Below are 139,473 nucleotides of genomic sequence, written 5' to 3' on the forward strand. Positions count from 1 at the left end.
CACGGTTCTTGCAGGGCTTGAACACGGACCGATTCCCTGCCACCTCGCTGGCGCTCAGTCCCAGTTCTCTCGAGATATTTTAAGCAGTTGCCGGTGTAATGACAGGCTACAAACGAGATGATTTCCACTATAATACAGAGAAGCGGCATCGAATGGTTAAGCATGTGAAGTTTATACCGACTTTACACTATAAACACTTGTGCGGGGGTGGGGGTGGGGGGGTAAGTTTCAGTGCTCGAAGATGAACGTGTATTCAAACAGCACCCGGGCTCAGTGACACGAGGCGGGGGCTGCAGAAGCCCCCCCCGAGCAGGACCTCCTGCTCAGCGTGACGCCCACAGCCAGTGGCATCGGGTGGGAAACACCTGCAGCATTGCCTAAATCACCTGGAAACGGCACCAAGGGCACCGGGCGAGGCGAAGGGCACAAATGAGCGGAGGAAGGCGGGCGCCTCCCTCGAGGAGCGCTGATCTCCCCCCCCCCCCGAGCCCCCCGCCGGCCCCCCGCGCCACCCCACCGCCTCGCCGGGACAGGAACGGCCCCGCAGGCAGGCGCCCGCCCCGGTTACCCCGGTAGGGTTGACACGAAGGGGTTTGAAAACCCCTGAGGGGGGCACGGCCACAGGGCTCGGTGCTTCTCAGCGCCGTGCCCAAGCCTCCCTCCCTCAGGGGGTGTTTCTGTCCAGGCTGCAGGGCTGTGCTCCCCCAAAACCTCACAGGGCATCCCATCATTTTAAGACCACGATGAGCGCTCATATCTAAAGCAGTTTAAAAATATTACAAATCTAAAAAAATAAAGACTGGGAAGGTAACATGGCTCTAAAACATCACTGCGTGGAATCAGCAGAAACCTACGCCCTACCAGACGCCACCGAGGTTCACACAAACAAACGTATTTACAGATAAATATCGAAGAATTTCCAACAAACGTCACTAACAAAACGAAACTGGCGTTGAACGGGTGCGATGCCCCTTCACTCACGTCAAGTGAAGCGTACAACGGGTTGTACTACAGTGCGTTGGGGATCTCCCCACCCCCGGGGCGGACGGGGCACCGGGTCCAGCACCACCTCCTCCTCCTCGTCCTCCTCCTCCAGCAGCTCTGCGGCGGCAGGAGGGCCAGGAGGGACCTGAGCGCGCTCTGCAGCGAGGCAGCAGCTTTCCCGAAGCCACGAGGGCTCTCCACGCAACCCAGCTCGGGAATAAAGCCAGTGGTCCCCAACGCCAGCCAGCAAAGCTCTCCAGATCGGGTTCTCCCCAATATTCCTCCTCCTCCTCCTCAGGAGGAGCGACAAGCGCTAAGGAAATCAGCGCTGAAGAGGTTCACGAGCTGGATGGAGGTGGACGAACGACTGAAACAGAGGGCTCAGGCGACATGTAAAAAAAAATCGTAACAAGACTTTTAAACAACAAAACAACAACAAAACAAAGATCAAAGCTCGAGTTCTCGCTCTGGCAGCACGCTGACCAGCGCTCCACAGCGCTCGGGTTTAACGCTGGAAGGAAACATTCCGCACGTGAGCCGGGGAAGGGGCTGCAGCGCCTGCGACGCGGCGCTACGGCGGCTCTGGCGGGGACGCTGCAGCTCCCCCCACCCGAGCTCAGAGCGACCTTCTGCACCAGATTTTTAACCGTTCTTTCCAACAGGACTTTTGCCTTTCCTAGGATTCAGCTGGGGTGTGTTGAAGCGCAACTCCTGTTAGAGCCCGGGGCGCTCTTGCACCTTCCCTCCCAGGGCAGAAGAAAGGCGGGCACTAACCGACTTCTCTCCCGATGACACAAGGTTTGTTTTACAGAAGCAATGTTTAAACGGCTTTTTACACAGTTCAACGACACTGACACACAATACTCTTAAATTCAGAGATTAGAGAGCAACATGGGCAAACTTAAAACAGTTTCAAAACCCATGAATATTCATTTTGAAATCACATTTTCCTGTCATTCCCTGCAACTGGAGTCTCCGAGTAGTTTCCCTTGGAGCATCCACCACCACCCAGCAGTCTCGCTCACTCACTCCTCGCACACCACCCAGCCCCAGCTGCACGGAAAGCAGCCCCCTCCGGCTCAGGCCTTGCTACGCCGAGAGCTAAACCAGCAAATTCACCCTGGACGTCACCTCATCCCGCGCGGAGCCCGGGTAACGCCATCGCCCCCAAGCCTCGCTCGCTGCCCGCGTCTGGGTCCCGATGTCGGGGCCAGAACACGCCTCCCCGGCGCCACAACCCCCTGCCAGCCCAGAGGCGTTCAGAATTATCCCAAATGAACACCGACGACCAGCCCCCAGCATCGGGGGCCGCAGCTGCTCCGCAGGGGAGACCGGAACCACCGGGTTTGTGTCACCCAGGGAGGTGCACACGGGGTCACAGCACGTACCCAGGTACAGCACCCAGGGAAACAGCCTCTTCCTCACCGCGCCGAGTCGCTCTGATCAACCACGCTCATTTACAAAGCCAAAACCCCCCCCTAACGCTTTCAAGAAGGTAATTTGCACAGAGAAGGGCAATTTCAACCAGTGAGTTTTCCGGCAGAAAGCCTGCAGACATTCAAGCGTATTCCAGCGTGCAATTCAGCATCCAGGACAGGCTTCAGGCAAGATCTACACGGACAGCCAATGCGATGTTATTTTTTTTTTTAAGCCTAAAAACCAGCTTTTCATTCCAAGGGGTCAAACAAAGACTTTAATTAAAGAAGGACCTCAAGCCAAATCATGCACGACTGTCCTTCAGGCCACCCAAGAGCGTTTTCCAGACAGAAAAAGCTCACAGGCTCTTCCAGTAAACCACCGAGTCTCAGGTCCACAAGGACTATGACAAGGGAGAAGCCGGTCAGTCACAACCCCTGCTGGATTTCTGGGACCTGCTGTTGCACCACAAAGCACGCGGGTTTGCACCAAGCTCACGTGCAGGTACCAACAGCTACAGGAAACTCCAATTTTGCAAACACCCCTCACTCGGCACCGGGACCGCGTGAAGCACCGTTTCTTCTACCCAGCACCTTTAACACGGTTCCACGGCAGATTTTACGTGCCCCGTTGCTTTCGGCTCGCGCAAAGACAGCGGGAGGACATCCCCAGCACGATTCTCTGGCAGGACAGTCCCCTTCCTCCTCCTCGGGTTTCTTACAGACCAAGGGCTTTACCCCGGCCTGGAGCGGGTGACGGAGCAGCAAAGGCCGGGCGCAAGGCTGTGAACAGCCCCTCACCAGAAAGGGGTGAGAAATGAAAAGGGGAGCCGGGGGGGGGGGTGCAGAGGGCACCAGAGGCATTGTGATACAAAGCCGTAAAGATCAAAATTAAAGAGGCCGTAATCAACGGCTAAAGGGGCCAAGTGTAGGTTCTCTGGTAGGTCCTGACTCTGTATCATCTGCAGCAGGATTATCAACAACAAAATACATCAGCGATTCAGCAGCTGCCTAAAATGCTTCTTTAACGGTTAAATCTCAATAAACCGTGGTTTCTAGAGCAGTATTCAAACATGATTTGGTTTCAAAACAGTACAGGAAACCTTTCAAGAAAAACACTGGTGTAAACGAATCTAAATGCAAGACACTGTGCAAAGCATACAACATAAACACAAAGAAAAGCGTTTTGTTCTTAAAAATCCATTGAAGTATTCCACAAAGACGCTCATGAGAAAATTAAAGGGCTTAATGCATTATAAAAGCTTTAACAAAAAGACACGTAATACCCCATTGCTCTATTAAAATCTCAAATTCTTAGAACAGATTTTAAAACCCAATTTTTAAAAAGCATTAACGCTGTTGCCTACCGCCTGCCTCTCCCTCCCTCGCTCAGCGAAAACCGACTGACCGTTTCACTTTAAGATTCCCACCTGCCCCACAAAAAGCTGCGCTATTTGGTCTTTAGCATTTCAGGAAAACGACAGAACTCAAACCAAAACAGAATTGTGCTTGAAGTTAAAATCCCGCCGCCACCAGCCGAGCCCGTTCACAGTCGGGGTTTGCGGCAAACTACCGTCTGCGGTTGCACTGTCACCGAAGATCGCCTGACACGTCAAGAGCTGCTCACCAATTTACTGTTCAAGGATCGGAAACTCTCCCTTTTTATTCTTCAAGGTAGATTTATTGGAGCTGAAAACCAGCATTAAAGAGAACTCCAGCTCTGCAGGACTGGCATTTTTTGGTTCTTGGCTTTGTAAACTTGCTTAGGTAACAACGCGGGAGGAGAAGGAGCAGTAAAAGAGTCGCTTTGTTGCACTCAAATGGAACTCATGAACTTCTAAAGGTCTTCGACAGCTCAGCTGTACGGAAGAATGGTGGCTTCTGTGAAACTTTTTAAACCTCAAGTTTGGGCCAGTACCACTGCTTAAAATGCAGAATGTCTCCATCACACTTATATCGTGACAACTCAATACATCACACCACGGACATTTAACGTAACTCCACACATGCTATAAAAAAAAAAATAAAACAGGGGGGAAAAAAAAAGAAAGGAAACAAATAAGACCGTAGCTAAACTGCTTTAAATACTGCATGCTACAGCACTTCACGTATCGTCAAGATACGACACTGAAAGGTGACGGAAGGCTGAAGGGATTACAAAATCTTTTCGGCAGGTTGGAAAGCTGCCTTCTTACTGTGGCAGAATTATTCCCCCTCCCCATTCTCTACTTCTAATGTTCATGATTCTAGTGTTGAGTTGGCCATGTATTTTTTTTTTTTTTTTATCCATTCTAATTACAGTGTTTCCTTAACTTAATTAAATCCGTCAGTGTGGTAGCTGGGGTGAGAGTCAGCTGTGAGCTGGGTCGTCTCTGTGGCTGATGCTGGCTGTATCACAATAGGTGCGTCTGAGGCCTCTGAAAAGCAAAGACAGAAGGTTTATTAGCACAGCAAGGGAAAACCAGCACCGTATGTTCTGGCAAGAGCCAGTTCCACCTCCCTACAACGCTGATAACAGGGGTTTACGCTCCTCTCAGAGCACCACGATACCTCACTGGTATTCAGCCTGCACCCAACGCCCTTCCACTCAAGCCCACAGGCCGAGCAGTTGATGTATTCCCTCCTTCACCTAACAGCAGCTGAGCCTCGCCCACCATTCCGCCCCTCCCCTTAGAACCACGACCAACAAGGCTCTACAGTTTCTTAAAGGACCGGTTTAACCCCCCAGCAACCGCATTCCACCGTCACAGGCAGCCTCAGGCAGGGCTCGCAGGGCAGCGGGCCCACCTCCGTTACGCCTGCTGCAGTTACAGCTGCCTTGACACCCCCCAGCCCCTTTCTTACACCCATACGCGTCTGGCTGGTACGTTCCTCCAGTGACGCAGTCAGTGACGGTCACCGCTCGCTGCTCTGAAGCCGACCCCACCGAGGGCAGTGAAAACCTTCTGGGAGTTCCCAGCAGCTATGACCTGCGTCACCCACGTGGCTCTTGTGCCACAAGTGTCCCCTCGGCACCACCCACAGCCCGAGACCCGGGCCGATCTCTACCAAGCCAGCGCTGCTCCTCAGCCGGCACGGGAAGCGCTCGCTCAGAGGCTGCCGGTCGGGCTCGCAATCCCCCGGCGTTTTCACCTACCCCTTTCATCTGACTGCAACTGTGCCTCCAAGTCCTCTGGAGAGACGTAGTATTCCTGCTCTTCACCTTCAGGAGGTTTGGGTTTACACTTCCCACAGCAACAGTTACAGCAGCAGCACAGACAGCAACAGCAATAGCAGCCTGTGATGAGCCCGCAGAACACAAACAAGGCCTGCAGAGGACAGAAGACAAAGATTCACGGCCTGTGCCTACCACAGCGTGACCACCGAGTCTGCGAGACTGGAAACCAGAGACCAAAACCACAGCAACGCAGAGACAGAACTCACTAGTTCAGTTTTACACTTCATCACCGAGATACGTTTGAGAGTATGTGCAAAACCGGCTACGGCGCTCAGTATTTTACACCGAGGTGAACGCTCCCACCCTGGTTCACTTGGAGAATTCCTACAGTTGAGGTTTAAGTGGACTGTTCCCCACATCTGGGAGAACACACACAGGTCTGAGAAGCGTATCTGTATTAAACCCCAGAGGTACAACAGTTTAGCGCAGGTTGTAGCTCGCACAAACAACCCTGATGCCAGCGAGGTGACGCTCGGGTGGTGACATCCCGACAGCAGGGACCTCGGGCTCCCCACGGCTGCCGAGCTCACCCCACCGACGCCTCGGGGCGCTGAGGTGAGACGCTACCAGCGCACGAGCAAGGCAGCTCCAAGCCAGCCAAGCCTGCCGGCGCTCCCCACTGCGAGAAGGGGCAAAACTGAAACCGTCGTGTCGGTCACTGTGCAATTGTTCGACAAAATAACTCTAAAGGTGGCAAACCAGCACGGGGATATTCCTGTTCCCTCCCTGCAGGGGAATCAAGAGATGGAAACGAAGCCGTGAAATGAAATGCCAAGTCTAGGAAAAGGTTTCCATCGGCCATAAAGCACCGTGAACGATGCCGGGTCACGCTGGTGCAGCCGTGGTTTCATCCTGCAGCCGCGCTGTCTTTTACTTACCGGTCCCTGGGCGAGCAGCCTGCAATCGTGCCACTCCCAAAATGCAAAAGCCTGGACAGTTTCACTATGAGAAATGGGCAACGTGCAACCTACAGGTTGGTTTTTGCACTTTTGAGTAAACGTCGTGAGTTTAAAACGCCTTACTTAAAAAAGACAGCAGCCTATTGCACTCCAAAATAACTCCGAGCAGTGAAACACAGTAATTCCTTGGTTCTGGCAGAAGACTCCTAGAAGGTGCCTACACAGCAATCGGAACACCCGCTGCTTCCAGAGAGCTTCTGCAGGCACGGGGGAGGAGACGGGAGCTCGCAGTGTCATCTCTGCACACTGCTGACACGCTCCTGCTGCAGGAGGAACGAGGGTGGGCGAGGGAACGAATAACCTGGTGGCCCTCGAGTCAGAGAAGAGCTGAAGGAGGGACACCCGTTCAGGGCAGCCTCCAGGCGAGTGTGAAAGCATCCTTCTGAACAGGGTCTCCTGTGCGAGCTCAGGGTCGCAGTCAGGGCTCGTTTTGCAAAGTCACCCAGCAGGTAAGACCGAGAGCACCCCCCGAACCCGCATCCCTTTTAAATCCACTGGAAGGGTCCAGGCTCCTCCCAGTAACATAAGCCTTGCTTATTAGGCCTGTACCACTGACAGACAATAGAAAAAAAACCTCCTGAACTAGAGACTGCGACACAGTAAGAGAAGGTTAATGACCAGGTCTCAGAAACCCAGCAATTTCCCAAAAGTAAACCCAAAACACAACTATCCGATGGAGCTCTTTCAGAGTTTTAAATGCCAATCCGGAACAACTTCTCTTTGCACTTCCATTTACCTTTGCCCACCAGCTGGATAGCACGAAGTACGTGTTCACATTTTCCTCACCAAACTGCTCCGCTACGTACAGACCCAGCGAGCCGTACTTGTCATAAATGTTTCGCTTTGTGGCGTCGGTCAATATTGCGTGTGCATTATTGATCTCTTTAAATTTTTCTGCTGCCTCTGGATTATCAGGGTTTTTATCAGGATGATATTTCAATGCCAGTTTCCTGCAGAAAGGAAAAAAAAGAGATTGTTATAGATTAAAACCCTGGGATCTGGGTTCCTGGTTTTTGACTTTTTTTTTAATTTTATTTTTTTTTATTCCATAGCCTGTCACGTAAGGGAGACTTTCAAGTTCCAAGTGGTTTCCTTCATCTGTGATTCAACTTCCCTGATGATTCTTTCTTAGATGATAACAAAAGGCTACAGCAGTGTTTAGCTCAGTTCACAAGACTGACTTCAGACCGTTGCATTTGGCCCCCAGAAATCCAATGGAGAAAAAAAGAGACATTGAAGAAAAATAGTACTCTTTATTTTTTTTACCCCTCAGCTCCAGCAATTTCCACCAGGAAGTTTTGCTCCTGCTAAAGCAAAGACCAAGCTAACAGAAAAAAAGACACACACCACCAGCCTAAGATATAGCACCAAAGAATAAAGAAAAGGAAGCTGCCACAGCTACTCTGCAGCGTCCGAACTCAAAAATAGAATAGACAATCACTCGTGGTTAATTCACCAATTCCTGTGCGGGAACAAAGCCCTTCTCAGTTCAAGGCTTGCTCGAATAGAAAAAGCTTCAGAGTTTCGAGATATCAGGAAATTGTAACGTACCTCCTTCCCTAACCATGCCAGAGCTCTCGCAGCTGAACGACAGCAGCGTACAGGTCTCGAACACAGCACCAAAAAAATCAGATTAAGCATTGACAAATTTGCTAGTGCTGACACAGCTCAGGCTATTTATGGAAATCAGTAGAAATAACTGGCCAAATTCCTCCTCATAGACAGAAAAAACGCTGTTTTGCCATTTGTGCTCCCAAGTAGAAAAATGATAAGAGTTGTCTGCCAACAACATACAACAGTTCTCCTCCACCTATAAAGGTACTTGTCCTCCTACAGAAAATTACCACAGAGTCCCACATTTGAGAAATACGCCAGAAGCCTGCAGATGTTTGCACAGAAACTTTGCAGTGAGAAATATTTGAACAAACATAAAATAAAGATTCGTGCAAGCACGCATTTGGGCATGCAAATATATCACAGCGTTCAAGGAGTAAGTTGAGTGTGCACTTGAAACACTCGGACTGTAAATGATGCTGCTCGGGTAAACACCGCCCAGCGCTGCCACTAGCGCCGTAGCCTCAGTGAGGACTGAAATAATCTCAGTTTTTGTAGTTAGAGGGAACTTATACGAAGTTATAGAAACCTGGAAAGGACTTAGCTACCATCAGGCTGCAACAGGTAAGTGGTTTTCATTTCCCATTTCCTACACTTTTTATACAAACCCCACAGGCCAGCAACGGATGCTCAGATGGAATGAAAACAAGGGGTGTCTGTCCTCCTTTTGTAAAGGGGTGGCAGAGGAAACGAGGTTAGATGCAGGTTGGGGTAAGCATGAAGCAGCTACATGTCACCCCAAGGCCTAGTCGGGTCGTTCCTCCACAAGAAAAAACATTCCATTTTTTTTCCCCAAGAAGGTAAAACTATTTTCCAGTTGCTAAGGCTCAAAGATTACCGATTCAAACTTCCACTTAGAGGAAGACACAGCTAATTTTTGAGAATCTGTGGACCCGCTTTACTCATAGACTTCACCGTGTAGACGCCATCAGTGTTAAAATGCACCTCTGAAAGGGAAAAAGTTTTGGTAAATGTTAAAAGACTAAAAGAAAAGAACTTTGAAGAAGAGTATCCTCATGTAAGGATGACTGCTGACCCCTAGTGTGATGTTAAACACACTGCCACTTGTCAAACAGCCTGCGAGACCGCAGCTCATGCTGAAGGTGAGGAGGAAGCAATTGCATTTAAGCAGATTTGGGGGGAATGTGGAAAGCAAGGATGTTACAGGACTTTTTTTGTTGGTGGTGGTTTTATTCGGTCAAGATGAAGCCATTTCATGTGTCTAACTCTTTAAGAAATGAAGAAAACCCCCCTCCTTTAAAACAGGAACCCCACATAGAACAAGAAATTTTGTATGCAATTTTAGAAAATAAATAAAATAATTAAAAAAAAAAAATCACTGCTGATACTCAGTTTTCATCCTTATTTGCATCTTCAATCTACACCTCACCGTGCCAGAGTTGGAAGGGATGGACAAGAGGGCTGTACTGTGATCCCTGCAAGCCAGACGCTGACATGAAGAATTTAACTCCCACCACGCTGCCCCAAAACTCTGCTCAACTCTCACTAAAGACCTCTCAGAATGATACCACGTATTTGAGAACCGAACCGACTCGAGAGAAGATGCAAAGAGTTAACAGCATCCATAGACAAAGCCGAGGCAAGTTTTCACACCAATTTTTGCAAGAAACCACCATGTTTTCACCTGGTTTTCTTACGTGTTTTTCCTGCAAAAGGTTTAAATAAACCAACTCGAGCTGTATTTATATATATACTTATACAGGATATAAACAGGCCACCTGTTGAACACTTAATTAAAGCTCTTTGTGCTACTGGGCAACGGGCGTAAAACTTGAACCTTCACCTGTATGACTTTTTGATATCATCTGAAGTGGCGTTCTTGTCCAAGCCCAGCACGTGGTACAACGACTCTCCAGAGGTAGAGAGCGAACGTTGCCTCTGGTCTGCCATCTCGAACTAACCTGAAGAGAGAACTGGTCCCTGCCAAAAAAAAAAAAAAAAATATTAGGAAATGCTTCAACAAATAAGAACGCAGACCTCATTAATCAAATCGTCCTGAAAACCAGAGTTTGTGCATGAAAATTTATCTTTTATAAGGTTTAACGTGCTTTGGAAAAAAAAGAGGCTCTTAACATACGTGGAAGTTAAAAAGTTACAAAACTCAGTGAATTACCAATGAAAACAACTATTGCATTTTCAGCACAACACCAGGCACCCCAGAATCACAACTGGATATACTCAACTCTTCTGTCCAAAACCCCAAACCAACAGCTGAGGGATAGCTACAGAGACGTACCACGTAACACATCCCTAAAGCTACATCATCTTCTTAGCCTTTTAATATTAAGCTAATTTGTGATAACAGCTCTGAAACCCACTTAGGTTGCTATCACGCCGAGGCAGGCTGCCTTTTTGCACCACACTTGCATAAGTGATTTCATTTCCATTTTCAACTGCAGACACTCTGTTAGATTAAAAAATCCAACCAACCAACACACCAAATCTCCACGCCCCTACCAAAACCCCAGCCTCCCATCGCAGCACGGACACCAGGCTGAGCAGAATCCTTTGGACAAACCCAGTCTGACCAGGCCTGCGCATCCCACTGGGAAGAGGGAACGCTGCCCGCTCAGAGAGGAGGAGATCTCCTCTCTTGTAATCTGAGGTCACGGATCAAACATTCAACAAGTACTCTAGCTGAAATCACACCACTTGAACGTGGATTAACCTCCTGCTCCAAATTCAAAGGGGGAAGACCCCCGAGGCCTCCCCTGTGCCACGCCGCGCACGGACTGGGTTGTGCCCGCCAACACCCTGAGGGGATTAGCGTTTGCCATTCTTCAGCTGCAGAACCGCAGCACGGATGAGCATCGACGAGAAGACTATTGGCTATTTTTGGATTATGTCATTACAGTTAGCCTACACCAGATTATGTAGCCTTTGAAAAAGATATTTAAAGCACCAGACTTTTCTAATTTAACCCTTTATCTTATATAACAAAGTTAATAACTTCAGCTTTTAAAAGGCTACCTGGAAGAAATACTCTCAGACATCACCCCTTGCCCTGCCTGGTTCTTGGTCTGACCTCACGGTGCTGACATCTCCACAAACCCCACGGTTCTGTCGGTACCACACAGGGGTATCGTCACGCCGGTAGAAGCGTGACGAGGCGGCAAGGACGTGGCTACGGACACAACTTCCCTGTTGACCTCAGAGCCCACTGTTAACTACTCTTCCGCCTGTGGCCTCTCCAACTTTACATCAGCTGAGCCCTGGGCACTGTGTCCGGTTTCTTTGACTGGAAGACAGCAGCTGCACTAGGAAACTCTCATTTGATTTCCTTCAAGTTGTCACGGGCAGCTCTGGTAAGTTTAATTAAAGGCTACCTAATAAGGAAGCTATAAATTAACAGCAACAATAATAAAAATCTAAACCCTAACAGTCTGGCTAAGAATTCAAAACACACTCCAAATCTGGAAGGCGAGTACGTGGGTAGGGAGAGAAAAACTTTGCTTTTAAAGGGTGCTGTTCAGCTACCAAAAGGTTTCTGCGTGAGAGGAAAAAAATTAGAGCGCTGCAAGACACAATACAACCGCCTCATTTATTTGGGCACAACGTGATGCAGCGAAAAGAAAAAAAAAAAACCACATTAGAATTCAGGAAAGAAACCCCACCCGCAGGAATACACCAGGCACAACCCCACGGGACAGCCCTTTCCCAGCCGCAGCCTCCCAGCCCCCTCCGCCCGGGCGGTCAAAGACCACGGATCCTGACGTCCGCCCGGTAATCTAGCTAATCGCCCGGGCCTGCTCCGACCGCTGCCCCGCTCCCCCGCCCAGCTCCTCCCGCTCTCCCACCACCGCCGCTCCCTCGCAGCCCTCCCGGGACGCTCTCCGTCCCGCAGCTCCCACCCCTCCGCAGCAGCCGGCCGAGGGGAGCGGGTCCGTCGCCGTTGCTCTGCGGCAGGGACCCGGGGGATCGCTCGGCAGCCGGGGGTAGGAAGCGCCCTGGCGGAGCTTGCGCACCTTCGCTCGGCTCTTCCAAAGGGATCGCTTCAAACTTGACGTGCCCAAACTCGAGGGCGTTACGGCCACGGGTGTTCTTTGAAGCCTGTAGCTCTATTTCAGCACAACGAGCTTCCTTTCACACCAACCCAACAGGCCCTCGGTGCGCCGATGCTGCAGATCACAGGTACACACTATGTTCTGCTGAATCAAATCCCCACTGTTAAATCAGGACCAATTTGTTTAATAAAAATTAATTCAATCCGATGCAGGCGATGCCTATCGGTCTGCCTGCCAAGAATAAAGACAGGCAAAGGAATAAAATTCCACGCTGCCGTGAACTTTAATCGCTTCCATCTGAACAGCTCAGGGTAGCTGGAGCTGGGTCTAATAGGGTGTCTGGTTTTCAAAACCGGTAAGAAATGGCAGAACAGCGGAGGACAAGGTGGTAATGGGAATTCATCTGGGAAGCTTGTTATTTAAGGGAACAGAAGAGTATTATTGCTAGGAACGCAACCCTTGACTTTCTGAATAGGAAACAGACAATCAAGGTGCCAGTTGTTTAAGTTCAGAGCTCTTCATAAACCAGGATATTCTCTATCCTACTGTTTTTACAAGTGGCTCTAATTCACAGTAGTGAAAGCTGCTCTGTATTTTTAAAAAGTGTGGTGTTCAGCAGCAACAAGCCATCTGCTACGCAGGATGCCCCGAAGAGGTTTCTCTCAGAAGGCTCTGAAGAAAGGTAATCCCCTGGATTAAACAGCACAGTTTTTAACCATCTGTGTACCACAATATCCGGTGTTAGTCAGCTTTACCAGAAAACGCAACCGTTTTCAGCAGGACCAGGTAAGTATAACAGGTACCAACTTGCTGAAAAGACTTGGATTAAACCCGACAGGCTGTATAGGGAAGCCAGCCTTAACATTTTAAATACATCAATAGTGAACTGAACTAATTTTCTTCTTAGCTTCCCAAAAGAGCCCTACCAAGTTTCGTGAAACTGGTGATTCCTTAGTTTCTGCCAGGTCTGCTGACCCTTTTAGAAGTTGCATTCCACTCATTAAAATAGCAAACTATTCTTACAGCCAAGAAAGATGAATAGTTCTCTGCCAGCTGAGGGGATGAAATACTCACAGAACATCTCGAGGATGCCAGCACCAAGAAGGGTGACAGCAGATCCAGCGGCCAGAAGCAGAGAGGGGAGGACCAAAACTTGACCTGACCCCGCCGCAAGATGCTGCAAGGAATTTAACTGGAACGGAGCTGCGAGGGGGGAACCAACTTTCCCAACAAAACCGCGCTGAGCCGTGCGGCAGGCCGGAGGGCGGAGGTTACCACACTGCCCAGGGCCCTGAGCACAGACCCCTGCCAGAAAGAACCACCGTGCAGCAACAAAGGGGCGTGGGCTAATTCGATGGACAGCATCAGCCACATTTCAGCGTCCAAAAGCAGGCAACAACGCGTTTTTCACTTCAAGGCTGAAGCATTAAGTATTTATTCATCAACAAAACCTGTGGCAACTGTCAAGTACTAAGTGGCCTAAAATACCACTTTTCACGTATCCAATTCATTTTGTGTATTTTTCCACGTAAATCACAGAGGCACAGCCACCCACTTGAACTTCTGCACGGGAGGAAAGACTGCTTCTGAAAGGAGTTACGGCTGTTCAGCTCCACCAAAAAAAATCCGAAGGGCCAGAGGAAACCAAACAATGTTAAGTTTAACAATGCTACTACAGCAGGACATTGGGGTACAACCTTCACCAGAATTTTTATTTTCTTAATATCTGCATAGTCATAAGTTTAAGTTACTACAAAAGAAAAAAAAAAAAGTTCTAAAATCACATCACCAACGCCCAGGCCCATGCACAGCCCTTTAAACACGTGCTGTTCACAACAATTTTAGTGAAGAGTCTTCAACGTAGGGAATCTGGCTGACAACAGCCATTCCCAAAAGTGAAATCCTGCTGTAATGGAGGAAATCCACCACCTCCTGACAGGGTAAATGATACTCACCCACTGGACACAGGACAACGGAGGGTCATTAACCTTAAACAATACTCTCCATCCAAATTGCAACGAGTTTGGTCAAAGCCAGAAGAACAAACCAGCTTCACCAGTAACGCAGAGAACAGAGAAACCCCTCGAAGGGGCAGATGAGAACCAGAAGGGATGAGCAAGCCCAAAGCCGTGCTGGGCAGGGGAAGCGGGAGGCTGCTGTCCCAACCCGACGCCACCGAGGCGCCGACCCTGCGAGCGCCTTTAACACAAGCCAGCCGCGCCGCTGCCAAGCCCTCTGCAAGGACAGTTGTAAGAGCGTATTAGCAGGGGGTTAAAGAGCCGAGCTTGGAAATGATGTTTCTCCAGCTCTTAGAAAAATTATGTCTAGTTGATCCTTTATTATACTCCCTCAGGAAGCTCTAGAGTATTTTAGGAAATACTTGTATTCTGCAAATCACTTCTGGTTACCGACTATGTGGTAAGATACGCTGCCAGTCAAGTTTAAGACTACCAGTTTTTCAAAGATAGCTACAGGTGTTAATCTTAAAAATTAAATTGTTCTATCTCAACCATTATTTACCAGTAGAAGTCTAAATAAAAACAGCAAGCCAGAAAACACTTTAGTAAATATTGATTCGTCACAAAAATGAAATAGCACCAGTGGCCTCTGCATCCTGCCCATCTGTCTCAGATTCCTCTAGAGATGTTCTCACGAGCTGGTATTTTTTGAGGGTGAAAAAAAATTGGTTTTAAAAGGGGAGAGGAGAAAAAATACACACAAGACTATTACCAAGAAAAATGAGAGGTGTTTTAAGCTCGGCTTCAGGAGGTATTAGAGATTTCTATAAGAAACTTTGAACTCTGTTTCCTCAGCATTATTTTGCATTTAAATGAGTTGGGGTTTTTAGCTACCAAGAAAAATAATCAAAAAATACAGTACTTACCTGGAATCTAGCTGGAATATTCTAAGGTAAGTGGTGACAGACTCCGCACAGCTCTAAAACCGAATCTCCTGGTGACAAAACAAAAGGAAATGGATTGTTCACCAACTCCTATGTTGAGGGCTCATTGCAAAGCTATCATCACATCATTTTGTTATAACAACTTAGAGCAGGGAAGGATTGAAGCCACCGGGACCATGGAGGCACACTGCAGCCTGGTGTGTTTAACAGGCACACGGTCAGCTGGCATCAGAGAAGACACCCTAAAGGCCGCATTTAAGTATTTCCATGATGCTTGCACTCAAACGCTGCCTTGATGTGAAAGTCCAGAAAAAAAACCACAAGTGTTTGTACCGACCAAAACGTTTTATGCTACAGTAGGTCTCTGCAACGTAAATAATTACCTTTAGAATTTATTAGCTGTCAAAGTAAGTTACAAATATTTGAAAGTACAGATTGAAGGGTGCTGGGCTTTCATCTGTAGCTTCAGCCTTTTTTCCCAAACCCTTCCCCACACGAAAGACACTTATCTAAAATAAAGACACCAGTCGCGCAGCGGCTCTAATGACCGTTATCTGTTTAAGACTTTGGACTTTTTCAACCTGGGCATTTGTGAAGTATCTGTACTTGGAACAAGACAAGAGTGTTTTTCAAGTCTTGGTAATCTGTAATGTTGTTAGAGAGAGACTGCTAAAGCAGCTTAGCTACAGCAGCGGGCTGCCGGCTCCGGCACCCAGCCTGCTCAGGCACCCTGCGCGAGAGCAGCCGGGCACGGCGAGCCACGGCGCAGCCCGGCAAGCTTTAGCGGGGCTCAGGTGCCAGATGGCTTCGGGACAAATCAACGTCATTTGTTACAAATATCCACAGAAAACCAGCGTTGTCTGTACAGCACCTCTCTCCCCCCGTGAACGGCAGCACTGCCGCCAAGATGAGGGGGAGGCGCAAGCGCGCGGAGCAGCTGAACGCCGCTGTGCCTGCCTTCGAAATCGGCTCGTATGCTTACACTGCGGAGCAACACCAGCTCGTTTTGCCAGGACAAATTTCCGTCAAGAAAACCACAGTTTTATCCTACTCACGTTCCCTCACCCTGAAGCAGATGACCCAAAGGAGAAATAAGTCCCACTTCAGCATACAAGGCAGAAGAGAACCTGAGATGACCCAGCAGCACAAACCCCCTTCTTTCAGCGGTGAAGGCAAAGTCAGAGCGATTGCCCCAGATCATCAATCACATGAAAACAAGAGAACGAAGGGACAAGAGGAGCCTAGGGAATGCTAGATGATGCTACGGAAAAATTTGGGGGGAAAAAAAAAAAAAAAAATCACTGCAACAGATCAAAATCTCTTTCCGACTAAGCAGGTACAGGAGGCATCTAATCCATGCCATTAATCACAGCGTCACTTACACGTTAGATTATCGAACAGTAAACTTCATGAGTGGGACTTCAGAGCAGCTTTTACCCAGCAAGTCATTGCTTAATCACCACCCAAACCCTTTCAACAACAAGCTCTGATTGCACTTGAGAAATAAACCCCCCATTTAATTAAAACCCACACCTCTCACGAACTGGAAGGTTTTGGTGATTCCCAACAGAGATGTTGTAATACAGCAGTAAGCCGTTGACGTTACTGACTACAGAGTTTGTTTTATGCTGTTTGTAAAAAGCTGCTTGATCTCAGCAGCATATCCATAAATGAGTTAGAATGAACCGACCGACGAGTGAATAATCAGCTTACGGCTGATGGATCTGTTTAGCTCATTTGATAGGTGCCGTCAAAGGACTTTTCCTGAAAAAACGAAAGGCAGGCAGCGCGCAAGCTACAGGCAGAATTTAAACCTTCCTGCTCAGACACACCGTGTGACACATTAAAGGGTTGGACTACCTCTCAGACGAAAACCACCCGATTTTGTGAGCCTATAAAAGCTGCCAGGTTCCCTGCCCGCCCCCCCTTCATTACAAAGTAATCACCAACAGAACATTTTTTAAGGCGATCTTCAGAAAGCTGCGGATGGTTGACGGAGTTAGCGACCAGAACCATGGCCCAGGCTCTTAGGACACAGACCCACTCAGATGGATGAGTGCACCAGTTTTGCCCGTGGTCGCTGTAAATCTTCTCTTTCAATCTCTAGCTAGCAGATGCACAGTAATTTATTTTTTTTCCTAAATAAGCTCTGCCTTCATACCTAGAAGACGACCATCTTTAAATTTACCACTAATCCTGTTTCAGACAGCAACCTAAGCTTCAGAAATGTTGACAGTCAAACTGAAGAACAGCAACAGTATGCTCGATTTATGGGTGTACACAGCTGGAAATCTGCAGAACAGGAGAAGAAAGCAAAGACCAAATGTACTTTGGAGATTTGATTACACTTGCTTGCCTTTGGCAAAACGAGCTATCCTGCTAAAGCAGCATTTGGCACATAATGAGGTAAACGAAAATACAATGATGTGTGGACAGAAGCTTCAAATAGTTCAAATACAAGATTCTGGCCCAGGCCTTGTCAAAGCTCCATCAGAAGAAAAGTCTTTAATTTTTACAGCATACACACGTAATACCCAGCCACGTACAGAACTCAGAATATAGAAAAGTATTTTTATCTCAATACGGATGCAAGCAGCAATGTATTCTTCAGTCTCTCTCGGCTGTGCCAATACAAAGCTCCATTAACAGCAGAAAGCCTGTCTTACAGCTGGAAATAACCAAACAAGACCAAAATAAATTCCAAAGGAACTACTTCTTACAAAAGTGAAAGTACACGGGAAACCCCGGCCAGCGCTTCCACATCCCCCCTGCGCTCCCTGCCAGCACGGCGGCCGCCCCCAGCACACCTTTCTGGGGTTTTGCTCGCTTGGTTTCTGTTGCAACTGGCAATTCCAATTTAGTGACTCAGGAATGTTTTGATCTACCCATCCAATCTCATTATTCAGCAGGCCAGATCCACTGACCCAGAGCTCTACATAATACCCTGCTTATAATTACTTGTAAATATCCCCGCTCCTTATTACATGATGTTCGCAATACGAACAGAAGGAGAGAAAACGAAAGGACAGATGTCAGAAAAGAAAGGGCAGCGTTTAAAAATGAAGATTAAAGGATGTTACCTGGTTTCAAAAAACCACAAAAACACAAAGAAATTAAGTCTGGGGAAGGGAATCAGCAATTGCTTAGGAGGCAGAGAATATGGATATAAGTAGAAAATGAAAAGAAAAGATTAAAGAATGATGAAGATAAGGTAACAAAAGCAAAGCTACGTGAATGACAACTAAATCCAGCAACACACTGAAGTTTTGTTAACAGAAATGAAGAAACACGCTTGTCTGTTCTTTCAACCATTTTGCTCAGCCCCAAACCAGCTCTTCTTGCCTCATCTGTCCTGCAAATTTGAATCTGATTTAGTTTTTCCCCCTATACTGCAACCATAGCGCTCAGCACCTTTTTTTTTTCTAACCAAGAGATACATACTGCCTTTTTCTTACAGAAATCAGACATGTTCTGTCCTTTTTGATACAGAGCATACCTGTTTCTTCTGTCTATCCTAATCTCCTCTGACAGATGCAGGAGAGCCATTTTTATTTAACAGTTCTCTTGACAGAATTGTCATCACCCTGCTCTGGATGCTGCTAACAAAGAGAGATAAGTGTCTTTAGGCAATTAAGGCAACTAAACTAATTATTAAAAAAAAAAAAAACCTCAATAGGCAAAACAGAAACTCCCAAGTCTTTACTTTCACATCCCTACTTGCTCACATCACTTGCAGAATGAATCAGTATGAAAAAATGATGTGAAAAGGCTGAAGGTAAAGCAAACCGGCTCGTAAGCGCACTCGGAAGACTACCACTATTCTAAAGCACTCCTCATGAACGCTCCCCTAGCTGTCCTGAAATCGTAATTTTTAACCTATTAATTGAAGCACCAACATTTACTATCTCATTAGAGCATCCAAGAGTGAGCGTTTTGGTGTTACTTACATTTTTTTATATCACGGCACAAAAGCCTTTTAGCTCAATTTTGCTATTCAGTTTGAGGCTTTTTGCTAAAGGTCACGTGAGGAATTTTATATCCAGAAAAACATTCTGTTGTACCAAATAAACCTGATGTAAAGCCAACCTAGTATCCAGGGAATTATTTCAAATGCGTTATGTCTTTCACCCAGAACAAAAGAACCCTACTACGGCCAAATTCACTTGTCTTGGGAACAGAAGACAGGTCTCTAACAGCGAAAGCCTGCGATGCCAAAATCTTCATCAAATTCTCCTACATATGAAAAACACGGAGCTTGTAAATAAATGAAATCTGGGACAACACGACTTCTCTGCTAAATTCAAGCCTAAATTGACGTAATATCCATCACTAAGGACCAAAACAGAGGTTACGCTGAAACTTGTGACAAACTTAACTACAGTGATACAAGTGTTGTTGCTCTAATAAGCTTAGCAGATTAAAATTTAGCCATTTAAGTCTGATTGACCAACCTGTTATAAAGACTTGTGACCTTGTACCCTGTACAAGAGTAAGATTCAAACCTACTGAAGACAGTTTTCCGTATCAGGGGGAAAAAAAAAAAAAAGGAAAGTATTAGATTCACATTTTCTATCCTCTCTCCTCAACTAAAATAATTACTCTTTAAAATCCTGCGGTTTTTAAGTGGATTCCCTACTTGGGATTTTATTGCTCCTGTTTAATCCCTCAGCAAAATTAAATTATTGTTTCTGGCATTACAGGAGTTTGCATGGCAGAGCGCAAGTGTCACAAACTGCATATGGCTATAGAAAAACCTTGCATCTACTTACTCAGCTATGAAAAAAAAATGTATGAAGAACCAGTAGTTCTGTGTGCTTGCCTCTTTATTACTCTTAATTCTTTATATAACTCCATGCAGTGATCAAAGCGCTGTAACTGCTCACAGCATGCAGGTTCACTGGAACAAATCAGAAGACCCACAACATTCACTGCTGCGGGTGCAGTGACACTGATGCCACTTATTTCTTCTGGAGAAGAAATGTCTTAAACTTCTTCAAAAAGCACCGATGCAGAGGTGCAGCTCCATTTGTGCTCGGTGGCTTGAACAAACTATATCAATAAAGAAAAGTCATATTGCTAATGACTATACCAACACAGTCAAAGCATTAAACCTTTAAAATGTAGAAAAAGCCTTGGGACAACCAGATAGGTTTACTCACATGAAAATGGGATTTATACCGTTATGTCACACCTGTAGGAAAGCCAACTAAAGGCTTTTAAACAGCAATAAAAGAAAAAAAAAAAGAATAAGTCCATTGTCTCGTACGACAAAAGGTTCAGCAAATTGGATCGATTGTCAAATGTGATCAGTGGCCTCTCAACAGCCGGCGCCAAACGCCCGGCCGCCCTCGGCAGCCAGGGTGTCTCCTGCTGCACGAAGCAGTGACTGTACAACAGCCAAACGGGAACGACAACAGGTTCAGCAACAGGTTAAGGGCACAACGCTGCTCTAGGCAGCACCTTTTTACAGCACAGGCAGCTTTTGCCTGTCGTAAAGAAGGAACAAAGTGAGGTTACAGAGTACGTCGAAAAAAGCCGCGTAAGTAGCCCGAGGGGCAAAAGAAACGACGCAGAGATCTTCCCAGGCATGAACACGGCTTTCAAGTTACAAGTTGGTCGGCAAAGGGAAAGAAAGAGAGATTTATCAGAAATTAATCTGGAAGGGCAGGGCAGGTGAAGGTTACCCTCTGTGCTCAGCTACGGCAGCAGGAGATGGAGAAGAAAGAAAAGAAAGTTCCTGTCTTCTTTTGCTACCAATGGCGGAGGCAGATGAAAAGGTAAATAAGGTTTCCCCTCCCCCTCAAAATTTAAATAATGTAAAAGTATGGGTTTACAAATTGCAAAACGTAGACCAAAATTACTTCATAACTAATTTACTATCGGAATTGCTTTGTTGTCAAATAAACACTCTTGGCAGTTTCAGTCATGAACAGTTTCTGTTAACGACTTTGAAATGAATAGTTTATTTTAATGGGTAAACATGCAAAAATGAAGACCAGTTGTACCAAGAGCAGAAGGCAATTCACGTATCTTCAACCTGATCTAAAATTATCAGGTCTGTTTTCAGGTTATTCATCTCTTCCATTCGGTTCTTCAATAGTTATCTCTTTCCCCCCCCAACACACAAATCTTCCTCTTAAAAAGATATGAGTAAAAAAGCAGAACAAGCACAATTGAACAGCAGAATTTATAAAGCCAAGTTTCCAGAAACAACCACCCACGAAGCCACCGAGTTCAGGAAAAGAAAAGCTAAAATACCTTTATACGACCATCAGGAATCCCATGTAACCACCTCTGTAACGTCAGAGCCGTTCTTTCCATTTCACAGGGTAATTAGTTTTAAAATCTACAAGACTTAACTCTAAAAATTCAGCCCATTTATTTAATAAAACAGGCAGAAAATAAACTTTTTCCCCCTGATTTACTGTTACCTCACGTACTGCGCCAGGTCCTCCCAGCCTAAGTTGACGCATAATTATTCCAAGTAACGTTTGTATCCACTCAGTTAAGTCGTGGAGGCTTCAGTTCCAAAGATTTTTGTCTTTTGCAGAGTTCAAAAGTTAAGCATAGCTAAAAATGCTTTCCTCTCGTAATTGCTCAACTGTATTTCTCCAGTTTTTGTGGAGTGGGGAGGAGATTTCACTATTTTGCTATTTCACTTCCTCACAGAAACTGTCAGAGAAAAGAACGTTTCAATTCCCTCCCATAAACCCCAGAAAACACGAGCTTCTAACATACATTCGATGGATGACTCGTTGTTAGGTCATAAAGAAACAAAAGCAAAACCAGCACAACAGATTTGTCTTTTCACGTAAGACCAAACACTAGCAAGAAATGTCAAAAAACACAACGCAAAACCACACCAAACCACCGCTCGTTTTCCTTTCCTAACCACAAGGCTGCACTCAACACCGCCAGCTTCAGCCAGAAAAGCCCTCAGAGCAGTCCAAGACGAGAAGAGCCGTCCTGGTGATCCACCGCCGTGCCGAGTCAGGACATCCATACGCCAACAAACACGAGCTCGAGTAACAACCTGTTCCACTCGAGGTACGCGCCGACGTAACGTTCCGACGCAGACCTGGCCATCGAGCGAGGTGCCGGTGCAGCTCTCCCAGCCACGACAGCAGCTCAGGAATCCAGGGCAGCAGAGCTACAGCAACTTCGGGTGACAGGTCCTCGGCGTAAAGGCACCGATTGTCACCGCTCCCTGGCAGCCAAACACCACACGCACAACAGGCCGTCGCTCCTGCAGCCGAGGGAAACATGCCGGGACAGAGCAACCGGTGCTGTAAAGGGTGTTTCAGGTTGAAAATCACATTTTTTGCAACCTTCAAAAACACCCTCAAAACCACTGCTTCCAAGAAACTACCGACTAAAACTGTAATCACACCAACAACACGTTTTAACTCGCATCCTCCCTTCCCCCCTAGGATCACCAGGCTCTTTGCACGAACTGAAACGCTTGGAGCGAGCCGCCCTAGTGACCCAAGCACGGCCTCCGCCACACTGCCCCGTCCAGCCAAGCCCCGAAAAATCCCAGAGCAAGGCATGAGCAGGACTAGGCAGTCCCCTGATTACAAAGAGGGCAGGGGCTGTAGGATAAGAACCCTTCGAACTCAAACACTGGGCTATAGGGAGGGGGTGAGCACAAACCCAAGCAGAGCAAGCCTCCCCCCGCCCCAGGCAGACCCTCTCCGGCCCCCAGGTCAACCTCTGCCCCCAACACAACTTGCCAACTGACAGCGAAACCACAAATTGCTTTTTCCACAGCCAGTCTCATAAGGACGACGCTCCCGCAGTGATCACACGACCCCAAAGCACTTAACCCCCAATTCTGCAAACCAGAAGCAGCCCCGCACAAACATGGAGAGGTAGAACAGACCCGGAGAAACTGCAAGTGAAATGGCAAGTCATAATAATTGACAGAAACAAACAAAAATATATATTTATTTTTGGACACGCAAGACATTCTTCAGCCATCTCCATGCAGCAGATTTCTCCTCCCTGGATAGCGTCAGGTGTCACAGATGGTTTAAAAGGCACAACGAGAGGAGTTTCGTACCTGCCCCATTCAGCTCCCTACACATGGACATTTAGAAGCATAAAAGAAGTCAAGACTTCAGATCTTCACGATAAAGTCTGAACTGACCAGTACAGCTCTTATCACTCAAACTTTTACTTGCCTTTTTTTAGCACAAAAATACAACAACATTCCTTTTCTTTCGAAGGTTGGCCAACGCTGGAGGGACATGCCTTCATCGCAAATATTCTTGTTTCTTCTTTAGTCAACTAAAACTGAGCCCATGGCCAGAGGTAAACACACAGTAAAACGCAGCAGAAAGCACCTTGGGACAGACGACCCATTTACTCCTCAGCCATCCAGAAGTTTTCACAGCCCTGAAGAAAGTCACTGCGAACGCCCTGCTGCTGTAACTGCGTTCTTGTAACACCCAGAAGGAATCAACCAGCGTCGGACTCACACGTTCGAGTCCGTCTGGATCACAAGGTGCTCAGGACCCAAGACCTTGTACATTGTCTCCACCCAGCTCATTTGGCTAGAAATAGCCAAACTAACCATAGGGTTGGATTAAAAGCAGTTTTCATTTAAACTGCCCTTTTCTTTCTGGAGATAAACTCTTTGGTATTTTCTAACTACACAGTGTGGTTTCACCAACAAAACGATTTATTTCATGCTACTCCTACAGAAACCATACTGATGTTTACTTCCACTGTTCTCTCACTCTGCATACACTGAATCCGCAACCTGCGCGATGAAGTCTGTCCTCAGTTCTGCCATTCAGTCTGGCAGCAGTGTTTCGTGGCTGCTTGGAAAAAAAAAAAAAAGAAAAGCCAGCCCGTAATTTAGAAATAATAAGGCAACTGAGCATGGTATTTGTCCTACTGGTTTTCCCACTAACTCACTAGTGATTAACAAGAAAAGACACAGCTTGAATTTCAGACCGTAGACTTAGTTTGCAAACCTGGCACTTCAGGAAAAACCACGTTCTAGACTGTAATTGCAACTGAGTTTTCTAACATTATAATTGGGATAAGAAATAGAACATCTAAACGCACGTAGATTTTATAAACTAAGTTTTCAGACTGGAATCACACTTCAGAGGACTTAGAACAAAAAGGCCACTATTGCTCTGATGTATAATTTAATCACTGCCATCCCCAGTGCACGTGCCTTTTGGTTTCAGTGTGAAGTACGGAAATCACATTTAGTCTTTCTTCCACCTAAAGTAATAACCGAGAACAAAGCCAGAAAACCCTAGAGTTTTTGTGACTGTGATGCTTTTATTCCTCCCTCTGATCTTAACTGACACCGGAGCATGACAGACGTCTCCTCAGCCTGCCTGCAGACACGACGTGATGCTGTCAACGCGACGTTAAACCACTGTTGTTCTTACACATATTCCCCAAACCAAGAGTATGTCTTCCTGAAGATCCTTAACAGGAACAGTATTAGTTGCAAAATACCACCTTTTCTCATTTAGGAATTTTTAAAATAATATTTTTAAATAATATTTTATAATAATAAAAGAAATAATATTTTTAAAATAATATTTTATACATCTACACATTTAAACAACCTCAAAACAGCAAGGAAGAAAGAGCGAAAGTCATCCCAGAAAGGCAATTTTTAACGTGCAAGAGGGACTAACTGGGCTCTGTAGGGAAGATGTCAACAGAACAAGTCACTGGCAGAAACGTGGTTTTAAGATAAGATGCAGGAAACTGGGGTAAAGGAATTGCGTGTCACAGGGCGACTACAGAAGATGGTGGGTTTTCATCATCCAACGGATCTTCCATTTCAGGGCCAGCAATATAAAATAAAGTCGTGTTGACTGTTGTCCCTGTTATCCCAGCCACTCAGCGCAACGGCGAGGTATGCTTGGGAAATTACAGCCAGGGACCTTCCAAACACCTTTTGGTAACTCCGTTTGCCTGGTGTTCCCAAGTTAGTTGTGAACAGCGAGTGTTGCACCAAAGCACCTTTTACAAGTGCAACAAGAATTAAGTCCTTTTCCTTTGTAGGAAAAGAAAGAAAGAGACAGTTATTAAGGAAGACAAATATTTTCACTAATTACCATCCAGAAAAAATATTTCTGTTCAATATGCATTTATTTTCCTCTGTGATAAAAATGGTCTACCCAAAGCAAGAACATTATTTCCCAACATTAACGTCTTCAAAAGAACAACTGACTGACTAGTGATTTGCCAAACCAGACCTCAATGATGATGAAAGAAATTTCCTAAAGAAAAGACATACCCTATTTTTCTTTCACCCCTCAGACCAGAGTGGCTCCTCGAGACACACATTGGAATCATACACGTGCGGAGAAGCAGTGTCCCTGTGCGACAGCGCTCATTAGTTATCGGATGGAAAATATCCCTAAAGCTCACAAAGAACAGCAACTCAGAATGAACCTGGAACTTAAACCAACTCATTGCTCTGGATAGTAACTGAATCCGTTGGTTTAGCTCCATTTAGAACAGGAAATTCGCCTGGTTACAGCTTCTGAGAAACAGCTCACCTCCGATTTCAGCGGAGGCACCAGACAATTTCGTGGCCCCTTCCCTCCTCCTCAAGCAGCAGCAGATGCCCAGGGGTGCCGGGAAGAGCGGCAGATCGAGGAGCGGCAGAAGCCAAACCACGCGGGCAAGAAGGAAGAGACGCAGGCGCCTGCTCCGGCCGAGGTCCCACCAACGCCACCAAAGCCCTCGCCCTCTCCTGGAGCTCGCACCGCCCAGCGAGGTTCCCTGCCCGAAACATCACGTCGATTGAGTCAGCCGAGGAGTACGGGATCAGTCCAGCTGTTCTGGATCAAAGCAGTTTCCAGCCTGACCTGGAACCGTGTTGGGATAACTCCAGTCCCTGATGGACCTCAACTAGAGCAGAACTTAAAAAAGAAGGCAGTGCTTCAATTCCCAGTGCAGACACTGGGTGATTTCACAGGGATCTCCTCTGCAAAGGCACACGAAGACTCATTAATTTCACTGCCCTTCTCCCCGCTGTTATCACAGCGCCATGTATCTCCCAAAGACACGCTGCCACGCTCCAGTGTCTGAACAAGATCTTAACACATCCCATTTTGTCCGCTGACCCCTCCTTCTCCCACTGCTAAATATCAGGAGCAGCACTGCCAACTTGCATGCTGACATCATGACTACAGAGAAGAAAAATGAAGACACATTTTAAAAAAACCTTCCCTTAATTGCATACCGTCCAGTAACGCTAGGTGCAACCTGAAATTATAAATATCTCCCTTGATGCAACCTAGTCTTGGTAGCAGGAATTTCCTGCCCCTGGCACAGTCAAGGTTACTGCAGACATTGTACTAGTAACCGCCCACAAAAACCTTTGGAGTTCGGCTCCCAAGCCCCCCTCCTCTCCACAAGCAGCTTTAAACCTCCTTGTTTTTCCAGTAAACATCTCTAAATCCTCCTGCCATGAGAAGCAGATTCATAAGGAAAAGCCTTCACTGACTGACCCAGTCCAAGCAAAGGCCTGCGTTGCGCGCCACACGCTGGAACTGCGACACAACATCACAAATTATCTCTGAGCACAAATAAAATTGCCAAGATATTACCATCATGGCAACAGAAAATCCTGTTAAGACATAAAATATGTAATGACAGATGGAAGGGAAAAAGAATACTTTCATTTGAAATACAGCCAAAAATTGAAAGACATAAAAGAGGAAAAGCAAACAGAAAACTTGTGCAAGTTTCTACGCTTTGTAACTGCCCATGTGGCTACTGTAATGCCACCAGTAAACTTTGGACTCTCCCTACCTGCACCACCACGTATTATCAACCCACAGGTCCTATATAGTCACTTTTTCTAGAGATTGTCCTGTAAAAACCACCAACATTCCAGAATCCCCACCGTGCCACCTTCACGGAGACACGGATGAAGCCAAGTAGGGCCAGTGAAGCCCCATGTGACAAAAGCAAAGGCAGGATGGGCTACGTCAGTGTCCCCGTGGGCAAGCGGCTGAAGAACAGTGCCTGACAGATACAGAAATATAGATATATTCTCAGGAGGAAGAGGAGGCCCAGAGGGCAGGCGGGGGGAAGCGCGGCGTGCTGGCTGCATCTCCAGTTTGCGCTCTTCTTCCCACAGGTATTAGAAGCTGCCTGCCGTTGCAATCAGATCTACAGAACTAATTACTTGCATCACTCATCTGTCAGAAGCCATCAGACCATCACAAAACCACCAGGTAATGAAAGCATACTTATACTGTGTCAGGAAAAAACACAATAAGAAAAGGTTCATTAGCAGCGCTTCGATAGCAGGTACCCAAACGCCCCTGGGTTTTGTTTGCTCAACCACTCACCCAACAAAGATCATGGTACTGAAGTACATTGGAAAAAAAAAGTTAAAAAACCAATCTTCACCAGAAAAACTCTATTCTTCTTCCAAAAAAAAAGAAGGTCATGAAAGAGGCGAGAGCAGCTGCTAATTTAAGGTGACTTGGGCCTGGAAGACTCGCTCTGTTCGCAGGGGAGCCACCGTGCCGCCGCGCACCTCACGCCGCCAGCGTCCTTCCCCCAGCGCCCGCACGAGGGGGCGAAAACCTCACACCCGCAAGAAAAACGTTCTGAAATGCTACAGTTGGCCCTACAGCGGGCTGGCACCGAGAGCCCTCAGCACTGCTGAAGGAAAAGGACGTTAAAAAGGCACATTTTAGTGCAATGCAGATACAAGGTAAGTGCCACTGTAAGTTCCCAGGGCATAAGAAATTCGAACGTGTGCTGAAGCGACCTTATTCACGTTCTCCCAAGAAAAACCTACACACCAAGAATGCACTAAAACTCCCACAATCTAACACTAATAATTATTATTATTATTTAGCTATTCTACGCGTACACACACACACACAAATGTTACTTTTTCGGGAGCTACTATCACTTCATTAAAAATATTTAAGCCATCTTCTGAGGCCCTTTTGTTCTAGAATGCAGTTCTTTTCTATCAGTTTACACTGCTGAAACAGGAAACAAAGTACCTCCGATGCTAAACCATGTACTTTCTAACAACTGTGCTTTGTACGTTTTTATTGATTAAGAAAATACTTGAACTGAACTTCCAAGTAAATCTTAAGATATATACGGCGCCATTCAAACTCCTGCCACTCAAGACTAAAAGCAGCTACTGGGTAACCAACACGTAGTAGTTGACATAACAACAAAACCACAAGAATAAAAAAATACATTAAAACAACAGTCAGAATTCACAAACAGCTCTCGAGAGATTATAAGCGTTGGCAACCTGCTGACAGCGTCTGCTGGCCAGGTGTGCCAGGATCACTCCTCAGCTGCCTTCAGGTCCTCCAGGTCTCCTCTTCTGCAAATGTCCAGCCAGTCACCAAACCATCCTGAATGTGTGGAAGAGCTTTGATGGCCAGGACAGGCAGCTGGAGAGTTAAATATGCAAAAAAAATATTTACATGGGCGCTTCTAAACCAATATCGCTGAATTCAAATTACTTCAGCCACTGGAGCACAAGGAAAACAACTTCGTGTTCAAAAACTACACTTGGCTTTGGTGCTCAGCGTTAGCCACGTTCCTTGTCCCCCTGCGCCGTGCCACGACCCACCTGCCTCACGGCACGGGTGGCCACACGACTCCTTCCTGAGTGCGCGGACCGGCCCACCGCGGCCCCCCGTGCCACCACCTGCTCCCAAGCTGGGGGTCGCCCCGCGGAAACGCAGCGACTCGCCAAACCGCACACACCCACCCCTTGAAAACGCCTTTTCCTCAGAGCAGTGGAGAGCGACAGAAGCGCCACGTCTTCCCGGGCAGAGGGGAGCCCTCTCCGCTTCGCCTCCACCCAGGCAGGGAAGCCTGGAGAGGAGAGGCGGCGAGCGGAGCGGTGGCACAGCCCCGAGCCAGAGCTGCCAGCGGCAACGCCGAACAAAGGTGACTCGTGCAGCTCTAGATCAAACTGCAAAGGAAATCAGGCAGTGTATTAAAATTACCTTAACTTAATCCCCACGCTCGTGTGCTCGATGGCAGAGGGGTGAAAACGCTGGCAGGTGCCCTTTGGCACGCTCCGGGGAGGATGCTGGAGTGCTCAGTCCTACGTATGAGCTTTGCAGGAGAGTTCTGCCAACGCCTTTCCTCCCCAAACACACCGAAAAAAATATTTTGATCTGGTTATGAACATTAATGATACTTAAAAAAGAGAAAACACTGGCAAACCAAGCCAAAGAGGGAAATACAGCAGTTATCATAGGGCAGTTACAGCGTCGTTATCGCAAGTCAAGCCATTCAATGGATAGATGGGATTTGCAGAACCACCTTCCCAGAGAGGATATCCTGGGAATTGAATTCATAAATTAAAAAAAAAGTCATATCAGCAACTTTTACATTTAACCTAAAACACAATTTAAGTAATCCAGTTAGGCTGCCATTAGTATTCACTACCAAAATGCTCAGACACAGACAAAAACCCTTCCTGAAGCTCACAAAGAGGAGAAACACGACGAACAACAGCAGCATTGCTGACAACCATCACCTCCCTCACAGCGTAACCTGACAATGAGGCTAAAAGTCTCAAAACCAACATTCATACTGTCAGGTCCCCAAGTCATAGTCTGGCACCGCTCCATTTTTTCCCAAGTATGACGATCCCAACGCCACCGCTGGCTTGACGGATGCCTTCATGTGGCATGGTAAGAAAAACTCATCCGGATCTCCGCTGTGTTTCGACCCCTGCTCTGATCCTCCACTGCAAAACAAGGCTCTGGGCGGCTCCAACCACCTTGGGCAACTTCATCACCGAAGTGAGGTCGGTGACAGTGCCACCTCAGCCCACAAGCCACACCAACTGGCTGCAACCCAGCCGTAGGAGGTGGCACACCACCAACCCACCGGGAGCAGTTAGGGAAGACTGAGAGAGTGTTTATACTTCTTGGGAATCATCAAGGTGGATATAAGGTCTACGAGACAAAACATACCACTAAGACGTTCCTTTTTCCAGACGCTCACTGATAAAAGGTGGTTAAACACAGCACACAGCCACCCTGCGAAGCTGGGAAACCTCTGCTTTGGTTCCACCAGCACGTGGAACCTACAGCCTGCCATCTATCAACACACCAAAACTTCAGGAGCAAAAGGACCACGTTGGCAGCATCTCCCCCTTCAGTTAAATGCCGTGGACAATCACCAAGATGAAATACAGGAGGGAGGGAAATAAACATTTATTTGTGCTGATAAAAAGCCATTTTGACTTAAAAGCTCATCTCCAAACTCGGCGCTATCCACAAAGCAGATTCTGCTGGGCCAACCTCATGACAAGTTTCTCCAAACTCCTTGGAGCACTGTGAGAAAACCACAGGAAGCTGCTGGACAAAAATAAACTTCTTTTTATCCTACACTCTCTATATTAAAAGTCAATTTCTCTTCGGCTCCAGCTTTTGCTTCCCCTCTTTTCTCCCTCCCAGAGCACAGTGTACTTGAATTATCAGAGCTAATTCATTAATGCAAATGAATCTGGCACCTATTTCTCGGGATCTCTTAGATTAGGACTCTCTCATTTTCTATCAAAAGCAACCAAAAATGCAAATGCTGCTCCTGAAACGAACAGATGCCTCAGAACTGGAAAACGCCTCTACCAAAACTGCGGTCAAAAGAATAAATTCCACTTCAAGGTGGCTGCTACTCTTCAAGAATTTAAATAGCTACAATCCTGACGCGTTTCAAAAGGAAATCCTTTCAGATTTGCATACTTTTGATGGCTTAATTTACCCAATGAAATGGGTGAAACACCACCGGTCAGCCACTGGGTGAATGCGGCCTACAAGTTTTTGCTTCAATAGCAGCCAACTCAGACGGTATTTAGACACACATCTAACATTTCCGCTTCCCTGAGACAAGCCAGCGTGAGGACATGAGGCAGACAGCAGCGAGGAGAACTGTATTATCTCACACCGGTGGAAAACGATGTCCCAAATTTATGCCATTTTTTTAAGCTTTCCCGCAGGAGAGAGGCTATTCGGCACACGCAGCTCTACAGCAACGTCTCACAGCACGCGAAAATTAACACCCCCATAAAACAAACTGAAAAATAAAAAAGACAAAACCTCTTGGCTTTGCTTTCCGTCTCGTACGGATGGCTCGCCAAGGGATGAGCAGCTCCAGCAGCGTCATACGCTCCGGTAATAAAGTCAACGGCTTTGTGTCACTACGTGTATAACAGCAAGATAACTGATAACGCCCAGGAGCGAGGCGTTATCAGAGAATCCGCTGCCTCAGTTTCGTCCAGTTGCATTCCCCATCCCCGGGATTACCTGACCGGAATTCTTAATTCGAGAAGCAGAAGACGCTGCACAAACAAACAGAATTATGCTGCCTTTGCAAGTTTCTCATTATAAAGGCTGGATTTACTTCCCGTTACTAACACGTCATTCATTAAGCACATAATAACCTGAGCAGTTGCAAATTATTTTTTTTTTTCATTTTTTTTTTAAATTAAGCAGAACCACGTTAAGGAAGGGGAAGCAAAAATCATCCCAGATCCCTCCAGCGAAAACCCAGTCGCGGTGAATCACGCCTAACACAAACGACTTTCATTTCCAATTCACCTTTCCAGGCCTTTCCTCTGGGGGCTTTTCCCCCCTCGATCCTCAGCCCCGAGGCAGAGGGCGCAGGGCCCTACACCGAGGAACGCGCTGGAAGGAGGGGAGCGGGGATTTACACACATATCCCCCCCCCCTCCACGGGCAGGAGGTTCCCGGGGAGGGGGGACCCCAGCGCCGCGATGCTCCGCAGAGCCGCCCCCAGCCCCCCGGGGCAAGGCAGGGCAGGGCAGCCGGCAGGAGCCCCACCCCCCCCCCCTTCCCCGGGGCACCCTGCCCCGCCGCTCCCCTCTTCCCCCGCCTCCCCCCCGACCCCAAAACGCCCCGTTCCCCTCACAGCCCCCCCCTCCCCGCCTCCAGCACCACCTCCATCTTGGCCTCCACCCGCGGGCCGGGCCCGGCGAGGCCCAGCCCCGCCACCGCGCTCACCTGCGCCCCGCGGGCGGGCGGGGGCCGGGCAGCCCCGGGCGGGGGAGGCCCCTCCACGATGCGGGTGGGCTCCTCCCGGCGCGGAGCGAGGGAACGAGCGGCCCCCGGTCGCGGCGGCGTTAAGCTCAGCCGCTGCCGCCGCCGCCGCCAGACACCGAGCGGGACCCGGCGACGCCGACGGCGGGCGGAGGAGGGGCCAGCGCACCGCGCCTGCGCAACCGCCCGCACGCACCGGCGCACCGCCCGCCTGCGGGGGGCGCGGGCACGCGGCCGCAGCGCGGGGCGCGCGGAGCGCGTCAGCGGCGCGGGGAAGGATTGGAGGGGAGGGGGGGGGGGGGTGTTAAGTAGTGCGCGGCAAAAATGGGAACTTCCCTGACCGGGAATCGAACCCGGGCCGCGGCGGTGAGAGCGCCGAATCCTAACCACTAGACCACCAGGGAGCGATGGCAGAGCTTCCTGCCGCCCGTAGTTCGCGCAGCGCCGGTGGGGCTGGGCTGGGGGAGTGACGGGGCTGGGGGCTGCTGGGGGGCTGCAGGGAGCTGCTGCGGGCTGCAGGGGGCTGGGGGCTGCAGGGGGACTGCTGGGGGCTGCAGAGGGGCTGCAGGGGGACTGCGACGGGACTAGGGGCTGCAGAGGGGCTGCTGGGGACTGGGGAGCTGCAGGAGGACTGCAGGGGGGCTAGGGGCTGCAGAGGAACTGGGGGCTGCTGGGGGCTGCAGAAGAGGCTGCTGGGGACTGGCGCGCTGCAGGGGGGCTGCAGAGGGACTGCTTGGGGCTGGGGAGCTGTAGGGGTCTGCTGGGGGGCAGCTAGGGGCTGCAGGGGGGCTGGGGAGCTGCAGGAGGACTGCAGGGGGGCTGGCGGGCTGCAGGGGGGCTGCGGCGGGGCTGGGGGCCGCAGGGGTCTGCTGGGGGGCTGGGGGCTGCAAGGGGGTGCAGGGGGACTGCTGGGTGGCTGGGGAGCTGCAGGGGTCTGCTGGGGGGCTGGCGGGCTGCAGGGGGGCTGCGGCGGGGCTGGGGGCCGCAGGGGTCTGCTGGGGGGCTGGGGGCTGCAAGGGGGTGCAGGGGGACTGCTGGGTGGCTGGGGAGCTGCAGGGGTCTGCTGGGGGGCTGGGGGCTGTAGAGGGGCTGCAGGGGCCTGGGGAGCTGCAGGAGGACTGCAGGGGGGCTGGGGGGCTGCTGGGGGGCAGCTAGGGGCTGGGGGCTGCAGAAGGGCTGGGGGGCTGCGGCGGGGCTGGAGTCTACAGGGGGACTGGGAGCTACTGGGGGCTGCTGGGGGGGGGGCTGCATGGGGACTGGGGGGCTGCAGCGAGGCTGGGGCTGCGGGAGGGCAGGGGACAGGTCCATCCCATCCCCTTTGGGCCACAGACTTGCTGCCTTTCCTGGCGGTGCCCAGGGCGCTCAGCCCCCAGCGCTCGCACACACCGACCCTCGGTTTATAAAGCAGGTCTGCGCAGCATCTCCATCACCCCCACTTCTTCTGGGGGTGCTGCGCCCAGGCTGCCACCCGCACAGCCCCGCAGAGGCTGCCGGCTCCGGCGAGCCCCAGGAGCAGGGTGCTGAGCCAGTCCCTTTTAACCAACAAATGAGCACTGACAATTAGAGGAAAACAGGGTTTTTTAAGCACAAGGGTGATCATTTTTTCCCAGTTGCTCAAGTTTCCTGGCCGCTCCCTGGGGAACGTTGCTGTTTCCAACCGGCGGGTGAAAGCCCAATGTCCCCCCACCCAGCGTGTCCCGGGGTGGGTGATGCCAGGGCCGGGGTGGGAACGCTGCCGGGGCCCCGCAGCTCGCCCCGACCGTCCCCGCTGGCGTGTGGCCTCCCCATGTGCTCGAACGGCCTTTCCCGTCTGCTGCCTCTGACTCACGTTTTAAAGAAATGAACGATGACGAATCCCCTTTGCCAACGGAGTCATTGCTGCTCATCCCGCGCCCTCTCCTCGCTCCAGCCCCGGCTTCCTTTGGCAGCTGCTGAGTCCCCCTCCCCAGCCCAGCGCCACCTCCGATGCTCCAGAGGATCCCCGGTCCCTCTCCCCCCTCCAAAACCTGACCTTGGACCTTGCGTAGAGCCTGCACCCCAGAAGAGAGGCTGAAGCCACCCCAGCACCCACGCAGGGCCAGCCCAGGCTGCTCTCACCCACCGGGGCGCAGGGAGCGGGCCCAGGCTGGGGGCCCTGGCCAGCACTTGGCTGGGGCATGAGCGCAGGCTCCCGGCCGCTGGAGCGGTTGTGCAACCCCTCTCGCGAGTGTAAATGTCAGATTCCTTTAAAAACACTCGTCACGGCTTCGGCTGAGGGTCGGGACATGGTGCCAGCAGGGAAAAGTGGCTCCTTCTAGCTTTTTGCAATCAGCTCCTTTTCCATGATGCTGTTTATCTGCTTGTTCCCGCCTTGTGGGATGGGGCCATCCAGCTTCCCCCCCACCCTCGACGCTCCCGATGAAGCCCCTGCACCTCACGCTCCTCGTGCTGCCTTCAGGCGTGGGTGCTCCCCGTCTCCTTTGGGGTGACACAGCTTTCCTTTCGATGGCTCAGCTATTCCAGTGCCCTGCGCTGGGCTTTCCCAACCTCTCCTTTCCAAGCCAGGCGATGACGGTGCACCAACCGAGAGCCAGGGCACGGGACGCCGCGTTGCCCAGCCACCACGTCACCTTGCACTTTGGGGTGGGGGAAACTCCCAGTGATGCAGGAGAGAGGGGTCGGTGCTTTGCTGGGATGAGGGCTCCCATCCTCTTCCTCGCAGGCAGGAGAAAAACATCCTGAATCCCCCGAGAAGTTTTCATATCAAGCCAAGAGGGTGAGCCTGTCCCTGGGTGCTTGCTGGCGGGGGACAATGACGACTGCCAAGTCTCTCACACATGTCACCACACCCCAAAAATGCAGCTTTGGGCTTTCTCAGGAGCACCTGCTGCTCTCCCTTCCCCGCTGGATCCCAGCTCCCTCCTGTTTGCTGGCTGCTCGCCCAGTTGTGGATCTAAATTGTCCCTCCACAACCCATCCAGCCCTGCCCGCTGCCGTGGCGGTGGGACCCAGCCGTGCAGGGAGGCTGCTGCCTGAGCACCCGGCTTGGAAACACATCAGGAACAGGCCGCCCGCATCACCCGGCCCCGTGCTTCGCACCACGGGGCTGGCAGAGACGAGCCGTGGCGAGAGATGAGGATCCTCCCAGGGAGGCGGCAGCACCGAGGGAAAAGCCTCTTGTCAGCCACCGCGTTCCCAGACGATAACATCTGCTCAGCACAGACCCCCCCCTTCCCAAAATGTGGGAGCAGCCAGAGGAGACCCAGCAAGTCCCTGGCAATAAGAAAAGGAAAATCATGCGGTAAAACCAGAGGAGCAGGAAAAAGGAGACGCTGGTTTGGTCGCTGCCTGCGAAGATCCCGACTCTGATGGGTCTCACGTGCTGGCGTTAGCGTAGATTTAATATCGGGATGTTTCATTTCATGGAAGCAAGAGGAAAAAAGATGGAGGAGAGAGAATTGACTCTGAAAAAGCCTCTCCAGGCTCCGAGGCAGCCAAGAGCCACCTAGGGTGACCGGGCTGCCCCCGAGCCCCCCCTGAGCAGCTCTGGCCCACAGAGGCTGTTGGCAGGGGAGGGACAGAAGAGGAGTGTCGCTGTCAAAGCCTTCTCTCCCCGGTGACAACAGAGCAGGCGGGTGCTCACGAGGCTGCCCGGGCTTCGTATCCTCCTGGTCCCGGGCTTTTGCAGGGAAGGAAGCCACGTCCTCACTGTCCTTTACACGGGATGCTGCAGTCCACAGCCCAGCCCTGAGGAAACTGGGGGTTTGCATCCACGAGAGCTGCCAGGAGGAGGCTTAGAAACTGGGAAGTGACAAAAACACCATCGAGCACTTAATCAGGAAGGGAAGGCTTCATTAACCTTCCTTCAAAACACCCGAGATCCTGCTGGAAGGGACAGGGGAGGTGGAAAAGCAGCCCCTCCTCCTCTGGGGCTCTCGCAGGGGAGCTCGAAGCCCCAGCTCCGCAGCCTGGGCGCTCCCTGCAGCATCTCTCCTCCGGGCTCAGGTGTCGTACCAACCCCTCTGCTCTTAGACCCAGTTGCAGAGATGCAGTTTCACCTACAGAAGCCGAGTAGCAAAAAAAACCCGACACCCAACCTTCAAAACAAACAAACAAAACCCCAAACCCCACAAAACCCAAACCCAGACCCTCACCACTGAGAAGATGCTTCAAACCCAGCCGGGCATCCTTCCTCTGAAAGCACAACACGCCAAGCAGCTCCAGAGCTCCACTGCCCTTTTAAATTTAAGAGCAGCATCAATCCCAGCCAGCACCACACCTGCTGCTTTTCCACCTTAGAAGTTCCTCCAGCCTCAGCCCCCGCTGCCAAGGTTACTGCTGCGACCCCCATCCCACACCCCGAGCTGAGGACGATGGCGCGAGGGAGCCCCATGCACGACCGGTCCACCCGCGGCACCGGTGAAGGGAGCAACGCGGCGGCACTCGGAGAATAAACGTGGCCTTGCAGCTCCCCAGCCCTCGGCTGAGCACGGGTCTCAGGAACCAGCGGGTGTTTGGCGTCGGGAAAAGGAAATACCAGGCTGTAAATATGATTTAGCACATCCCTTCGTGAGAAAGCATCCGGAGAGGCGACGGACAAACGAGCCAGGAGGACAGGAGAGAGTATTTCGGCGGCTTCTCGCCTCAAGCCGCTGCAGGCAGTTGGGTGTTTGCCTGGCGAGTTCGTAACACGCACCCAAGAGCAGACTTCAGTACTGTTAGACAGAAGAAGACAAGAACATCACCCCATTTTCTCCCAAAAGGAATGCTTTATTGACACGTTTCCTCACTCTATCTGTACGGAGGAACAGTTCAGGACCCACACTCCAGTAGCCCCCATCGCACTGGCTCTGTTCCTCGCAGGGAGGCCAGTTTCGGTCAAACCAGGAACACCAGAAAACAACACTCTACACTCCACCTACTGCCTAGTACATCTGCCTTCTAATGCCTCATCCTGTGTCCCCAGGTCTGCAGAGGGAGGGGAGCAGGGGTGGGGGGGAAAATTGAGATTAATCAGCAGGTTAAGTGTCAAAACTTGCTTCTCTAAAGAAGGGTCAGAGACAGCTCAGTCCCTCCAGGGTGATAAACTACTACAACTACTCAGATATGTACATAAGCATGTCTAAAGACCTGAGTAAGTCCCACGTCGCCTCTAAGGCACAGAATTGCTCGCTCTAGGTATTTCTACGTGGAGGCACCTCGCCTAGAATAAGATCAGGCCTCTAGAAGAAAACTCAGAAATGGTTTCAGCTCCTGAGCAAGGAAGTTGGACATCCAAAGAGCAAAACATCCAGCCCCTGGGGGAACCGGTCGAGCTCCGTGACTCTCTGCCCGTTTTGTAAACCAAGATTAGAGCTGGGACTTTCAACTGAAAAACCCGTCCAGCCGCAGTCAGATGTACCAGCTGGAGGAGCCCCCCCGAGAGCAGAGTCCCTCCAACGCGCTGTCCGTATTGCTAGAGGCAGCTTTGGCCTTTTTAACCCGGCCCTGGGGCCAGCAGCCTTCACAACTTCTTCCTCTTAAGAACGAAGGCATAAACCGTGAAGGGAGAAGCAAGTTTCACACACTCAGGAAACGGAGTGCACCACTGAATTTAACACAAGAACTGGCTCATAAGCATGCTGCTGCTACTGTAGGATGCAACACTCCAGTGCTCGACATCCAGCTTTATAACCCTTACAGCCTTCTCTAGAGAAAAAAAAACAAAACAAACCAGAAACAAGTAAAGCATAAGGCGATGTAAGGCTTGCAATCCAGTTTCAGAGTCCAAAAGAGCATTTCCCTAATATGATGCCAAAGCTTCTTTTTTTTTTTTTTTTTTAAGCTTTATTTCTTTACAGTTCATTGCATTTAAAAATAAAGATTTTTAGTTTTGTTAAAGCTAGAGCATTAGTGTAACAACGAGGCAGCTGCTAAGTGAAGTTTCTCTTTTGGGAGCCCAGAGGAAAAAAAAAAAAGCCAACTGTTTACCTCATTTACCAGCCTGCTCCAACGAGAGCCAGAGAAAACAGTAACAGGAGAAGCCTGGGAGCTCACCGGGGAGCGGCGTGGCGGGCCCTGAAGGGAGAACGCAGCCAGAAGCTGAAGCTCAGATGCCCAAGCGCTCAGCTTCTCCAGGAACTGCCTCCTCACGGCGACGGATCCCTTCCAGGCTACGCCAGACAAGGGAAAACTGTTTTTAAATCTACACCAGCGGCATTTCTGAGCTCCTTCAAGGAAACTCCACCTTACGTGCTCTCCCAAAAGGACAGCAGTGATACGTTTCATCTACAAACTTTAGTGTAAAATATTATTTGTGTACAAAACTTTGCATTCTCTTTATTTGACTTGGATCCAGCAGCAGTGTCTATGAATGAACGATGGATCTCTCCAGCCTGGCTCGCAGCCCCTTCTTGGGTTCGCATGTTGTTGCCGTCGTGAGGGTTGGGGAGGGAGGGGGCTCGCTCTTCCAGCCGTGCACAGCCGGGCAGAGCCACGCCGCAGGTCTAGAAAGGAGCGTTGTCTTGTGGAGGCTTCTCTCCAGCGCCCGACGGGGAGGGGAGGCCATCAGTGCTATTTTCCCTGCTGCCCACCACTCTGGACTGCAAGGAGAGGTGAGAGAGTCAGGATAACCAGAAACCAGCACTGAGAATACCAAGTCAATTCCCCCTTGTCACGGGCACCTACGGCGGGCAAAGACCTCACCTATCTGAGAGGCCGTTTGCCCGAGCACTACTCTACGAGACGACCACTGCAGAAACTTCAATTTCTGCCATAAGGCCTCACACCACGTGTTTAGAAGACAAAACAGACTGTTACCTTTATGGTCCCAACTCTATCTTCAAAGGACTTGAAGGTTGCAGAATTCCTTGGAGAAAGGAAAGGGGAAAAAAAAACAACACAAAGACGAAATCAAGACCAGTTAGTTCTGAACCGGATCAAATCACGCAGCGTGACTGGGCGCTCTGGCCGTTCCCATACAGCGGCAGCAGCACCCAGAACGCTTCCAGCTCCCCGCGGCCTTCGGCACACATCTCTCAGGCGTGCCAGACAAGAACACCACATACACACTCTGAAGGAAAACATTTATACCACGTGCAATCCACTCAACTGCTCAAGCTCAAATGTTGAGGGAAACAAGCCCGAGTTCATGAAGGAATCCACGCACAGTGAGAGGAAAATAGGTTCTAGTTTTACAAGGCTTCCAAGTAAAAGCCTGCCATCTTAAATAATGGAAAGGGAAAGCTGAAAAGGGTTTAAAACAAAGGCTTCGGGTTCCCATGTTACACCCGCAGGCAGGAAGGGGAAGGCCCATGTGCCTGTACCTATGGGCAGCTCGATCACTACAGGAGCAATCCTTTCTATCGGGAAACGCTCGTGAAAACCACAGTGTAATAAATTAATCAGAGGATTTCATATTTCTGGCAAGAAAACCAGGTCAATTGTTTGGTAACCTGACAAAGCTGCTTTGCTGGCGAACAATTCCAGGGGCGTGCTCTGCACCGAGCAGGCAGCTACACACAGAGCTGCTCTCCCCGGGCCAGGCTGCGGGAGCGCTGGGAGGTGTCGAGCCTCGGCTCGGCTACTTTTATGCCACAGAATCGCTCCCTATTTGCGCCCATAAAATAACCTCTGTCGATCTGGAATGGGGATGGACAGAGAGAGGGCTTCCCTGGGCCTCCCCCAGCCCCGGCAGTCGTTTCTCCTGCGAGGAGATCACCACCTAACGCCCAAGGGCAGGCCGAGAAGGGCGCTGAGCTGCCAGGCTGGAGACTGAGGGTTCAAGTTGGGATTCCTCTCGGAATTGGCAATGGCCCTGCCACATGCTAGGAGGAGGGGACTGTAATCCCTGCCCTCCAGGGCCCTCTGAAAACGGCGAATTTCAATTAGACTTTGGTACACTTGCAACACTTGGTCCAAGGTGCTAATAACCATAAAAAGAGACTGGGTTAAAAAAAAACCCACCCTGAATTACTCAAAAAGGACACGGTCGCCCCAAACTCCGAGTGGGCTCTGCTCACGAAGGGAACCCGTGGTGCAAATCAGAGTTAAAAAAACCCAACAAGGACGGAGTCAGCTGTGCTCTCCCACCAACCCCACGGAGGAGACACGGGCATTGGCTACGTTACCTCATCGCTGGCATACTTATCGAGTGGCGAATGGAGTAGCTGCTACTCGGAAGCATTCAGAATAAGGAGGAAAAGGTTAAATGACAATTTTATACCGACACCACGCAAAAGCAGCGCGCCCCTGGTTCTTAAGCGCTTGCTGTCCACGCACAGGCTGCTGCGGACCCCCGAAGCACCAAGAGCCACCCCCCTTTTCCCCTTGTTGGACAGCCGCAGCCCAGAACTCGGTTTTCCAGACGCAGGACGGTAAGCAGGAGTATTTAGCTGCAAACTGCAGCTGCGGCACAGAAGTCGGCCGCAGGGCAACTGGTTTGCAGCAGGTTTCTCAATCCGTGTCGAAAGGGTAGGCAAGGCTTAAATCATCAGCCTCCCCTCCAGCGCCCGCAAGGGCCTGGCCGAGAAACAAACGCTCTTTTAGCGGCCCCGAAGGGTGTCTTACCTAAAGGAATGCGAGAAGGGGTGAGCCCTGGGAGAAGCCACAGGCAGCAGAGAGAAAAGGGAAGCAACGGTCAGACACTTGTGCAGTTCTCAGCCCCAAAGGCAGGGCAGCGAAGCGGCAACACGGGCACAGGATCGCGGGGCAGCCAAGTCAGCGACCCAGGAGGAAGCCTCCCAAAATAAATTACAGAAGCGAGCAAAAACCAGCTACTTTTCATTAACTCAAGTCAAGCTAAGACTTTTTCAGAGAACAGCAACAGCGCTTAGAGCAACTTAGAGCCAGGGTGCTGGGGAGGGAAAGGAGCGGGCGTGCAACAGCAACTGACCAAAACATTTTACCTACCCCCATCCGCTGCTTTCACATCTTTTTTTTTTTCTTTTTAAGGTTACATTTTCCTAAACTGAGGGTTTTACCAAACGCTAATTCAGTAAAGATCCCTCCTCCCCCCATTTCCCCCCCCAGGCTCTCATACAAAGACAGCATTGCTGGGGCTTCTGGTCGAGAACTTGTGTAACAGGAACCTGCAACGGATACCTGCACATTATCCTGCCAAGCCTGCAGACCTCAAAGCTCAGAGAACAAACACACCCCGACGTAATAAAGATAAGAGTATCTGGATAAAAGGTATCATGTTTACCCCATAACCTGGTTGCCCATTTTTAGGTTTCAAGGGAAACTATCCCCGCCCCCTGCCCAGGTTACCAGATTTCCACATGTGATTTTGCAAGGCAGTGGTCTGAAATAACAGACCAAGGTTTCCCACTTCCACGAGGGAGATCGCCAGGACGCTCTAAAGGAGCATCTCCTACCAGCAGCAGCGTTCCGTTCCACTAAACCATCATTTTTGTCTCTGCAGCAGGAAGCAGCCACGGCAAGTTGGATCTGAAGTACTTGGCAAGGAGCACAAGGGCTTTTCCTTACAGCCAGAGCAAAGACGTTGGGCTTTGTGGTTTCATTTCCCCATGCGTCCAAGTCAGCTCTTTGGCAGGGCAGGCTCCCTGAAATGCTGCCTTTGCATGTGAAATAAATTAACTTTCTACTTACTCTGGCTTAAAGGAGAAGCACACAGACAACACGTGTCCATGCACCACGCTGCTCTGTATGCAATACCACAAGCACTCGTTCGTTTGTTCAGGGTTGTGCCCTGCACCCAGCACTAACCCTTTTCCTCCTTTCAGAAGGATTTGAAGTTTACACAAATTCAGGAATTTGCAGGCGCCTTTGGGGCTTGGGCTAACATTTCATAATGAATTTGCTTGTAGTATTATGTACAGCAGCAAACTTCAGACAGCGGGAAGTGTACTGGGGGGCACAAACCCCCAAAGCGAGCTGCTATCACCCAAAAGAAAAAAAAAACCCACACACTTTCCATTTTGCAGTTTACTGGCGCCAGTAAAATGCAGGAACAGAACGTCTAAAAGCCAATTTACTTTTTAACTGTAAGTGGAGATAACAGAAAAAGCTGAATTGGATAAGGTTTGAAAATCTCCCACCCACTAATTAAGCCACATTTTCTCCCCTCGAGGCAAGCTAATAGAGCACCAGCATGAATACAGCTGCCGCATTGACTCCACAACATCTCCTTAAAATCCACACCTATAACATTTAAAGTTATTTTCACTGGAATACAGCAACCCTGAAGATTTAATCCAGGGACACACTACTTGTGCTTCACAGCATCTTGGCCCAAGCATTTTTAATGGAATTACGACTACACCCTCTGCGTCTCGGAGGCGTCTGTCCCATTCATCAGCCCTTCCTTGCATTTACCAGCCGGTGAAGGCTGACTAAACAAGGAAATCCCTTCTGTTATCTCAACACTTCCAGTGATAGAAAATAAACCTGCTTTACAAGTGAATTTGTAGTGTAAGAGGAAAAAAGAAAGTACAGTAACAGAGGCTGCAGTGTAGGCTACAAGGCCCGTGACAGATTCTCTGGGAACAGAGATCATCGGCACTCGTTCAGAGGAGCGGTCACAACACCACAGACTTCGCTCCTTGTCAGCTCTGATGGCGTATCAGATCACCAGTTTCACCTGGCAAGGGCAGAAAGTGGGACAGTTCCTGCAGGAACTCATGCTCAGAGTGAAACCTTATTCAGAATCAGGAATATCAAGACTCGAACGCAGCACAGGAGACAGAAGTCTGTTTGTGTACACACAGAAAAACTGAAAGTCTTAAAAAAAAAACCAACCCAAACCATTACTGTGTTCCTCCACATATACAAAGCAAATCCTGCTGAAATAGCTTTGGCAGGGATTCCCAAGTGACGAGACAGAAGCTGCCTCTATTTCATCCTACCTCCCCCAAGGTATCAGCTATAAAAAGCAATGCAGATGTTGAAATCGGTGATTAACGCTGAGCAACGCCACGGCTGCAAAGGTCCGACTTGTCTCTAGGCCATCTGACTGCTCAGCTGGTTTCCACCACGACTGGGCCAGGCCAGCTCTGTCACCAGGAGTGACAGGCGCGCTCTTCACTCGGCCCTGTGCCCCCTCCCTCCGCCAGCTGCTCCTGGGATGGCACAAACATTGCTGCAGCGGCAACGCGAACCGGATTCTCCCAGCCTGACAAAATGGCTTCTCCTGGTGGCCACACTGGTTCAGGAGTTCCCCGTTGGCTCCAAAAAAAAAAGCACAGCCCCCCTCCCTCTGCCGCCACAGCCTGACCAGGCTGCAGAAGTCAGGCACCAAATTTACTTCACTTATCAGTTTAGCAAAACGTGTTACCGCCGCATCTGGCGCCAGGAGCTGCCATCTGCTGTGAGGACGTGTGAATCTCTTCTTCCAGCAGACTAGGTAGTTTCCAGGAAAGCAAAGTTAAAGCTTGAATACTGGAAAGGCTCGGAATCTAGCTAGTCCTCTGCCAAATTCAGAGACGTGAGCTACTGAAAACATCGAAAATTACCCTCCAGGAACACAGTAAATAACTCACTCAGGACAGAACTAGAATAAATCAGCATCGTGTGATCAGAGGCCAACAAGTTCTTACCACTTGGATAGTCCCAGCCACAGTGGAAGAGGAAATTCCCTACAAAGAACAACAGCTCCCCATTCAATCCAAGGTCTGATACACCACGTTAAACGCAAGCTCTAAGATTACTCCCTCAGCAACCCAGACGGGTTGTATGGTCAGAATTAGCTCTCAGTTCCAAGAAAAGCACGGTCAAGGTATTCTGCATGAAAAGCTTTGACGTTGCCATTAATGGGGAAGCAATCTTTAGCTTAAATTTCTGAAGACCAGGTAAATCACCAATTCTAAGCCTGAACTTTGTACAGCTGAGAAACTCAGAGCAAGAACCTCAGCCAGGGAACCAGCCCTCCAGAGGGGTTTACATTCGCAGTGGCTTAAGGAATCTACGTGACCACCAACCACAAGAAGAAGTTTTTAACGTTGTCCTGATCTTCTGAATCAATTCTTATCTTCCAATCCACACGCTGTAGCTGCCCCTGGAAGGCACACTGCCCTTCTCCACAGGAAGTCCACCCACAGGGCTTGAAACTGCATGAAATGCAGCACCCAGACTTCGCCCCACTTTAAAGCGCAGGGGCGATGCCCCTTTCTAATCCTAAGCAGTAACATGAGAAAACACACCTCCATAATCCAGTGATGAATGGAAAAGGTAAACTTTAATACTGGTTTCTTCCAGATGATGTAAAAGCTGCAGCGAAACCATAAAAAGGGGAAAGGCTGCTGAAAACGTTCTCTCAGTTATCCTAAGCCAAATCAGGCTTAAGTGCCTTGGGCGAGGTTTTTGTCCCATCAATAACTCTTTAGTAAGGGTTTAATCTGTCCTAAACTGCAGTGTACAGGCCCACAGAGAAGAAGGTGGTCCATCAACAGCGAGGTGCTGCCAACTAAGCAGCAAAATGGAAGAAAGCCTCGTTATTGTCTCAAGTCTCATCGCTGTTTGAAACCAGGATCAAAGCACCGGAGCGCACAACAGAAATCTTACCTCATGTCACCGAGTTTCCTGCTGATAACAGAACCGACATTGGAAAGGGCTGCTGAAGTCTTCTGTCCTGCCTGGGAAAGGGTTTCCTGGGTCTTCTTATAACTAAACAGGAAAAAAAACAACCCAACATCATAAATTGCACTAACAGGTAGGATCTGAAAGTAAGAGCATCCCCCCCATTTGGAAAAAAGGAGCCCGTATTAAGAAGCTAGGTTAGTGAGCTGCACTGGCTGCACTGGAGGAGCCCCTTCACTCCTGCATATACTCAGAAACTTGAGGTTTTAAAAAAAGCAGCAAGTGTAGGATTAATCTTTCCATACACTCACTTCACCATTTTGTTCTCAAATCTGACAAAGATTTGGAAAAAAACCAAAACAACCAACCAACCCCAATTTTCCATGTGGGAACTCTTAGCATCGTATCCTACTTGCTCTACAGCTATCTTTTGGTCTCCTAGAGCAGACAAGTCTAGGAACCTATTCCACAACACCCTTGCAGCCTTGAAGTTACAGCGTTTGCTGTAGCGTTAGGCTATGGAGGAAAGAGGCAAGACTCACATCGCTGTATAGAAAAGAAATGGAGGAACCAGCATTATCTCTACAACTTGTAGTTTAGAAATAAATTGGTAGAGAAGTTTCCTATCAGTTACCATTAACCACAATACGTAAGAAGTCTGGGAGCCTGTACTTGTCAGCTGGTCACTTTGACTTTATACCAGAGCTGCAGAAGACAGGCACTTGAGAACCTTTGTTTCCTTCAGACGAGACTAATCTCAGGAACAAAGATTCTTTGAGCCACTTCCATTGACTCATCCCCTCTATGCTATTCCACGGGTGATTAACATCTAGATTTATGGCATTCTTCAAGTTATAAAAAGACTCAGGCTGGAAAACAAGCTCAACAATTTAAGCCAAGTTTTCTTATTCCAAGTATTTCAGCTTGAGATTCACTTTTTTTGCCCGACCAGGATATTTAGGAGAAGGGCACTACAAACAGCTCAATGTCCTCTCATGCCCAAGGTCCCAAGGCTGGAAGCACCATGATGACAGCTGACTCATTTACATCTCATTCTCTCCAGAACTGCAGGAGACAGCACAGCACCTGAATTACAACCTGTCGGTTTGTTGGGGGGTTTGTTTAAGACCACAGCCAAGTATTTCTGAACCAAGAACATCCACGAGACTTACGCAGAAGAGGGCAAAGCCATATCAGCTTCGCCTTCCCTCTCCCTGCTCCTGAAAGAGGCTTCCTATAACCTACACATTCCTCAGACCAATTCCTCTTGAATTCAGGGGCTCCAGAAGAACCTGAGCGTGCCCCAACAGCAAGGCCTCGATAGCTTTTCTCCACAGCACAAGCTTTCACGAGCAGCAGTCACCTCAGGACAGCTCAGGAGTGAACTGGCCAGCATCAACGGCGCTTGCTCTCCCAGGGGCCTTCCTAGGGAACCCCAGGGCCCAAGGTGCTTTGGAAGAGGAGGATCTCAACCCCTGCCTCCAGCAGCCAGGCTCTGCCCTGGTGTGGGACTTGATTTACAGCTGCCCAACAGAAATATCGAAGACCTCGTGCTCACCGAAGCACGTTGCACTGACCAGGTCTGCCTGGCACCACTCTGAGGCCAGCCCTGAGCACCAGAGCAGCCACGAGAGGGACAGTTCAGAGACTCCAAGGACGCCATCACGCCACGCACGCACTGCAGACGTTATGTCTGGCTCCAGCAGATTAAGGCCAGCGATTTTCCAACTGCATTCCCTTGACAGCAGCATTCTGAAGGTAACTGAAGATCCAGCGCTCAAGTGCCGCTCCTTCTGCCCGAGTGTGCTCGTCCACGATGCCAGCGCAACCGTGCTGACACAGCAACCTCCAGCAAGGGAAACAAACTGGGAAGAGCAAAAGGCAGGCAGCAGCAGCCAGTCTAGTCCCGCAGCCACAGCTCCCGCACACGCACGCGCCGCCGCAGCTCAGGAGGCAGAGGCAGGGAAGCGCCGCTGAGAGGAGCGGCTCTTTAACCCAGAACTGCCACCAGGCCCACATGTGGCACTGCATCTGTGACAACCAGGGATCAGGTTATACAAGACTTTAATGCAACTTAACTACACCCAGCCCTGACCTAGAAGTCCCAGCGACTCTCCTGCAAGTGACACGGGCCAGGTTTACCACGGCTTTAAATCCACAACCACTCGCTTTCTTGCCTTAGCACCAGGACAAAGCACAATAGAATAATCCAAATCTGGGAGGACTAAATGCGAGCTCTGATTAATACCTTGCTCCACCAGCAGGCAACCGGCTGCAGCAGAAGCTGCACAAACGATCTCTGCCCTGGGGTGTTCATCCTGGGGTATTCGAACACTTCCCTGTACCCCTCTCCTACAAATCCGGACAGGGAGGAGCAGGCCTGCGCCCTCAAAGCCTCCTCTAGCCATTACTACCAGCTTCCTCTCCCCAGCTCTTTTCCAGCCACCACCTCCTGCGCTGTCTGGCCGATCACACAAACCATCCAAGCCACCTCGTGTCCTGGTTACAAGGGAACTGGAGCTGGGGACAGAGCGGGCCGATTTCTGGGCAGAGCGTGCAGAGGGCGAGCCGGCGGCCGGGAAAGGCAACTCCCAGGAAACCCAGCAGCACGTAAAAGCACCGTAAGGTGACGAGTCGGGCCCGTCCCCGGTTCAGTCAGGATGCTGCTTCGTTACAAGGCAGAGAAGCTCTGAACAGGAAAGAGGATGCATTTGCATCAAAAACCCAACACACACGAATAAAAACCTCGTCCTGGATTTCTTGAACTCGGTTCTTCGCATTTACTGAGCTTTAGACAAAGGAAGTAGAAATTCTGATGGGTTTCTGAAACATTACTGGGATCTTTCCTTCCAATCCCCCTCGGCTCTCCATTTAAATCAGTCTCTACCTGGCTAGCGTGAATTGTCCCTCTGTCTGGTGCCAAAGCAAGCAGGAAAACTGGCGTGCCACAGCTATTCAGGCCTCGAGTGCTCCACAAAAGCACGCTTCCGCCACACTGCTGGCGCTTATCAAGCACAAGGAAACAGCTATAATGAGAAGTTTTCTATTCTGGCAGGCACACCCAGGGAGGAACGCTGATTAAACACTGCTGGAGTCGGTCGTGCTGCCAGCAAGCATAAAAACCAAGGTCATATTTTGCAAGTGAAATAGTGACAATTTACATCATCTGAATCCAGAAAAGACAGGTGGGACACTGAAAGTAGACCTGCACACCTGGCAGTTTTTTCTGACACTCCTACTTTTTATCTTCACTCATCTTTCACCCGTCTTCTGATGAAAACCTTCTATTCATGCTCACTGCCAATAACAAGCCAGCTCAAAGGGCCGAATTTCATACCCGCTCCAGAGAACAGGAAAAGCTGGCTTACCTAAGACCTACCTTACCGTGGTTTAACTCAGTTCAGAAAGCAGGGACACGACCTGCTCCCGCTGCAGCTGCAAAGGATTGCCCCACATTATCATACTGTGGGAACGATGCAGGGAGGAGGACAAAGGCCGACTTCCATAATATGCTGCTGTAATTTGGTCCAGATGAGAACTTAATTTCAGGCATTTAATAAAAACACAGCTACGAGGCCTTCACAGCCAACAACTGGAGGAGAACAGCTGTGAGGTTTAAGCTGTTCAAGCCCCGTTGGGGCCTCAACGTCACGGAACAGCTGCCTTGGACACTGCAGCTCGATCAGGTACCACAGGAAAAAGAAAAGCTCTGCGCCCTGCAGAGCACGTGGAGGGTAACAAGAGGAGGTCCGGCTGGGTATCCCACAGCTTGTCCGCTGAGGAGACAACGTGCAGCGCTCAGGTCTCAGCTACCCACTGGCTTCAGGCAGTTCTCCGAGAGCAGGCAGGCATTGGAAGTGCACCACTCGGACCAGAATGAAACCATTGAAATACCGACCCGAGGAAAAGCCTCCTCTCCCAAAAGAGGCATTTATTGGGTTAAAAAAGTGAAAGCTAGAAAAGCGGAATGTTTAAACAGATCTAGCCAAAGCAGAGGGACTCTGAGCAGGGACACAGAAGGTTAGTGGCAGCAGACTGTCACACGAAAGCATTCGTTAACGCTGAAGGTTAAGACACTCACGCTTCTGATTGAGTTAATTTTTCATTCCAGTCCTCCAGTGTGCTGCTGGCTGAAAGATATCTACAAACACAAGGGAGGTTAGACACGGCGTGGAGATTCACGGCAGATGCTTCTTTTGACCCTGTCCACACTATTAGTGTCTCTTTACACTTACAGTATCACAGGCTTCATTTCTCTGACAATCGCTTCCCCCCTTTTCTGTTACAGCCAGAAGGAAAAGAGCTGCTGTTTGAGAGGCAGAGAGACACCCAAGCCGCAGTTTCTCTTATTTAAGCACGCTCAAACGCTGAGCGCAAAGAAAACAACACCTGCAGTTTAGAAGGTGTCAGGAGCTGAAAGACTTTGCCTCTTCTGCTCGTGGCAGCTACCTATTAAAAGCACAGAGCAGTGAACTGAGCTCAAGTCCAAAAAACCCCAGACTGCCACACCCAAAGCTGTGTTTTACCGATATAGCGTGACCTCAGAAAACTGTTAAACTCGGTTTCATTTTCCAACCACATTTCCCTACACAGAAACCAGCACTTTGGGGGTTGTGCGAATGAACACTGGAGGCACAGAACGAACACGAGTACCGCAGAGAGCGTCTGCTGCCAGCGCAGCCAACACGCAGAAGTGCTCAGAGGAGGGGACATCCTGCAGGCAGCTCACGTCACCCCGAAGCGTAACACCCCCCAGTTCGATCAGTGCCATCGTGCCTCACGGCGGGACGCTCCCAACCCACATTTTCCTCTTAGATAAGTAATCACCTCCAACACAAGGCACAGAAGGGAGGGAACCTGCAGAAAACATTCAAGGTCTCCCTTATGTTCAGCTACGCAGCAGGAATCAAAATGATTCACGTCCAATACGAATGGAGGTCTAATGTAATTACAGAATATATTCTAAAGACAAAGGTAGCCAGATGCTCTTTGTCTGCATTTATCACCTGCTTGTATATACAGCAAAGGTTAAAATTCGTGGCTTTCTAGTGTTGCCATCAGCAGAAAGGTTCACACACACAGCAGTGCAGAAGAGCCACTGTGTGGCAGCTTTCAAAAGCGGATCGACGGATCTGCATCTGCACAGCGCCTGTTTCCAGCTCCAGGTAAATGCCTCCAGGCACCTGTCCAGAAAGGCAATAACCAAACTGATTCCTACCACATCCCAGGAGGGCAAGAGAAGCAGCTCCACAGCAAAGATAGAGGTTCACTGATAAGACATCTGATAACAACAGACTAACCCACCAACGACCAGCTAAAGGGAAACTGTGGCTGATGCTTTGCAATTATTTTTTCTTTTTATGAAATGTGGTCTGGTAACTGATTGGAATTTTTCACTGCAATAGCAAGATGATGAGAGAGATGACAGCCATAACGTTTAGTCATCTCCTCTGCAGCTGAGGAATGCTTATAGCTGGAAGCCAAGCGTGCTGCCAGGGACAGTCCCGCTTCACCCGTGCCTCCAGTCCCCGATCAGCGCCTGACGCCTGCGAGAACAAGCAGCAGCACAAATCGGGGAACGCAGCAAGGAGCAAGGAGGTGTTGCTGAGGAGCCCCAGGCACTCACAAGTCAGACTGTGTCACTTTGTCATTCCACTCTCCAAGTTTCTCAGATGTTTTCACATAACTAGAAACAGAAAGTGTTAATGAATATAACTATAATATTCATTTTTTAGAAGACAACGACACAGATTTCAGTTACAGAGGAATAACGGAAATCGGGCAGGGATGTAGGAGGGAAGAGGAGGAGAAGGGAAATAAACAGCAAGGACAGCTCAAAGATCTGCTCAGCAGCACTGTCAGTACCTCCAAACTCCAGTTAAGTTACACAAGATGTTTTAGACTGAACAGCATCTCTGTGGGCACCGAGAGCCCTTCACACCTGGGCACAACTGCAGGGGTAAACTCACCTCTTGGGCTCTCTGCTTGGCACTGTCAAGCGCCACCGGACCGTACCCTTCATGCCTGCTCAGGAACAGCCAGCCTAATTTCAGACCTCCCTCAGGCAGGGAGGACTACAGAATTTTTGCCTAGGAAGTGCAGGTTGGTTAATTCAAGCTCTACGACTCAGGAAATAGCTTCCGAACCAGCACTACACGGTAGAGCTTTGAAATTTCTTGCACTTCTCTTTGAGCCCAAGTTCAGAAGAAGGTAGCAGGAGCCTACGTCTCAAAGAACGGGCAGAAACGGGCAAACTGGACAGTTCAGTGGTGATCGAGATCTCTAATGTTACGGGAAAGAGCATCCAGCAACAATTCATCATCCAGATCACAGACATGAAAGTTCTCTTTACGCTGACATAAAGATGTTGACATGGAAAAGCAATGAATTTATTTTTTTTTAAGTACCTTTTACTCTCTATCCCCATCAGAGTAAAAGCCTCCAGCCACTCAGAAGAGCCCCGCAATACACTGCTAGGAAATAATTACTACAGAGTCACATAAACGCGCATCGTGAGCAACACTTACGCATTGGAGACTTGGACATCGTGCCAACTTTTAGACAGGTTCTGCTTTAACCCATCCAAGGGAGTCAAACCCAGCTTCCTCTTCAGCTCTCCACAGTGCCTCTCTTTAGCAGCCAGAACTTGCCTGAGGGTACCGATTTCTTCTTCAACCTTAGAGAGAGGTAGAGGTTTGTCCTAAATCACAGTTCAGTAAAACTCTGAAAACCAAGCCAACTTCCTACCTCCCTCAAAACCAGCAAGATTTCGTTAACAGGAATTTAAAGACTTGGCAGGAACACGGGGTACGTGCTGAACAATTCAACCGAACAGGCACGTCGCTGGAATGGAGCCCCACATATCTGGGAAAACCCCCACACCAGTCACTGCGCTGGCGACCAACGGCACCGAGATGAACAGAGAAAGAGCTGCAATTCCCTCCAGCTACACTCCAGACAGAAATTATAAACTGACCTTTCAAGTGCAGAAGGTGCCCAAAATTTATGATATTACATTACAAACTCTCAGCTCTTCAAAAGCATACAGGCACCGAAAATGGTTGCCTATGAAGCGTAATAAATATTTAAAAGGTAGAAAAAGAAAGCACGGTAAGTGCTCCATTGTCTCAGCTTCCCAAGGAAAAATGAGTTTCTTTTGCACACCACTCGCCCAAAGTGTTTTCTTGCTTCAAACGCGGCTAAAAGCCTACGTACGCTGAGCTCGCAGCATCAAAAGCCACTTATTTCCTCAGAGCTCTAAATTAAGTCGTTCTGGGAAAGAGCACGCATCGTACCGCAGCGTTTGAAGTATCTGCCAGCTTTGTGCACCTTAACAATTAGCTGAGAGAGCCAAAGGTAACACCACTGCAAAATTAAAAAAAACCAAAACAAAACAACAAAACACAACAAAAAAACACCCCAAGTCCTGCTCCTGTGGCTCCTGCGTTCTGCTGCGGAGGAACAAACACCTGCAGCCGCACACGGCCCCTCGCTGACGAACACCCCGTTACCTTGGCAAGCTCCGATCTCAACTCCTCCTCCTCGGCAAGAGTCAGCCCTTCGGGCACGGAGGTCCTGGCCGAAGCCGCGCTATCCACGGGAACGTCTGTCATGGAATCCGACAGCAGACCTTTGTTGGGAGAGTTAAGGTTGATATCTGTCGCAGACAAGGAGCAGAGGGCAGACAGGATAAGCAGCCAGCAAGCCGAGAGCGTCACGCAAACCTGGGCAGCCCGAGGGGAAAGGTGATGGCGGGGGCTTCACAGAAAGGGGAAGAGAAACCCCCAGCGGAGTTTCCTCCAGCAGCATCTCTCTGAGGCGACGCGCTCGGCTCGTCCAAAATAGCTCTTCGGCCCAGCACCACCTGCCAAACACCCGCAGGGCCCACGCGAGCCCGAGGCGGGGGGAAAAAACGGGCCCCGCGGAGGGGGGGGAAGGGGGACGGGACGAGCCGCCAGCGACCTCCACGGGGCCTTGGAACCGGGGCCCACCCGCAGGGCAGCCCCCCGGGCCGCCTCTCCACCCCTCCCGGGGGCCATCTCCTCCCTCGTGGCAGCAGCCCCCACCCCCCCCCGGGCCCCCTCATCCCCAGCAAGGGCCGTCCCGGTCCCGGCCCCCCCAAGCCACAAGTCGACCGGAGGCGAAGGCCCGTCCCCGGAGGGGGGGACCGGAGAGCAGGACCCTCCCCCGAGCCGCCGCCGCCGCCGCCGCCCCTACCCTGGCTCGCACTCTCCATGGCGGCGCCCCAGGCCCGTCCAGCCGCCGCCGAAGAAGCCACCGCGGCCGCCGCCACCACCGCCACCGCCCCCCCCGTGACGCAATCAACGCCGCGCCCGCTTCCGGGGAGGGTCGCCGACAAAGCGCGTCACCCGTCGCGTCTCCACGGGCGACGCCGCCACGTTCCCTCCCTCCCCCCCCCCCCCCCCTCCCTTTTCACTCCGCCCGCCCGCCCCCGGATACGGCGGCACGGCGGGGGTGGAGGTGTGACGTCATGGGGGCGGGGTCTCCGCCGTCGCGGGGGTCGGCGGGGCCGGGCGGGGCCGGTGGTGCCGTTCGCCCGGGCGGAGGGAAGGGGGCAGCACCAGCACGGGCCTCCCGGGCCCGGCCACCACCGCCCCCCGGCCTGGCGCGGCCCAGCCCCGGTCTGCGCCACCGGGCAGGCCTCAGGGCCCGGCCGACCCCCCGGGGGGCGCCTCCGCCGCGGGGTGACACACCCCACACCCCCCCCCCCGGGCTCCGCACCCCGGCCCTCGTCACGGTGCTGGCGGCCTCCTCCCGCCGGGCTCGTTCGTGAACCCTGATCATTAACCGCGACGACGAACCGCGCCGCCTTCCCGCCTCTGCCCCTCCGCAGGGTTTGGGGCTCCCGTGTTGCCCCGAGCGGCGGGGCTGCGGTGTCTGGGGACCCCCCCCCCCCCCGCCCCGGGGGCCGTGCCGCGCTGCCCGGTGTGCCTCCGAACCCCGGTGTGTCACCAGGTGCCCGGCAGCAGCGGCACCGAAAGGGGGAAGCGATGGCGGGAGAGGGGGGGTTCGCCCCCCCCTCGCTGCGGGCACGCAGAGCTCGGCCCCCGGCGACGAACCTGCCGTTGGTTTTGGAGGGGCTGGAAGCGGAGCGGGGAGCACACACACCCCCACCCCCCCCCGGCGGTGCCACCTCGGTTTCTGCCCGGGTTTGAGGGGCGCAGGGGGGTGCGGGGAAGCTCTGGGCTGCTTCGCTTCCCTCCGTTTTGCAACCCCCAAACCCCCAGGAGGCTCTTTTCCAGCTACTTTGGTTTTTCAGAGCCTTTTCCACTCTTTGGGTCTCTTCGGGTTGCCCAGGAGGAGGGTGAAAAGGGAAGCGAATATAAATGGGGGAAATGGGAATGGATTTCTCAGAGCCCTTTCCAGCAGCACGCACTGGCCGCCCGAGCAGAGGGTTTGCTGTTGAGCACCCACGAGAGCTCCTGGAAATGCCCTTTCTGGGGCACGGCCCGTCACCACCGTCCCCCTGGAAAGGACGGGGAACCTTTTAACAGCACAGCTTTTTATTTCGGGATTTTTTTTGAGGGGTTATTGTGACGTTTGGAGCGTCAGCGCGAGTCTCATTTCGAAGCTGAGCTCAGTGCAGACCCAGGGAGTGGCCGAATGCTGAGCCCACGTGAAAAACTTGGATTCTTCCCGGCTCACCAGAGCCTGGATTCCTCAATTCCCGGATTCTGGCCCCGAGAGGTGGCGGCAGCAGGAGGAGCCGGGAGGGCTGCGGCTCTCCGGGAGCTGCGGTGGCCTCTGCCAGCTCTGCCAGGCGTGAAACCCCTCTGCCAAGTCCAGCCTCGCCGCGCGGCCGGGGATCAGGCTGTGCCTCGTGGGGACGCGGGGGATCGCCCCCGAAGATCCACCGCTCCGGCGGCTCATTTTGCTCTCCCTTCGAGCGCTGGCTCTTAATTAAATGCCTCACGCTGTCAACTTAATTATTCCCCATCCCAAGCCCTTGAAGGGGGTCGGGAAGCAGAGAGCCAGCCTGCATTTGGGGAAGGAAAAGTGAAAACCCTCTTGGTGGAGGACCTTTGGTTTTGTGCGAAACCCCTGGGGCTGGGCAGTAATTCGGAGGCGAAACGTCTGCGCCACGTGCGGGGGCGTTCGCTCGCCCTGGCAGCCGCAGCTTCGTGCCCTCCACCTTCCCCCGAGTTCCCCTTTTGCTGCTGCCGGGCTTTTCGCTTGGTTGGGGCTTTTTTCTTTTGTTTTTTTTTCTTAAATTTTTTTGCCATTTGCTGGCGAACGCTGAAATGTCAGGCCTGGGGCCGGTTCCCTTCGCTGATCCCCTTCCAGCCGTGCGGAGGCGGAGGGGAGGGAAGGGGCCAGCTATGACGGGCGCAGGGATGTCTCGTTTGGGAGGCGAGCGGCATCTCCCCATGCCCGGGCACCGCTCAGTGCCTCTGGAAGCTGCCCGTCCCCTGGGCAGCGCATTGTTTTCCCAGTCCTGGCAGACCCCCCGTCCCAAATCACGGCCGTTTCCCAGAACCACCGGAACGGGATGGGAAGCGACCCCCGTGGGCATCCGCAGCTCCCAGCCTGGCCGTGCTCCGGCTGAGCACGGACATTTCCCGGTCTCTGGTTCCCCCACGTCCGCGCCGGGCTCGGGCAGGCGTCGCTGCTCCGTGGCTTCGCTTGGAAGCTGCCGCGATCTGGGCTCCGTGCCCCCTTTTTGAGCAAGCCCTGACCTAGATTTCCCGGCCCGCTGCGGAGCCGCCTGGGCTCTGCTCTCCCCGTCGCTCCTCCCTGCGGCTGGAAAGGGCCCAGCAGAGCAGCCCTGGCTCCTGCTCGTTAAGCCAGTGGCTATTGGCCCTGTCAGGAGCAAGCCCACGCTGGCTGACAGAGCCCTGTCCTGGCTCCTGCTCGTTAGGCCAGTGGCTATTAGCCCCATCGGGATCGAGCCCGCACTGGCTGATAGAGCCCTGTCCTGGCTCCTGCTCGTTCAGCCAGTGGCTATTAGCCCCGTTAGGAGCCAACCCCCACGGGCTGATAGAGCCCTGTCCTGGCTCTGGCTCGTTAAGCCAGTGGCTATTAGCCCTGCAGGCTGATAGAGCCCCATTGCGTTTCAGCCCGGCCGAGCACGATTCCCGGCTGCGACGCCCGAGCGGAGCGTCCCCCGTGCCGGAGGGGCGGCCGTTGGGGCCATCTCCGCTCCGCAGGCGAGCCGTGAGGGCCGGACGCGGCCCAGACGCAGCGGTGACGGCCCACGGCCAGCCCTCAGCCCTGCCTGCTCCCCCCACAGCGGTGCCCCCCGTCGCCGCCGAGCCCCCCCGGCATCGCCCACCCCTCGGGCCCGGTGCCTGCGCTGACACGGGGGGCACAGCGTCGCCCGGGGGGGTGCAGCGGGGAGGGAGCAGGGCTGGATGGCCTGCAGCAGGGCGTGGGGGCAGCGTGACCCTGCTGCCTGTCTGTCCATCCATCGTTTCGTCCATCCATCCATCTGTCCATCCATCCATCCGTCCATCCCTGTGTCCTCCTATCCATCCATCCGTTTGTCCATCCATCCATCCATCCCTGTGTCCGTCTGCACGTCCATCCACATCTTCATCCATCTGTCCATCCCTGTGTCCACGTATCCATCCATCCATCCATTTGCCATCCATCCATCCATCCATCCATCCATGTCCACCTGCCCATCCATTTGTCTGTCCATCCATCCATCCATCCATCCATCCATCCATCCATCCCTGTGTCCACCTGCCCATCCATTTGCCCATCCATTTGTCTGTCTGTCCATCCATCCGTCCATCCATTTGTCCATCCATCCATGGCTCCCCGGCAGAGCCAGACCCCGCTCATGGTGACGGACCCGGCCCTTCCTTGGAGAGCCGTTGCCCGCTCACTGTCCCCCACGCCAGGCGGCAGCACGGGGTGGCGTTTACCTGGGCCCTGGTGGCAAAACACACACCGAAGAGCAAAAAGCAGCGTTAAAAACCGGCGCGTGCACCAGCCCCCCACCCCACCCCCTTGCTCCCGCGGTCTCAGGACACGAAGGCGGCACTTGGGAGCATCGAGGGGGTCCCCTGCGAGCGTCACTCCCCAGGCATCACCCTGGGGGCAGCCCGAGCCCTCCTTGTGTACCCCAAAAACCCCCCTTTTGCACTTCAGGTGGGACGGATCCTCTTTCTCTGTCCCCTGGGCGGGAGCGGGGGGACGTGAGGCGATGTTGGGGTTCCTCTTTCCCTGTCCGCTGCCGTCCCCTGCGTGCTGCGGGGCATTGCCCGCCCGCTGCCGCTGCAGCCGCCCGCCCGGGGCTGCCTTCCGCTTTTCTCCAAACCCAAAATAACCCCCGGGCCGCAGCGGGGGGACGCCGGGGGGTGGGGGTGACAGTTCCTCTTTCCGACCTGCTGCCGCTGGGGAAGGGACGGGGACTCTTGAGTGGGGCTGAACTGGGGGGGACGTGGGCGCAGCTGCCGGGGCTGGAGGACAGATGTGGGGCCCGTGGGCCGGGTCTGGAGCATCCTCTGCACCAACCCAACGTCCCCCACCTTGGCGTCCCCCCGCCAGCGTGGGTGGCTCGGTGAGGACCCGCAGACCACGTGGCTCCATCCCATGCGGCAGCCTGGGGTGCGCTGGGGTCCTGGCATCCCCCAGGGGGTGGTCTCTGTGCTCACCCACCCACCCACCCTCAGCAGAAAGCCCCGCACCCGTGGGCTGCCCGAGGGGTTCCACCCGGGTCCTGCTCTTCCCCAGAAAGTGCCGGTAACTCCCCGGCCAGTGGCTGGGCTTCCCCACCTGCAGCCAGAGCCCCCCTGTTCCCCCCACCCCTGAGACACCCTTGGGAGCTGTGGGACCGATCCTGGCCGGGGCAGGCTGGACTCCTCTCTGCAGCCAACCAGCCCCCTCCTGCTTCCTTCAGGGCTGGTTTCAGAGCCCCTCATTGCAACCTTCTGCCTGGAAACGGGTCCCTTAATTACTCCTTCATTACCCTGGCTCGTTTGGCGGCTCTCGGCACTGAAGCAGCTCCCGGGGCTGGCTGAGCACCCCCTGCCAGCCGCCAGCGCTGCCTCCCCGGCCGCGGGGTTTCTCTCTGGTCCCCACCTCGTCACTTCTTGAACCAGTTTACGCTGCTCGTTTCCACCCTTGTCACTGGGAATTCCCCCGGCAGCGTTTGGGGTGAAGTTGCTCATTTCCACAGTGGCAGCAGAGCCCGGGGAGCCACCAGCACCGTGGGGCAGGAGGGATCGCCCCACTCCAGCCCCACAGAGGCACCCTGCTGCCCAGGAGCCCCATCACCGTGGCTGAGCAACCCGCCCCCCCAGGGGGATTGCAGGGATATGGGGGGAAGCCTCTGATCCCAGGGCTTCCCATGCACTCACAGCGATGTGCACGCTCGTGGGGACACGTGTGCTCGTGGGGGCAGGGCACTTGTGCACCCGAGGGACCAAATGGGTGACGGAGCCATATCCCATGACCTTGAGCTCTGCAGCCCCGCTGGGGGACAAGAGCTGCTTCCCGGGGGGCACAGAGCTGCTTCCTGGGGGGCACGGAGCCACCCTGCTGCCTCTGTGGCTGTGACCAGCCCTGGGTGTCACCATGGGATGCCCTTTGCTGACACCCGGCAAGCTTGGGAGCGGGGGGAAGGATCCGGCCCTCCAGCCCTTCCTCGTGCTTCTGTCCGGAAACAGGCTGGGCAAAAATCCTCCTCCTCCTCCCTGCTCCTGCCTGATTTTCCCCTGCCCTGCCCAGGGCTGCTCGGGGACCTGCTTCCCACCCTGCTAACCTCACCCTGGGATCCATCCAGCACCATCTGCCGCTTGGAAAAACCCCGCTCCCTAAGCTGCTCTAATCCCCGAATCCTATCTGCGTCCCGCAGTTGGCGTGAGCCACCGGCGACGAGCATCTCCCCCGGCTCCCGCAGCCCACGCTCCCCGGCAGCCCACGGCCACTCTCGCCGCGGCTCTCCCGGCTTTTCTCTACCCGTGGTGTCGGGGCTGGTGGGGTGCTGGACAGGATCTGGCCGGCCCAGCCCCTGCGCTGCGGGAAAATGCGAAATGCTTGGAGAGAAGAGGGGAAGCAAAGCAATAAATGATGCCCAACGCTTCTGCCTCCCCGCCCTGCTCTCAGCCCCGGGGCAGAAGGCTGGAGCGCAGGATGCGACCCGGGATGGGGAGGTGGGGAGCAGCTGGCAGGAGAAAAAAGGGAGCGAGGGGTCGGGGAAGAGGTGGGAGAGGAGATGGGGGGGGATGAGCCGGCGGTGAAAGAGCCAAGCGCCGGAGCAGACAGACCCGGCGGCTCAGGAAGGCGGAGGAGCGTGGGGCTGGGGGGGTCTCTCCCCGCTGGGGAAGCGCAGGGGAAAGAGCTTCCCGGAGGATGTGGGGCACGGGGGGGGGGGGGGGGGGGGGGGGGAGGGGAGGGGGGTGGAGAGGAAGCGCTGGAGACAGCTGCACAACATCTGGCAGCGGCGTGGGCCACCCCCCCCCCCCCCCGGGACCCCGAGGCGGCCGAGCACGGGGAGGGGACCGAGCCAGCGCGACGTTTCCTGCCACCCCTCCGCTGCCAGATGTGCGCCCGCTCCCCGCCGTGGGCTGCACCCCCACCCGGCCCCCGGCACCCCCACCCTTCCTCCCCGCCGGCCCCTTTCCTCTGGGACATGCCCAGCACCTGCTTCCAGTTCAGTCCCAGTTCACCGGCGCTCCCAGGACCCCGTGGTCCCTGCAACACCCAGGGGACACGTGGCCCCGTCACCTCTGGCATCCCCATCCTTTGATGGCCATCCCAGCTCCCACGGAGTGGGCTGGAGGGGGACACCATCGTCTTCTGTCCCCAAATGGGGCGTGCTCCCCTCCGTGGCACCAGTGCTGTGCCAAGCGCCCAGCAGCCCCAGCCCTGCGCGGGGACCTGGCAGAGCGGGGCAGAGGGTGCAGGACCACCCCATCCCGACCGGCACTTCCCACCCAATTCCTCCTGCCTCAGATCCCGCTGGATGCACACTGCCCCGGGCAGGGAGCTGCCCATCGCCCGGCCCCGGCAAATAGCTGGGTGAGGTTGAAAAGCAAGACAGGATTAGCCGCGGGCAAGGAAAATAGCCTCTCTCCTCAAAAATAGCTTCCTGGGATTAAAAATAGCCAGAGGTCCCAAAGCCATTGCTGTGGGGGGATGCAGGCACCAGCTGGGCCGGGCCACCCGCTCCTGCGCTGTGGGACAATTAGGGGTATTATGGGGAGCTTAGGGCTCCTGGGAGCCATCTGGCCACGGGCAGAGCCCCTCAGAACCGGCCCTGTCTCAGGATCAGGCCCACTCCGGGTGATCCCAGTGAGCCCCATGATGGGGATGGTCCCCAGACCCCGGTTCTCCCCCTTCCCAGGGGTGCTCTGGGCTGTCCCAGGGCACAGAGCAAGGGTTTTTTCCCATGAGCAGGATCAGGCCCGGCTGGGGGCAGGCGCAGGTGAAGCCCAGCCTGAAGCTTGGTGGGTGTCCCATGGCACAGGGGCTGCCCCGCTCCAGGGGCTGGAAACCCCCAGCCTGGGGTGATGCGGGGACACAGCCAGCCCCCACCTTGTCCCAGCCAGCCCCAGGGGGGGTTCTGCCCTGCGTTGCACCCTGCAAACTCCCGTCCCTCTCCCAGGACCTCGGGCAGGGCTGCTTGACCCCGACAGCTTGGGCTGAGCTGGAGCAAAACGATTCCCCTCGCTCGGGCAGGATACCCCTGGGCAGCCCCCAACTGGGAGCCACGTGTGGCTTTGGCCTCTGGGCATCTGCCAGCCGCCCTGGGGATGCCCATAGGACTTGGGGAACAGTGTCAGGCCATGTCCCCCTTCCTCCTGGCTCAGGGCACGGACAGGCGTCGAACGGCCCTTCCCGCCAGCCGCACCGTGCTGCTCCTCCCCACGCCGCAGGAAAGCGCCACCGAAGGCAGCCGGAGGGGAACGTGGAGCTCAGGTTTTCCCAGAAAGCTCCGGCATGGGCTGATCCCCGGGTGCGGGCAGCGATGGCCACACCACCACGGTCTGCACCGAGCCGCGGAGGCGGCCACCGGCACCCCCACCGCGTTGGGGACCCGCGGCAAAGGTGCTCTGGGGGATGAGGGGCGAGGACCACCGGTGTGTCACCAGCACAGCCAGCTCTGGGCGAGGGAACGGGAGCTGGGTTTGACATTTTCACCTCCACCTCCTGTTTTCTGCTCTCCTCCCACCCGGCGCTTGGAAACGGCTCCGCTTTCTCTCCCTGCTTTTCTTCCCGCATTTCCGCCGGCCCTGGGCTTTGCGCAACGTCTCCCAGTGGGAGAAGGAGAGCGGGGACCTCCTCCCGCTCAGATGGGAGGGCTGGGGGGCACGGGGGGGCCCGCAGGCACAAAGTATTGAGCAGGAGCCTTGCAAAGAAGAAATCCTCAGCTCCTGGAGTCACGGGAAAGTGCGAGTCGCCCGGCTCACGTTGCTACAGCCAGAAAGACGCTTCGGGGGCAAGAGTGGGAAGGGCTGGCAGGGGACGCCGGCGTGTGGGGACAGCCACCCTCGGGGAGTGGTGAGGTGGTGGTGGGAGCCTCTCCGTGCCCCCCCTGTTATCATCACCTCCATCCGCTCCCCAGCCCCCCTCTGCCCCCGCCGGGCATTAGCCAGCTGATCCCGCTCGCAGCCTCCCTAAGGCACTTATGGGGGTTAAAAACAGCAACTGTCCCAGCCCTGACCCCAGGGGACCCTCTGATGTCCCCAGCTCCCTCAGGGGGGTGGCCCTGGTGCAGGGTGGACACCCTGACCACCCCTCTGCGTGGGTCCTTTCCCCCCCCAACCGCCTCCCCTGTTCCAGGAGGGTCATGGGTGTCATCTCCCGGTCACCCCATCCCCTCCCAGCTGGGGCAGTAGGGGTAGATGTGGGGTGACCCACCCCCATCGCCTCCTCCCTGCCTTCCTGCATGGCGGGGAGGTGACGGGTGACATTAATAAAGGGTGCTGGGCCGGGGGACCGTGGTGGGGGCTGCTGTCTGCTGCAAAGGGCCACAGCAGAGGGGAAGGGGATCCCCCCCCCCCCCCAGCTGGTGTTCCCCATCCCAGCGCCCTCCTCCCTGCCTTCCCCAAAATCCTGCCCAAAGACAGGGAGATGAAAGCGGGGCTCACGCTGCCCTGCCTGCCCTGCCTGCCCACATCCTTCCCCACACATTCCTCTCCCTCCTCCAGCTCTCCGGGGGTGCCCAGCCTCGCTCAGCACCGCTGCAGCCCAAGCTGGAGGAGACCTTGGCGTTTTCCCCTCTGTTAAAAATAGCATGAGATTTATTTTCTGGCAGCATGGAAAGCCCCCGGGGCGGACGAGAGGAAGCAGCCGGGCTCGGGCAGGCCGGGGCGGTGGGGGGAGAAGGCAAAGGGCAGGAAATAACCCCCGGCAGCGGCGGCCCTGGCGAGGGGAAAATGCTCAGATGCAAACAGTGTGCGGTTAATGTGGAAACTCCCAGGGCAGCAGCCACAGCTTGGCCCTGAGCATCCTGCGCTCCGGTCAAGCTGCCTCCTCCTGCTCCCCATGGAAGAGTTTTGGACGCCCTGCATCCCACCCCCAGCACCCCAAGCCCTCTGCACGAGCACCTGGGTTTGCCCCGACACCAGCCCCACGGCCCCACGCCCTCCCTGGCACCCGCCGCCCCCCCCTGCACCTACAGAGGGGAGGTGGGATGCTGCGGGAGACCCTGGGGCGCTGGCAGGGGGACACAAGGGAGGGCCCTGCCTGAGAGAGCGTTTTGCATCCCCCCCCACCCCCTGCCCTGCCTTCCTTGGAGCTAGCCCAAATGGCTCCTTGAATGTGGGGCAGTTGGTTTCGGTCCCTGTCCCCCCCGCCACGACCGAGCAGGGCCATTCCCAGAGCAGAGGGGGGCATCTGCCTGCACATAAACCCCCCAGAGCTCTGTGCTGCCTGCCTCTTCCCAGCATTTCACTCCTGGGGGGCTCCCCCACGGGCTCCCACCCACCCTCCGAGGATGCTCATGGTGCTTCTGCCTGCACCCAGCTCCTGCTGTCCCCCTGCCCAATGCAGCGGGGAAGGGGTCGGGGCTGACCCCACTCCTGGCCAGAGAATCCTGCCCTTCCCCTGCCCACACACCCACCACCCCAGGGGGAACAGGACCCTCTGTTCCCCCCGGTTCCCCCTCTGAACCCTCCTCTCTCGCGATGCCCTCTCTGCGCCGCTGCCCCCTGCGACCTCCCTCTGCTTCCCGGGGGCCGGTTCCTATTTCCTGGGGACATTTTGGTTCTTTTCCCCCTTCCCCAGCCCGTCCGTTATCAGCCTCTCGACTATTTCCTCCCTGTCCACCCACCTGCTTATTTTAGCTGCTTCTTCCTTCCTCTCAGCTGCTTTTGGAGCAGAGTCCGGCCCCGCTCCCCCTCCAGCAGCCCCCACGCCAGCCACGCCAGCCCCCTGCCCGCCCGCATCCCCCAGCCCCTCCATCCCCAGCATCCCCTCGACACCCCAACCATGGCCAGGCGAGCGATGCCGGGTGCAGGCAGCCGTGGGGTGCCAGGCCACGCTGCCCACGGGCACAGTTCCCTGCCTGCCTGCCGGCTGGGTGCGGAGGCTCTATTTCAGGCAGGATCCTGCGTCGCTCCTCGGCTAATTGAAGCCTGCGGCTGCCCTTTCAGGCTCCTTGGCTCGCTGGCTGGTTCCTCTCCTCCCTGCCTGCGCTGCTCGCTTGGGTTGCCTGGCCTCTGCCTGAACCCTGCCTGCAGGCTCTGGCTGCCTGCGCCCCTGCCTGCCTCCCCCAGCCTGCGCTGGCTGCTGGAGCGCTCCACCGTGCAAACCGCTTTGCGAGGAAGCATCTTCCATCAGGGAAAAATAGATGGGTCCTAACCCCCCCTGCCCCTGCCTGTGCCCTGCCTGCATCCTCGCACCCTGCCGGCACCCCCGCACCCTGCCTGCATCCCCACATCCATCCCAGCACCCCCAGAGTGCGGAGGGCTTCTCCCCTGGCCAATCTTCAGCGTTTAAATCACATTTTCCGAGGGAGGTTGCGATGCTCCGTCACAGGAGAGGGTTGGCAGGCGCTGTCACCCAGCACTGACCCTGCCAGGAACCCACCAATCCCCCAGGACCCCCCCCCCCACCGCCCCCCACCCCAGGCCAAGCTCCCAGCAGCCGCTGTCCCCATTCCCGGCGTGTTTCGGAGCGCGGGGGCTGCCGGGGAGGGCTCCCAGCGTGGCGCTGCCAGCAGAGCCGGGAGATGTCGGCAGCCCATGATTTATTTACAGCTCTATCTTTGCAGGGAGCGCCTGTCCTGCAGGGAGGGATCCGGCTGCCGGGGAGAGCCACCGGCCACCCTCCTGGGGGCTTTTCTCCCCACCCGGGGCTGGGCGATGCCCCCCTGCCCAGGGGGAGGACGCAGCCCCCTTTGAGGCCCCTTCTCCCCCTGCCCGGCATCGGCCATCGAGCGGGATGGGGGGGAGACGCTTCCTGACACCCCTGCTGTCACCCTGACCCAGCCAGCAGCTTTGGCCTCGCCACTGCAGTGGCTCGGTCCCTCGGTGGTGACAGGGACGTGTGGCTCGGGTGCCGTTTCCAAGGTAACCCTGGATGAGCGAGGCCTCTGCATCCTTCCATGCCCCCGCATCCCTCCATGCCCCCGCATCCCTCCGTGCCCCCACACGCCAAAGAGCCTCCTGGGGCGTCGGTGGGGGCAGCGGCAGCTCAAGGGACAGGGATGGGGACAGGGACAGAGAGGGTCCGACCACAGGGAGGAGGGGTGGGGAAGGGGAGAGGTGCAGGACATCCCTCCCCACCCCATTCCCAGCACAGCCGTCCCCTGGGCATGGGTGTGTTCGACCTGTCCCAGAGACGGGACCTCGGGGACCTCGGGGACCAGGTCAGGGTGTTCCTGTCCTCCCTCCTGGAGCACCTCCCAGGGAGAAAACCAGAAATAGGAGCTGTGGTTCCCCACCCAACCGTGGGCACAAAGCCAGCGCCACGGGTGGGAGCGCACCCCGAGCCCCAGGGGACACCCTGGCCGAAGTCCATCCCCGAGCATCCCTCGTCCGATTGGGATGGGCCGAGCGGGCAGCGCTGGGGGTGCCAGAGGTCCCGGGGGGGTCCAAGGGGGGGGACAGGACAAGAGACCAGTGAGTGCTGCCCACGCTGCAGCGCTGGGATGTGCTGTGGAGGAGACCTGGCCGAGCTGTGAGCCTGCCCAACGCCTCTGAAATACCCAGGGGGTGACCCCGGCACCTTCCCCCCCGTCCCACGCCGTGCTCCGTGCCGGGTACAGCTGCAGCCCTCCCCCACCTTTCCCTGCTCTGCTCCCAGCCCCCTGCCCACACCACCCCTGCCCGCGCAGTCGATCCAGGTTGAACATCCCCAATTTTCCATTCCCTCTGGCTTGTGTTAAACAAATCTCCCAGCGGGGGCAGGAACGGACCGGGATGCTCCAGCGGGGATGGCACGGAGGGGGATGCTCCCGAAGGGAAGCGGAGCCACGGAGGAGGTGATGCCGGACTCTTCTCCGCTGCGTTGGGTGACCCATGGGGGCCACGGGGAGCGCAGGAGCCCGGCTCCCCGACCCTCGCCCACCGGCTGCCGCAAGGAGGGGAAGCAGCTCTGCTGCCAAGATGCTGCCAGCCCGCCCTGGGCACCGTTTCCATCGCAGCCCTTCCTTCTCCATCTGCTCTCGCCGGCTCCTCGGGGCCCTCCCGCGCGCGGGGCCACTGACAGCAGCTATTTCTTATTACAATACGTTCCGGTCCATCGCCCCCAAGATCTGCATCCTTGGGACCTGTGTGACTAGGAACTCGATTCCTCCCCGTTAATGAGTTTGTGCCAGGAAAGGGCTTTGAAGATGTAAAGCTCTGTATAGGAGCTGAGCATCCTTTTTGTTATTGACTTCACTGCCCGGCCCCTGAGCCACTGCCAGAGGACACGTGCCTCTGGGTAAAGCCTCTCGAGTCCTTGGGGAGGCAGCGGGGAAGGATGTAACCCCGGCTCGGAGCAGAGAAGGAAAAATCTCTTCCGTGTAGATGCACATCTCTGCAATGTTTCCAGGTCCATACCCTTCCAAGAGCAATCCCCTCTGCGTGCAGCTCGCAGGACAGCAAGTTATGTGGCAAAACCCCGGATCAGGGGCCAGAGGAAGCGATCTGAGTCCTGCCTGGCTACTAACAAACAAAAATGTCGTCGCTGGAGATAATGAATGGCTCATTACACTGTCCACCACGAAGCAAAGATGAGAGAAAATTGCTCCAGGTTCATTATACTTGGCAAATTCCCCCTTTCAGTAAATAATTTCCATACTCTAACAGAGCTCCTTTTATTAATCGACTGAATTTATTCTTTGCCTTTCTTTTAAGGCTTCAGATGCTTCTTTTCCTTAGGAAAGGGGAGACAGCCTTGTGCTGCGTACCACATGCTGGGTGTCCGTAGGAGATGATGCCAAATGGGGATATTCCACCTGCGCGGTGAAACCGAGATGGAGTCGGACATGAAGGGAGCTGGGGGGGGAGCGAGGCTGTGGAGGGATGAGGTGGAAACAGCCCCTGTCCCCAGCTGGTGCCAAGCTCTGCCCTGGTCATCCCACCCTGCCAGAGCTGGTGGATGCAGGGACTGAGAACATCAATGCTCAGGACCTCGCTGGCCCCAGCAGCCCTTTATTTTCCAAGGCACTTGGCTGATGGTCTTTCAAGGAAATTTGTCACCAGCAAAGTGGGGGGGGATTGGTGGGGCTGGAGACAAACCCTCCGCGCGTCCCCAGGCCCAGCAGAGCTGCAGGCAGCAGCAGTGCCAGTGCCCAGCCCTGGATGTGCCCCTTTGGAGAGGTTTTGGGGACGGAGGTGGCCGAGCTCTGGAGGGAGAGGGGCTGTGGCAGGGCTTCGGCATCCTCGCCCCACCAAGGGCACCAGGCTGCTGGGTGCAGCGAGGGATCTTCCGAGAAGTGGCAAGGCCAAGGTCACGTCCGCTTGTCCCCTGGGTAGGATGGGATGCCGAGGGGCTCTGCCCATCCTGGAGCACCGTCCCCAAGGCGGGATGAGTCTGGGTGCGGATCCAGGCTGCGGGATGAGTCTGGGTGCAGATCCAAGCTATGGGAGAGCGCGGGGCAGAGCAGACCCTGCCAGTGCCTGGAAGCCCAAAGCGACCTGATGGCATCCCGCCACACCGCCCCAGCCTCCACCGCCGCCACAAGCCAAGCCCAGAGGGTCCTGGTGCTGCAGGGGACCCCGAGCCACGAAGGACCCGGAGCGGCCGAGGTCGGGGTCAGGGTGGGGCCGTGGGTTTGGAAGCGGCCCCTCCGCCGGGAGCCGCAGGAAGGGCGGCCGGAGCCTGTCGTTGGCCTTGGCTGGCGGCAGCCACACGAAGGTCCTTGACGGGCTCCACGTGGCCCCGTCCCCACGCACCCTTCCCGGGGACCGGCCGAGCTGGGAGCTGCCCTTATTTCCGAGCAAGCAAACATCAGGCGGGTCCCCACCGGCGCGGGACGGTGACGTGGGACCCCCTGCCTGCACCCACCATCGCTGCCCTGGGCCGAGGGACCCGGGGAGGGCAGAGCCTGGAGCCGCTGAGATGTTCCACGGAACCCCCTGGGCTTCGGGAGCCCTGGGGAGGATTTCCTACGCCGGCAAAGGGCATCGCTGCCCCTTGGCCCAGACCGCTCCCGGCCATGGGATTTTTGGGAAACGCCTTCCCAATTCCCCGCTCCCGGGACCACCCACGGTCATTTCCCGCAGCGGGAGCTGCCGTGGGTGCAGGTCTCATGTCTCCCTCCCAGCACTTGGCTGTGCCGGGAGAAATCACTGGGAACCGCCAAAGGCTGCGGGAGAATCAACCCCGGCTCATTATCGGCAAGGGAAGGAAGTGGGGAGGGAGATGCTGTGTCGGGGCCGGAGGGTGGGGAGAGGAACCGTGCTGCTCCCAGCTCCACCACTGACTCACTGGCAGCCCTGGGAAAGCCACCTCGCTCCCTAATTACCGAACAGAGCCGTCGATAACGAGCTTTTGGCAATCACAGGGCTGGAGCGGAGCGATCGGATCGAGCCTCGGATCATCGGGGGTGGTGTGGGAGCAGGGAGGTGCTGCACGAAGCACCCCTCCTGCCGCCCCGCTCCCGGGATGCAAACCCGCAATTCCTCTGGATGAATCAGGGGAGCACACTTGGATCTCCTCCCCCCACCCTGGCAGGATCTGACCCTCGGATCAGCGTCCCTCCCCTCGGGTACCGCCGTGGGGATGCTTTGGTGGCCCCAGGGCTGCTGAGCAGGGCTGGTGGAGATGCCGCTGTGGTGGTGAGCGTGGCGGGGCCGTGCCTGCCATCTGGCATCAGGAAATGGCTCAAAAATGCAGGGTCAAAAAAAACCCAACAACAAAAACCCACAATAAAAAAACCAAGCAAAGCCCCACTTTTGGTTCCTGTTTTGGGGTCTCCAGCCCCGCCGCCAGCCGGTGCCCCAGGGATTTGGTTTGGTGCGAGAGGCAAATGTTACCTCAGCGCCGGGGTTACGTGCGCCGTTCTGGGAAGGGGGTAGCAGGGGGTGCCCGGCGCTCGCCCCGTGTTTGGGGGATTTTTGGTGGAGTTCCCGTGGGTCCTTTCTCACGGGGCGCTCCCACGGCGGGCAGCGGAGGCAGGCTGCTGCCCCTGGCAGGAGCACCGGCGCTCATGAGAGGCTTTGGGCATGTCAAGGCTGAGTTTTGGGGGTGGTGGGGAGGGAGCCCGGCCAGCCCCTGTGGGGCGAGCATCCTCCGGGGGGGTGGGGGAGCGGGGGGGGGGGGGGCGGGCATTGACCCATTTCTCAAGGTCACGGCCGTGGGCAGCGCAAAGCAGAGGCGATGTGACTATTTCGGTGAGCTGAGGGAACTTCACTGGCCTGATTCCCATAAATAAAACATGCAGGGAACAGCCCCTGCTCTGTCCTATTAATTCTGGACCCCAGGGGCCCAGCTCTGTGTGCATTCAGCAGCTCGGCATCGCCTGCTCCGCTCCCCTCTCTGGAGCCTGCCTGGGCTCCGAAAGGTTCGAAAGCCCCCGGTTTCCACAAAAAATGCAGACTGCCAGCGCTTTGAGGGCACTTTATGGAAAATTCATTTGTTTTCTGAGACGTGGAGGCAGCCGGGAAGGAGGCTGGTGTGCGGGTGGGGTCAGGGAGCAGAGGATGGCGCTGACTTGCTGCAGCCCCCCAGCCCAGCTCCCTGCTTTTAAGGAGCTGGAGTTGTTTCCACCTGCTGCCCTTCCCCATCTCTGGGTGAACTGGGTGCCAGTGCCCCCTCTAACCCCCCCCCCCCAGCACCCCTCTGCGCCCCTCCCGCTGCTCCAGGAGCAGATGAGCTCGCCTCGGCTGGTTCCTCCAACCCCTCACCGAAGGCATTAGCAGAACAAGGGAGTTTAATTATCTGGGTTTTCTTCTAGGAGGGCATGAACCTGTGTCTCTGTTGAATTTACCAGTTGCTGCTAGATTTTATCTCTTGCTTTCAATTTGCTTGTGATGGTGTTTTCTGCACCGGGGGCATCATGTCAGCAGCTCCCCTCCTCGCACAGCACGGACACGGTAAACGATCTCGCTCTTCCCTCCACGGCATCGGGTCCTGGGCGCTTCCTCCGACACCCACAGCACAGCATCCCCCCGCCCCCCCCCCCATCCCCGGCACCCACCGGTGCTCACGTTGGATTCACATCTATCCACAACCGTGGCAATGCCCACCCAGCACAGCGGAGGCAAAGCTGGAGAGCCACCGGTGCCGGGAGCGCATCTCACCCCGGGGCTCTGCTGGTATCCATGGCCCCACCAGTCATACCCAGAGATGAAGGGCCCCCATTTTGAAGTGACTCAGACTCACCCTTCCTTCCTCAGGAAAACCTGTGATCAGATAAAGCCATCAAACTATCTGGTAAGAATAAACAAGCTCGCATCTGCACGGATGCAGGCTATACCCCTTCTAACCCCTCGCAGAAAAGAGGAGGCAACGTGTCTCCTGCCTTAACCCTGTCCTTAGGAGAGACACCTCCAGCCCCAGGCAGAGGAGCAGGGTTTGCTCGCGCGTGTGCAAGGCTGGGAGCTGCTCTCCCCACGTAACTGCCCTTGCTGGAGGTTGGGAGAGTCAAATCCCAGCTGGCACCAGCCCCGGCACAGCATCGCTCCATCCTCCCGTGTCCCACTGAGCTCTGTCGGTGCTGCACCAGCAATAAACGCACAGAGAAAGCAAAGGTGCCCCTGAGGGTAGAGCAGCGGAGGAGCAGAGGGGGCCGCATGGGTGGAGGAGGAAGAGGGAGGGAGGAAAACATCTAAAAAAACCAGCAACTGCCACCAGATGGGCAGCTGCCCCCGCGAAGGTGACGTGCTGGCAGGCGGAGGGGCTGGCGAGGAAAAGAGCAAAGGAAGGTGTGAAGATTTCCCCGCAGATTAAACCAAAACCACACAGCGCCTGCTGCTCGCTAACCCAAGCCTGGGCAGGGAAAACAGAGCAGGTTTTGGGGGTCTGCTCGCACCCCCTGAGGGTCCCGCTCTGGCAGCAGCAGGACCTCCCCAGCTCCCCGCAGGTTGGGGGATGCTGGGGATCCCTGCAGGGACACCCGAGGGGGCTTGGGGCCAGGGTGTTCCCACCCTGCCTGGGGGTTGGCTTGACCTTGTGGGGGGCCGGGAGCCCAAGTCTGCCAGGGCAGCTCCGCTCCCCTCGCCCCAAAAAGCCCTCGGAGGCTGGAGGCGAAGCAGCGCGGTGCAAGGATGCGGCTGCAGGCGCTGGGGGAGGTTACACCGGCAGCTCCGGTGCTGCCTGGTCTGGGGAAGGCGAGGATGGAGCAGGATCTGAGCGGGATCTGAGCGAGGCGTGCGGAGGGGAGGCACCACGGGGCTGCTCGAACCCATGCTGGGTCCAGCAGCTGAGGGCAGGAATCGAAGCTTGGGGTTGGTGCGGCGATGTGGGGAGCAGATAATGCACTGTGGGGAGCAGATAATGCATTGCAGGGCACAAACTCCCGGGGGAGTAATGAAAGCGAGTGGGTTGGGTTTAGGAAAGAGCTGAAAAGAGAGCATGGACATTTTTGGAGGGGTTTGGAACTACTAAATCCGGGGGGGGGGGGGAGGCGGGGAGAAATAAGTGTTTCTGCCTCTGCTTGGCAGCATCCCTGAACGTGGGGGCAGGTGGTGGCCCCGCCAGCACAGCTCCAGCCGGGATGGACTTCAGGGCTCATCCGGACAGTGACGATTTTCCCATCCGATGGTTGAAATCGAGTCAGACGCGATGGCCACGAGGGCTCCTGCGTGGGGCTGAGCGCAGGCGAGCAGAGGGGAGGCTGGAGCCGTCGCTGCGGGTGCCTTGGCAACAGAGTCAGGCCCTGGGGGACACGGAGCCATGCCTCCCCTGAACCCCCGCACCCCTCCGGACCGATAGCCCCTCCGGCCACGGCCCCGGGGCGATGCTCGGCTGGCCGAGAGAGCCAGGAGAAGAGGAAACACCTTCCCGAGCACGGCTGGCTCCGGGAGGGATTTTCCGCCGCCTGTTCGCCATGTGCTGCCGGAGCCAGCCCGGCCCCTGCTCAGGTGCTGGATCCCTCTGGCTGTAATTTCATCCCCGGGCTCCCGTAACGGCTCCGGCCGGGCGGCACGAGGGAAGTGACCGGGGCGCGGGTCCGAGAACCGGCTCGGAGCTGCATCCGCCCGGCGTTTCCAGCCCAGCCTCATCTGGCGGCTCCCCCCGTGACTCCCCATTTTCCTCCTCTCCCCTCCTTTCCCCACCCCACCCGGCGGCCCTTCCTGCAGCAGGGCCAGGGCTGGGGGCTGCGGGGAGCCCGGTGGGACCCCTCCCTGCGACCCCCGGCACTGCCCAGATAGGAAATCCTGCGGGAGCCGAGGGCTGCGAACCGCGGCCAAGCTCTCCCCGGGGTCAGGCAGCACCGGGATTTCGGCTACAGGTCGCGTCATCCCACCAGGCTGCTCCAGAGCAGGGAAGAGACGAGGGGAGCAGGGAGAAACCCGGGGGGGAGAGAGCGGAGAGCGCCGTGAAGTGCCCACGGTGGACAGCCATCACCCAGGCACGTGCCATTCGCACCAACGAGGGGGGCTTTGGCACTTCCATGAGCTCCTTTCCTGTCGGGAAGGGCGGGAGGAGAGGGCGGCCCTGGGCATCGCAGCGGGAAGGTGCTGCCCACCACGATGCACCGGCGTGAGCCTGGCAGCTCCCAGGGCTGTAGGAACCGGGCGCCGTCAGCGCTGCTGCTCACGGAAGGGCCTGGTGACGCTAAGTGCTATTAACCACCTTCGAACAGCTTCTAATATAAACTAATTTGTTGTCAGCCTCATCGCTCCTCCTGACAGGCAATTTAATATAAATTCAAATATCATGCAAAATGCTTCTTATTTACTCCAGAGCGTTTCGCCAGGGTCCTCCTCATTTTTCTCGTTCTTGTTTCGGAAGGGGAAGCAACCCCAGAGATCTGCCGCTATCCCCACGGCCGCTCAGCTCCAGGCCCTGCCCCATGTGGGACCCCAAAATTTGGGCTGTCTGGGCAAATTCAGGACACTGGCGATAAAACCAAAAGGAAGCACCAGAGCAGGAGCGAAATGAGGACGAACTCTCCGTCCCTCCTGAGCCGAGGGGGGGTTAATTCCCCCAGAAAGGGCCGGACTGTGCCCGTTGGAGTGTCAGCCCGAGCTCCGCACAAACGAGAGCAAAACTTGACTTACCGTATTTAACCCAGCTAAACCTCGAATGCGGCCTGAGTCGTGAGGCGAACTACCAATTGCCTGACTAAGCCCCAAACCACACTTCCCAGATTTCAGCCGTTATATATATTTTAACTGTCGCTTCTGCCTTTTTCAGGCGGCGCTCCGAGACACGCACTATTTATACAGATCGCACGAAACAAAGGGCTCGCGTGCCGCCCTGCCATTTCTTTGGGTTCTGAAGAAAACAAAATCACGGCGAGCACAGGGCTGTATTTCAGCTGAATCTCTCTTAAGTGCTGAGTAGTTTGAAGTACCGTAGCAAAAGGGCTCGAGCTTAACGGAGAGGCCAATCAGACTTTGAAGGGTGCCGGGGCTCTGGGAACGTCCCTATCTGTGTCTACCGAAAAGAGACGTGGGTTTGCCCCTTTCTAAAGCGTCAGCCCTTGGGTAACGGCCAGGAAAGGTTGCAGGTGTGAAGGGTGGTGATACTGGAAGAGGAAGGATCAAAATTTATTCTAAATGCACCAATGTTGTGCTGTTGGCCTCGGGAGAAAGCGCGGCCCCAGCGCTGCTTCTTCCCAGACGAACAGAGGGAAATGTCAGCAAAGAGCTGCAGGATCTGGTTAAGGAAATGGCGAGTGGTGCTGCTCCCCATCCACACCTGGGGAAGGAGGAAGGGGTGAAGCACCAGAGCACACGATGCAAAATGCAGCTGAAAGCAACCCCGAGAGGAGCCCAAGCTCAGGAAGAGGGAAGCAGAGATCCTTTATCGCGGGAGGAGGGCGACGCCGGCGTAGCGCGGTGGTCTGCTGGAGCCGGGACCAGCACCGAAACGATCAGTGGCTGCTGGGAGGGAATCGAAGGGGCCTCAGGTTGGCTCCAGGCTCCCAACGGGGTCTGCAGAGCGAGGGTTTGGCTGCTGCTGGGCCACCGCAGGGAGGAGAGATGAGACAGAGCCGGGGCATCGAGCAGGGAATGGCGGGGATGGAGCAGCCAGGGGGAGGTCTGGGGACAGAGCTTGGTGCTGTCCCCCCTACACGCACTCCCGCACCCCGCTGTGCCACAGCCCCAGCACCTTTCAGCCTTTCCAGCACCCACAGCCTCGGGTGAACCTGAAGGAACACCCCGGAGCGGAGCTCACCCAGGCCACGAGGAGCTGGGAGCGGGGACCGAATTTGGCAGCCTGGATGCTTCTCCACTTGAGAGGCTTTGAAAGGGAATGTATTTTTGGAGCATTAAAGATCAACTGTTTCTGACTCGGGCCAATCCCTTTCCAGAGCAGCACCAAAGGAGGTCAGTGGGATGCGGCTGGTCAAATATTTTGTACATGAACATCATCTCTCACCCCCTCAAGTATTTACAGACCTGAGAGCATTTCCTGCTCTTCGCCCCCCCCCTTCGTTGAATACTTGGTGTCTCTGCTTTCTCCAGCAGGATGGTGCGGTGTGGGGTGAAGACGTGAAGGACCACCCCAGCGCTGCCCTCCAGGACAGAAAATAAAACCCGAGGCAGCGCAATGTGTTTAGTCACACACACGGCAACGGATTTACCCGGCGAGCAGCAGAAACAGCAGAGCACGATAATGAGGAAAAATACGCGGGGGTGGGGGTAGTGGTGGGGAGATGGGGTGGAAAGAGGGAGTTTTATTCTCCAGGGGTTTTTTTTTTTTGTAATCTTCATTCACCATATTTAGTAGGCTTGTGACTTGCCCTTGCTAGCTCATGGAGAATTCCCCCAAGTGTTTACTCCCACAACCTAGCAAATGCCTCAATACACATCATGGAAAAAATACAATCGACATCTTCACTCCCACTAGAGAAGGAATTCTAACTCGCCCGGCACAGACCGGGAGTATGTGCCTGTGAGAGAGACAAATGCTGCTTCATTAGCTCGCCTCAGATGTGGTTTACTCCTCAAATGACCTGGTCGGGGCATCGCACAACCTCCCTCCCTTCCTTCACCTAAAGAACCGCCTGACCTTTGGTCGGAGCAATAGGGACAGGAATGTGGGTCCTTTAACCCCTTCCTGCGGCAGCAGCCGGCTGCTCGCCCTGCGGTTGATGCCGTGGTGGTCCCGGGCTTTTCAGGGATCCAGAGCTGCCGTGAAGGGCAGGAGCAGAGCCCTGCCAAACGGCGCTCTTCCCGCTGGGGTTGGGGCAGACCAGGCTTTGGCGACGGAGATCCGTGTCCACCGCGTACGGAACGCCGAAACAAAACGGCGATGGCTGCGAGCAGAGCAGGGATCGCTCAGGGGGTTTTTTCACACCTCTATTTCAGAGCATAAAGCTTTTGTCGGGGAAAAACCCAGAGTGAGCAGGCCCTGTGGGTGTTCCCAGCGGGCTTCCAAACTGACCACGTGCCAAGGACACGCAAGAAATCATCTGAATCGATCGAACGCAAGATCCCCTGCACCGGTGGTGAACGAGCGGAGGAGCTGCAGTGAGAACGCTGCAGCGTTACCGATAATCACTGATAACTTTTACCAGTTTTCCCAGTGGCTAAAAACCGCCAGTCGTGCGACTGGAGTCCTCACCCCTGGCAGCCTGTGCCTTGGTGAAACCCGGGGCGTGGTGGCATGCGGACGCCGAGCCGGGCTGGAAACACGTGGTGTTAATCCCTGGCGTTTCTCCGAAGACGGTGCGTCGTTACGCTCGGAACCTCTCCTTGCACATCTTGTTTATGGCACTTTGCACACCAAAAATCACACAAACTGCCCCGATTTTCCCTCCAGCTCATCTTTCTTTCATATTCTCTTTTTTTTTTTTCCACGCGCGCTCTTTCCTTCTTTACGAGGAGGAACCCCCTCTCTTCTAAGGACAGGCTGAGCAAGGGCAGCCTTGACCTCAAACACAACACAAACTTCTAATGAAAGGGCGAGGGGGGTGGTTGGCAAAAGAATATTAAACCTTTCCGAGTCTCCTCAAACCCTTTGTGCGGAGCAGCTTTGGGAAGCTCGGCCTGCCGCCACCCTCCCCCTCTTGGAGAGCGCTCCCCAGGGCAGTGCCCAGGCTGCAGCTGCTGCTGCGCCGGGGGAGGCAGCCCGGCCTGACCCACAAAGAAATCCCACATCAATAACGACTTTCTTCCAACAAAGAACCTGGGGGAGAAACCCTGGGGAGGAGGAGAGGGAGGGAACGTAGGCGCTGAGCCCGAAGAGCTCTGGGATAACGGGGGGAGCTCGGTCTCAGATACGGAGGAGCGAGGCAAGGTGGGAGCGCTTATAGCTGCACCCAGGTGTGATAGGGATTTTATGCAAAATAGATATATTTGCATATAGCTCCATCTTCAATCAGCCCCTCTAACCTTCACATTTCAGCGTGGAGCCAAAAAAAAGAAAAAGACTTAAAGCACAGAGGGATTTAACACCTGGAGGCGCAGGGGGGGTTGCTTCACGCGGAAACCGGCTTGAGCATTTAGGGTGGAAAAGGGATTTTTGGGGGTTTAGTTGCGGTGCTCTCCACCCACAGGTGACAGAGAGCGGGAAAACGCGCGTGCAACGAGGCAAACCCACGGGAGTGCGTGTGCAGGCAGGGCAGGTGGCAGCGGGAAAGCCCGCCTGGCGAGGATTTCGTGTCGCTGACGTCCGAGAAATTGAGTCCTTCGTGGCATTAGCAGACAACTTCTGCAAAGTCTTCATTTGCATTTTAATGGAACTCTTTCTAGGAAGGTGCTGCTTGGACTCTGTCGCAATATAAAATAGAGGTAATTAAAAACATGCTGGAGTTAAAAGACTCCATTTCATTTTCATTAATCGGGTTTATTCATCGTCTTTTCAAAATTAAAGGTATTTAGGGTACGTAGGAGGAAATGGGGGGGAGGAAAACACACCAGAGAACATCTGCTTATTTAAATCACAGACTAAAAAGTGGAAAACACACTTTTTGGGAGGGGACGTCCTGAAGATTAGCAGCACCTTGTAGAAAGGGATTTGAATAAAGAGCAGGCGTGAAAGTCAGCGCCGAGGCTCCAGCAGCGGGTCTGCCTCCTTGAAAGCCAGAGATGAAGAAATACATAGGATGAGGGAAAGGAAACCACAGAGGAAATTTTTAAACCTTGGGCACGCAATTATGGGGGCAACGACTGTGATTACCCACCTGACCGTAAACTATGCAGACAAACGGCCAACACACCACACCCCCCACCCCCCCCCCCCATTCGTCGTATGTGTATTTCCCCAATTTTGGGGCACAATCACAGTATGCAAATGCGGGTAAAGAGTTTGGAAACGTTTTATCTGCTGGCCCAGCTCCCGCTTTCACAACCCAGCGACCGCACAGATTTCAAGAACGATTCCCCCCCCCCCCCCCTTCCCGCCGCAGCTATCGCACGATCAGCACTGCCTCCCTCCACGCTCCAGACCTATCCTGTCCTGTTAAGCTCCGTCCTTTGAAATATAGGGCAGATTCTGTCAGATCCTTCAGCGCGACAGTCAAAAGGGCAAAATCCTGCCCTTTGTTGCGACGAGAGGGTTTTTCATCCCCGGATCTGACGGCCGGCGGGTCGCTCTGATCTCGCTTTCGCAGCCGCACAACCTCAGCTGTCCAGCCCTCCAGCCATTAAACCGGGGCCAGCGCCCCGCTACCCAGTCCAGCCGTGGGGCTCTGAAGTCTGCCGAGCTGCAGAGCTTTTATATATTTTTTTAAAATTATTTTTTTTTCCGGGGGGTTGTGTGAAATACAGCTTATTTCTTCAGGGAGCGGGAAAGCCATGATTTATTCCCTCCCCCCCCCCCCCCCCCCCCAAGGCGCTGAGGAGGCTGCGGCGCGGCCCAGCCCCACCGGGAGCACAGGACCAAACCCTCGTCCCTCATCCCCGCCGCTCCTCGCCCTGGCCCGGGCGTGGCTCCCGGGGAGGCCTGAGGAGACGCAGCCCGCCGAAAAGAGGGGAGACCACCGGCCGCCCCGCCGCCGCGCCCCCTCCTCGGGCCAGGCGCACCTGCCGCCGCGCCGAGGAGCGAGACGAGGGAGATGCCAGAGGCGCCTCAGACGGGCCCGGGGCGGGAGCGGGAGCGGTGCCGGTACCGATACCGGTACCGCCCGCCTCGGCCCTGTCCCCGCACCGTCCCGTCGTGCCCCGCGCGGGCGAGCCCAGCCGCGCGCCCCCGCCCTCCCTCACTTCCGGTGTCCGGCAGTGGCAGAGCCGCCGGCGGCGCCCCCGCTCCCCCGGCGCAAGGAAGGAGGGGGGGGGGGGGGGGGGGGGCGGGGGAGAACGGGAGGGGGGGGAAGGGGGCGTGGAAAAAAGGGCGGTGCTTAGGGAGGCCCGTGCCCACCTCCGCCCAATCCTCGGTCGCCGGTGAGGGAGAAAGGGGCGGGGGAAAGCGCCGGCACGCGCCGCGCGGCGCCGCCCCCCCGCCCCGCCGCGGGCTCGCGCCCCGCGCGCCCGAGGGAGCGGCGGGAGCGCGCCCGGGCGCCCCCCCCACCTTCCCCCCACCCCCCCCCACCCCCCCTCCGCCGGCTTCTCCCCCCCCCCCCCCCCCCCTCCGCCCTCCTCCCCCCTTCCCCTCCCCACCCGGGAGGAGAGGCACGGAGTGACCGACGGAGCCAGAGCTCCGGCCGCTCCGAGACCCCGCTCTCCTCCATGGGGCCCAGGTAAGCGCGTCGCCGCAGCCGCCCCCCCCCCCTCCCCCCCCACTCCCCACCCCCCTGAGGCGAGCGGGGGGTCGCCATGGCCGCCCGCCCCGCTGAGGCGGCAGCGACGGGCCGCCCCCCCCATCCCCGCGGCCGCCCCTGAGGCGAGGCGAGGCGGGCAGCGCTCCGGTGGGCGGCGGGGAGCCCCCCCCCCCTCCGCTCCCGCACCGCCGCCTCGTTTATTATCACCGTTATTACCCCCCCAAACCTCCCGCCTCCCCTCCCCACCGCGGCACCCTCCTCCTCCTCCTCCGCCTCGGGCAGAGCGCGGCGGTGGGGGGGGGGGGGGGGGGGAAGAGCGGGGGCCGATCGGTGCCCGCAGCGCGGAGGGGGCACGGTGCCTTCTGTGGGACGCGATGTCTTATTTTGGTGGTGTGGGTGGATGGCTTAACTTGGTAAGTGGCAGGGTTTAACCCCCCTCCCCCGGCCCTCCCCTCCCTTCGCTCCTCCGCCCGCCCCCCCCCCCCCCCCCCCCTCCCCGTAACCTCCAAAAGGGGAATTTTCCAGCTGGTAATTTCTGCTGCGTCAACACCCAGCTCAAGGGAGAGGAGAAGAGACAAGGGGGCATTTTAACAGCAGCTCCACTTGCGAATAGCCAGGCTCAATCCCGGCTCCAGCATTAAAACCCTTTCCGCCCCCTAAAAACCAGCATCCGTGCAAGTTGGACCAAGAGTTTGTCAGGAGTGTGGTTCAAAACTGCTTGGAAAAAGGGATGAGGTAATAATACTGGTGAAGCATGTTGTATTTCTCTCTTTCTGCCTGTCTCTCTTTCTCTTTCTCCCTCTCTCTTTTTTTTTTTTTTTTTTTTTTTTTTTTTAAAAGCCAGGCCTGTTTTGGGTTATTGTCTCCCCCTAAAGCCAGGCATAGATCGCCTGGCCTTGCCTCCATTTTAATTGCAGGCTGAAATGGGGGAAGTGACCCTCTTTATTAAAAAAAAAAAAAGAAAAGAAAAAAAGAAAACCCCAAACAAAACCCAACAAATAATAAAAAAAAAACCTTGAGAAAATAACGCTGTTCCTTTTGGGGGGATATAGGTGATTTTTCATAAGGCTGTAACAAGTGCAAAAGTGGCTGGAAATGTTTTCTGTCATGCTGGGAAACTAGTGAGGTGTCCTCCCCCCTCCCCAGAAGAAAGTGTCGGTAAAATTGGGTGGAGGGGAGGAGGAGAGGTGCTGGGAGAGGTGCTGGTAAAAGAAGGGGTTGTGCTGCTGGATTGCCTTTGTGTCTCTGTAAATAGACATGTCAGTTCCCAAAGTAATACAAGTAGTGTCTGATAACTCAATCCCAGATGACAAATAGAGAATGGAGCAGATTTTCAGGACTGTAATAGTGGGAGGATTTCGCTTTTGAAAGGGAGGGAAAAAAAAAAAAAAACCCACGTCGGTACCTCCTGAGGAGGTTCTTCACCGGCGTGTTATTGTGGAGCTGAGCGTTCGGGTGAAATCCGGAGATATAAACCGATATTTATTTATTTTTACACCTGACAGGGGAAAGATAAACAAAGGAGAGTTTAACAGCTCTTTAATGAATTCCTCATGCTTTTTATTTTGCAATCTCAATGATTCATTTGGCAAGCCTGTAAGGACCGGATTATTATCAGCATTGTTTAAAGCCATGCTAATTAGGAGATGTGTTTAGCAAACAGCGGTATTGTAGACACCTGTACCAAAGTTCTCGCCTGCATTTTAATTGCATCATTGCTATCATTTTGAGCATTTAGTCACTGTAATATAGATCTAGGTCTCCGTTCCTGAACTCGATCAAGTATTTATTACGAGTGTGGATTCGCAGAGCAGCCCTGCTACTAAGGCATTAAATGTATTTTCTCAAAAAGGAGAAGAGAGTATTTTTTCCTTTTTATTTTTTTTTCCTGTGAGGATTAAAAGGAAAAGCTACGTTATCCAAGAAGAGTGAGAAAAATGTAATTTGGAGGAGGAAGCTTGCTGTGACTGGATAGCTCTTCCACTTTTATCAATACCTTGCTGGAACATGGTTTTACAGCATCTATTTAATTGGAAATAAAAATTTTACTTTCCCCTTCTCAATCCCGTCAAGCTTCCCTCACTGTTTGTCAAGTTTTATGTTTTGAAATCCTTAGCGATGGAAAAAAATGGGTGGAGTGTATTATTAGTCACAATATTTTCAACATGTGGTGAGGAATTATTGCTTTTAAGGTGTTTTCGGGGACCTGACAAGAAGTGGGTAGAGGAGCCTGCCCCGGGGGCTGGAGGGAGAGCTGCGGCACGGTGCTTAGGGGGGCTCGGAGCAGCCGGGCTCGAAAGAGATTCGGTGGTTTGGTGTGGTGGTGGGGTAGCTGTAACCGAAATAGAAAACTAGTCTTTTGTTTTTGATGCAGCCTGTCCAGGAGGGGGAAACTCACTCACAGCTGAACTTCTCTCGCAGCCGCTTTCATAGGCTTCGCTTTGGTGCGACTGAGTCGATTTTAGTGGGGTGCCAAAAAGTGGGGTCTGCTAATAATTCGAACTGGTTAGCTGTTAATTCGGACGGTTTAAATGCCGCTTCGTTCTAGAGCGGGTAGGATCGAGCCTTTGAAAACATGACCTGCACACGGGGTTCTTGGAGACTGGAGAAAATGGGCCACTTTCTCCCCGTGGTCTTTGTTTTCTGGGACAGTTGTACAACAGTGGGTATGTTCTTCGCAAGAGGATTTTTTTTTTTTTAATAACTGGAAGTGCTTAGAAGTAAACCAGTTTAGCAGTGCCCCCTCCCCAGCACTCCTCTGTCGAAAGGAAAAACGCCTCACGTTGGAAGGATCTGTTACTTGCTGTTAATACGCCTGCTTTTCCTCCGGTAAGGGGTTGTGTTGCTGTGAGGTTGAGCGTGTTCTTTTTGTCTTTGCTATCCACTTGTGTGGATTTTTTTTTTCTTTTTTTTTTTTTTTTTTTAGATATGTGTTTTTGAAGTTTCGAAGCAAAGTTTCCTGCCTTCCCAGCAGCGCAGCAGCAGGCTAACACCCAATCCAAACTGCTATTGCTTTCAGAGCAGAACTATTTCATAAACAGCTCAACCTTTCCCAGGACATTTTTCCCTTCATGTTCTTCCCCGTTTTACTGGCTGCTCCAGAGCACTCTGTAACGCTCTCTAGACTCCCCCAAAACTGGGAAGAAGCATTCACAGGGGTTTTCCTTCCTCCTGTGTGCTTAGTTTAACGGGCAAACGAAAGGGCAGGAGAGGGCTTGGCTGAAGGCTTTGAAGAGCTACCTGCAGTCGTAACGGTTATCCCGTGTGCCCGTTACAATTCCCAGGAGCCAGCGGTTCATGTCTGTTCCTGGCTGCGAGCCTCACCCTAGAAAATTCTGACACTTTGCACAAAAGGATTAATACCGTGTTTATGTTTTGCTCCTGGCTTGCGACTGGCTTGAATATTTTTTTAAGCGCGTGGCTCACCTGCGTTTTACGTGTGTGATATTTGAAACTTGAAATGTATTAATAGTGAAAGCACGCGTGCTGTGGGGGTGTCTGGAGATAGCAGGGGTCACGTTAGGCGAGAGTACAAGGACCTACCGCGGCTGCGAGATAGAGGGAGGTGTTTGGTCTGCGGGAAGTACTACAGCCCTGCTCCTTACCCAAGGATCGCCGAGAGCGTGTTTATGGTATTTTGGTCAAGTACCATGACGGTCAGGACTCCGGTGTTAAAATTCATTGCTTCAAAACTTCACTTCATTCCTTCTTGAGGACTTTTTGTTTTGCTAGGCGCTATGTTTGTGTGGCAGCCCCCTTAAATACAGCCGTCAGTAGTCGGTTTTCTCAGTTCCCTCGAGATCTTTAGTCCTTCAGGCAGGATGAGGAATCAAAGCGTGTACCGCGCGTTGCAGGACCTCTTTCGCTTGAGATGCAAGAGGGCAGAATCTCGGCGTCCCTGAGCAGTTCAAGAGTTTTCTGGTTCGTGCTGCCGCGGTGTGTTTGGATGCACGAGGATGTCCAGTTTGGAGGGGCAGCTGCTGGGGTTCGGTTCCCGGCCTATAGCTGGCGATGGAATGTGCTGGTGTCGTAACTGCTTGTTACCAGGCTCCCCTTCTGCGAAACAGGGGTTTGCTTTACTCAGCTCTTCCAAAACATTTCCTATTTTACTGATGAAAAGTCGTAGTTGTGCTAAAAACGCCTGTTCTCCAGAAATGCGAAGTGCGAAGCCCTCGCTGAATTCCGTGTGGGATACGGCGGCGTTCAGAGGCTGGGGGGTGGGGGGGTTTGTCCCTTACCGCGTTAGCTGCCGTGCAGGCACGTTCCGAACTGTTCCTTTTAACTTTTTCATACCCGTGTATTTAAGAAACACCAGGCTGCTGGTGAGATGTTGGTGTTGAATGGCTTCCGAGCGCTTCGCGGGCAGGATGAGATCCGTGACGGTGATTCTAATTAGATGGAAACGTGTTCCACGTGCCGGTGTTCTGTTGCGCAGAGGTGAGGACGTGCGTCTGCACTGGAACCAGTAGCTTTGCTGAAATGTGACAGGTAGGTGCAGGGTTAGAGCTGAAACTCGCCTTTTTTGTCTTACTTTTTGGGGATGTGCCTTGCTTTTATTCCAGCCCGTGCAGTGGCGATCCCCTCTGTCCTGTTCTGGCTCGCGTATGCGCTCGGGAAGACAAACATCCTGCCAGTGTTGGAAGTTGCCTGGTGTTGGCTGTATAGTAGGACTGAGTTGGGGTCTCCTGTAATGGAGGGAGGCATCGAGGCGTCAGAAATATTCTACAGACACAGCTACTAGCTCGTGCATGGATTAAAATAAACTTAGCAACAAGAATGTCAGAGTGTGTGCCAGGAACTTAGCTGCTTAAGAACCCTACTTAGATAAGTGGGTAGGGTTTTACATATTAAGGAATATGTTTATACCTGTGTATACTTAAATGCATGATTATCTTTCCTAATTATTTCATCACCGTGTGTTGAACAGACTGCTTGTTCCATCCAAGGGAGTTTGCTTCTTGGTGTTCCTCACCGTGTGAAGCAGAACTCGGCAGAAAGAGTTGATGTTTCGGGTGGTTAGCTCGCGCTCTTTGAGGAAGGGATCAAATAAAAATTGCACCTTTTGCACTAATGCACCATCGGAGGACGTACCGTTCTGACTGGTGCTCGCGTCATGCTCTGGAACGGAAGAATTGATGTCTGTATTAGCAGTCAGGTGCTTAAAATACCTAAACCCAACTAATTTACTGATAAATGAAGTAGTTGGGATGCAGTGCTCCTAAAAGTCCTGCCACAATAGTGTTGGAGAATGAGGTGGTGGCTAGATATAAAGCTCCTTTATTGACTTCCTTCTTATTACCACGGTATCCTTCTTGGCTTCACTCCACTTTTTTTTTTTCTTTTTAATAATAGTTGATCAAGTCTGGATTAGGAGTTACACACTAGAAAGTGAACAGGGACACTTACTCAGGGCACTAAGTGCTTGTACCACGAATTACACCAACGAAATTAGATTGTTCACAGAGCACCTCGTGTGTTAACTTTAGTTTTGCACTGGTTGATGTTTTTACTCTTCGGTTCTTCCTGACTCCTTACGTGTCTTTTCAGTCTCTCAGGCGCTCTTTCATCGGTTCCCCCCACCGCTGCACTTCTCTTTAAAAATTACCTCATGATTCTTCCCCCTTCTTTGGCTCCCTCCCTTGTCACATACTGAGTTTGGGAATTTTAGCAAAGATCCCCTGGTTAAAAAGCCAAAAACCAGTGAGAAAGTTTTGGGGGAAACCATTCTTCAGGGCAATTCCCAGTGTGATAAGCTCGCAGTTCTTGAATCCTCTTTTTTTGTTGTTGTTTAAGGTGCTTTTTATGTTGTTTATTTTTGGCTAATAGATGCATAAAGGCAAAGTCTTCTGCTTAGATTTCTTTTGTGGGTCTTTTTATTTTCTTTTAAGTGGCAGCTTAAGGTCTTGTAGGAGTTACTGGCACTTGGACAGGTAAGTGTCATACTAGCCACAGGCATTTGGATCCTTTCAGGTTGTTTCCTAATCCTGGCTGTTAGAGTGGCAGATATACCTGCAGCTGATTTCTTACTTTTTTTTTTTTTTTTTTTAACGTCACCAGACTTCTCAGGCCTGGTACCCTGTAAGGTCCTTGCTATCGAAGGGCTGGCTAGCCCTTCCCTGTTCTTGCTGTGTCCTGCAAGGTCCGTGGCGCGGGTAGCGCTGGATCTGCTCTTCTCCTGGTGCGACCAGATGAGAGAGAGGAGGGAGATCGGAAGTAGGGGAATGATGTGAGCGGCTGTTTCTGTGCCGGGATGGAGCTCTCCGTGATGGAGAGACAGGCACGTGGACGGAGTTGGGAGTTATGGGGAAATGAGTAAGTGAAATGCAGAGGAAATACAAAGAAATATTCCTGCAAGTCAGCGTTCGGAGCTGGAAGCACGCACCTAGTGCCCTGCTGGAAAGGTGCATCCTGTTGTACGAGCGAATTGTTGGCAGGTGGAATATCCTATTTCAGGCTGTGTAGCTTTTACGGGCACGGAAAGGAAAACTTTTACCTTCTGTTAGGCGTTTGCATCTTTTTCTGTACCTTTGTGAATTCTCTTTTATCGAAATTTTTAAATTCCTGTGAGAGGGGCAAGCTGCTTTACTCAGTACCTTTGTGCACGCTGCTCTCTAGCTTGAGGGTGGCGCTGGCTTTTGAAGGCTGTGACTCAAGTCGAGTTGGGTGGGAACGGAACTCAAATATCCTAACTTTTGTACACTGTGGGAGCGTGATTTTTCTGTAACCTTAGGCAAATATTTTGGTTTGGAGGGGAATCGCTGTAGCCGTGAGGTTAGATTAATACCAACCCCATTTAAAGTGTGTGGATGGCAGGTGTCACAGAGACGTTCACTGAAACTTCGTGATGTTAACTGGAGCAACAATGTTGTTAAATTTGTTTGGAATCCTCATATAAAGTACTAGGTTTTGTTTGTTTGTTTTTTTTACAGTGATTTCTTCAAAGCACTTCTGTCTGGAAGCATAGTCAGAAGTTGTTAATAGTCTTAAAATGTGTATGTTAAACTCTAACTTAACGCAAGGGCTAAATAATTTTTCCTATATGCATAGTTATGGAAATATATTGGAATATTTCTTGTTCGAAATGGCAAGCAGTATTGTAGATGTGCAGTTATTTTAGCTCTTGCTTGTAATTATGTGACGCTGAAGGTTTTGGTATTGAGTTAAAGTGCAGATGTTAATTTTTGCCTCCTATTCTTCCCATTCCCAAATACAGGACGTCTGATGAACCTTTTGGAACTCGTTACCAGAGACCATTCTCCTCTATTCATTGAAACATGCGCGACCCAGCTGTGAAACATCGCGACGCTTATTTTTGCTAATAGGAAACATTTTCAAATATTGGTAAGTTCTCAGCATTTAGGGATATTTTTGTAATGTGGTAAGGGAAAGAGAAAGAGTAGCGTGAGATAGCATTGTCATGAGGACTTACAGTTCTTTGTAAAATTTGGATTAAGACTGATAACAAGGGCTCGTTTAGAAATCTTACCCAACCGCAGAAGATGAAGAAATACCTCTGGCTGTTCTTCTGCTCCTACCTTGTGGTAGGGCTGCCTCCATTAATCATGGTCACTTGGTTCTCATCTCTTCGATCAGAAGAGGAAAACAGGTGCAGAGCTCAAAGGAAGAAGAAAAAATGCAGAACAGTGCAAAATAGTTCAGGTCTGAGCTTTGCCATCCTCACCAGACTGTTCTGGCTCGTTCTGTGACTCTGGGACAGAGGTGTAAATGAGAATCTTAACAGTAACAGCCCGAGGTCTGAGTGAAAATACGTATTACTTTTACACTTGGCTAACAGAGTAATTCCCCATGTGTCTGTGTTGGTCTGGCTCCCTCACTCCCCGTTTTATGTTTTTAACTGTCTAAATAACAGGGCTCAAAAGGGCTGGCCAAAACAATTGCTATGGAGAAGCAATCGGAATTAGAGAAAGGCAAGACTTGGCAGCCTGAAATAGAAATGGAGAACAAAGTCGATGGTATTTGCTTCAATTGGGTCATATTTGTTTTCAAGATTTTCACAGTTCTGCTTGTTGCCATAAGAATGCCTGGATTTTCCTTATTGCTTCAGTTTATTAGAGATGTTGTTTCACTGTTTATAATGACATTAGTTAGCACTGGAAAAGCTTTCTTAATTTTTATCTTCTGATGTTTTCTTTCACAATCTGTTACTACAGAAGGTCAATCTTGAAATCAACAGTATTGATTTGTAGCTTATTTTCATTAAGAGACCTAATCCGTGTATTGAAGATGTCTGAAACGCAGAGATCAGAAATACATGGCAGATACTTTGCTGTGATGGCCAGCAGTGCACAAGTGGTATAAAGTTCTGAATAAAGCGTAGTTAGAAGTTTTTAGTTGAAGTTAAATGTTGCAAGTGCAGCGAACGTGTTATTCTGAAGAAAATCGAGTCTTTTGTTTAAGGAAGAACAGGTTTACAGGGTGATAGCTATGGTAGGTGCATCCTCACAGACAAAACCCCTTTGTGTAGGTGAACTATTTCTGTTCTTTATACCTTGTAATCATAAATGTTAATGTTTTATCAAGAAGTCTATCTGTGAATGTGCCTTAGTATAACTAAGTATCTATATTTTACACAGAATTTTGTATCTATATTTTACACAGAATTTTCAGAATCTTGGGATCAGCCAGTAGAAACTGGCCATTGGATGTTTCAAGAGGGAATTCTCTTGAATATTCCATTGCAAACTCGATTTTTTTCAGGAGTTGCATTGGTAGCTTCTTAACCTCCATGTCTGATAGGTCAGATAAGGTGAATTAGTGCCCTTTGGGCCACACATGTCTCTTTAAAAAGCCATTAAAGTAAGAATGTTTTGAAAAGCTACCAAACAGGAAACACTGTTGTTTCAAGGACCTGTTTGAAGTTTTAGTATCTAAAATTAGACTTTTTCTTCCCGTACTTTAACAAGTAACTTGTGTTCATATTATTGCTAAAATGTAACCAGGTTTTAATTACCTGCAGCTTATTGATACGCTTTGAGTTAACATTTTGTGGTTCATTAAGTCATAAATAGAGGTGGTGTAAGGGTGAGTTTGGAGGGAAAGCACTTCAAAATGTATCCCTGTTGTTCAGGAATCTTGTAGTTCCACGCTAACAACTTCTCCTGGCTTTGTTTTTTGTCGTAGTTCTGTCTTTCCCCTGCAAGAGTTCACACCAGTGCTATCGGACGGTCGCAGAACAGTGCACTACCTGTGCTGCCCTAGGGCTGTTGATGTCCTCAGCTGTTGTAGGAGAAACGCTAGACCTGGAACCCAGTTTGTTACTGGTAAGAAGTAATTGTCTTGGATTTTATATATATATATATATATATATATATATAAAAAATTAAAGTTTGCATGCTTTCTCTAACAAAATCAGTAAAAATCTCTTCACTGCTTATTACTTGAAGAACACTACAGCAAAATGTGCATCTCTGGTCTTCCCCCCCCCCTTATGTTTTTAACTTTACAGTTTCTAAATTTCTAATTCTGATTTCTACTTGCCCTCCTTCCAAAATGTGGAGGGTTACAGTTTTCCCTCAGCTTTCGTTGTCAGACCTGGGTTTTTCTTGAAATTCTTTGTGTGCTGTCAGAGCTAATGAAGGTTAACAAATGGATTTTTCTGAGATACCTTCAGAAATCCTGGCTTTTGGTTGCACTTGTGTAGTGTCCGGCTTCTGCACACTGTAGCTGGCCCCGTAACTTCAGGTAGATGGTTTGATGGGTCAAAGGCCGAAGCCAAGTTGCTGGTTTAAAGTTGTAGAGAGTGGATTGTTTGGTGATAGCTTCCTGTTATTTTATGTTCTGCTTATTGGAGTTTGATTTTGCTTGTGGTTTTTGTTTGGATTGTGGAAACAACACTTTAACGCTACGGTGAATGGCTAGAAGCGTGTAGTGTTTTGTACGTCCCTGTTCTTTTTGCCTTCTTTTAGTTCCTAATTGCATCTGGATCTCTGTATTTTCATGGTAGAAGCGATTGTAAACTGATGTTGTGGTCTTACATGTGCTGTATTTCCTGACTAAATCCAACCTGGGCCGTTGGGGAGTTGAAGTCTCTTTGCCCGCCCCAAGAAAGAGCGGCTCTTTGCCGGTGTGTTACGGGTGTCGTGCTTGCCTGGCTGCTGCTGGTTGAGCTTTCCTCAGGGGCTTTCTGGATTGCAGCTGCTGCAGAGATGCTGTTCTAATGCTGCCGAGGAGGGGGTTGCATTGGCTTGAAATTGGAGAAATTTGTTGAATCCTTGTATCGGGCAGATGTTAATTAAATGTTGGTGGGGGCTTGGGGGGTGTTTTCTTGCCCTACAATCATTGAGCGTTGAGTGGGCCTCTCAAATTTGATAATGAAAATATAACTAGTATTTTTATTTACGTTCACTGAAAATCGTTTGCCTCTCAAATTCTGACCTTTTCTGTAATTCTATAGCATTTCTCAAACTCAGTGACGAAACTGTTATTTTCTTCCTGTGACTCCTAACCCGTAAGGATGAACAGGCACTGTTGGGCTGTAATTAAACATTCTCAGCCACAGCCATGAGGGAAAAGTGGTACACTGTTGTTTTCATGAAACCGTGAGTTGTGAGTAACCTCTTTGGCCCAAGGGCCTGGTTTGCTCTGTTTACAAACATCTGCCTGTTGCTCTTTGAGTTCAGAGCTGTGGTTGGAATGACCAACTTAAGCAATGAACGATCAGTTTCATGAATCAGAATAGGGCAGAAGGGTTTCTTTTTTCATTTTCATAAGCTGTTACTTGTGTCTACTTTGGACAAAGCTGAATGTATGACTATAATTTTGTGATATCTAATATCAAGAAATGAAAACTCTTCCAGAATGGTGTGCCCTTCCTCAGACACGCTTAGGAGAAAACACTGTGCTCCTGGGGATTTGTACTTGCAAAGCTCGTGAGCAGTGTCTTTGCAGGGAGTTGTCATCCCTTGATATCCCGAGTCTTCTGCTTTTTCTCTCGTTTAGGAGAGCAAGTAGAGGTACCGTCCTTTTCTCAGTTGCTAAGGTTACGTTGGGGTTTTTTTGTTCTCCATTCTTTTCAGCCCAGGGCACGTGGATCGGAGGAATCCTATGCATTTCTGTTGTCTTTAATTGGATAAAAATGAAACTCATATACACACTGTGTCTTGTTGTGCAAGGAGGCGTTTCAAGCCCAATCTCACCTTACAGAGCTCCTTTGCAGAGGAATTTAAGAAATGTTGGAATGTCTTGGGAGTGGAGACATGGACAGGACACAGGGCAAGCAGAGAAGTGGGGTGTGTTTGTTGGGTTTTTTATGCAATTAACCATTGGAGTGAATTTGGCTTCTTCCTTAGTCTGTTTTTACTTTTCTCTGAAGGGAGAGAGGGGAGGAAACAACACATTTTTGGTTAAATTCCAGTTGGCATGTTTTCTCTAGGGAGCCACTCTGGTGGAGGAGTGCACTACTGAATATTTTGGTGCTCTATAATTGTATCCTCAGTATTAAGTGTAGAAACATGTTTAGAAAATCGTAACAGACTGAATGTCATGTAGTTTAAATTTTTGGTTCGCTTATATTCTGAGAGAGCAAAAAGTAAAGAAACAAACAACAAACCCTACTGACATCAAAACCCCGCTTTTTTTTCTTTCTTTTTTTTTTTTTTTTTTCCTTCCTGTTTTCCTTCTGAGTGGAGGGAGTTTATTTTTGTCCCCACTGTTCCCCAGGGGTCTGCACTGTAGAGGCTTCCATGTGTGTACTCCTTTTTCTTGTCTGCGGCTTTTTGTCGAAATTCTAATAACGCACTGAGTTTTAGATGCAACAAATTTGTGCCCCTTCATTTTACTGGAGTTAGGATTTTGGCCAGGAGTCTTATTGTGGGTACGTAGGCTGAGAGGTTGGCTTGGTAGGAATTGCTGTAGTTGTAGAACCAGGTTCATTCCAGCTCGGGTAAAGACGACATAAATGCATGAAGCTTACTTGAAGACCAGGTTTTTGACAACATGATAAATCAAAAGCTGGCCTGTATCTTGACAGAAGTTTGCATGACAGCAATTATTAAATTTGCTCGTGTTTTGTTCTCTTTGCTGTTACATACAAGTGTTGTTTGTTTAGGGAATTCTTTTTTTTTTTTAGTTATTTTTGGAAAAGTAATAACTTGAATTGTCTGCAGATTGACTTAGGGAGAAAGCCTGATCTACTACAGTTCATTTTGTGGAAAATCTACGGATGAGTTTTCGTGGTTCGTTGGCTTCTTGGAAAGCTCTGTTGTAGCCATGTGCTGTCATCACAGGCCGAGGCCTAAAGGGTTTTAGTAGGTGCTCAACTTTGAAATCCTTCTGTGTGCTAAAAAGACCTGAGAGAGAACAAAAAAATGTATCCTTGATCTTCGAGGTCTGTTTGTAAAAGATCTCCACAGTTTATTCCATCTTTACCATGCTTCCACTAGAAGTTTGAAGGGTCCTGTGTTTCTGAAGAATCTTTCCACAACATCTTTTAAGTGGAGATAAATATCGTTACCAGGAAAAGGGGGGAAAAAACCGTCAACGAGCCACAAAACAGCATGTAAAATTGGAACACAAGAGCACAGGGTTTTGAAGCTTCCTGAATTTTTAACTACTAGCAAATTGCCTTAAATTTAACTTGGATTAATTCCCTAGTGATCCTTGACATTAAACGGATGTGCTGGTTTGACATGGGTAGACAGAAAACTAATTAATTCCTCTGAATTTGAGGCATATTTAATTTTCTCCCCCAAAGACCTCTCATTTAAAAGGTACAATGCTGTGACAAATGTTGAATGTGGAACAATGTGTGTAAGGTAGCAGACCTTTAGACAGGAAAATCAAGACATCTACAATAATAATTGCTGGTTTGGAAGCTGTTAACTTTTATTGATCAGGCTGAACATGGGAGTACCCACGTCGCTGCTGGTGTACTTGGAAGTGCTGTAATGGGCCCACTTGTCAGTGGCAAGGATGCTGCTCTTTGATGGGTGTCCTCCCCATTCATCTCACTGTCTTGTTATACTTAAAGTACTTTGGAGCAAGGACAAGTTGTCTTCCCTTTGTGTAGGGGGATGTATACTGTGATTATTTTTACTTGTTTTCTTATATTCAGCGTATTTTAAGAATGTCAGGTATTTTTGCTTTCTTGTCCAAAAGGTGCCTACCCACCCTCTGCTCTTGTCCCCAGTGTCCTTGGAAATGTGGGCAAGTAAGACACAAGGACGGTATGATCTTACTGCAGTGACAGGCTTTGTTCATCCATGGCTTGCCTGGAGGGTATCTTCTGTCAAGAGCTTGGTGGGTGGGAGGGAGGCCAGTAAGGAATCTTGCATAGATTTGTGTGTCTGTTTATTTCCTATTAAGGGATTTTTACTAAAGTCAGAGAAAACCTATTTCCTAAGAGGCTAGCAAGTGCTTCATCCATAAGAAGCACCAGGTTAGTCAGTGCCCGAACCTCAAATTGGTCCAGTCTAAACCAAAGGTAGCAAGAGGAAAATATTTTAATCTGGGTTTCTGCCACAGGCAGCTTAAACAAAGGACAAGGTGCTGTTATTGACAGTGAGGGGGAACCCAACCCACTGAACTAAGCTGAATAAATAGATGAAATAGTAAAGAAATAAAATCTCAAGGAATTGGTATAATTTCCAGGTGAAAAACATTGAAGAAGAAAAGCTGCTGTTGCATAAATTCACAAAAGCAGGTGAAGACATTGACAAATACCCCTGATGCTAATCTGTATTAAATTGAGGAAGAGAAAATTATCCTTGCAGGAGATTTCTTGCCCTCCCCAACCAATTCCAGGGAGCTGATGTCTTGGAATATGGATTTTGATACCCGTGAAGGAACCGCAAAAGGAAACGCCATATCTGAAACCTTCTGATCGCTTCCTGATTGTGTGCTGTGAGGTTTCCTCGCGTCTTCCCCTGAATCATGGATATGGCAGCTGTTGAAGACAGGATTGGTGATGGACAACTCAGTTTATCCTATGTGGCAATTTGTATTTCCTGAGGGGACTAAGATGACTCTTAACTCCTAAAAGTAGATGCAGTAGTGGTTTCTGGAATAAAGACAAAACCAAACTGTCAGTCTGCCTTAAGAGGTGGTTCTCTCGAACATGAAGACGCTGGGAAGCTGTGGCAGCCACCTTCAGAGCCTGGGTTGGAGAGCTGCTGTGCTGGCTGGTTCCATCGCAACCTTTTCGGGCCAAACACCTGAAAAATATTTTTTTTTTTTTTCCTTACTCCCTGACTCTGATTCTTGGCTTGATTTTTATTTATTTATTTAATTTCTTTGAGATGGAGATGGCTTCTGTGCGAGAATTTGATTTGAGGTCTCTGGGCAGATTCCAATGACAAATAGGTAGTGTCGTTCAGGTGGCACAGAGCTGCGCTACTATTGACCTCTTCCAGTTCAAATAAAAAAAAAAAAAAAAAAGATTAGCTTCTTTGTGTGTTCTGCGCTTAATTCTGTAGAAAAGCCGTCTGGACTCGAAGTAGATGAGTGCCAGTTCAGGCTGTTTGTGTTGCAGAAAGATGGTCCTTCCTCTCTTGAGGGAAGCAAATGCTTCTCGATGATCAGGGACCAGCTGGTCTTGCAAATTAGCATTTCTGACACTGCCGAAGAGACAGCCCCGTTCTTGCGGAACTGGAGAAGCTTGTGGTGGCAATCTTGCATAACTTGAACTCTTGAATCATCAGGTGGCTCTCTACCAGAAAGGTCCTGTGTCACGTATGTTCTGTGGGCTGAGAAGCGCTTTTCTAGCCAATGGTGTTGGCTGAACTGTAGCTGTTTTGCTCCTGTAGACGATAATAATAGCACAGACTAGGGGAAGGGGGCAGAGGTCTCGTGGATCTGTGTTCCACAGCGCAGGAAACCCACTTGCATGTGTCAGGAAACTTTCTGAATCGTGGCTGTCCTAGGACTGCCCACTGCTGTGAGCCGATTGGAACAGATGGGGCTGAGTTTGTGTCTGAACTCGATGTATGTTAGAAACTGCTTCAAGCTCGCATCAGCCTCCTTACTGACAGTGCTTATATTTAACCATGTGTGCTTGAAGACCCTAAGACCTCAGAAGTACAGCAATTTCGGTTTTACCAGCAACCACCAGTAGCCTAAATCCAGGCTTCTGATGTGTGGCCTGCCCATAATTACATTCGGATTTGGTCTTGTCAGCAGATACCAATTTTGCAGTTGTACGTTGACATGTGGACCCACGTATCAACGTCACAGTTGGAACTTCTTATATTAGAACAAATACAAGTTTTTGAGAGAAAGGAGTAGATATCCTTCATGTTGTGAAGGCGCTCTTAATCAGTTGGATCGTTAAACCACTGTTACATGGTAAATAAATCTCGATAGCAAGTTCCAAATAAATGGTATAAGCTAGATAAAATGGCACCAATTACTGTCAACAGATCCCCATTTCAGACCTTTTTTTCAGTTTCGGGGTGTAAGAGAAGGACAATTTGGAGCATAACCTACAAGATACAGGTCTCTGCCATGCTGCTGGCACTAACTAGCCTTTTTTTGGATAATACTGTCAAATTTTGTGAAAGGTGATCAGAAGTCCTGTGAATTCTTCTCAGCTTGGTGCGCGCTTTACGTTGGTCGCAAGGATACTTTCTAAACACGATTGTTAGAATTTCTCTACCCAATATCTTAGGGTGGTTGTGGGGTAGACTTGGAGACGTAAAGCCAAGGAAATAACATGCTTTATTGCAAAGTTAAGAATCTTGTGCTTATAAGTAGTTGAGCTTCAAATAACATTAGCTTCACAGTTCTGGTCTGTTGCCAGTTTAGTTTGGGTGGGGACTTAAAATTTTGTGATCTGTGGTCTTGGATTTGTCTGTTGCTCTTCTGACTTGAAAATGGTATTTATAGCCCCTCAACGGCAATATAGCAAGGGAAATAGCTGGTTTCAATTGGCTTTTGCTGTTTGAGGATTTCAGCTATTCAGCGTGCTACACATAATGCTTGTTCCCTTGAGGAAATTGTGTTACAGAGTGCTCTTCAGTAGTTTGTCTCCATCAGCATGGTTTCAAGTGTAGTACCTCTTTCAAAACCAAACTTTACTGAACTCAAACAGTAAAAACTGACAGCTGTTTTACCCAAGTAACTTCAGACAGGTTTTCTTACGAGGCTGCAGTAATTTAAAGAAATGTTTCTCTGGGAAGTTATGAGCCCCTGGAGGATCGAGCTTCAAATCTAGTCGCTTTTAACGTACGTTATTTGGCGTCTGGTAGGAATCAGCTGCATTGTGTAAAGGAGGTGAATCTTTCTCAGCAGTAGTTGTATTTTGGGACATTCTTTCAAGATGAACCTGCTCCTTAATTTGGTACAACTCGAGGTTCATCTCGGTCTTTGCAAAACACTTCTGTAAGCTGGCACTGGATTTTGTAATACTGTCGTTTCCTTCCTACAGGACTTGTGGAAGAGGAAACACAAAGATTTCCAAATGAATAACCGAAAGGAAGATATGGAGATTGCTTCCCACTACCGTCACCTGCTGCGTGAGCTTAACGAGCAGCGGCAGCACGGCATCCTCTGTGACGTTTGCATCATAGTGGAGGGGAAGATCTTTAAGGCTCACAAAAACGTTCTGCTCGGGAGTAGTCGCTACTTCAAAACGCTGTACTGCCAGGTACAGAAAACCTCCGACCAGGCCACCGTCACCCATTTGGACATCGTGACTGCGCAGGGCTTTAAAGCCATCATTGACTTCATGTATTCCGCCCACCTCGCGCTGACCAGCAGGAACGTCATCGAGGTGATGTCAGCTGCTAGCTATCTGCAGATGACAGACATCGTACAAGCCTGTCACAATTTCATAAAGGCAGCTCTCGACATCAGCATAAAGTCCGATGCCTCGGATGAATTCGTCGATTATGAACTTGGAGCCCCCTCCAGCAGTAGTACGGATGCTTTGATTTCAGCCGTGGTGGCCGGCAGGAGTATATCTCCCTGGTTAGCTCGGCGAACAAGCCCGGCAAACTCTTCTGGAGATTCGGCTATTGCCAGCTGCCACGAAGGAGGGAGTAGTTATGGAAAAGAGGATCAAGAACCAAAAACGGATAGCCACGAGGATATTTCGTCCCAGTCTCTTTGGGCTAGTGACATGGGCTATGGGTCTTTGCGTATCAAAGAGGAACAGGTTTCACCGTCACATTATGGAGGGGGGGAACTCCATTCTGCCAAGGATAGTGCAATACAGAATGCCTTCTCGGAGCAAGGAGTAGGGGATGGCTGGCAACCCACTGGGCGCAGAAAGAACAGGAAAAATAAAGAAACTGTGCGGCATATTACACAGCAAGTGGAGGATGACAGCAGGGCGAGTTCTCCCATGCCGTCTTTTTTACCTGCCTCAGGGTGGCCGTACAGCAGTCGAGACCCAGGTAAGTTGTTCTTCTGATTTTTCATGGCTGAAATTAAAAATATTGAGTTAATTAGATCTGTTTACGATGTGATCTTGCCAATCTCTGAAATATATTAGCTTGTCAGAAGCTGAAAAACGTAGAAACCTGCCTTGCCAGCCATTCAAAAGAACCAAGCACAGTACGGTTCGGTCGGGAACCCCAGTGTCACAGCATTGCAGGCTGCTTCTCCTTTGGAAGAAGTTCACAGAATCACAGAATGTCAGGGGTTGGGAGGGACCTCGAAAGATCACCTAATCCAACCCCCCTGCCAGAGCAGGACCACCTAGAGTAGATAGTAGAAGTTGGTAGTTTTGTTTTGGCCTTGAACACAGAATGGCCTAAATCGCCCCCAAAACACCATTATAATTATTGGCATCAATGAGAGGAAAGGTTGGAATTTAGCAGGTGTGCAAACTGATGTCAAGATGGAAGACTTTTCCTTGCACAGCATGTTGATGGTGTTATTACACCACACACGGGGGTAATTTAGGCTTAGCCATACTGTCTTCGGTACCTCCCTGACATTCAGGTGTCGCTTTCTCGCGTGTAAGAACCACCGTAGCTTGTGGCTGGTAATGGCAAGATAAGGGTTTGGTAACCCTTAAGGATAAGGTTGTTTTTTTTTCTAAAGAACAACTAAGGCTTAAAATGTATTTTGATGTGTGACTACATGTAGTCTGAGATGAATGGCTGCTTTTAAAATGTACAGCCAGGTATAAAAATGTTTTCTTGACTTCTTTTGAATCTTCAGTTGCTTTTTTTTCCTGTCTCAAGATAACTGTCCTATTTGATTCATTAATCACTGGCAATGAATAGATCCAGGAATATTGATAGAGGAGTCTGGGTGGTTTTTCCTAAGGGAGTGTGGTGTTAAACTCCCTCAAGCTGACTTGAAGGACTTCATCTGTGCTGTGAGTTAGCCTGTTTCATTGCATACCAGAACCCAAGTCAGCCAGGAGAAGGGGGTGTGAAATTATATAGCCTTATGTTGCCAAATGCAGATGAAAAAAAGCAATATAAACAGTACTGAAAGTCTGAAGAGTCTTTATGGGCTGAAAAAGGATGTTTAAGTTGTTTACATACTGAATTTAAACGTGGTTTTCATTGAATGGGTAACTCTCTACAAATGCCTTTAGATTTATTATGCTTTTCAGTTATCTGCTGCAGCAAGCTTGCATGTAATTATTCTAATTAGCTGACGATAAAATCTAAACAATGTCAGTTAGAAGAAAAATGCGAGATAACTTAAGATAACAGTGATTTATGACAAATCCTGTTTTTGTATATAGCATGTATTTTAGGATTGTTTTGAATAAAGATTCAGCATGGATTGCCTGGTATGCTATCCACACGCAAATATTTTTCACTTTCATGGCATCCTATAAAAAACAACTCAGTCACTTGTGCTGTCTGTGAGGTGCGTGGGGTTTGGGCAGGTATAAAGTAAACCACGCACGTTGGAGTGACTGCAGAAGCAGGACTGCAGCTCTGATCGTCTCAGCAAACTGGTCAGAAATTGAGTGTCTTTAAATTACAGAAACCAACACAGAATGTAAGAGATTGTATTACTGGAAGCTGAATGAAGTTTAGATTATTTAATTCCTAATTGTTAGGGAATAAATAGACGAGGCCTTTTTCTTTACAACTGTTTGCAGATGAGAGGAAGATGGCTTCGGGTGTTGACTCAGCACATCAGCAGGCACAATCCCTTGTTTGTTCCAAATCTTGTCTTCGATGCAGTTTCCCATAAAAGAGGTGTTTCTGATGATGGGAAAGGGGAAGCTGAATGGTGGTGGTTGGGGGAGTAGGTTTGATATTCCACTAGTGCTGGTCAAGCAAAAAGCAAAACTGCAGAGCAACACTTGTGACTGTCCAAACCGAGAGGAATGCCAGAAGCGGAGAGGCACAGGGGCTACGTATGTTGGCAGCGTCCAGCCGCTCTGGCTGCTGCCCCGAGAGCGACGTGTGCCAAGTAAAAGTATCCGTGCTGAGCGAGGGGGGTGTTTGGAGACTGAGCTGCTCCTGCCTTCCCCATGTTGGCCATCTGGAGAGGTGAGCAGGGATGGAATTCTCCTTTCTGCCCAGCTGAAAAGGGCCATTTCTCTGTGCCGTGGGGCCTGAAATTGTGGGATGGCTCCGTACGGTCTGAACGGCAGGAGCGTCTTTGCGTGCTTCTCCTAAGCAGGAGCAGCCCTGCGTGTATTTTAGGTGAAATTTTAGTGTCTTTTGGGGGATTTTTTTTTTTTTGGTATGATTTCAAAAGATCTGAGATCTGTGCTGTTCGGTTTCGGTTAACGCTTTCACGTCTCGTCAGCAGCAAGCCTCTCGTGTGCTTGTCTCCATGGATGTGTGGTTGGAGGGCAGCGTTGGTCACTGGGGTGAGATGGCTCCTCTTTCAGCGTGAAGTGAAAGCATCTCTGCTCCCCCAAACCATCACTGTCGTGGTCCCTACAAGCAGAAGGGTCTTTTGGTCTTGCACAACTATTTCCCACCTCCAGCAGGTGGAAGCAACCCTCCTGTGAACCGCCCCATCTCCCGGGCTGCCAAGCTGCGGGGTTCTGCTTAGGTTGGTTATTGGTACCCCAGGTGCTTTGCTTCCCTGCTAGCATTCAGAAGTAGCCAGGGGGTGTTGCGAACTTAGGTCCTACGCATGAAAAAAACATTCCTCTCTTGTGTGAAAACAAATAATGGCAAGTGTCTGTGCTGTGTAATGAGTAGGATGTATTTAAATTTCAGCTTGAAGTTGTCTTTGATTTAGTCGTGTCAGGCTTCGTTATTCAAAACAGATTTCATCATCTAAGGCTCTGTGGTGGTTTTTTTGTTGGTTTTTTGGTTTTATTTCATTTATTTAGAAGTGTCCCTGTCTGTATTGTTCATGGCTAAGATGAAAAGGTACTCCTTTGCTGAGGAAATGGGTGTTGACTGTTCTTTCCTAAGTAGCTAAGAGGAAAAAAAGTTACCTAGAACTCTTTGTTCTTTGAGGCTCATTCACTTTTCTGATCTATTCAGTTATTTTAAGATGCTGCTCATTCAGTCTGAAAGCCCTTAGTGTGGGATAATTTGGGTACCATTTGCAAATGCCTCTGCGCTGGAGGACTAACACAGACCTTCTGGCAGTGCAAAAGCTGAGTTAGGAGAGAGAGTCCATCTTCAAAGTTCAGAGTCAATGTCTTCCTCCTGAAATGGTTCATTGCATTTCAGCAAGATGCAAGCAGCGTTTTGGAAGGTGGATCTTGTAAGTAACCATTGCATCACCTTTTTAATTCCGTGGTTATTTGGGACAGTACACTTCACAGGTTAAAAATACTCTCCTATGCCTATGCTATACAGGGTTCCTTACATTTGTTGTGCTGCAAAGAAACTCATTGTTGTCACTGGAACTTCGCTTTGGAAACAGTTAACAACTTGTTTACACTTTGTGGTGCTGCTTCTTTCGCTTTCTTATCAATATAGGCAGGGTGTGTTAAAGTGTCCCAAATACACGAGTAGACTGTGCTTAAATATGATGCAATGGGATCTCAAAAAGACAGAGATTGTTGGGTTTTTTTTTTAATTGAAAAGATAAGAAAATTCTTTCTGAATCAGTTGATTCATTTCCAGATGTTGGTGGGGTGCTGCTGAGAGGCTTTGGATTTGATCACACTACGGATTAAAATAAAAAGGACTGTCTGGACTAATCTTACTAATGGTAATCTAACATCATGGAAATAGCCACTGAAGTAAGAAATCCTTAATGTCAGCCAGAAAGAGCGCATCTTTTTCATCCAAGAAAGAATGATCAAACAGGATTGGCAAAAGAATGCATGCTAAGTCGAGGTGCGAGACTGAGAACATGATTAAGCTCGCTGTTCCTACAGGGTGGTGTCAGTCAGGCACAAAGCTCGATGAGGACCATTTTCATGCTAGTTTCAATTTATTAATTTGGATTGTCTGTTTAGCATAAAACACGCTAGGCTTTTTCTTTCTCATCCTGTTGGGGTGGTTCAGGATGTCAGTCTGTCATTTGTTGTATGAAAAATTCTTATATATGTTCTCCTCACCAAGCTGCATTAACTTGGAACAGCAATTCTCCAAAGTAAACTGGAGGATGGGCTTTTGTAAATAATAACTTTCTTCATAACTGAGCCAAGAAGAATTTCCTCCACAGACTTGCCAAAATAGCAGGTCTGCCTTTTATTTTAACTTTTTTTCTTGAATTTCATGGGTTTTCTAAAGAAACGTATTGCTGTTTGTTAGTCTTAATATCGAAGATGCTTATGAAATTCAGAAGTAGTCTTGTGCCTTGAGCATCTTAATTTTCCTTAGGCTGCTGTTCCTTTAACCTTGCTGGATAAAGTTTTTATGGGATTACGTGTCCTGAGGGCATGGACTACAGGGTCGGGTGGTGTAAAGGCTCTCACCAAAGAGGACTGTTGTCTTCACTAGAAGAGCTGTTACACTAGAAAAATGTGGCTGGTTTTGCCTCTCCATGTAATGGAAAACTCTGTCACTTGGAGGGTGTCTCTTGAAGAATTTATTGATGGTTTTATTAATGTGTTAGTTCAAGCATAGTAGTTATGATTCAGGAATTTATTTCTAAGGAAATACTCCCACACATCATCTGAGTGTTGGCACCCTAAAGCTGCAAGTGCATTTTTGTGTTCCAATTGACTGTGAAATGAAGCTAATTATTTTCGAAACAGAACAGTCATTTTTAAAGACGCTATGGTTTGGGAATTTTTGCTTTACTTAGGTAGCATGTAGTGAAATTCTTGTCTTCTGTAAGAAGAGCTTCAGAATTAAGCAAGCCCAGAGTAGTGACCTTCACGGGAAGGACGGACAGGACTCCACTGTATCCTTCTGACTTTGCAGAGTTCCAAGTTCCTTTAATATTTTCCCATCAAAATCTTTAATTATGCACAAGTTTCCCCTCTCGTGGTGAGGAGACTTTCAAGTTCATCCTTTTCCAGTGACACAATTTGATCTCAGAGCCTGCTGCAGGCTGTTGTGCTGCTGGCTCTCCGTGAGGACGGGGGGCAGCTGGTGTCGTAAGCCTTTTCCTATCCCGTCTTCTGTCTTGGTTTTAGAGAGCAAATTATGAATACAGGAGTTGTTGGCAAGCGCAGATGCTTAACAGTTGGATCATATAGTGAGCTTACGTTTCAGAAGGCTTCAGAGGGAGGCAAGGAAGAGCTCGGGGTAGATGAACTCTCAGCTAATTTCGTGCAGGTGAGGTCTTTGGATATGTCTGAGTGCAGGTAGGTGAATGTGTAGATTCTTGTCTTATTGGATTATTTTATTCTTGAAAAAAAGTGTTTTTCTCAGCAAGCTACTGAGCTTCCTGTAACTCTGTCACCTTTTCAGTGCAAATATTCAAATATTTCCTTGATTTTTTAATTAAAAAAAAAATAAAAAATAAAAGAGTGAATATTCCATTGTTTCTGTTGTTGTATTTGGCAAGCATGTGAGTCCAAGTAGTGGAATAGAGGTCTTGCATAATAAGAAGAGGAAGAAAAATGAGCCTGGTGTTTGTATTGAGGATTCAGGTGTTTAAGGAACTCCTAGGATTTTTGTTCTGCAAAACCTGCATAATACTGCTGGCTTTACATGCTGCTTTATAAATAATCAGTTCACCTGTCCTGGAGAGCTGGTATTTAAGAGAGAAGAAAAACAATCATCTGCAGGCTAACACTGAAGGCTGATATTAATGAAGAAATAAAAGTGCAGCGTGAACAGGCTCGGAAAGTCTGGGGCTTTGCAGTCAGCGACGGGGACTGTTTGGTGTGAAGGATTATGCCAACATGGAATGGAGACAGAAAGGGAAGGAGAGGTAGCGTGGCACAGGAGAGAAGAGAGCGGGGAATGGGAAGAGGGACAACAGCAAAAGAGAACTGACAACAGGTTCTGAGGACAAAGAGCCTGAATTTGGTGTAGTAAAAGTGGAGTCTGAGACAGGCTGAAGAGAGGAGGGAGCAAGGTTAAGGCAGAACACGTCTGTGCCAGGAATACCTGTGGAGCATTAAGGCGCAATGAATGAATTCATTTTCAGGCTTTTGTACCCAGCTAGTCCCGTTAGAGCTGGGTAAACCTTACTGACACTAACTCTCTCTTATCCAGTCATTCTTCACTCTTCTTTTTAACTTCTGTATCCCAATATTAAAACCTTTTTGCTCCAGCCTGAAGTGCAGCTGCACGGTAAATAATAGTGCTGCCACGCGCTGGCCTGCCTCGCCTGCCTGCCATCAGCGGCACGCTGGTCCGTCTGCTCTGGTCTGTCCAAAACTTCTTGCCCTGCTCCTCAAAAAGGGTGGGGTTTTTGTGAGATGTGGTATCCCATGCTCGATATTCACTCTTCGTCTTATCTAAAATAAAGGTATATTGGTAAATGGTAGATTCTTATGGGGTGAAAACAACGTATTGAAGGAGATGCTGAGGGAAGTCAGTAGGTGGGCTGAAAGCGTGCGGTGTTGAGGTGATCCGCATAGTGTGGCAGGCGGAAAAATCACTGGGACAGAATACAGTCACTTACTCGTCCTTTGAATGGATTTTGCTTTGAAGAGATGGGGTCTCCAATCCATCTGCCATGGTCTGAGTTCTGGGTGCGACGTAGAAACTTAAGGCAGGTGTTTAAGTATTTGTTACAGCCATGAATGAAAACTGGGCTGGTTAAAATGTCGGTTCTCAGGTTAATACCTGATGTCCTAAACCAACACGGGCTCAAATTTTAATAGTTTCCTACTGTTGGTTCGTTATTTAGATCATTCTTTTATGCTCAGTTTTGGAAAGATCACTTTTTAAGGAGGATAGATGTTTTGGATCAAAACGTTCAGCTTATTGCAAAGGTGCTGGGGTGTTTTTGAGGGTAGGTGATAGTAAATTACAACTCGCCACTTGGAAAATTAATTACAGCATTTTTGCACCTGCTTTTCATGAAGTTGTAGTTATGCTGCAAGGTATTACATTTTTCTTTGCTACAATTGAGGAAGTTTTAATGATGTTTTTACTGGGGAGATATTTTGATGCTGTAGACAGTGGTAGTCGGCGATGCCAGGCTTTCTTTTGCAGCCAGACCTGGAGGGGTTACAGATTTGTGCTCTAATGCCACCCCCAGAATTCTTTCTTAGCACTGAAATCAGCTTAGCCCGTGTTCTGCATTCCTCCGGTTGTGGAGCTGCCCAGGTTTCTAGACCGCCTTCGGTACGCTCCTCGTGTGCGTGAAGTACCCGCTTTACTGCGTGGAGGTGGCTGCTAGTTGCAGCAAAATGCAAAACCAACCAAACAAAAAACCAACCCCTCAACCCCCCGACCTCTCTGTCCACATCTTGAATTTTGCAGAAACTTTGCAGAGTGCTCGGTGGCTGGTTCAGGTTCTCCCTATCACCACAGGCTAACGAAATTATTAGGATGCATCTTAGCAGGAATAACTCTCTTGAGTTTCTGTTATTAAAGGGTTAGGTCAGGTTATTTTCAAGTTTGGAAACTAAAATCATTGCTTTAAACCCAGACACTTATTCCCTGGCTACACCCTGGCTTTAAAATGGTTCCACCCTAAACCAGCTTTAGCTCAAAGCTCAGTGTCTGTTTCCTTTCCCCACCCTGCATTCCATTTTCCCCAGGCTCCAAAGCCCTCCTCCTCCTCCTCCTCTTCCTCCTCCCTATGGTAACAGCCCTGATTCTGTTAATCTGCTTTAACTCCAGAGATCGGAGGCACTTCCCCTCTCCTGAGTGCCCTTCTCGCTATTTTATTTGTTCCTTGTGCCAAGGTGACGCTAGGCTCATCTTTACAGACATCTCAACTTTTCCAAAAAATTTGTTTTGCGCTTTTTGGTTTCTTTACTGAAATTACAAGTGAGAAATCAAGGTGGGTTTAGAATTTTAAATTAAAAAAAGAAATTCTAATCTTACTTGCAATCGTGACTGTTCATGACTTTCACTTTCCTGTGTGAAGGGCTGCTTTTGCCTTGAAACGTAGTGGGAATTGGTTCTTTAGATGCCGTGGCTGGGAATCAAAACCAAAAAACTCCCTTTGCTGCATTGGTCTCAGATTGTTTTGTGGTTGGTTTTTTTTTAACATTTCTCACAGGCTTTCAAAAGGTAAATATTTGTTTTGAGGATTTTCAAAGGTTGTAACTCAGCCTTCTGTCACATCATGAGCACTAGTGTTCATATTTAATGCGATACTTGGATGTTGTATTTCTGTCCCTTCATGTTGGTGTCTGTTCGTGTGCAGATGTGCAGCAAGAGGCTGTCTCTGTACAGAGGAGCAACAGAGAATAATATCAGTCCTTTTACTGCGTGAGTTATGAGACTTAGAAAAAGAGGTCAAGTTTACAGTCAACCTTAATATTTTTAAAGTGATAGTCTGTTTGAAGTCCCTGTACAGTTCTCTGCGGTTTTTGGGGAAACAAGAGCACAGCTTAAGGTATTTCTGCACTGCCCAGTCATTCCTGCTCCTGCAAGGACCGCTTTGTTACTCCATTTTAGAATAGTTACAAAACCAATTAACTCATCCAGTTTAACCGTTTCGCTCTTCTTTGTATTTGGATCGTTTGTTGTGTCTTGTTTTGGTCAAAATCAGCTCGTCGACCAGGTTTACTCTGTAGCCCTGGAGGTCACTAACGGGCAGTGGGAGAGCAGCAACAAGCAGCTGGGTTTGGGGCCAGGAGCTCCTTTTGCTGACATGGACCACAGGAAATTATGTGCAGCGTTTGATTCATTGTTAGAAAAACAGTATTATAGGAAAGAGATAAAAATTGATTATTTCTTTTTTTAAATACCTGGAGGAGTGGAGGGAACTTCCCAGTTTGTCTTTGTACACTGATTACTGTTTTGAGGAAAACAAAGCTGGGGAGATATTTGTGCTTTTAGAATGCCACTGCAGAAATATCAATGTAAAACCAGGTCGTATTTGTGTAGAACAAGACTGTTTTATTTTAGAAATGCTGTTCTAGAGGTACTGAGAAGAATGTTTCTGCTGGTAAAACATATATGGTGAACATCCTGTGGCTGTAGGCTTGACAATTCTATTCGAGCCTATATGATGAAGGCTGCCTTTCAGTTGGCGTGGAGTCCCCCAGAGCCCTCCAGAAACAGTAACAGCATTGGAAAGCTGCCGGGTTTTGCAGGGCGTTGTTTTTCAGCATCTCAAACCCCGACAGCGCAGGGCAGTGCCCCAGGTCTCCCTGCTTTGACCCACGGTTGAGAAGCTGTAGCAGGACTCCAAGCAGGGAGAGGCGGGAAAGTGCAGCCTGAAGGAGACGATGTTTTTGGTTCCATAAGGATTCACTTAAGAGATCTCACAGTCTTTATCATAAAGGCAGTTTTTAATGATCATACATGTTGTGGTTAAATTTCCATGTTTGCCTGATAGTTCCCCGAGTTATGAAACTGGAGCTTATTTTGAATGCTGCGCACATTTATTATATCCACATGTAAACTATTATGTTTGTAAAACACTGCTAATCAAAACCAACATAGCTCATGGCATCACTTCTCTGTGTAAATATTACAGTGTGGGAGAAAGCCGAGTTTTGCTTAACAAATAGTAGGTTGTGAGACACTTGAAGGATTTCTGTTAGAAAGGAGGGGGTATCTGAAATACAAGCTTCAAGGATATTTTTAGCAGCTGGTAAAAGTTTGTAATTTTTCTACCAGCCAGGATGTTCCTTTTTTTTTTTTTTTTATTCCCAAGAAAAAAACGCTAGGAAATGAAAGCTTTTTTTTTTTCTGTGAGTTTAAAAATTAATTATATGTTCTGCACAGAAGGAGATCAAGCCAAATCTTCCTAAACTTGCACAAGAAACATCACCCCTGAAATTTTACATGAAATCTACAGCCAGGCGGATCTGCATAGAACCTTGACACAAATAGGTGGGAGCGCCTCAGAAGATTAAGTCTTTGATTTTGCCTGTTTTTTCCAGAAGAGTTCAGCTCAGGTTGTAATTTGGCAGTGTCCTTGAAAGGAAAGCTGAGTTTGAGTGGCTCCCACTTTCCCTTGGTACTTAATTGCACCCCCACGCCCTCCTGCAGTTGTTCCGGTGAAAATGTCTCTGCAACCATGTACTGAACCGGATTGGGCCACTGGTCTGGGTTTAAAAATAACTTTTTTTTTTAATAAACCAGTTTATTTTTAACATATTAGTTCCTGTCTCAAGTTCACCTCACAACTCTGTGTGTGGTCTTGGTACAAGTGAGTGAGGAGCAGGGGAGGGCGCAGGAATGAGCGTTTGAGGTGGGAGAAGTTGCTGATGTGGGGACCTCTTCCCTCAGCCCCCCACTGCCCTTTCTCTTGTCATGTTGTAAACACGCACACAAAAATAATTCCAGTTGCCACCACACTATGAATTGCCCAGCTGCGTGCAGGAGATCCTAAACAGCGGCCCGGGAAAGCACGATGCCCGCATCCATCACAGGTAGCGATCCGGGGTCATGCTGTTTGCTTTGTTCCTTAACAATTTGGGGGGTGGGATGGAGTGAACCCTCAGCAAGTGGCTGGATGACACCAGGCTGGGAGGAATGATTTGCTGGAAGGCAGCGGTGCCAGACACAGCATGAATTCAACAAAGACAAAAGGCAAAGTCCTGCGTGTGGGACGGAATAACCCCATGCACCAGGGTGGGTTGGCAGCCAAGGAGTGAGAAAGCAGCTTTGCAGAAGATGTGTTCTGGTGGGCCACGAGCTGCAGAGGGGTCAGCGAAGGCTGGCTGCGTGCTCAGTTACCCTACAAAGAGTGTACCTAGCACATCAAGGGAAATGAGACCACATTTGGAGTCCAAGATCCAGTTTGGGGATCCCTGGGACAAGAAAGACTGAGCGAGCCCAGCCAAGGCCGTCAAGATGTTGTGGACGAGAAGCTTGGTTTAACGTTGGAGAAGGGAGGGTGGATGGATTGTCCAGAGCCAGACCCTTCTTAGCTGTGCGTGGAGAAAGGATGAGAGCTAAAGAATACACGTTACAGGAAGGGAAACTCTCACGGGGTGGAAGGAGGAAATTCTTCACGGAGTGGTCAAATGGTGGAGGAAGGGCCTGGAGAAGCTGTGGCCTCTCTCTCCCTGCAGATATTCAGAACTTGGCTGTACAAGGCCCTGAGCAACTGGATCTAGCTCTAAAAGTAGCCCTGAAGTCGCTTCCAATCTAATTTGTTCTACAGTTCTTACAAATCGAGCCAGTTAACGCAGCGGTAACGCTGTCACAAGTCAGGACAGCTGCCCCCTCATCTGCTGCTGAGACCCCTTAGGAGGTGCCTTCGTTAGCTGTTGTTTTCAACCTGTGCTTCCCTTGATGCTTGCCTTTCTGCCAGCAGGACTCGGGTACTTCTTTCCCTTCACCTTTCCACCCTAACTTGATGGAAAGAGGGAATATTCTCTCCCCCTGTAAACTGTGGGGTTTTATGTTCTTAGATGTGTTCAGAAGAAGATAAGCAGAATGACTTGCCAGCCCTGCTTCACATTTGCCTGTGGGAGGGAAAGCATTTGGTGGACTTAGCTGGGGGTTCTACTGTTTATGACTGTCAAGTGTGCTTTCTAAATAAGAGTAGGATATAAGATTAACCAGTGTTTCTTTAATTAGCCCCAGATAGCTGTGGGATCTTGCTGTCACCCCTAGCTTTGGCAAATGTCCACGCAATGCAGGCAGCTGGAGACTTTGGCTGGGTTTAGCTGACGGTGTTACTGGTGCTGAATTGAAAGGATGCTGGTGAAAGTGGCAGGACGACGGCGTTGGTTCTGCTGAAGCACCTCCAGCCTCCAGTTCTGCCCGAGCAATGCCGAAAGGGTAGGGAGGCTTTTTGTGACAGGAGGTGGCCTGGAATTGCCGTCGTCTTTGGAGGTTGTGGGGGCTTGTAAAGAGTTTGCTCCGCGTGCTGAGCAGTGATAACCCCCCCGTTCAGAAAGGTGTGCTTGGAGGAGTGGCTCGTGCTGTGTTTGAGGGGGGCTGAGGAAGGGCTCCTAAAGCTTCCTGAAATTTGCCAGGGCGATAGAACTTAGAGAAACTGGCTTAAAGCTTTGGCTGCAAACGGTAAGCTAAATGCCATTGCGCTCCTTCCGAGGACTGCCGGATTTGCTGGCTGCCTTCCCCTGCCTCGCCGGCCGTTGGGTCGCTCTGATTAGGTAGGCAGTCCCTCGGTGACGCGTGTCAGGCAACCTCATCATCCTGCAAACTCGGAAGACCAAGGGAGAGGCAGTACGGCTTTGTATTTCTGCCAAACAGAAAGGGGCTTTGAAGAGAAGATGACAGGCTTCTTGGATGTCCTTTTGCCTTGAGACTGTAATGACAAGAGCAATATTGAGGAATAATGACCTGGCAAAACGTTGCCTTTAGTTCTTGGGGAAGAGCTTGTCTCTGCTTTGAGTTTTCCACAGCAGATGTAATCTTGCATGGCTTTTATTCGTGCCTGTCTCTTCTCGTGGGTTCAGTCCTCCAGGTACAGATCTCTAGAAGATACTCAACTATGTACAGGAGAGAGCGGGAATAAAAGTTGAAAGAGGGAAAAATGATTAAAAAAAAAAAAAATTATGAAAGAGAATAATAGGATTGGGAGTCTGGGAAACAACAGAAAACACCACTGGGGGTTTACTGAGAAGGTAAAACCACAATACAAAGAAGAAATAAGTGGTGTGAGAGAAGCAGACACTGAGGAGGCGGTTTGGTAACGGCCACGTTTAAGCTGTAACGAGGAAAAATGACTGGAGCAGGGAGAAGAAATAATTTTTAAAAATGTGTATTAAATAAAAGCATTAATTGTGCTCAAATGCATTATTTAAAATGGGGAAGCTTTTCCTGGGTCTTTCTGAAATGGCACGTGTATTTTTTCAATTGTTTGACTGGGTTTAATTTTCTCCTAGATCTTGGAAAACAATTTATCCCATTAACATTTCATTCGGATGCTTTCAGTAAGTTGCATCACCTTTACTTCCCAAGGGGCTGGCAGATGTCTGCAGTACTTCTTGGGGTTTTTTTGACTAGTACAACTGTTTTTTCTCATACCTGGGTTTGTGACAGAAGCTCAGTTTATATGACTTTCAGGTAATTTTCTTATTTTATTTTATTTTTTTATGGTAGTAGTGGCATGCCTGCTGGTAAATGGGATTTCTGATCTGGATTTGGACTTCATGTAGTGTAGCAAAGCGAGCGAGTTTCTGGTGGCCGTACCTCCCTTGCAGAGCAAGCACACAGTTCACTGGTTTTATTTGAAAACAGAAAATAATAATAATAAAAATCTTCATCCAAGTCAACAAACTAATAAAGCTTTTCTAAAGCTTCTGTGTTTTGGAAAGTAGGCTGGTGTAATAGAATAACTGCAAAATAATGATTTGCTAAAGAGACTAATGAGCTCAGTTTTTTTAGAGCGGCATTAATCCCGTGTTTAGCTTGCTGCCCCGATCGGGATTTCCTGCGAGCGGTGCCTGGAATCCGTGCAGGCGCGGGGACTGTCTCGGCGGTGTGAAAAATGAGATGTGGAGGAGCTGGATGGAGCTCTCGGGCTGCCACGTGATGCGCTGCCTTGAATAATTGCAAAATAGAAGCTCATTTACTAAAGCTTGGTTTACGTACAGTTGAAGCGCTGTAGTAAACAGTTTGGATTACTGGGAAGTGACGGATACTTTGATTCATATAATTCTTTGGCTAAATCTTGTTAAAAGAAGCTGTATTCTAGAGAAAAGAGAGAAGTGGTTTTGGAGGCGCCGTGAAGAGGAACTTCATGCATTTTGGGGTTTTGGTGTGCTGAGAGTATTTCAGTACTTATGTGACTAAGTGGATATTTATTTTGCCTTAATGTGTATTTGATTAGGTTACATCAGCTATAAATACTGGAAGCTCTAAAGCCTCTATTTCACTGTCTGTCTCTAATCTTGGCTTTTGAGGAACATTTAATGTCTTGTTGTGGTTACAATTAATCTGCGTGTGTTTTAGCAATTAGTGTTTATGTGCAGCAGGCAGCGACGGATTCTGGCAACTGTCAATCAGCGTCTGTAATTGGCCATGGAAAAGGACGGGAGAAAACGCAAGGTGACTTACTGCCTGCCCGGTTATTTGGCAACACCGGTTTGTTGACAAACACCCTTTCTGGCCCCAGTTATTTGCTGCGGTTCACCTCTGAGGAGCAGAGGAATAGGAGCAGTATCGTGGCTTTGGTTTGATAAAGCTGTCTGTGATGTTACCGGTTTCATGGGCTAGAATTTACTTTCTTCGCCACCTTTTGTAGCAGCTGCTGTTTTTTAAAACTCTTGTAGTTTCCCTTTATGTGGAAATGTTTGTTTTTAAACCAAACTTTGTTATCTAGAAAAACGCGTGTACCTGTTAACAGCTCCCTCGGTAACAGAGGGATGACAAAATATGTAAAAACTCAAAGCGGTTGAATTCTTCTGCTTGACTAAGATTTCATAAAGCTGATCATACGAGATTGTACAAGGAAAACGCAGAGGAGGGAAAATGGGTTGTTTGAAAGGGAGAGCGTCTCTGACAGTTTGTGTAGTTGCTGGTGCTGTTTTCATAGCCCCCAGCCTTGGGTATTCCTTGCGTCTCCGGGGTGTCGGGGTACTCTGCTAGCGATGGCGTTTTCCTTAGTGTTTGCTTTGAGGCTTTTTGGGTTTTGAAGAAGTGGAAAAACTTACCAATAAAGGTGCTGGCAGCACAGTACAGCTGAGTACAGTGAATCTGAACGCGTTAAGGAACGTGCCCTGGGCTGGGCTGGGGACATCCATTGCTTGATCCCGGCTCTGCAGCTCACCACGTCTTGCTCTGGCAGTTACCACCTGTAAAACAGAGATAAAACTAATGATCTTCCTTTAGCCGTTTTCCAGGTTACAGGAGGTAGGCACTGTACCCATGTCCTCATTAGCATTTTTTAATAAGGCTATGCAAATGGATGGCTTGCCCTGGTTCGGAGTTGTTGAACGCCGAGTGCTGGCGTGCCACACTCCTCCTCTTCCCCTCTCGTGAGCTCCGCCGCTGTGAAACCTGCGTGGGAATGAGCTTATTGCTGTGGTGCAGATGGGCCACACCTGAATTCCTTGCCCTCCGAAGTGTAAGATGAGTTTGGGAAAGCAGCTGAGTGTTAATTTTGTCCACATTTTGAACTGGAACAGTTGCCTCTTGCGTTAAGTGTATTTAGATGTATTTTGAACTAGGAGGCAATAAAATGTTCAGGAGCTGCGAAACAGCTTCTTTTCCCTCTGCTCACCCGTTATCAGTGCCTTCTCTTTGGATTTTTTCCCTCTACATCTTGATAGTACAACCGCTACAAAGGCATCCGTTTGTTGGGGAGCTGTAGCCCTGTTTGCCAGGCGCTCGACTGGGTCTCGAGCGTGTCAGTGGTGTTCTGCTGCTGCAGGTTCTGCAGCAGGTAATCACAGTTTGGTTTACACACCTTGTAAATGGGATAACAGCCCTTTCTGTACATGCTTTTTTTGTTTCGTGTGAAGTATAGAGAGAAGTATGAGAGTCACATTACGTAAAAATACACTAATTATTTAAGACTAGAGAGTCAAAGTTCAAACAAGAGAGAATCTTTAACTAGACCTCCCCAAAACCACAAAAATAAATGGTATTTTCACAGGGAGGGATTAACCTGATCATAACGTTTTCATTTTTGTTTGGATTCACTAATCGATGTTTTTGTTTCTAGACCGTTACATTTTTATACAGGTTCTTTGTAGCTGCCTGTTGCCGAGTGGTTAATCTGTGCCTTTGGTTGTGTTTTTGACTGTATCACTTCTGTATAAAACCTGCCCTGTGATATATGCTGGGAACCACTGATTACTGTGTATTTTTCAGATAAGTGACCCCGAGGGATTTATATTAATTAGCAGTCCACTATTACAGGCTGTTTATTACTGGATTTTTCAAAACTTCCATCATGGGGAAGAAATGAAAGAGGGAGAACTTGGCCTACCGGAGTAAAATGATGGAAAAACCAGAACTTGAACGTTTGAACGTCATTTCAGGACTAGCAGGCTATCCTGAAACCTTAGTTCAAAATAAATAAATCAAAAAGTTTCGCCCAGTTCTTGGTTGTGGGGAGAGGTGGTACCCATCTCTCTCCCTCTGCCCTGCCTTCGCAGACCCGCTGGCGGGGCAGACGCGCGGGGTGCAGCTGGGCACAGCTGGAAGAACAGAAACCCCCGGCTGCGGGGCGGGGGCGCTTTCTGGCGAGCCTCTGAACCGCCAAGTTCTTCTCCGGGCTTTTGGGAAGGGAGCAAGAAACCACGCTTTTGCGTGAAAAGCGACAATAAGGCCGAAATAGGGGGTGATGAGCGCCTGGTTCCCAGATATTCGGGGCCAGGGTTAGGCAGGCGCGCGTGGCCGCTGTGCCGCCTCTCGGGGGTTCGCTGGCGTCTCTGACGGCTTCTTTCCTCCCGCAGGTGCTGAGGTGGCAGCGACAGAGCCCAGCAGCTCCGACAGCAGAGTGGAGCGGCCCGACCCCTACGCCAACGTGGAGGAAGCCCTCCTGGGGGGGGAAGGCAGCTACATCTCGCAGCCCCTCACCCCGGAGAAGGAGGACGCGCTCCAGGCTGCCACCGTCGCCAACCTGCGCGCGGCTCTCATGAGTAAGAACAGTTTGCTGTCTCTGAAAGCCGACATGCTGGGAGAGGATAGTTCTCTGCTGTTTGAGTACTTACCCAAAGGCACCCATTCTCTCTCTCGTAAGTTTGTGTTTTAGTATTTTTTTTGTTTACTGACACTTTAAGTGAAATCTTTAGTGAGAAGAAATTACAGGTCACTGTCTTGTTATTACTGCTGATATGTTTATATCCAGTTTTAAGTCCTGCTTAATCCCACTTTCCATACAATTGGGAAACTTGTGTCTTGTTCCAACTTCATTACCTGCTGAAGCCATGGAAGAAAGTATTTAGTGCATATGAGCGTAGCGCTTGTCCTCAGATTTCTGTTTTACTTGTTTGCAAAGTGGTACTTACAGATGAAATACAAAATATTTGAGTCCTTATGGTAAAAGACTCCGAAGGTTTTGAATCCCGAACTGACTGATGTTGAAAGGCTGCTGGCTGTTGCTCCTGTGTCTGTAGAAACAGTTGTGATTTTGCAGACTGCGTGATCTTTACTTCTTGCTGTTTACTTTTAGACCTCTCTCTAAGTAATGAGCAGCTATTGATTGTTTTGTTATACTTGCACGTGGAAACGGATGTTTTTCTGCTGGTGATCTGTTGGAGGTGGCTGATGTGTACCGTTGTGTGTGGACAGCTTACTTTTCAGCATGCTTTCGTATTTTCTTAATTGCAGTCGTAAAATAGTCTGATTCTCTAGTGCACAAAGAAAGAAAAATCATTAATGCTGTATTTCAGTAATACTTCCAGAAGATGGGGATAGCGTTTGTCACATAAAATAGGGCAAGCGGTGGCTTTCTGAGTACTGTGTGTTAGTTTCCAGCAGAAAATGCTTGGTTTAAACTATACTGAGAAAATTGACTGATTAAATAGAATGAAAAGTTCACTTAAGATATCTCTTGTTTTATTTTTGCTTTCCTTGATGGCAAAAAATAGATAACTTTTGATGGTCACATAGGTTGTAAGATAAAGGGAAATAACTGCACAACGTAATGTCAGCCTTAGTATCTCTCTTTGCTCCTCGTGTCTGAACAGTGGAATTATTTTTAAAAACTCTTTCTAAGTTTAGAGAGAAAATAAAATCTTTGTGCCTTATTCTGCAGCTTGAATGACTGGGGGGAATTGCTAATGCAACGTTCTTGATTCTTCCGCAGTAGTTCGCTTACTGAACGATCTCCAATTAAATCAGATTTAGACGGTTCAAACTAGGCTCCTGGGTTGAAAATCCCCTCGTTGCAATGAAGCAGCAAAGATCCTGTGCAGCAGTTCAATCGCCGGGCTCGCGTGCAGTGAGAAGAGTGCCCTCAGCTGGCACCGGGGCGGGCGGGAGTGCGGATCGATGCGCGGCGGTGAGGGTGATTTATGCGCCGCGTGCTCGGCTCCGTGACTCGTGACAGGTGAAATCAGCGGTTTCATCTTCTGTCATGATAAACCGGAATAATGACGGGGCTGCCCTCTATCCATCATCCTTCTCTTGGATGGAGGACTTGAGATTTTACTTAAAAGCTGAAGGACCCTTTGGCATAAAGACAAATGAGTATAAGGCAGCTATAAATTTGGGCTAGAAATGAGAGATTGCCTAACCAGCTGAGCAGCGGAGTTCGGGAGCAGACGTGGTGTAGGCAGAAGACCAGCTGTGTTTAAAAAAAAAAAAAAGCTCAGTTCATTCAGAAAAGGGGTAAATGATCGCTCGTTGAGGGCTGTGGTGACTCAGGAGGTCCTTCCAGCCTGTACTCGAGGGCCCTGTCTTCCAGCCCTCTCACTATTGCTTGAATTTCATTCAGCTAAGCTCCCGTTATCTCACCTTTATGGAAGCGAAGTGAATAGTGTAAGACAAAAAGACGACTGCTGGCTTGGTCTGCAGCTCTCGCACCAGTAGGTGGATGTCGCTGCGGCCTGGTAAGAGGGTTTTTACAGAAGCAGGGAGTTCAGGGCTGTATTTTTCTTTCATCTTACTCAGATTCACAGGTATCGATTTATTTTTATCACTTGAAAAAGATGTTCTGGTAGAAGACTTGCTCTTAAGTGGTGGTTACTGAATACAATAGGACATCAAGCTTAATGAGAATTTTCAGTGTAAAAAAGGCAGTAAAGCAAGTGGTAAGAAGATTCTGGAGATCTAAAAGCACATCTAGGTTGGTGCTGGCTTTGTAGGTGTTTTTCACATTTTTCTTCAAACACAATTTGAGGATGTTGAGTCATTTTAAGTCCTGGGTTATATTAAAAAAAAAAAAAAAAAAAGGCAGGGGGAGTAGGCAGGAGCACAGTGAGAAAGATAAAAACCCAAAACCAGCACAGTTTTCATCTGTCTGATTTTAAAAAGGAAACACACTAATTTCAAGAATTTTAAGTGATCAGTCTCTCTTGAGCTTAAAAAATGTGAAGTGCGTTTTCAGTCTTAACTGCTGTCACTGGCTTCTCTTCGTATTCTCTTACGAAGCGCTACGGTAAGTGGCTGACTCCAGGAGCAGTGTTCACCTTGTTGTTCTTTTCTGGAGGAAAAGACTTAACGGAGGTGGACGGATCCAAAGAGTGTGTTATAGACGTTTAAAGTGCTGATGAGCCGTTTCTGAAGGGGATATTACTCACCAAGTTACTGCCTACATGACAAGGTTTCATTTTTTTTCTTCCGCAGAGTTCGCACCGCTGTAAAAGCTAATAGAAGATACCCCAAGGTTTTCATTTCACCCCGTGTTCTTTTTTTCCTAATTCATTGTATATTGTAATGATTGTATGAGGTGTGAAATTGCTTAACGTTCAGCTGGTGGAAAATGAAGCCTGGGGGGTGTGTGGGGGTGTTGTATCACTATGATGTAGTCAAACAGAAATAAAGCATTTCTAGAGTTAACTAATTCAAACTAATTTAAAATCAGAAGGGGAAACTGAAATATCTTGCCTTTTGGGTAACACGGCTGCCAGCTAACCCGCAGCTGAAGGGCTCTGAGAATTTGTGCCGTTCATGGCGTGTGATCAGGACTGACGTTGTTCATGGGCTTGTCAGCAACCTAAAGAACGTGCAGGTTTGGCAGAGGTGAAGTGTGGGTGAGTTGTTCATGGGTGACACTGAGGTCATCTTGGGAACCATCAGTTATTGAACCTGCGTGGCGTGCTGTTGGGGGGTGTCTTTGAGAGAAGACATTACAAGAGGTTCAGTGTTCTCGTCTTTATGTGTTTTCATGGTTTATCTGTAAAAGCAGGTTATTCTTTGCTGATTCCCAACTTCAGCAGTGCTGTTCCACTGAGCTCCTTGGTTGAATAACGTGTGTCTTGCTTCATTTATGATGCTGAACTTTGGTAGCATTGTTCTGTGCGGTTACACCACATCTACAAAAGTCTCAAAGGCTTTAGTTGAATGTTTTTAGCTGCTTTTGCCAAGTATAATCCAGAGAATGAGAATTTTAATATTAACTAGAAAATGAGTTAGATAGTTCACATCCTTGCTTTCTCATTTAAAAAAAAAAAAAAGAAAAAAGAAAACTTTCAGATTTTGGGGAGACTGACTCCCTTAAAGGGTGACTCTTCCACATTTTCAGAATAGTACATTGCATACTTTTTTATATGTCTAAGTTTGGCTTTTCCTGTTTACCCTGTTGCAACTGAAACTGTTTATAGAAGCAATTCCTATGAAGCTTGCTGTCCAAGTGATTGCATGGTACACAGAGCCCTTTTCTTTGGGGCAAACCAGCTAATATGTTATTTTTAGTTAGTGGTTCATTGGAGCCAATAATTTATACTTGCCCTGGATGTTAAAGGAATACATTTTACACAGCGGTCAGCTTTCCCAAGAGGGAGAAAAAGGTATTCAGTCTGGCGTGGAATTTTTGTACATGGTAAATGAAGCTTTGGGGGAGAATGGATGCAGTTTTACATGAGATATGAGAACCTTTGCCTTTCTCTTTTCCACAATAGTTTACAGCTGTCAGAGAATACTGTATTCGTATAAATACTGCTAAACCCGTGCATCAGCTTCCGTGTGCAAAGCTGACCGAAGGAAAGTGCTTTTGATTTCTGATTTAGAAGTTAAAATACTTTTCAATAAAATTCATTTCAGTACAAATATAGGAGGGGAAAAAGGTTTCTCTCAGTACTAGTCAGAATGGGACGAAACGTAAATTCAGGTGCTGCTTGCGTTCTGGTGTACGAAGCGTGGGTCACTTCTGTGGGTTTCTCTTCTTGTGTTACTTGCAGTTGTTGAAACCAAATAAATATGAATTATTGTTTTAAAAAACATCTTTGTACTTTGTTGTGTTGTACATCTTTGTGGCTCGTGTTGGGTGACAGTTTATTGTTTCTCCTTACTCTGTTTCGTTGCTCGTTCATCAGCCTTAACTTGTGCTTTAACAAGTGCAGAGGGTCTCAGGAACCTGTGTAACTCCGTGGAGGTGCTAATAAAGAATTAATGACGCCAGACCCTCCGGGCTTCTCTCTGCTGTACGCTGAACTGCTGTTTGCTTGAGGGAGGGCAACCCGGAGGCGCCTCTGAGTTGCCGATGATCACAGTGTGTAGCTTCAATGTGAACAGGGCAGTTTGATCCGTTGGGGATGTTCAGGGGACAAAAAGGAATTGTGTGGATGTCTAGGCAGGAGTTCAGCTTTGGACGTGGAGAGCTGGATTCCTCAGAACAGTTTCTAATGGGAAATGCTGATGAATTCACTTTTCCCCCCAGTTTTTCCTCGCTTGAATTTATGGGGGTTTAGCATTTTGCTGTCCTGCCTGTAAATGGTAAGAGCAGTAGATGAGCGCCACCAGAATGGCGACGTGAAGTATTGTTATCACCCTTGAACAGGGTTAACTGAGTCGTGAAAGATCCCAATCTGCGATCAAAGAGGAGGAAGGTAAATCAAACATGCAGCTTGTGGCACAAGAGCAGAATTTCCTTTGATAGCGGATAAAAAAGTTAGGTTTGGGATTGTTCGCATTTAGAAACCTTTGTGTGGTTTCACTCGAATGCTTTGTTGTGACCCAGATCACAGTGTATTGTATTCGGACATAGTATAAACTTTGACTTGTTATTTGTAGCTGCATTAAAGAGTGTGGTTTTTATATCCGTAAAGGTTTCAATCAGACTCTTTTGTGTTAGAAATGAAAAAGCCTTTAGGGCACAGAGTGCTTGAAATACGAATTTGTTTACTTTTGTGCCATATTTGCTTCTGATTTCGCCTGCTTGCTTTTCAAAGATGACGACCTGCTCGATATGTCATTCCAATATTCAGTCAAGGTGTTTGTTAAAGTTTGTTTAACCATTTGTAACGCACGCTGGCCTTGGCTTACACGGTCTGCATTTGGGTTTAGATTTGTCATTGCTTATCAGTGCAGTTTCTGGAATATTGTTCACCATTTGGCTGTTGCGACAGCGTAGACAAGAGGGTTCTGCTTCGGCCCGGGAAGTGATGTTTTGCTTTTTAACTACGGCAGATTTTTAGAATGTAACGACTGTCAGGTATAACTGAATAGTTTTGTACGAACATTTGAACTTCTGTGCTTGCTGTATGTCTGGAATGAAAGGAGTACTTTTCCCCATCTTTTGTAAAGCACTTTGAGATCAAGGACTGACAGTACTATGTTGAATAAACCACCACGGTCAAATCTTGAGATCTGAAGCTTTGACATGAACTGTCAAGAAAGTTAGTAGCAGAATAAAGTTTGCGCGTACGTTCCTTAAAGCTTGAAATGCTCGTGTTTGAGGTGGTGCTTCTCCTCCAGGAGGTGTCTTTCAGAAATGCCATTGCTCCGGAGATTTGTGCCGCTTTCTCCCGACGGACCCTGTAGCGGCCGTGCCGTGCGGTGTAACCCCACGACGTGCCTCGCGCGCAGACGAGGCGTTTTGGGGTGGGGAGGCTGGTTTTAAACAAAACAAAACAAAACAAAAAGGCCTGGCATCGCTGTCCTGCTGCATCCCCTCCCGCGGACGGAAGATAAGCTGCGAGTGCTGGTGCGCTGCCTTTGCAAGGCCTTTTTGAAAACCGCCAGCTGGTGCTGGTTCACGTGGGTGAGATTCGTTTCCTGTGTTCCCCAGGGCCTGGCACCAACTCGAATCGTTCAAGGGGCGAATGTGATGGCAAAGTGGAAGCACCATCTCCCCCGCTGCCTGCATCACACCTTGCCACTCAGAGCCCCCCTGAGATCTGCTCTTCTGGTGAAATGTCACCAGAAACCATGATAAAAGGAGAGGTGCCTTCCTCGACCCAGGTAAGATCGTGGGGAAAAACGCCAAGAAATTTAAATGCAAAGGTATTTCATAGAATTCTCCTCGGTTAGGAGCACTTCAAAAGACCATAGTACTGGATCCTTTGACCTGATCGCTTTTTTTTTCTCTCTCTCTTTTTTATTTTTTTATTTTTAATTTTTTTTACAAAACCAGGTTATTTTAAAACTGGAAGTCTGTGGAGGTCAGGGCTGGTGTTGTCCTAACGTTAGCCTTTCTGCCTTACCTCAGCAGAACTTGTGTTCAAAAACCTGTATTTTTGGTCAAGTATACGTGCATACAAGACTATAATAATGGCAGAAAGATAGCTGAGACCCCAGCTATCCATTGCCCACCTCTGGTGTTTTGCCTTTGGGTTTCTTGTAGTTGTCTAAATTCGGAGGGAAGCAGGCTGGCTTTCTGTATTGCAGGAGTCAGGAGTTTTGACATAAAATCCACAGCTTTCTGTGGCATGTCTTCATGTTTTTGAATGACACTTTGGTTCCGTTGAACAAAAGGGGGGAAGCACAGATTTTCCTTTGCAGTCTCCTTAGAGCAAAATGAGCTGGTCAGAACGGCTGGTAGCTGCTTGCCCCGTCTCCAGCAGCCCTGCCCAGGCTGCCTCATGCCTCTGCCTCATAGAGGGTTGCCATCTGCTGCACGCTGGCATATTGCAAAGGGTTTATGGGGGAAAAAAAAAAATATTAAAAAAAAATCAGCTTTTCTTTATAATTTGGATCAGCGATGCCAGAGAGCATTGCATAAAGGGAACCACGCAGAAGGTGTTTGTTTTCTGTGTGGAAAGAAAAAGTAGCTCTGTAGGGCTAAGGGAATATTTTCCAGTTCTGTTGCATCTGCTAGAAATTTCCTCTCCAGTGTTTCCCGTTGGCCTGAGCGGGAGCTACAGCTGCTCAGTGAGACTGGAAACCGAGTCGTTACCCAGGACCTAAATAGGCATTTGTGTTTTCAAAACACCAAATCTGGCAAAATATGGCCCAGTTAACTTAGCTGCTTTGACAAGTGAAAGCTTTGTAAAGGCAAATAGGGTTGTCAGGTCAAATGATGAGCCTCCCTTAAAGAAGGGGTGAAGGCAAGGGTAAGATGGGAGTCTGAGCACTAGCTTGTAAAAGCTTGCCTTAACTTCAGTGTGCTTTTCCTTTGCAGGCCATGTATGATGGATTTTTAGCACTTTGGCAGTTTGATAACTCTGATTCAGGTAAGTAGAGAGAAAAGTATTTTTTTAAACTATCACGATTTCATTCGAGAAGACGCTGATTTGTACGTGTGTGTGTGTGTGGTTCTGTTTCAGACACGAGCTTCTCGAGATCCGAAGACATGGATGTAACCACGGATGGCCCGTTCCTGGATTCAGCCCTAGCCAAGAGGCTGGCCTGCGGCTTCTGCAGGAGGGTTTTCCAGCGTGCTGACGAGCTGAAGGAGCACGTCCACGAGCATGCCTTCTCCATGCTCCTGCCCTTCGGCTTGGTGGACTGCTCCCGGCCCGGCCTGGCAGACAGCGTGCCCCCTGGGCAGCTCGCCCGCTTTCGGTGCTCCAAATGCCCCGCGAGCTTCACCCTGAAGTCCAACATGGATCGGCACGAGAAGACCATCCACTTCAACTGTAAGAAGATGCAGTGTCCTAACTGTGCCAAGCTGTTTCGAGACAAGACAGACTTAAACCGGCACCTTATGTCAGTGCACTCGAACGAGCGTGCTTTTGTCTGTCTCTTCTGTGGCAAGGGCTTCGGCACACAGAAGAGCCTCGCTTGCCACCTGAAGGCGTGTTGCCTGGGCTCTGCCCAGCGGGGCGGGTTGGAGCGTTTGGGCAGTGTAGGACAAAACGAGGATCCTGAGGACGCGTAGCTGCCGTCGCGTGTACGAGACGCTGCTTTCTAGGAAAAGCGAATTGTTCCGCTGTGCCCGTGCTGCCAACGAACGTACCGCGGGTGTAATGCAGCAGAGTGACTCCCCGACGCCGGTGAGGTGGATGACGGGCTGGTCCCACGTCCTGGGGAGCTGCAGCCACGGTGCCATTTTTGTGCAAAGAGAACTTTTGTCAGTCCCTATCGTGGGCGCTTTGGCTGTCCCACTCTGTGCTTACACTACGTTCAGCTTTTTTGATCCGTAGATCTCAAAGTGCTTTATAAAAGAAGTGGTGAAGTTTTCCTCATATTCCCTGGGAAAATAACGTACCTCGGCTTGTCGAGTAGAATTAATAATAGAATTCAGGCTTCTGAGTTCTGGTGTGGTGCTCTGTCCATTAGACAATTCGGGCATTTCAGGGTTTTTCAGCTTGAGATTAGGAGCTGTGAAAGCACTGGGTTGCTCAGCCCTGTAAGCTGTTTATAAAGTCTGGTTTTCTGTGTCATTTAAAGGAGAAAAACATGCTGCTTGTCCGTATGTGCGACAGGGTATATAATTTGGGCCTGAAAGTTGTCACAAGGCTTGTATATTTTATTGATATTACGTTTGAGTTGTTTTAGGACTTTTTTAAAAAATGGAGTATGGCTGTGGTTTTCAGGAGTTCTGTAAATTTTTCTGGCGTGTTTGTTTTCTGTAACGTAATTAAGTTAGCCAGACGGAATGTGTGTTGTTGAAACTGAGGAGAGGAGGCTTTACGTAGAAGATCTAACTGTAACCCAGGGTGCACATGCAAAACCAGTAACGATTGTTACTGGAGGGTAGAAGTCTTACTGTAGTTCCTGTTTTATTATATGAAATTAATTTATTTTTTTCAAAGATTAAATATTCCCGTGTCTCTTGCTGTGTGTTTACAGGCAAAAGGACATTATAGTGACTGTGAAATGAAAGCGGAGTAATTAAGTGCAGTGCTTCCCGGCTGCTCTGTGTACAGCAGGGCTTGTCAGCAGCTTGAGCTTCAGCCTCGTGGGGTTGTGTTCCTTCGCGTACGGGAGAGACAGCTGAGGAGGTGGAAGCAACTTCCACAAGCCATCTTGAGCGTTCTTCCGAAAAGTTCTTTCTCATAATATTGTCGCATCTCAGGGAGACCAAAATGAGAAACATTTGGTCGTGCACAAAGTGGACTTGAGCAGCCTGGAGGTCTCCAGAGTGGAGGGTTTCTTGCAAAGCTGTTTCCTGTGGAAGGCTCAAAGAGAGATCACCCGGCTCCTCCTGCCCTTCCCTCGTAGAGAGGGAGCAGGTCTGTCGTGGTGCGGCGCTGCTCTGCCCGTTCCTGCGGCCCGTCGGGGCTTCGGGGGGGGCGGCTCCGTCCCACCTCAGGGCTGGGAAGCCAGAATTTCCCTGCTTGGTTTAGCTCTCGCTCTTTGTTTGAGCAGGGTGTGGTCAGAGTTGACAAGACGTTCCCGTATAACCAGTGTAGTACACCATACTTGAACCATTTTATTTCAATTTTCTTTTTTTGCAAAGTCACGTTCGTTTTTTTCGCTCTCGTTCCTGTTGACGTCTTTGGCGTCGTGGATCGCGGCTGTCTGTGAACGTATAGTTTAGAGTCCGTCAGCTTCCCTCGTGTCAGTTTAATTGCTTCGCAATTTATTTTGCTCTCCCATAACCAGCGAGTGAGGAAGGAGAAAGCTGAGCCGGAAGAGGAAGTTGTGACCAAAATGAGTCTTATCTGGAAATTTGGGAGCAGTGTGGTGGGATTTGTCTGAATGGGAAGAGTAAGATGCCAGCAAGAGTAATTTCAGCACATTTTAAAAGGCTTCCTTCACGTGATAATAGTTAATGACGTCTCATGTTTGTTCATTTTTCTCGTATTTGAGAATTTAATTCAACATGAAACGATTTTTCTGTGGTCAGGGCAACTCATTCTCTCTGTTAGAGGATGAAGTTGTATTTTACTTGGTCTGTAGATCAGAGGGCTTCCTGACTTCAGCCCCCGGGATTTCCAGTGTTTCCCTTCAGGCTCAGGACTAGGCTTTTTTAAATGTTCGAACTGTAGGGTATAACGTAGCAGAGGCTTACAGAGGTCGTGTAGAAAACTTTTTAAAAGCAGGATTTTTGTGTTAGAAAGCGGCATGGGGAGATGATGGGAAGTGTGACAGTTAAATTGCACTTTGCTATTTATAACCTTAAATGTAATGAGAATTAAGTGGACAGGAATTCTCTTAAAGCTTGTGAATTCTTCGTGTTACCCAACTGGCTGTAGTGCGTCGGTGGTTGTTAACTCCGTGTGGGTTAGAGGGGTGCACGCAGTAGCTCTGTCGGGCAGCGTATGTCACCGGTGCTTTTCCTTCTCTCCAGTCAGGAGCCTATTTCATTTAACAGCCTCAGGGAAATAAGTCGAGCCGCTTGAGGTGACCGTACCAAAGGCTTTTTTCCAAGCATTGTCGTGCCGGTTTTAAAAGTGCACATCTTCTGTAAACACTGGAGTGAGGTTAAATACGTGGGGTTTTACCGTTGGTACTGCGTTCCCCGTTCCTTGGTGCTATTCCTCCTCTAGTTGTGTCCAGTAGCTGGTTATCTATGGCACTACTGGTGACGGTCTTGATCTTGTTAAAGGTTATTTCGTAGGACCTTAATGCTGCTATATTTAAGCTCTATGAAATACTGCCATTAGACAAGAGAGTTTACTCGTACCGAAGTTGGTATGTTGTTCGTTACCTGTATGTACGTGTGGGTGCGTGTGTTTAACAGTACTGTGAAAATGTCGTCTGCAATACAGTTATTTTTCTAACGATGCTGCTGTTTTTCAGGTGTTCTATTTTTGTAGATACGAGAACTAAATATATGGCTATTTGGTGAAAAAATAGTTTTCAATAAAACTATAGCTGCAAAAAGTGTTCTGTGACTATTTTTAAGCGTACTGGAAGCTGCACATTGTTGCTCATGAGCGATTGGAGCTGAATGCAGGCAAAAGTAAGCACGAGAGAGCTCGAAATCAGAAAGTGTGGCGAATATATTGTTGGAAATAGATCTGTGTGGTGGAAACACGTGGCTCTGTGTGCGTGGAAGTGGCGTGCCAGCAGTGCAGGTCGTGCACCTGACGTTTGGAGTTGCCTTTTCGGCTTCTGCGGCAGCTCAGCCGTGAAGTGAGGGGACAGGTACGGACAGCACGTGAGAGGAGGCAGCTGGTCATTTAGGAAATGACAGGATCAGGTACAATCTGGCAGTGAAGGAAATAAGGGATTTTGTGGTATTCTCCTCTCTAAAGCACTTTTGCTTCGTAATCTTGGGATCTGTGGCTGTCGGGATCTCCGTGTCAGTTTTTTCCAGAGGGAGGTGGTTAAACCTGGCTCGCTGAGCAGCTGGTCCTGCTAGCTCTGGTCTGCTCATGGGGCACGTTTGTGGTGGTGAGTAGCACTGGACATGGCCTTGGACTGCAGGAAGGAGGGTTACGTGTCCCCTCTTGGCTTCCCTTGATCAGCTTATAGCTTGCTTACCTTGTCTAGACGCCGTAGTATTAGGTTGATAGTGATTCTGGGGAATATGAGTGTTTATGCGGCCTCTCACTAATAATTGAGCAGTTAAGATCAGACCAGAAACGTATTTATCATAAATAGGTTGGTATCCTAAAACTGCTACTTGCTATAGAAGAAAGTGAGCTCCTTGCCTCTGGTTGTGTAGACAAGGGGGGTGTCAAATCCGAAGGACAAGATAAAGCAAAAAAATACTTTTCCTGTAATGTAAAAGAGAAGTTTTCCTACTCTAGTTGTAGATAATAAATAGTAAAATCTTGTAAATCAGCAGACAGGCGTGGGGCAGGAGAAGGGCTGGGTTGTCGGGTTGTCGGCACAAGGCTCCAGAGGTTCCCAAAGCAGCGCGAGTGCGCGGTCACTGGAAACCAGCCCTTCGGGATTCGGCCTGATCACAGCGAGTGATCTTGGCTGACGGGTGAATAAAATACTCCGTAGCGCTCACTTTCCCTGCCGTCAGTAGGGCAGCCGTGGCCCAGGTGAGTAGGTGCTTTTTTTCCTCTTTTTTTTTTTTTTTTGTTCCTTGGGCTGGGAAATTCTCTCGACAGCTTTACAAATGGGCTGGAAAACCCCCACCAACCGAAGCACCTGTAGGATGGACCACCGCCGCTGCTGAGCAGCCCCGAGCAGCGAGTTAGGAGCACAAGAAAGGAACATAAGAATGTTAGATCCCATTCAAGCTGCTAATCAAAGGCAGTATTTTTTCCACAAAGTTGCCTGTGTGGAGGATAGGTTTAATTCCAAGGAGTCAAAGCAAATGCTACGACAAAATTCCAGTCGCTGCAGCTTTTAAGATCTTGAACCGTGCTTTTAGTCTGTGTTAGAACAATAAAAAAACTTCTTAGAACGCTTTTTTCGAAGGTGAGCTTGTGTTGAAATGTTTGTTCTGGCTGTGCGGGGCGGTGTTACCTTGTTTAAGGATGTCTTAATAGCGGCATGTGGTTCGAGTGGCAAATGTAGTGACTTTTCATGTCGTTTTATCTGTATTGCAAATACAAGACAAAGTAAATTTTAAAAACAGAAGAAAAAGAAAACCCAAACCTCACAAATCGGCCGTTAACCGACAGCGAGTGCCTGCGCCTACTGACTTTCTTAAAAAAGGCCATTTTTAAGTAGCTGTTTTTCCGTGTGCAGTGTCACTCCCGGGCGTTATCTGTGGTGTACGGGGGGCATGCGCTGTGCGTTGGGCCGGTGGGGCGTCTGGAGGGGAGAACGTTTCAATAAGCACCTGGAAATACTGCAAAGCACTCGGTGTGTTAGGAGCCGTGTCTGGTGTTTCCCTTACTCCCTTCGCTCACCTCCGCAGACTCTTTCCATTTCCCAAGAGCCATTTCCATACACCATCGCATAGTTAAGGTGATTAACTGGACCTCGCTTTCTTTTTTTTTCCCGTGTTGTGATGTAAACAATATATTGCTTTGAGAAATAACAGTAATTAGGAGAAAAAGCGGGTGAAAATTAACATGCTAATGGCATTCTTAGGAGGTGGAGATGTAAAATCGTGTCCTCGTGGACAGTCCTTTGCAAACTGGCAGTGGGTGGGTGTCCTCAGGGAGTAGCAGATACTCTTGTTTTCACCTGCTGCGTGTTGGGCTCTCACGTTGTTTGGAGGAGGAACTACCGACGCGGCTGCCGTGTGCGTCCTGGCAGACGAGGCCCGGGGGCTGTCAGTCCTCTCTGTGTCCCCTGGGTCCGCTTCCAGCGCGCTTCTAAGGAGATGACAAGAAGAAAAGAATCCACGGTGTCAGAGCGGCTTCAAAGAATTCATCCCTTTTCTTGTTCAGCAAAATGCAATTGGAGGGGACAGGAAAAAAAAGTCCGTCGAGGGCTCGGTGCGGTTGTGTCGTCGGGAGGCGTGCAGGGGTCGTGCTGGAATTCAACGTCATGGCTCCTTTTATCTTCCTGTCCCCGTGCAGTGATGGTAATACTAGCTGAGAGCTGGGTGATGGGGAGTGTGGAACCGTGTCCTGTTCCTTCTGGGTAACCCTCCGTCTCTGCCCCTTCGCTGGCACGCTGCTGGCGTGGGTGATGGGGGTCTTGCAGCGCCCCATAGGTAGAGCCAAAGCGCGTGGCGCTGTCGGGGTGTTGCGTCTGTGGTCGTTGTTCCCGGCCAGCTGCTGCTTCCACAGCTAACAGCGTTAGGATTTTAGATCCTGGTATTTAGGATGATTCATTATAATAAATCAGAATTATAGCAGATCGTCAGCCCTCCTTATCTGCGGTTTAGCAAGCGTTAGGCAACGTGTGCTACAGACTGTTGCTAAATGTTTGTGTGTTGGCTTGCTCAAAAGCTTCTCTGAGGGAGGTACTCGAAGTTCTTAGCTTCAATATAAGTGCAATAATAAATATAGTATAAGGATTTAAAAAGATCGTGGATGGTTCAGAGGTGAGAGTGTGATTTCACAGGGAACTCATTTAATAGCAAAGTGGTAAACGAGAAGACTGACCCTTAGAGACATTCCGAAAGTAACCTGCGCGTTTCGCTCTCTTGCAGTCAACGAGTTCACAGTCATCAGGAAGAAATTCAAGTGCCCGTACTGCAGTTTTTCAGCCATGCACCAGTGCATCCTGAAGAGACACATGCGATCCCACACGGGAGAAAGACCCTATCCCTGCGAGATCTGTGGGAAGAAGTTCACCCGCCGGGAGCACATGAAGCGGCACACCTTGGTAAGGGCGCCGGGGGCGAGCAGCCCCTTTGTGGAGGTTACAGGTAACAGGAGCTGCATCTGGTCGAGGTCTCTATTCTGTTTCTCACCCTGGGGCTCCTCTGAAGGCTTCCTAGGATCGTTTTTTTTTTTTTTCCCCCCACCTTTCAAAGCCCCCGTGGCTTTTGCTGCCTGTTCACCCAGAGCCAACCTCCGCCTGCTCTCCCAGCGCAGCCGGAGGGCTCCCGAGCCGCAGTGGGCACTGCCCGCCCCGCGGGGCAGACCCAGCCTCGCAGCCTTCTCCGTCCCTCGCCGCCCTGGCTGCTGGTGAGAGCCTGGGCGTTCGGGACGGGAGGTAGAACAGCTACTGCTGTCTTCAGGATGGAAAAGGAACTTATTTTATTATTTTTTTAAAAAAAGGTTAAATGACTCGGTGCAGAAAGCTTTAAAATACGTTGCTCAGCAAGAAGGCTTTGAGGCAAAGCTGCTCTGGTCTGGCAATGCTTGGTTGTCAAAAATAATATTACGCCTTATTAGAGACGGCTGCTCAGAACCTACAAGGAGGCTGGCTGGTGCCGTTGTCTGGCTTTTCACGGCTTCTTCAGAACCAAAATTTTAAGCCAAACTTTGATATTTTGTGGTTTTTTTCCGGGGAGAATTAATTTGCCATCCTAAAGTGGTTTCTGAAAGCTTGGAATAGAGGTGCTATTGTGGAAGAGCAAATAATTTTTACGTAATTATTTCGGTAGCGCACGCTGGTGAGCTCTAATTCGGCTTGTAGAGAAAATTGGAGGGTTTTTTCAAATACTGGGGACGGTAGCTGTGAGGTTCTAATACAGTAAGATATTAAGAAAAATGTCACAAGAGTGTTAACAGTTCAATGACTAAGAATGGATTTCGTCTAAATGACTTCTTCCATATTATCTATTTATATCTTATCATCTGTTAAATCTTGAATGTAAAGAATATCTTGCTGGAGGAGGTGTGCTTACAGTGAGCAACGTTTCCCTGGTGGTAATTCTCAAAAAACCACAAAGAACTCCAGTTCCCTCATCCCAGCCCTGCAAGCCCGCGTGTCCCCCTGCGTGCCTTCCTGCCGAGGCAGCTGAATGGCAGCAACGCAGCTTGGCTCACGTGCAGCCACATCTGCAATTCCTTTCCTTGCTCCATAAATTTATGTACTAATGAGAACCAGCGTATCTTGATATACATCCCGTGGGGAGGGCAGGAAAATGCCGTATCTCCTCCAGGAGTGAAAGTGCAAATTAATTTTAGTTGTCGGGTTTGTGCTGCTGGGATCGTTCCAGGTGAGTGACTTGGTGCTGGGGAGTCTCAAGTCCTGCTGCTCACCCTGGGAGGTGAAATCAGCCGTTTGTGGACGTGCACAGGGAAGGGTGAATGTCTGCCTGAATCTCTCTCTGACTTTTTATGTCAGGAATTAAGCTAGGCTAGAAAATACCGGCTGGATTGCAAATTTTTAGTGCCAGTTCCTGAAAAAAGTGCAACCCTGACAATACCAGGTTGGTTTTATTTCCAAAGAGCCATAAATAGCTCCGAGCTGTCTTGGAATGGAGGCGCTAAAGCAGAAAGGGCAAGAATTTTGGGGGGAGGGCATTGGTACTGTTGTAAGGCCGCAGAAAAATTCCAGTTTCATTATTTATCTGAAGTTTCTTTTGAAATGAAGCTACGAAAAGGGGCGTTTGCTTATATGCAAGTGACACCGTGATCGTCATTTGCCCCAGCGGCAGCACAGGCCGGCTGAAGGGCTCGTGGCAGGTGAACTGCTGGATTCGGGCACTTCTCTTGTCGTGTCATCTGATTTCCGATGCGCCCGACGTTTTGGGGCTCAGCTGTCAGCTCTCGGGTAAATCTGTAGAGATGAATGCTGGTGTCTGTCAAATAAAAAGAGATGTTATAAAAATAAGGTGTAGGAAAAGGAAGTAGGTTTCACACACCAAAAGCCTTGTTTCTTTCTGTTCCTCACCTGATAACTAAAGACAAAAGGAACTATTTTAGGGGTTTTTAACTCAGATTAAAAGCCATATTTTTATAGTCTTCATATGAAAATTAAATTGAAAAAAACCGCTTGTTTTCTTTGAATCGGAACATTCAAGTAAACCCAAGATTTTGTTTCTAAAAACATTCGCATCTCAAGTGATCCTCCTGTGGGGCAGCAGAGCACAACCCCAGGCTTCTCGCCTTGTTGCAGCGAACGGGCTGTGTCCAGAAGGAAGCGCTGCCCCTGGAATACCCTCCCGATTTTTCAGCTTAAAAAAAACCCAAAAAAGCTTGACCAGAAGTTCCCTGGTCCCAGCTTGCAGTGACTTCTCTCCGTATGATTCTTTCTATACTGAACTTTCTTACCTGCTCTGTCGCAGCACCACAAACTGCTTCAAAACGACGGGATGAGTTTCGGTGGGACAGAGCAGGCTTTGCGTACTGAGCTCCTGGTCCCTTGTGGCAGCTTTCGGAAATTATTTTGATTATTATGTTTGTTTTCGATCCCTAGCGAACTTGGTGGTTATTGCAGGCGTTACAGCCACCTGCCCGGGGGGCCTGCCTGCTCCCCAAGACACCCCTTCAGCATTTCCCTGGGGGGGTCAGTGGGGTTCTGGGGTTCGGGAGGCAGATCCCAGCAGTGAGCTCAGTCCTGCCGCGAGCGCACGGATCGCCGGCTCTGTTACTGCTTCGCGGCAGGGAACACCTTGTCGTGCCGGCTGGCGCCTCTGTTGTTTTATTTCTGAGAACTTCCCCTTTTTTTTTTTTTTAAGCTTTTTCAGAAATTTAGGCTGTTGCCAGCACGTTTTCCCCCCACCACCTCCCCTTGGAATATTGATATTTAGTCAGAATATAGTTTTCCTAATGGCATTTTCAGATACTGAGGGCCACACGCCGCTTCTGTGTTTAATACTTACTAATTTGGCGATAAGGGAAGTAGGATTAATTTCTGCTCAGCTGCATCCAGCAATATGGTTCACTTCAAATACGCTGACTAAACTGTCAGCGTTGGGAAGAGAGGTGATCAGGTTTTTAACAGATATTTCAATTACACATCGTTTTTGTAGCTGGTTTATAATTTCTTTTCTTTGTATGGCTCTTTCAGCCGTTATTCTGCACCCGTGGCCACCTTCTCTAATCCCATTCAGCTTTTGATGCCTGAAAATCTTTCTTCTAACAGTTAAAAATGAGCGATACCAATTAGGTGACTTTGACCAGCCCTGTCCAACTGCTTAAAAAAAAAAATAAAAAATAATAAAATAAAAAAGAAGACAATGACTTTGCTTGACGCAGTTGAAGAATCCCTCGCGGGAACTAGCTCGGAGCAAGGAGCGCCTGAAGCCGGAGCACATCAGAAGAGCTCGCAGGCTTTGAGCGCCGTCGGGGCCGCTGCGAGGCAAAGCCCCAGCGAGTGCCCTGCGGTCGTGAGGGCTGAGATGGGTCAATTTGTCCCCTTCCCAAAAAGCCTTCAGCTCGGGCGGGGGTGCTGGCTGAGCAGAGAGCGCGGGGTGAGGGAGAACCCGGCTGCGAGAGCGGGGGGATCGTGTGCTGGGGCAGGAGCGGGGAGCTGCCTCAGCGGACTGGAAGTAAAAGGAAGGGCTTGGCCACGCGAGGCGACTTTAACCAGCAAAACCTGGCCTGCAGCCCGCTGTGAGCATGGCAAGTGTCAGGGAGGTTAAAAACTAAAGGATGAGGCGGTGGTGGTCCGTGCCCAGGGGCTCTGGTAGCTGCTGGTCTGCACGAAACCGCTGGCTCGGGGTGACCCCACGTCGCTGGCCCTGGAATAGTGAGGTGCCAGGAGGATCCTTCTCTGCTTCTGCACCGCTTCCCAGAGGGTCTCCTCCTGATCCGTGCCAGGCCAGGGCCCTGGCTGAGGTGAGCTCCTGGGCTGTCCTGGTGTGGTGTTAACGTACAAAAAAATCCAAAAGAGTGTAGGTAGATAAATATATATAAAAGAAAATACATATCGATATGTGTAATAGGTGTGGGTCAGCCCCAACGCAGTCAGGCAGTTGGACTAGATGGTTGCTGAGACGACTCAACTGGTCTATATATTAAAAAAATGATTATCTATATTTTATCTGTATTTTTTTCTATCTGTCTATCTAAATGTAAGTACCTGACGGGGCTCCTCGTGGTGGAGATCAGGAGTTCTCGCCGCACTGGTTGGCCGTTCCCGTTGGGAGAGGCGCAGGTGAATGTTTTGAGCAAGCTCCTTGCCTTCCACACGCAGCAGAAGTAGCCAGTGGCGGATTTCACCTTTGCTGAGGTGTTTTTGTGCGTCTCAATTACGCAATTTTGCTGATTGTGGGGTGAAGTTTGAATCTGGACGTGATTCCTGGTAACCTGCTGAGCATTTTCCCACTTACCGCTTAGTCTGTGAGAGCTCTGCGTGCCCGTTACTCTCGGACACAAAACGCAGCGTGCTTTGTAGGACAGAGACATTTGTGACAAACTGTTTTTCAGCCACCAAAGTAGTCAGAAACAAGGTGAGAAGTGCGTTTGGCTGTGTTTTCTTAGAGATCCAGGGTGTATTAGCCGTGCTCCTACTCTTTGGTTCTGGGCAGCAGCAGGATCAGGAGACAAACTGCTAAATGGATGTGATGTTAACACCAGTTTGGTCATGGGGTTTTCTGCTCTGGTCTGCAGAGCACTGGGGCTTGGGACTGGTGGTTTGTTTGGGGTTTTTTTCCTTTTTTGAGTGTTCTCGTGGTGGTGGTGTGACACAACTGTTGCGCCCCAGAAAAACAACAAAAAAACAAGGGGAGGGAAAAAACCATAAAGCGATTAATGTTCCTCTCGAAACTACTGGTTTGATGGTGAAAAGGCAGGCTCAGAAGGGTTTTCCATCGTATGACACTGTTGAATTCATCGTGGTGGGTTCGAGCTCACGACGAAAGCCCGTGAGGATCTCGGGTCACAGTCGTGGGCTGCGGCGGTTTTGCCTCTGCAGGAGGACAGGGGAGCAGCTCCCGATCCGCCTCCGCTGCCATTAACTCTTCTGATCGTTCTCCTTTCCCAGGTCCACAGCAAAGACAAAAAATACGTCTGCAAAGTGTGCAACCGAGTGTTCATGTCCGCGGCCAGCGTGGGGATAAAGCACGGCTCCCGCCGCCACGGCGTTTGTGCTGACTGCTCCGGGCGAGGCATCGCTGGTCACCTGGACCACAACGGAGGAGAAGGGTCTCCGGACGAGTGCTACCCCGGGGAAGGCCAGTACATGGAAGACCCCGATGACATCAAAGTGGAAGGAGACGAGGAGATGGGAGACGACGACGACATCAAGTGGAAGGATGACGTGGGGATGTCACAGGATGATGTGATTTTAGATGACGACAAAGACGTCGACTCTCCGCAGGAGCAGGACAACTCTGGGGAGAACGACAAGGATTTTACCTGGATTTCTTAGGGATTTTTGTTTGTTTGTTTGGGTTTGTTTTTTTTTTTTTCTTTTGGTTCCGCTCTGTTGTTTGTAGGGGGAGGGAGGGTGGGGGAGGAAGGAGTATGTTGGAAAAACTAAGTAGCCTTGTTGTCGTCCATGTGTGCAAAATAACTCTTGTGTTTTCTAAACAAGTCCTTCTCTGTTCCACTCGGATACTGTCTTAGCAGCGTCGCTTCCAGCGACGCGACTGACTTCGCCTTCCCCCTCCTCCTCCTCCTCCTCCTCCTCCTCCTCCTCCTCCCTCCAGGAACAGCCCCCACCGCGGCCACCCCTCCGGCCGAGCCAGCCAGGTTGCGTGCAAGCGAGGGCGAGTGCCTGCGGGTGTGGGGGAGCCTGGGCGAGGCGTGACTCCTTCCCACCCCGAACCGAACACCGGGGAGATTTTTTAGGTCCAAAGTAGGGTTATTTCGGTGGTTGTTGGTTTTGTTTGGGGTTGGTTGTGGTTGTTTTTTTTTTTAACACCGTGTCTGTGTGCTAAAGTCCCAGCAGCAGTGGAATGACAAGCTCACGTTGTGAAAGCCAATGGATGTGCGTGTTGGAGGGCTTCCCTTGATGCTACAGGCCTTTTGCAAAGTCCTTTAAAGAGAGTTTTTACTGGGTTTTTTTTATGGAGCCGAGCAGATCAAAAGGCAAGTCAGGTTACAGCCTTACAATTTCTTATCTTCAGATTCTTAGCTTCTGAAAGAACCGCCATCAGAGAAAGAAAAATTACAACATTTCTTGGACCTACTGGCGTCTTACCCACGTCTGTCTTCCAGCCTTGGTTCTCCGCGGGCGCTGAAACGCACGTTGGTGCTTCCAGAAGCGCCCTGTGCTGCGAGGGACACGGGTAACGCTCGACCCGTCATTCTTCTCGCTTTTCTCCCTTTGCTCAGCTGCCTTTTTCGTAAATATATGCAAACTGTAGCAAAAATGAGGCGTCTAGCAAAGCGCGGGGTGAGCTGGGGAAGGCGAGAAGCCAAGGTGAGGCGATCCCAGCCGGGTGGAACTCTTGCTGGTCCCGTCCCGGCGGCGGGGCCGCGGTTTCACCTGGGGACGTTGTTCTTCCTCGCCCACCTGGAAATCGTCAGTCCGCGCTGGTGGGCACGCCGCCTGCTTCCTTCATGACGAAATCCTTCCGCTTTAGCTGCGCTGGTTCCACGTAAATTTTCAAATAAACCTTTTTTTTTTTGTTTGTTTTAAAGTAGAGCCAGGTTTCTCTCCCAACGTCCCCTCGCAGACTCTGTGGGGCTGCTCCAGGTAATCACATTCTCCTTGTTCCTATCGGCCACTGTTGCCTTCTTCCAGCTACACCTAAATGACAACAGCAACAAAGTGTGTTGGAATTGTCTCGTTCCTGAGAGGAAGCTTGTTTTACCCTTCACCTCTTTGCTTCTGGTGCTTTCTTAAATAATTTAAAAAAAACAAAAACAAAAAAAAGCCAAGGACCTCACTCTTTCCTTGCCGCGGAGCAATTTTATACGATGTCTGGGACGATGGTATCTTGAAACCTGCCCCAGAAGACAACCCCTTCCCAGAAAGCCAAATGACTAAAGGTGCTATTTTCCTCCCGCGGTGGGACAGGCGATCCCCGCGGGGCGGAGAGCGTTCTCGCAGGGCTGGCGGCCCTTAGCGGAAAGCGCGGTTCCACCCGCCGAAGGAAACAGGTGGGATAGTGTCCGATAAACCCCAGTCAAGCAAATCTTGAAGGATTTAAGCCGCTGGGTGCCGGGATTTGGTGGAGCGCGGCGGGAGCCTCGACCCTGGCACCTGCAGTCGCTGCTGCTTTACCCGTTCCCCGATTTCAGTCGCGTCCCGGGTTGATGCCGTTGGATTCCTTTCCCTGCTCCTCGCCTCCTCGCAAACACTCGCCACCTTCTCTCTGCGCGCGTCATCCCGGTTCACACCAACGAGCTCCTTCAACTGGGAGCCTCCGGGCTCCTGCTCCGTCGGTTTGGGTGCGTGTTGGCCTTTGGGAAATGGGGGGGTTTCCCTAAACCCCCCCCGTTTGGCTCGGGGAGGCCACGCCAGCGCCGCCTCTGCCGCCCGTCCTTAGGATTGAGGAGTGACGCGGGACGTTCACCCGTGAGGACGGCAAGCCTTCCTCTTCCAGCGCTTCCCGAGCCGAGCGGTGGGGCCGTGCAGGAGCACTTCTGTTACACCCGAAACGTCCAGTTTTGCGTTGGAGCTTCTCGTAAAGCTCTCCCGCCGGAGGGGGGGGAGACGTAAGCGAAGCCGGTGGCGCACGGTGGGACCTGCCCGTGCTCTTGGCGCCGCCGCGGTGGCGGGGGGGGGGGGTGGTCCCAGAGGGCGGTCGCTGTTTGTATTTGGGCTCTGTATTTATTGCCATTTATCCTGTAAATAAGGAGGGGGGTAGGGGGTGTCTGAGGTCCTGGACTTGCAGCCTCGCCTGTTACACGTAGACAAATACATACAGTACTTAACCGATAGCTGTAGCTTTGCTTTTTATATGTAAAAAAAAAAAGAAAAAAAGTCTATTTAAAAAAATTTTTCAAGCCCAAACCGTTCGAAACCCCTCGGTTTCTCTGACATTCCGTCTCGCCCCTCTCCTCCGATGCCGCCGGTGCATCCGCTGCCCTTCCTTCCGAGGAGGAGCGGGAGGTGTTGGGCTCGGTCCTCCTCTTCCTCGCTCCTCCCTGCCCGCACCCTTGGGCGATTTTTTGTCGTCGTGGGCGTGCTTAGCTTTACTTTACAATGCCTTGGGAAATTGGTTGGGGTTTTTTTTTTTTCCTTTTCTTTCCCTTTTTTTTCCCTCCAAAGGGTGGGCAGGAAGCCAGGGGGCTTTCAGAAGTGTTTCCTAGTTTCGAAGCTCTTTGAGCCGAGGATGCAAAAAAAAAAATCAAAAAAAGGAGAGAAAACCCACGTAAAAGTGAACTTTCCCAGCGTTACCGTTACAATCTCGCGCACGCTTCTGTATTCCTAACGCCGTATATCCCACGTGCACCCCTTCCAACACCCGCTGTACATTAACTGCTTGGTCTGGATGGAGGTGTGCAGGGCTGGACATGCAGGAATCCAACTCCCACGCTCCGTGAGGCTCGGGGTCGAAAAAGGAATTTGAGCTTTTTTCTTTTTTTTTTTTTTTTAATGCTGAAACTTTACAAAAATTCCTCAGTTGCTCCGAGCGACCGGACCCCTCGGGCTCCTCTCCGGGCGCGTCTGGGCGCTGCTGCCTATGCAAACGTCTTCTGCTCTTTGAGCTTTGAACAAAACCCCGGTAATTCTGCCTGTTCTACTCACCACGAGCTCGAGTGACCTCTGGCATCTCGTCTTTGTATTTCCCTTCAGGGCTTTGATATTCACTGAGGTTCCCTTTTTTTAATTTTTTCTAAATCTAGGGGGGTGTATGTGTACGTCTTTACGGGTTTAGTTTAAAAAGCTCCTTTCCAGGTAACAAACGGATACGCCTGGTCCCTGCGACGTGCGACTGGTATTTTTTTTTCTCTGAAGCGTTCGTTCCATTTCGGTGTGAACGTCCCTCCCTGCGTTTCTTCGTTGGCCTCGTCGGTGTTTTTGTCGGGACACGGAACCGTGCCAGGCGTGCACAGAGCGTTTCCAGCCGGTGCTTTGGGACCGTCCGGCGCAGACCGGGGCACCACCAGCCTCGTCCTGCCCTTGCCACTGGCCAGGGGGACCCTGGGCGCTGCCTTTGGCGAGAACCTCGGGTGAGGAAGGCGAGCGTGGCCCTTGGGCCGCTGTCAGTCCCCAAAGTTTTATTTCAAAAACTTTCATAGATTCCCCCCTTTTTGTCTATTTTAAGGTCGCCCTAAAGCTTCGCAGCTGCAGCGTGGCTCTGGGGAGGCGAGGGGGGGGGGGGCGAAGGTTTGCAAAGCGACTGTCCTTTTCTTTTTATTTTGATCAAAAATCCGCGTTTTGGACGACGAAAGGAATAGTTTTGGTGCGCGAGGAGCCCCGCTCTGGCGTTCCCTCCCGTCTCGTTTCTTCTCTCCGCTCCTGCCTTTAAACACTCCAAAGCGACAGCCGCCTCGCCGGGGGGGGGGGTCGGTGCGGCTGGTTGGGGACTGGGGGCTCGCTCCGCGTCCCTGTGGGAGTCCCAGTTCCACTGGGGCTGGGCCCCCCCTGGCCTCGACGCTGCCCGTTTTGCACATCGCCCTTTAGGAAAGAAACTCCACGGAAATAATGCAAAAACTGGAATTTTTTGCAATATTATGAGAGATGATCTTATTTTCGCTCATTCTGTGACATGTGCAACTCCTAAGAAAGCCATACTTAATGGTTCTTTTTATTTTTTAGATTCTATATTGTGTTTTGAATTTCTGCCTTTTTTTTTTTTTTTTTAAATTCTGCATAGTAAGAGTGCTGTGTGTATGCTTTCACATATATTTATTTTTCAACGTGCTTTAAACCTGTCTACAAAAATAAAGCTAAACAAACAAAAAAAGGACAGTGTTTGAAGATTGTTGATTTTTTTTTTTTTTTTTTTTTTTGCTGGGAATATTCTATATTATACTGACTTTATATTAATTATTATAAACCTGTGTTTGTATTGAAGATGTGTTTAATATTTTGGGGAGGTCGAGGAGATTTTAGCAACCAGAAGTCAGTGGGAGAACATGGCTGTGTTGTACTGATTTTCTGTAAATGTAGTTCAGGTAAATATGACCATATTTTCTAGTTGAGCTCCCGGTTTCTCGTCTGCCTGGGCATGCCGGAGGCGTGCCTCTCGGTTATAATTACTTTGTGATGGGATTTAGCTTAGACATACTTGCAAAAATCAATCAGTTTCAATAAATTGGGAAATTGCTGCTACAATTTTGTCTTGTTTTGTTGGTGATTTTTTTTTAAAATATATATTATTATAATTATTTTTCCCTCCTCGCTGTACGGCTGAGGTGACGACGGGGCTGTCCGGGGGCCACGGGCACCACCCAGCTGCAGCCCTGCGAAGCTGCAGGGCCCTGCACCCACCCCCTCCAGTGCTCCTGGGTGCTGAGATGGGGCCGCTGCGGGGTCCCCGCTCCCCAAAATCCCCCCACGGGGAGCCCAGCTCGGCCCCAGGCTGGGGGCGATGCTGCTGCCCGTCCCAAACAGGCGCCTGGGGCTCACCCGTCCCTTTCCTGGGGCGTAAGTGCTGGTGGCGATTCCCTTATTTTCTTTTTCAGGGCTTTTATTGGAAATTAAACTAATAATTCCTTTATTTGGCAGCAAACTAACCCCTTTCGCGCAGCTCCCAGGAGGATGCTGCGGGATGCAGGAGGGGGGTGGCAGCGCCAGGGCTGGGGCTGCCCACCCTGCACCGCAGAGCCCGTCCTACGGGTAAGTAAAAAAAAACCATAATAATTTAAAAAAAAAAAAAAAAGATTCCAAATATTTATTTTTCTTTTTTTTTTTTTTCTTCTGGATCTGACACATCAAATCCCAGTCGGGGACAAGCCGGGGCCCAGCCTGGCCCCCGCTCTGTGGGGCCGAAGCTGTCTGACCCCCTGCAACAGAGTGGGGGGGGGGGGTCCCTGGTGCGAAGGGAACCCTCCTGCAAGTGGGGGGCGGGGGGGGGGTCACCTGGCCTGGGGTGAGGCCGGGCAGGGTGGCAGTGCCACACACCCACCCCTGTCCCCATCCCACCCATCCTTGCATGGGGAGGGGTGCAGTGAGAGGAGCGGGGGGGGGGGGGGCAGCGTGGTCCGGCCAAACCCAGTCCTGAGCCGCTGCTGGGGCAGGTGAGTGGTGGGAGAAGGGGTCTGGGGGGGGAAAAAGGGGAGTGGGAGAGGAAAAAAAGGGGGGGATTGGGGGGGAAAAAGGGGGTTTGGGGGGGAAAAAAGGGGGTTTGAAGGGAATAAAGCCCCTTAAAACCTGCCCTGGGGCTGGAGGCATCACGCGGCCGCAGCGCCGCAGCCGCTGTGCTCTCTCGTGCCCTGGGAGGGAGTATTTTAAAAATATGCACTTTTCATATATTTTATTTAAAAAATAAAAACACACGAAGGAAAAAAAAAAAAAAAAAAAGGGAAAAAAAAAAACCCAAAAAAAAGAAACCTCTGTGCAGTTTGGCTTAGTGCAAATGGGCGCGTTCCTGCAGGCACTTCCCGGAGCATCGCCCCGGCGGGAGCGGCTGCTCCCCCGATACGAAAAATAGAGAGAAACGACGATACAAAGAGTAAAAACCCCCCTGGGGGGGTGGTAAGGGGAGGGGAGGGGGTGGGGAGGGGCAGGCGCCCACCTCTGCCCTGGGCACTGGGGGGGGTCCCCCTGGGAGCAGGCGGGGGGGCAGGAACGGACACCCCCCCTTTCCCGGAGCCCCCCCGCCGGCCGCAGGCACAGCTTATTTGAGCGATGGGCAGCCCCCCCCCCCCCCCCCCCCCCCCCAGCCCAGGGAGGGGGGGGGTCCCCAACCCGGCACAGGGAGGGGGTCTGGGAGCAGCCGGCCGCCCCCCGCCAGCCCCCGCCGCGGTGCCGGCAAGGGGGGGGTAGGGGGTGTGGGGGGGGCAGTTTTAGCTTATTTTCAGAGGGGGGGGGGGAAAAAAAGGAGTGGGGGGGGGACACAAGCTCCGTGGCTGGGGGGGTGGAAGGGGGGGGCTGTGTGCATAAAGCTTTTGGGGGGGCCGTTCCCTGAGTCCGGGGGGGCCCTGGGGTGGCAGAGGGAAGGGGGGGGGGGGGGGGGGGGCGCGAAGGCACCTCGAGTGCAAAATGTGCAAGAAGGAGGGAGCGCCGCGGTGGTGGCACCGGCGGCACCGCGGGCGTCAGTCGAGGAAGCGCTGGCAGGCCTTCTTCCAGCGGCACGCCGTGCACCACATCTCCCGGTTCTCCATGCCGTACACCTTGCGGCACTTCTTGGCCTCCCCCCGCGGCCTCCTGCGGGCAGAGGGGACACCTTGATGGGGAGCAGGGACGGCGGGGGGGGGGGACACGACGGGGACACCAGGGGCTGGGGGGGTGAGGGCTCACCTGGGGACGGTGGGCGGCTTGGGCGGCGGCGGGGCGGGCGCGGCGGGGGGCACCGGTGGCCGCGGTGGGACCGGGCAGCCCTGCCGAGAGAGGGAGGACGCGGCCCCGCGTCAGAGCTCGGCCGTAACGCCGGCGCCGAGCGGCTGGGTGGGCCAAAGGGTGATGGTGATGGAGGGGCAGCGCGGCGGCAGCCCCTCCGTCCCCGTTCCCCCCCGCGCCCCTCACCTGGTACGCGTGGTCGGTGTGGACGTGGCAGAGGCCGGGGGGCGCCGGGGGGCTGCAGGGGGAGGCCAGCACCAAGTCGGGGCTTGGCAGCGCTGGAGCCTGCGCCTCGGGGCCGGGGAAGGCGGGTGGCACCGAGGAGGTGGGCGAGACGGGCGTCAGGCTGGAGAGCCCGTCCGTCAGCGACTCCACGTCCACGTCCAGCTCCGTGTAGTAGAAGTCCTCCTCGCCGTCGCTCTGCTCGAGGTCGGCTTTCCGGCTGCGGGGGGAGCGGGGTCCGGCTGGGGCGGCTCTCCTCACCCGCGGCAGGACCCCGCAAGGGGCACCGGGGGAGCTGGGAGGTGTCCGGGGGGACGCCATGTGCTTACCCAAGGTGCACGGTTCGGATGTGCTTCTGCATCCCTGAGGAGCTGCTGAGGACTTTGCCGCAGCTCTTCCACAAGCACTTGAACATCACCTTGGTGGAGTTCTGCAAGGCAGAGCAGCCCCGTCCCCAGCGACATCACCAGCGTCACTCCCATCGCCACCATCATCCCCAACCTCATCTCCAACCCCACTATCATCCCCGATGTTATCCCCATCCCCAACATCACCCTCATTGTCCTCCCCGTCGTCATCCACATCCCCAGCCTCATCCTCCTCTTCATCCCCTTCCTCACTATCCCCATCCCCATCTTCACCCCCAACTTCATCCCACCTTCCTCTTCCGCGGGATGGGCTCTCCGAAGACGAAGTGGGTGCCGTCGGGCTCGTCGGGGCCGTCGTCCGGCAGCGGGGCAGGCAGGAAGGTGCTGGGGACGTGGCTGGAGAGCGGAGGCGACGGGGTGGAGGGGGTGGAGCGGTCGCTGGCGGGGTCCCAGCTCCAGTCCCCGCTGGTGTTGCTGCTGCTGCTGCAGCTGGAGGACATGGTGGGTGCCTCCTTCCAGACCTCACCGCTG

General features: G+C 50.8%; 4 protein-coding genes and 1 non-coding gene across 17 annotated transcripts in view; 1 reads left to right on the forward strand and 4 right to left on the reverse strand.

Annotated features, from left to right (window-relative positions):
• Positions 1 to 3,697: 3,697 nt before the first annotated feature.
• DNAJC5 (DnaJ heat shock protein family (Hsp40) member C5) lies at positions 3,698 to 32,165 on the reverse strand. Of its 2 annotated transcripts, XM_086474600.1 has the most exons (6): positions 32,138 to 32,165; positions 15,099 to 15,166; positions 9,994 to 10,130; positions 7,312 to 7,525; positions 5,536 to 5,707; positions 3,698 to 4,816 (listed from the first exon to the last, which is right to left on the reverse strand). In XM_086474600.1, the coding sequence occupies exons 3-6, from the start codon at positions 10,098 to 10,100 to the stop codon at positions 4,713 to 4,715; spliced, it is 597 nt and encodes a 198-aa protein (XP_086330726.1). In that variant the 5' UTR covers positions 10,101 to 10,130; positions 15,099 to 15,166; positions 32,138 to 32,165; the 3' UTR covers positions 3,698 to 4,712. The 2 variants fall into 2 exon arrangements, with proteins under 2 accessions (XP_086330726.1, XP_009945507.1); XM_009947205.2 differs by lacking the exons at positions 15,099 to 15,166; positions 32,138 to 32,165 and adding an exon at positions 12,176 to 12,242.
• A 340-nt stretch (positions 32,166 to 32,505) lies between these two features.
• Positions 32,506 to 32,577, reverse strand: TRNAE-CUC (transfer RNA glutamic acid (anticodon CUC)). Its single transcript has one exon. It is a non-coding gene; the product is annotated as a tRNA-Glu (tRNA).
• A 5,383-nt stretch (positions 32,578 to 37,960) lies between these two features.
• Positions 37,961 to 52,946, reverse strand: TPD52L2 (TPD52 like 2). Of its 10 annotated transcripts, XM_086474589.1 has the most exons (10): positions 52,886 to 52,946; positions 52,180 to 52,325; positions 51,196 to 51,344; positions 50,295 to 50,354; positions 48,750 to 48,809; positions 44,654 to 44,755; positions 40,700 to 40,726; positions 40,261 to 40,302; positions 38,951 to 38,999; positions 37,961 to 38,733 (listed from the first exon to the last, which is right to left on the reverse strand). In XM_086474589.1, the coding sequence occupies exons 1-10, from the start codon at positions 52,902 to 52,904 to the stop codon at positions 38,638 to 38,640; spliced, it is 750 nt and encodes a 249-aa protein (XP_086330715.1). In that variant the 5' UTR covers positions 52,905 to 52,946; the 3' UTR covers positions 37,961 to 38,637. The 10 variants fall into 10 exon arrangements, with proteins under 10 accessions (XP_086330715.1, XP_086330717.1, XP_086330720.1 ...); XM_086474591.1 differs by lacking the exon at positions 48,750 to 48,809; XM_086474594.1 differs by lacking the exons at positions 48,750 to 48,809; positions 50,295 to 50,354.
• Positions 52,947 to 87,061: 34,115 nt separating this feature from the next.
• On the forward strand, positions 87,062 to 131,380 carry ZBTB46 (zinc finger and BTB domain containing 46). Of its 3 annotated transcripts, XM_086474573.1 has the most exons (9): positions 87,062 to 87,115; positions 88,799 to 88,801; positions 94,216 to 95,185; positions 111,547 to 111,828; positions 117,765 to 117,937; positions 119,097 to 119,148; positions 119,242 to 119,553; positions 125,820 to 125,995; positions 130,994 to 131,380. In XM_086474573.1, exons 1-9 carry the CDS (start codon positions 87,062 to 87,064, stop codon positions 131,378 to 131,380), a joined length of 2,409 nt encoding a protein of 802 aa, XP_086330699.1. The 3 variants fall into 3 exon arrangements, with proteins under 3 accessions (XP_086330699.1, XP_086330698.1, XP_009958769.1); XM_086474572.1 differs by lacking the exon at positions 88,799 to 88,801; XM_009960467.2 differs by lacking the exons at positions 87,062 to 87,115; positions 88,799 to 88,801; positions 117,765 to 117,937; positions 119,097 to 119,148; positions 119,242 to 119,553 and having other exon boundaries at positions 94,249 to 95,185.
• Positions 131,381 to 138,108: 6,728 nt separating this feature from the next.
• SLC2A4RG (SLC2A4 regulator) overlaps positions 138,109 to 139,473 on the reverse strand; it is a 4,835-nt gene continuing 3,470 nt past the window's right edge. The window contains exons 4-8 of the mRNA XM_086474665.1: positions 139,233 to 139,473; positions 138,904 to 139,004; positions 138,539 to 138,794; positions 138,314 to 138,393; positions 138,109 to 138,220 (exon numbers count right to left, since the gene is read on the reverse strand). The exon at positions 139,233 to 139,473 is cut by the window's right edge and continues 4 nt beyond it. Of these exons, the coding sequence (XP_086330791.1) occupies positions 138,109 to 138,220; positions 138,314 to 138,393; positions 138,539 to 138,794; positions 138,904 to 139,004; positions 139,233 to 139,473 (790 nt within the window). The remainder of the gene's footprint in view (positions 138,221 to 138,313; positions 138,394 to 138,538; positions 138,795 to 138,903; positions 139,005 to 139,232) is intronic.

The sequence above is a fragment of the Leptosomus discolor genome, chromosome 17 (assembly GCF_034619465.1).
Source record: "Leptosomus discolor isolate bLepDis1 chromosome 17, bLepDis1.hap2, whole genome shotgun sequence".
Lineage (NCBI taxonomy): Eukaryota > Metazoa > Chordata > Aves > Leptosomiformes > Leptosomidae > Leptosomus > Leptosomus discolor.

Excerpts from the sequence above, each read along its gene's own strand:
- DNAJC5 (XM_086474600.1), bottom strand. The coding sequence starts at position 10,100 with ATGGCAGACCAGAGGCAACGTTCGCTCTCTACCTCTGGAGAGTCGTTG. Across the intron at positions 7,526-9,993 it reads GATATCAAAAAGTCATACAG|GAAACTGGCATTGAAATATC; the intron begins GTGAAGGTTCAA and ends TCCTTTCTGCAG. Across the intron at positions 5,708-7,311 it reads TATCCAGCTGGTGGGCAAAG|GCCTTGTTTGTGTTCTGCGG; the intron begins GTAAATGGAAGT and ends TGTCCTCTGCAG.
- TPD52L2 (XM_086474589.1), bottom strand. Across the intron at positions 40,727-44,653 it reads AGGAAACTCGGTGACATGAG|GGCTCACCCCTTCTCGCATT; the intron begins GTAAGATTTCTG and ends GGCTTCTCCCAG. Across the intron at positions 38,734-38,950 it reads ATAGAGTTGGGACCATAAAG|TCCAGAGTGGTGGGCAGCAG; the intron begins GTAACAGTCTGT and ends CTCTCCTTGCAG.
- ZBTB46 (XM_086474573.1), top strand. The coding sequence starts at position 87,062 with ATGTCCTCAGCTGTTGTAGGAGAAACGCTAGACCTGGAACCCAGTTTG. Across the intron at positions 117,938-119,096 it reads AGGTGCCTTCCTCGACCCAG|GCCATGTATGATGGATTTTT; the intron begins GTAAGATCGTGG and ends TTTCCTTTGCAG. Across the intron at positions 119,149-119,241 it reads GTTTGATAACTCTGATTCAG|ACACGAGCTTCTCGAGATCC; the intron begins GTAAGTAGAGAG and ends GTTCTGTTTCAG.